Source organism: Sceloporus occidentalis, unplaced genomic scaffold, assembly GCF_023333645.1.
Source record: "Sceloporus occidentalis isolate IW3139 unplaced genomic scaffold, rSceOcc1.0.p SCAF_1, whole genome shotgun sequence".
Taxonomy (NCBI): domain Eukaryota; kingdom Metazoa; phylum Chordata; class Lepidosauria; order Squamata; family Phrynosomatidae; genus Sceloporus; species Sceloporus occidentalis.
This window is the reverse complement of record NW_028316981.1, coordinates 2,738,387-2,882,565: the sequence shown is the minus strand read 5'-3', so window position 1 is coordinate 2,882,565 and position 144,179 is coordinate 2,738,387. Positions and strand designations below refer to the sequence as shown.

The window sequence follows — 144,179 nt, the reverse complement described above, 5'->3', positions numbered from 1 at the left end:
AGGGAGCGATCAGGCAGACCCAGCAACATCAGGGACAGCCTGAAGGAAGAGGCCCCTCCCTCTTTAACTGTCATCTCGGCCTCAGAGTGAGCGATCAGGCAGACCCAGCAACATCAGGGACAGCCTGAAGGAAGAGGCCCCTCCCTCCTCAACTGTCATCTTGGCCTCAGAGGGAGCGATCAGGCAGACCCAGCAACATCAGGGACAGCCTGAAGGAAGAGGCCCCTCCCTCTTTAACTGTCATCTCGGCCTCAGAGGGAGCGATCAGGCAGACCCAGCAACATCAGGGACTGCCTGAAGGAAGAGGCTCCTCCCTCTTTAACTGTCATCTTGGCCTCAGAGGGAGCGATTAGGCAGACCCAGAAACATCAGGGACTGCCTGAAGGAAGAGGCCCCTGCCTCTTTAACTGTCATCTCGGCCTCAGAGGGAGCGATCAGGCAGACCCAGCAACATCAGGGACAGCCTGAAGGAAGAGGCTCCTCCCTCTTTAACTGTCATCTTGGCCTCAGAGGGAGCGATCAGGCAGACCCAGCAACATCGGGGACTGCCTGAAGGAAGAGGCTCCTCCCTCTTTAACTGTCATCATCGGCCTCAGAGGGAGCGATTAGGCAGACCCAAAAACCTCAAGGACTGCCTGAAGGAAGAGGCCCCTCCCTCTTTAACTGTCATCTCGGCCTCAGAGGGAGCGATCAGGCAGACCCAGCAACATCAGGGACTGCCTGAAGGTTGAGACTTCTCCCTCCTTTAACTGTCACCTTATATTTGTTTTGTATTCATTTTTTACTGTACACCGCTATGATCATTGCGGAATAGCGGTCTATAAATAAAACTTATTATTATTATTATTACCAGTCAAAAGGCATTGTGAAATATTCCAGCATTCTCTCCCCTTAATACATTTTGGAGGGAAGAAAATAAAAGATATAGTAGGGACACACCTCAGGTTTCTGTGCTATGATGGCAATGTCTGTGATCATTAGCCTTGCCTAAATACTCAATGTATTACTTCTCAGATCTTGTCTGATCATGGAAGCTAAGCAGGGTCAGTCCTTGGTTAGTACTTGGATAGAATGAATACCTGGGGCTGTAAGCTCTGTTTCAGAGGAAGGAACTGGCAAAACCAGCTCTGAGTATTCTTTGCCTAAGAAAACCCTCTGAAAAATTAATGGTAAGTTAACAGGTGTCTTGAAGGCACCCCCACCCACATACTGTGATTTCTACTGTGCCATCCATGAACTGGGCAGAGTTTGATAACAACAATGTGATTCCATGCCTCTACCCCATGTTTTCCCTTGCCAATGGCACCATGGATTGCTGGACTCACAGCTACCATGGTGGAGGGATTACTGTTGTCCTGGAACTTCTCAGGCAAATGTCTTCATAAATCATTACACTCACTTGGATAGGTCATTCTCTCTCTGCCTGACCTACCTGACATGGTTGTGAGGATAAAACTATTGAGGAAAGGGGCTGCATAAACCACCTTGAGCCCAAAAGTGTGGTGTAAAAGTACGTAGCAATTGCATACAGACAAATATTATTCACACTGTTGTAGGAGTATTTTTCTGTTCATGCCGACATGCTTTGCACAGTGTTTGTCTTTTGGATTAAAATGGGAGAATTTCCAACCAGTTAGACATAAATTGCAAAAATTAATCTGGTACTTCCCTCTCGGGGAAGGAAACAGGTTAACTATTACAAGTACAGAAAACCAAAGGTCAAGGCACAAATGATTAACCAAACCATGCTAACATTCTGTATTTTTCCTGTCTATTTTGTTTCTGCCTATAAAAAGGAATAGACTTGCCTAGTTTCGGAGTCAACTGAATTGGTCAAGTGTCAATTGAGTTGGCCAGGTGTCACTTAAATTGTCCATACCAGATGGATGCCTTTGTCTGATTTCTTTACACATTGCAGTTGGCAGACTGAGACACAAGGTTTGATGTTTTGCTATATTTGACGGAAGCCAGGAAAAAAAATATTATCCAGGACAACTTTTATTTCATTTTCATTTTCAATTGGTATTTGATTTTCATTTTTATTACTCCCAGGAAAGTGGCTGCCGGTTGGAAGCCGAAGGGTTGGAGCTGGATTTTGCCATTCCCAATTCATTTCTTCTAAGCATGGAGAAGAAAAAGGAAAAAGGAGTATGGGAAAATGTGGCATTCTTTCCGATGTTCCAGGCAAGAATTATTTCTTAGAGTTTCTTTGATAATACATTACAGTTGCCAAAATGCTTGGAATGCTGACATCAAGCAAAATTTTGTGGAAAATGAAATTATTTTCTTCACATTCTAGACCTTCAGAATAGAATTCCTACAGGACAGATCTAAGAGACTCGTCTATTTCTTTCTTTTTTTTGAATATTTTTATTAGTTTATATTAATACAATATTTACAAATTACAGATTACAATCTCAGCACAAAAACATATCCTTTACATCACCAGTTGTTCTTCATAACTTTGCTTTCTGTCTTTTTTATCTTCTTTTGTGTTGCTTACTTGTCTTCTTTTTGCTTCTTGCCAATAATAATATACAAACATATCTGTCTCCTAAAAACATATAATTATATTCCTAAACAAGCCAGAAAAAGAGACTAAAGCAAAAAAAAAATTATCCATAGATTGTATATATCCAGACGTATTCTCCAAAATATATCATATAAGTATAGCCTTGTTTACATTTAACTCCCATATTCCTTTCCTGGACTAATACAGTTTACTTCATTTAGATAACCAACCTAACCAGGTTTTCATCCAGACACCATCTTTTTTTCTGAAACATCACTAATTGACCCCATTCTTTTTCCAGTTTATCCTTCTCCCCGTCCCCCAATTTACATGAAAGCAGGTCTAGTTGTCTTGTATCATTTAATTTCATTAACCATTCATCTATCTGTATCTTTTCACTTTCTTTCCAGTGTCTAGCAATCACCATCCTAGCAAGGGTTATCATGTACAGTACAATTTTCCAGAATTTCTTTTCCTCCTCTGGCTTTAAAAAGTACGTCATATTTAGTAAATATATCTCTGGGTTTTTTTTATAACTAATACCAAATATTTGTTGTATTATATTATAAACGTCTTCCCAGAAATCTTTTATTTTTTCATATTTCCACCACATGTGGATCATCGTTCCTTTTTCTTTATTGCATCTCCAACAACAATCGTTATCCACTTTAAACATTTTTTTCAGTCTGGCAGGCGTGTAATACCACTTATTGCTTATCTTTAGGAAGTTCTCTTTCAAATCTTGAGACATGGTAAAGGAGTTTGTCCTCTTCCATGCTTTCTGCCAAGCTTCCAATGGTATTTCATGCCCAAAGTCCTTTGCCCAGTCAATCATAAATTGTTTTATCGGCTCCCTTTCTAATTCTCTTTCTCTAAATAGATCATAATATTTTCTTATTTTTCTTCCCTCATTTTCCATTATTAATTTATCCAGTTCCATTTCTTTCAAATCAATTCCTGCCGTTCTTTTGTCTTCTTTAAATCTGTGTCTTATTTGATAATAAGTATACCAACTTATTTCCTTACCTTCATTAACTAGTTCCTCTCTCGTTTTCATAATCAAATCATGTTTCTCCTTAATTTTAATTAGATCATTATATTTTAACCAATTGCCTTGTACATCCCATCTATTTGCAAAGGCTTCATGGGTTGAAACCCATCCCGGTATTTTAAAATAAAATTTAGTCTTAATTATCTTCCATGTCTCCATTAATGCCCTCCTGATTGGGTTATTGTAGAAATCTTTCATAGAATCATAGAATCATAGAATCATAGAATCGTAGAGTTGGAAGAGACCACTAGGGCCATCCAGTCCAACCCCCTGCCATGCAGGAAATCCAAATCAAAGCATCCCTGACAGATGGCCATCCAGCCTCTGTTTAAAGACCTCCAAGGAAGGAGACTCTATCACCCTCTGAGGGAGTGCATTCCACTGTCGAACAGCCCTTACTGTCAGGAAGTTCCTCCTAATGTTCAGGTGGAATCTCTTTTCCTGCAGTTTGCATCCATTGTTCCGGGTCCTGTTCTCTGGAGCAGCAGAAAACAAGCTTGCTCCCTCCTCAATATGACATCCTTTCAAATATTTAAACAGGGCTATCAAATCACCTCTTAACCTTCTTTTCTCCAGGCTAAACATCCCCAGCTCCCTAAGTCGTTCCTCATAGGGCATGGTTTCCAGACCCTTCACCATTTTTGTCGCCCTCCTTTGGACACGCTCCAGTTTCTCAATGTCCTTTCTGAATTGTGGCGCCCAGAACTGGACACAATATTCTAGGTGGGGCCTGACCAAAGCAGAATACAGTGGCACTATTACTTCTCTTGATCTAGACACTATACTTCTATTGATGCAGCCTAAAATAGCATTGGCCTTTTTAGCTGCCGCATCACACTGTTCCCTCATGTTCAACTTGTGGTCTACTTGGACTCCTAGATCCCTTTCACACGTAGTTTCATTCAACCAGGTGTCACCCATCCTATATCTGTGCATTTTATTTTTCCGCCCTAAGTGCAATACCTTACATTTCTCTGTGTTGAATCTCATTTTGTCAGCTTTGGCCCAGCTTTCTAGTCTATTCAGGTCATTTTGAATCTTGATCCTGTCCTCTGGGGTATTAGCTATTCCCCCTAATTTGGTGTCATCTGCAAATTTGATAAGTATGCTCCCAATTCTGTCATCCAGGTCATTGATAAAGATGTTGAATAGCACTGGGCCCAGGACAGAGCCCTGTGGGACCCCACTGGTCACTTCTCTCCAGGATGAAAAGGAGCCATTGTTGAGCACCCTTTGGGTTCGGCCGGTCAACCAATTACAGATCCATTTAACAGTTCCTTTGTCTAGCCCACATTTTACAAGCTTGTTTGCAAGAATGTCATGGGAAACCTTGTCAAAGGCCTTACTGAAATCAAGATATACTATATCCACAGCATTCCCTTCATCTACCAAGCTGGTAATTTTATCAAAGAAAGAGATTAGATTTGTCTGGCATGACTTGTTTCTCTGAAACCCATGTTGAGTTTTTGTGATTATGGCATTGCCATCTAGATGTTCACAGACTCTCTGTTTAATGATCTGCTCCAGAATCTTTCCTAGAACTGATGTCAGACTAACTGGACGATCATTGTTGGGATCCTCTTTTTTCCCCTTTTTGAAGATGGGGACAACGTTTGCCCTCCTCCAGTCTGCTGGGATCTCTCCTGTTCTCCAGGAGTTTTCAAATATGATTGCCAATGGCTCCGATATTACTTTTGCCAGTTCTTTTAGTACCCTTGGATGGAGTTCATCTGGTCCCGGAGACTTAAATTCATTTAGATTAACAAGGTGTTCCTCTACTATCTCTTTACTTATTCTGTGCTGAAATTCCCCTACTCTGTCCTCTGCTCCATTATCCTCAGGTTGAGCACCCTTTGCCTTTTCTGAGAAGACTGAGGCAAAGAAGGTGTTGAGTAATTCTGCCTTTTCTCTGTCTTCTGTTAGCATTTTGCCATCTTCTCCACGCAGTGACCCTACCGTTTCCTTCTTCTTCCTTTTGCTGCGGACATATCCAAAAAAGCCCTTTTTATTGTTCTTAACCTCTCTAGCAAGCCTGAGTTCATTCTGCGCTTTAGCTTTTCTGACTTTACCCCTACACATGCCTGCTATTTCTTTGAATTCCTTTTTCGTGATTTCCCCCTTTTTCCATTTCTTATACATGTTCCGTTTCAAACTTAGCTCGGTTGAAAGTTCCTTAGTCATCCATCCTGGTTTCTTGAGACACCTCCCGTTTTTCTTTCTCACTGGAACTGTTTGAAATTGTGCCTTCAGTATCTCCCTTTTGAGAAAGTCCCATCCGTCCTGAACTCCTTTATCTTTTAGTATTTCTGACCATGGAATCGCCCTCAATACTTCTCTAAGTTTACTGAAATCCGCTCTCCTAAAGTCTAGGATGCGTGTCTGACTCTGCCTGGCTTCTCCTTTCCACTGTATTACAAACTCCAGGAGAACATGGTCACTTCCACCTAATGATCCCACCACTTGCACCTCATTAACCAAGTCATCTTTGTTGGTTAGGATCAGATCTAAAATAGCTGACCCCCTTGTTGCCTCTTCCACCTTTTGGACCATGAAATTGTCTTCCAGGCAAGTGAGGAATTTGCTAGACCTTGAGGATTTTGCTGAGTTTGACTTCCAGCAAATATCAGGGTAGTTGAAGTCGCCCATCACTACTACATCTCTCCTTTCTGAGTGTGTGCTCATCTGTTCTAGAAAGGTATCATCCAATTCCTCAGTCTGACTTGGGGGTCTGTAGTAGACTCCCACTGTAACACCCTTGTTGTTTCCCTCCCCTTTGATTCTTATCCAGGTGCTCTCCACCTGGCTTCCAGGATTGATGTCCTGGATCTCTTCACTGGTGTAAATATCTCTGACATATAGTGCTATTCCTCCTCCTTTCCTGTTTGGCCTATTTCTCTTAATAAGGTTATACCCCTCTATTTCCACATTCGAATCATGAGACTCATCCCACCAGGTTTCAGTGATGCCTATTATATCATATTTGCTTTGTTGTACTAGGAGTTCGAGTTCAACTTGCTTATTTCCCATGCTCTGTGCATTAGTGTAGAGACATCGCAGACCATGGTTCCCTTTTACTTGCTGCCTGTGCAAGTTTTTTTGCCTCCCACTGTTGGGTCCTTGCACTGTTTGCCTTGTTTCCTCTATGTCAGTTTGACTATTTTCGCCATCCCTTTCGCCTTCCTTAATATTGTCTCCCTTCCCCTCGGAACTCTGTTTAAAGCTCTCCTGATCAAGTTCTTGAGACTGTTGGCAAAAACATTTCTTCCAACTGGCGTGAGATGCAACCCGTCTGTTGCAAGAAGTCCCTCCTCATGGAACCGCAGCCCATGATCGAAGAATCCAAATCCTTCTCGGCGGCACCATCTGCGGAGCCAGTTGTTCACATCTGCTATTTTCCTCTCCCTTCCTGGACCATGCCCTTCAACTGGCAGAAGAGACGAGATGACAACCTGTACATCCATTCCTTTCAGCTTCCTACCAAGCGCCTCGTAATCCCTTTTGATGTCCTGAAGGCTGTGTCTTGCAGTATCATTAGTTCCCACGTGGACCAAAAGGAAGGGGTATTGGTCAGTAGGCTTGACCAGTCTTGTCAGTCTCTCTGTCACATCACGGATCTTTGCACCTGGAAGACAACACACCTCTCGAGACATCTTGTCAGGCCTACAAATCACTGCTTCTGTACCCCTCAGCAAGGAGTCCCCCACTACGACCACACGCCTCCTCCGAGGCTTAGCAGCGACTGTTCCCTCGAGTGGCACTCTCAGGCTCCCCTGCTCTGTCCCTGAAGTCTGTCCATGCTGCTCTTCTTCATCCTCCTTGATAAGGGAAAGAGCTTCGAATCGAATGTATTAACGCTTTATTATACCAGAGGTATCCGTGCCAACCAAAACGAAGGTTGGCTCCTTCCAAACTCAAAACACTTCTATCCTTTAATGTTACCCAATCCTCCAGCCATAGCATATTACAAGCCCACCTGTAGATCTTAAAGTCAGGCATATCACATCCCCCCCTTTCCTTTTTTTCTTTTAAGTTTAATGGCTTTTTACCAGGGAGAAAAATAAAAAATAATATAAGAACTATAATAAACGCATTGGACTATTATAATACTCATAATGAGAAAAAGGCTGCTCTGCTGTTTGTCGACGTGGAGAAAGCGTTTGACAGCATCACCTGGAATTTTATGTTTAAACTGCTGGGAATAATGGACATGTGGGAAAATTTATCAAAAGTATAATGGAAATATATAAAAATCAAACAGCGAGATTAGTTGTCAATTGGGAACTAACAAAGGAATTTAATATTAAGAGGGGGACAAGACAGGGGTGTCCGTTGTCCCCCTTGATATTTGTATTGCTAATGGAATTTTTGTTAAATAATATTGGAATCAGAAGATTAGAGGATTGAAAATTAAAAATGAGGAGTTTAAAGTACAAGCTTATGCGGATGATTTGGTTGTAATACTGGAGGACCCTTTAAATAATATCGAAGCTCTGATGGCAGAGTTAAATCAGTTTGGAAAACTGTCTGGATTTAAAATAAATAAAGGAAAATCGATAATAATAACAAAAAATATGAATAAGGAGGAAAAAGAAATACTGAGAAGGAAAACAGGATGTGAAATATCAAATAAAGTAAGATACTTAGGAATCTGTGTTTCAAATAATAATATGAACCTATTTGACAACAACTATAAAATAATGTGGAATAGTATAAAGAAGCAATTGGGTAGATGGGCTAATTTAAATTTATTGATATTAGGTAAAATTAATGCAATTAAAATGTCAATCTTACCCAAGATTTTTTTCTTCTCACAAACTTGCCAATTAGTATTAATAATCAGATAATAGATCAATGGAATAAAGAAATCAAAAATTTTATTTGGAAGGGTGGTAAAGGAAGAATTAGATGGAGACTCGTCTATTTCTTGACAGGGGCATTTCTGCCTTTTTTTCTTTCTTTTTTTGTATAGTCATAAAATTAGTTTGTGGTGTTCATGGGCAAGCCAGCCTCTCTCTTGTGCCTACCTTGTTGGCTTGTTGCAAAGGTAAAAGGATTAGAGACTTCTGCCTCTTAGAACTCTCCGATATTTACAATGTGAGACTGAAAATAAAAATTAATCAGATTTCTTTTTCTTGTGTGTTTCCCCCCATAAAACTCATTTTAAAAACATCTAGTCACAGTTGCTGTAATGACTGGGCCACCAGTCCTTTGAGGATTTCTCTCAGACAACAAAGGGTTAAGCTGGGGGAGACATATGTTAATGAGAGTTTACATCATAGCTGGCCTAAGGCTCAACTGGCCAATCAGTGGAACAGGAACAAGAGTTTCAAGAACCTTCCAACAGAAGTTTTCAACAGGCCTCTGAGAGCATGTGTTCTGGGTCTTTTCTTGTCTGGGAGCCCAGCTGTTGGGCCTGAGCCAAGAGGACAGGCTTAAGGGAGGCAGTTTGAGCTAGGCAATGAGAGCATCCAAAACCCATCAAGGACTGCAGATCCCATCTCAGTGTGAGTAGCTTAAGAAATGTGTTAGTCAGAGCATTTAGGCCAGGGTTAGGCAACCTTTTTGAGCCGGGGGCCGGGTTGCTGTCCCTCAGACAACTGGGGGGCCGAAGCCAAAAAATAAATAATTAAATATATTTTTAAAAAGAAATAATTAAATAAGCCGGGACAAATGTAGGACAAAATTTTCAAATGGTGGACACTTTTTTTAAAAAAAGTGGAGGACACGCAAAAAAATTTGCTGATTTTTTAAAAAATGTTAATATAAATGCATGTTTCTGAGGCTTCTATAGACAATTGCCCCTGTGCGCGAGAGGCCAAAGGCCCCGGCGGCAATCGGCGGCAGGACTGGGCTGGGGCCGGTCCCAAGGCCTCACCGGGCTGCATCTGGCCCGCGGGCCGCAGGTTGCCTACCCCTGGTTTAGGCTTTTGGTATGTTTATCTTTTGGCTTGCCTGAAATGAACATCTTATAACTATGCATTCTGTACCTGCAAGGCCAGGAGGCCTTGCATGAATGATACCTTATTTCTCTATTCTGTCTAGTTAGAATAAACACTTTCTTTAAAAGTATCTGCTGTCTCTATACTCCTATACATGTGCCTTAGCTCAGTTGTTGCTTGCTTAGACTAGCAAGGGAAGGAAACTATAAGTCCTTAGCAAGTCCCAGTGTGTGCTAAGAGGAATTCATTGTAGATTCACTGGGTGGTGGCAGCGTGACTAGAGGATCTCAAGGGGTATCACTCAGCTCTGCAGGGAATGGGAATAGAGACCCAGGAGACTAGAGAAAATTAAAGGGTCTGCTGGGGCTAAGGGCCAAGGACAGGGTGCTGTTTGGCTGCTTGGACCCCAGAGATCATCACAGTTGCAGAAAGAGATTTTCTATTCTAATGGAGTCTTTGGTTCAGTGACTGAACTGCCCCATGGCTCTCCAGGGGTCTTTTCAAAGTATAAATAAAAATACAACAAAGCAGAAGTAGAAAAAATATGTTGGGGGGGGCTGTGATGAGGAAGGAAATGGAGGGGGCTGTATTCCTTCTTTCTTTCCCCTCAGTTTCTCTTTTTTTCCTGTCTGGCATCTCAAGGGATTCTTTTCCATTTAGGGAAACCCTGAAGAGCCTCTCTGGGTTTCCTTGAAAAGAGGAACTAAAACACACCAAGCAGCTCCAGGAAGAAAATGATATGCATCTGGGGAGGTCTTCCCCTGGCAACCCCCATAGAAACTGCATACAACCCCCATAAAGGGTCCTGAGAGGGAAGCAAAGGGGGTGACTTTGGCAAACAGATTAAGGAGAGGGCTCTTCCATTGCCAAACATCTTGGGGGGAGGGGCAGGGGCCAAGAGGGGTGGAAGGAGGGGGCATTTCTCTCCCCCCTCCCGAAGTCAGGCTCTGAACGCCTCCCTCCTCAGTTCCCTTTCCCTTCCCAGCCTCTCTGGATTGCAGCTATTCCCAAAGATTCAACCAGGGAGACCCAGAAGTGCAAGAAAGTTGGCAAGTTTTATTATCCATCTGGCTTCAGAGGAATATCTGCCAAAGGTCTGAAGCCCTGATCAATAAGTGGCATAACCTATTATAGGGATGCAAACAAAGAACTTCTAAGCTATATATTGATTGATACATAGAATGTAAACATAGGTACATTTTGTTCAATCATTGGTTACAAAAAATATACATTTTGAAGCCCAATGAACAGGTCCTGAATGATATGGAGAGCCATTACAAAAACAGTCCTTTCCCCTAAACAGCTCTCGCCCCTTGGAGGACTCTCTAGGAATCCGAGCCTCTGCTCTCTCTCACCCTTGGAGGACTCTCTAGGAATCTGACTGCTCTCTCTCACCCTTGGAGGACTCTCTAGGAATCTGAGACTGCTCTCTCTCACCCTTGGAGGACTCTCTAGGAATCTGAGCCTCTGCTCTCTCTCTCACCCTTAGAGGACTCTCTAGGAATCCGAGCCAGGCAAAAGAGGAGGTAACTTGAGGGCACTCCAAATGGGGCTTTGTGGCAGGCTGGGAGGAGGAGGAGGAGGAGAGCCCCCCCTTGGTGCCTCCCAGGTGGGGAGGTGGTCCCTGTTCCTGCCACCCCCAATTTGGGATGAAGGGAGACCCCCCTTGCTCCCTATTCTCCTTTCCAAGGCCCCTTCCTCCCTCCCTGAAAAGCCCCCCCACAGGCACACACAATGGGGAGGGGAGGGCAGAGGGAGGCCCTGCTGTGGGGCCGAGGGTGCAGCTACACTGCAGGAATGGAGGCACTGGGACATGGCTTTAACTGCCACGGCTCCCTCCTACAAGATCCTGGAGTTTGGGGAGTCAGCAGCTCTCTTGGGCGGCGGAGGAGGAGAAAGACTTGGTAAAGCATCCGATCCCAGGATTCCACAGGATGGGTCTGTAGCGCTTAAAATGGTATCGGACTGCATTATTTCTACAGTGTAGAGGCACTCTGAGTGGGAAGAGAAGGAGGAGAAAGAGATCCATGGGTTCTTGGAGCAGAATCAAAGACCTCCAAGGAAGGAGACTCCGCCACTCTCTCAGGGAGTGTGGCCCACTCTCCAGTGTTGAGTGGAATCTCTATTCCTGCAGCTTGCATCCATTGTAAAGGGTCCTATTCTCTGGAGCAGCAGAAAACAAGCTTGCTCCCTCCTCAGTATGGCATCCCTTTATTTAAACAGGGCCATCATATCACCTCTTAACCTTCTTTTCTCCAGGCTAAACATCCCCAGCTCCCTGAGTCGTTCCTCATAGGGCAAGGTTTCCAGGCCCTTCACCATTTTAGTCACTCTCCTTTGGACACGCTCCAGTTTCTCAATGTCCTTTTTAAATTATGGTGCCCAGAACTGGACACAATATTCCAGTTGGCGCCTGACCAAAGCAGAATAGAGTGGCACTATTACTTCCCTTGATCTAGACACTATACTTCTATTGATGCAGCCTAAAATTGCATTGGCCTTTTTAGCTGCCCCATCGCACTGTTGACTCATGTTCAACTTGTGGTCTAGATCCCTTTCACATGTAGTTTCATTCTGCCAGGTGTCCCCCATATTCCTATATCTGTGCATTTCCTTTTTCCACCCAAAGTGCAATACCTTACATTTCTCTGTGTTGAATTTCATTTTGTTAGCTTTGGCCCAGCTTTCTAGTCTATTCAGGTCATTTTGAATTTTGATCCTGTCCTCTGGAGTATTAGCTATTCCTCCTAATTTGGTGTCATCTGCAAATTTGAAGGTATGATATTCAAAACAGTTCTTTGGGAGCAATAATGTTATTATAATTTACAAACACAGAAGACTGCTGAAGATTACAGAAATGCATGGATGTACATAATTTAAATGAAAAGGTACAATGTTTTGTTCATTTGTTTTTTCTTTATAATAATAAAGATTAAGTCAGAAAAAAGGGGGGGGGGAGAAGGTATGCCCCCAATTCTGTCCTCCAAGTCATTGATAAAGATGTTGAATAGCACTGGGCCCAGGACAGACCCCTGTGGGATCCCGATGGTCACTTCTCTTCAGGATGAAAAGGAGCCATTGTTGAGCACCCTTTGGGTGCAATGGCTATTTCTATTTCTGTTGTTATTGCTGTAGCCCTCCCTTGCTGATTTTGTACTGCAGTTCCCAATTACAAATCCAGGTAACATTTACCTTGTCTATCCCACATTTTACAAGCTTGTTTGCAAGAATATCATGGGGAACCTTGTCAAAGGCCTTACTGAAATCAAGATATACTATATCCACAGCGTTCCCTTCATCTATCAAGCTGGTAATTTTATATATATAAAAAAGAGATCAGGTTAGTCTGGCATGACTTGTTTCACCAGGGGCTCCAGTGTTGTGGATGGAGGGGAGGAAGGGAGGGAGGCTTAGATTGTTTTTGTGTGTGGGGTGGGACTTTTTTTGTGAGGGGGGTTTAGTGAATTCAAGGGGCTCCTCTTTGCCTTCAGGAGCTCAAGTCTGATGGCAGAGGATGGGGGGGGGGGGGAGGAAGGGAGGCCCCTCTCCCAGACAGTCCCTGCAGGAGGAGGTTTAGTTTTAGGGAATATTAATGGGAAAATAATGTAGGAACAATAAAAGTAGAGCCCAACTGTATCTATTCCATCTCCCCTCAATTTCCATGCCTCCCTATGGGAAACCCCACAAGAAAAATGGGAAAGTAACAGCACACAAACACCAATACTCTCCAGTTGTCCCCATTTGGCAAGGAGGGTCCTGCTGAATCTTCTCTTGTCCCACTTTTTTGCCTGCTTTTAAGTTTCTCCTCCTCCCATTTCCCCCTCTGCCTCTGCTTTCTTCTGTTGTTCCAAACTAAGGCCAAAATGCCAAAGTACACTCATCACAGGACTTCCTTGGCAAGATATATTCAGACGGGTTTGCTTTTCTCGAAGGCTGAGAGAGTGTGACTTGCTTGAGGTCTTGCAAGCAGAGCATATTGGCTTTCTTGAGTCAATCCACCTGCAGTGCCTTCTTTCTCTTTTCCTGCTGCCTTACTCTTTACTAACCATCATCATCTTTTTCAGTGACTCATGTCATCTCACAAAGTGTCCAAAGTATGCTAGCCTCACTTTAGTTAATTTGTCTCCCGGTGTAAGTTCAGGCTAGATTTGTTCTCAGAGCCATTGAATTGTCTTTTTGGTGGTCCATGGAAGACTGTATAAATGTGTACACATGTAAAATGTCTCCATTTGTTCTTTGTGCAGATGTGCATAGGTCCAAGATGGTCTCCAAACGTAGGCAGAGAGGAGAAGCTACACTGAAATCCTTCTCCATGAAAGAAATTGCAGGAAAGATGAACATAGACCAGGTTAATGTTCACCCCCTCCTTCTTTGTGATAGAACCATTGGGAATTTTTCAGTCTGGGATGCAATGGGTGGTCAGAGGCCATCCTTTGTCCTGCAGTGGCTCAGTTGATTGGTGCTTCCAGCCATTTTGTCCTTGCTGGGCTTTCTGCCAGTGGTGGCCCCTCAGAAGGACTTGCCCTGTTCCTGCATTAGCATTAAACCTGTGGCTTTTAGATAAGGTTTGTCCATCATTTTTTTTTTTTTGTAGTTAGGCACCTGACTCGGGCATCTGGTTTTGAGCCTCATGAAAGGTAGTAATTCCTAATGATTTAATTTGTGGTTTTCATATTTTTATTGTCAAGAATGGGAAGAGGCTCTTCTGTTGGTCTTTGTCTTGTGTACTAAAAAAACTGGACCATACAGGCTGGAAATCCAAAAAGTGTGCTAATTCGGGGTGGCTGCCTTAGACTTATGCCAGTTAATAATGCAGATTGGGAAGGCCTACATGGAAGAGTTCCCAAGTGTTAAACAAAGCCTCCCTTCACATGAGAAATCTAGATCACCTGGGACCCAGATTGTAGTCTTGTCTTTTCCCTCATGCCCATTCTTCAACATCCAGGAAGAGATGGGAGAATATTCAAACTTATCCCACTCTGTTGGTATTCTAAAGTGATCAAATAACATTTCAGATGCACAATGTGCTTTCCTCCACTTTTGCTTAGTCAGTCTCTGGATTTGGGTTATTTTCTGTTGCAGGTGACCTTTGGGGATGTCGCTCTGTATTTCACAGAGGAGGAATGGCAACTGTTGGATTGGAAACAAAGATTTTTGTATGAGATGGTCATGATGGAAAACCATGAGAATGTGTCCTTCCTGGGTAAGGAGTTTGAATCTATTGTCGTTCCTGAGGATCCTTTCATACTACACCATCATAGTACTATGCTTCCACTTTAATTGTCATGGCAACATCCTGTCAGATCCTTGGATTTTTAGCTTTATGAGTTGAATCAGTTGAATCAAAATACCACTGGTGGCGCAATGGTAAAATGCCTATACTGCAGCCACTGCTTCACAAACCACACAGTTGAGAGTTCAATACCACTCGGGCTCCGAGTCGACTCAGGCTTACATCCTTCCAATGAAGGACCCAGCTTGTTGGGGGCAATTAGCTTACAGTTGTAAACTTTTTAGAGACTGCTTAGTGTGGTATGAAGTGGTATATAAATATTGTTATTTGTATTGCTATTGCTATAGAGGTCCAAGCCCTCTCTAGCTGATTTTGGACTGCAGCTCCCAACTGACCCAAACAGGAGTGCCAACATCCACATGGGAGGCCCACTGGATTTCCAAGTCCACTTTTATTGGTTTTGCATAGAGTTCCCAACAGCCAAAGTTGGAGCCCAGTTAATGTGTTTGATGTTGTTGTGTGCCTTCAACTCATTTCTGACTTATAATAACCCTAAGGAAGGGATGGGCTTTACTTGGCAGTATTTTTGCGGGTGGGGGGGTGCCTGTGCTTTCCTCTAAGGCTGAGAGAATGTGACTGTCCTGGTGGTGCAATGGTTAAATGCCAGTATTGCAGCCACTCACTCACAAAGCACAAAGTTGTGAGTTCAATCCCAGCCAGGGGTTCAGGGTCAACTCAGCCTGGCATCCTTCCAAGGCTGCTAAAATTAGTACCCAGTTTGTTGGGGGCAATTAGCTTACGCACTTCAACCATTTAAGGAGTGCTTAAGTGCATTGAGAAGCACTTATAGAAATGTCCTTGCTATTGCAACTCCTCCCTAAATTGCCAATCTTAAGATTTCACAGGAAGGAACCATGGCAGTTAATGTTTTTTGCCTCCCAATTCTCCTCAACATATCCCAAAGCAAGTTTACTATTGAGACCTCTTTCTGCCCTTCTACGCTCTGGACAGGTTTCCAATATCCTCTTGGGGAAAAGGCTTCACCTGGCTTTAAAATGACTCAGAGAGGGCAAACAGTAGCAAAACTGCTTCCACTTCAGCTAAGAAATGTCAAGAGGATATTGAGGAGCAAGATATATTTATTATCCTGCCTTTCTCACTAAATCAGACTCAAAGTGGCTTACATTAAAGCTTCTCCTTCCTACTTCAGCTTCTATCAGTACTTCTCAAATAGTGGGGTGCGCCCCCCGGGGGGTCGCGAGGCTCCGTAAAGGGGGTTGCGAGGCTCAGGATACAGTGTTATGCAGAGGTGTACTTATAACAATTTTATAGACAAATGATACTATTTACAGTCACGTGGGGAGCGTGAAATGTTTTCTTCTTCCTAGGGGGGGCATGACAGAAAATAATTGAGAAGCACTGGACTATGTGGACAAGAAGGAACCTCTGGGAAGGTCCACAATAGGACCAGAAATCCCCAGCAGCTGCTTATTCTCAGGTCCAGTGGTGTCATTTGAAATAATTGACCGGTTCTGTTTTTTCCACCTAAATGTATACTGTATATACTCCACTATAAGTCGACTTCATGCATAAGTCAAGGGCAAGTTTGGAGGCCAAAATTATGGATTTTGATAGGGCCTGTGGATAAGTCAAGGTTAAAACTTAGGTGCACGTTACAAAGGATCTAATGCACAAAACAAAGGAAAACAATGCCAAAAAATTACAAAATTCCAGCAGGCATAACTCTTTGACCTCACACTAAAGACTGGATGGATGAGGGAGTAGAAAGGAGTCAGTGCTTCCAGGACAGATAATATTCTTGGATTTCAGCAGCGGCGGGTTCCTTTTGTGTAAGAATGAATGTACATTACCTACATTGACCCATGGATAAGTCAACTTAGGTTTTTGGGGGTTAATTTTTGACTAATATTTCTAGACTTATACAGTACATGTTTGTGCACACTCAAACCCTGAGGAGGATGTTCTTGCCTCTCCCTATCACAAGAGCAATGGCACAGATTGTCTAGTGTTATCAGCTTCAGCTCCCTCCCTTCCCTCTCTCAGTTAACTATCACACATTTTGCAGTATACCCATCCCACCTCTTTTCATTTTTAATGTACTTGTTCAAGGGTTTTTCCTGCAGATGAACTGGTTCATGCCTCTAGCTTCTCTTTCCTTCCCTCCCACCCTCAGAGCTCCAACATAGCTGATTGCTTTCCACTTCTTCCTCCAGATTCAAACCTTATTTCCTGCCCTCATGCCCATATGCACTGCTTCAGGGTTTTACCTTTAGCAACTCATTCTCAACTTCTCTTTGCTCTATCATCCTGTTTTATGCTCACTCACCCGCTCACACAGAGAGATTATTTCACATATAAAAAAGCAGCTGTGAACCTGACAAACTTTGATTACTGACTTGGATGAACTAGTGTGAACGTAAGTGCAAAGGGTGCCCTGCATGTTTTGATGCATCTGTGAAGCCAACCAGTTTTAACAACTAGTTTGGATGAACTGGTGTGAACTAGCTCGGGTACTTGTCTTCGTATATATCTACGAAGTTAAAGGGGGCACAAAGGCTCCTCTTTCTCTAATAGTGCTTTTCCTTCCTGAGCTTGCTTAATCCCATCATTCCTTCTAACAGAGATTCAGTCTGGTTTGTCCTTGTCCTTCTTTATAGATCTTGTATCACATCAGAGAATCCACACAGGAAAGAAACAATACAAATGCCAGCAGTGTGGGAAATGTTTTGCTTATAAGTCAATCTTTTTTACTCATCAGCGAGTCCACACAGGAGAGAGACCATACAAATGCCAGCAGTGTGGGAAATGTTTTACTCAGCAGTCACACCTAGTGACTCATCAGATAGTCCACACAGGAGAGAAACCACACAAATGCCAGCAGTGTGGGAAATCTTTTGGTCGCAGGTCAGACCTTGCATTGCATCAGGGGGTCCACACAGGAGAGAAACCATACAAATGCCAGCAGTGTGGGAAATGCTTTTCTCGCATGGCATACCTTAAAACACATCAGAGAATCCAAACAGGAGAGAAACCATACAAATGTCAGCAGTGTGGAAAATGTTTTGCTAAAAGGTCAGTCATTCTGGCTCATCAGAGAGTCCACACAGGAGAGAAACCATACAGATGCCAGGAGTGTGGGAAATGTTTTGCTTGCAAGTCACACCTTGTGAGTCACTTGTTAGTCCACACAGGAGAGAAACAATACGAATGCCAGCAGTGTGGAAAATGTTTTGCTCACAAGTCAGTACTTTCAAAGCATCAAAGAATCCACACAGGAGAGAAACCATACAAATGCCAGCAGTGTGGGAAATGGTTTGCTCAGAGGTCAGCCCTTGTTATTCATCAGAGAGTCCATACAGGAGAGAAACCATACCAATGCCAGGAGTGTGGGAAATGTTTTGCTCAGACGACTGCCCTTGTTACTCATCAGAGAAGCCATACAGGGGAGAAGCCATACAGATGCCAGCAATGTGGGAAAGTTTTTGCTGAGACGTCTGCCCTTGCAAAACATCACAGAATCCACACAGGAGAGAAACCATACAAATGCCAGCAGTGTGGAAAATGCTTTGCTCAGAAGGCACACCTTGAGATTCACCTGAGAGTCCATGCAGGAGAGACACCACACAAATGCCAGCAGTGTGGGAAATGTTTTGCTCAGAAGTCACACCTTTCAAAGCATCAGAGAATCCACACAGGAGATAAATGTAATCAAGAATGGGAATCTGATCAATAGTAGTGGACTTTATTTGTTCTGCATCTCATCTATTTTAATGTTTAATTGTTACTTATTATGATGTTTTAAGGGAGGGAGGGAATAATTGGGATTACTTTTGTATTGTATGGATTTTTATTGTAAACTGCCTCGATCCTGAGAGAGAGGCAGGATAAACATAAAGTTTATTAATATTATTATTATTGAGGGAAGAGGAGGAACCAAATTATGAGATGGGGAAATGGTGAGATGGGGGATTTGTTAGAACAGTGTTTCTTTCTTCCTCCAGATTCAAATTTTCTTTCCTGCCCTCCTGTCAATCTGCACTGCTTCAGGGTTTCACCTTCAGTAACTCATTCTCATCTTCTCTTTGCTCTATCATCCTGTTTTATGCACACACACTTACACAGAGAGTATTTAACCTATAAAGAAGCAGCTGCGAATTTGACAAATTTTGATTACTGACTTGAGTGAACTAGTGTGGACATAAGTGCAAAAGGTGCCCTGCATGTTTTGATGCATCTGTGAAGCCAACCAATTTTAACAACTAGTTTGGATGAACTGGTGTGAACCAGGTTGGGTACTTATTTCATATATATCTATGAAGAGAAAGTGGGCACAGAAGCTCCTCTTTCTCTGATAGTGCTTTTCCTTCCTGAGCTTGCTTAATCCCATCATTCCTTCTAACACTGAGATTCAGTCTTGTTTGTCCTTGTCTTCTTTATAGATCTTGTATCACATCAGAGAATCTACACAGGAAAGAAACAATACAAATGCCAGCAGTGTGGGAAATGTTTTTCTAGGAAGTCATACCTTATACCTCATCAGAGGATCCACACAGGGGAAAGACCATACAAATGCCAGCAGTGTGGGAAATGTTTTACTCAGCAGTCACACCTAGTGACTCATCAGCGGGTCCACACAGGAGAGAAAGCATACAAATGCCAGGAGTGTGGAAAATGCTTTGCTCGCATGGCACACCTTAAAACACATCAGAGAGTCCAGACAGGAGAGAAACCGTACAAATGTCAGCAGTGTGGAAAATGTTTTGCTAAAAGGTCAGTCATTCTGGCTCATCAGAGAGTCCACACAGGAGAGAAGCCATACAAATGCCAGCTGTGTGGAAAATGTTTTGCTCGCAAGTCACACCTTGTGAGTCACTTGTTAGTCCACACAAGAGAGAAACAATATGAATGCCAGCAGTGTGGAAAATGCTTTGCTCACAAGTCAGTCCTTGTGAATCATCAGAGAACCCACAGAGGAGAGAAACCATATAAATGCCAGCAGTGTAGGGAATGTTTTGTTGTCAGGTCAGAGCTTTTGAAGCATCAGAGAGTCCACACAGGAGAGAAACCATACAAATGCCAGCAGTGTGGGAAATGTTTTGCTTTCTTGTCTGGCATTGTGATGCATCAGAGAGTCCACACAGGAGAGAAGCCATACAAATGCCAGCAGTGTGGGAAATGTTTTGCTCAGAGCTCAGCCCTTGTTACTCATCAGAGAGTCCACACAGGAGAGAAGCCATATAAATGCCAGGATTGTGGGAAATTTTTTGCTGAGACGTCTGCACTTGCAAAACATCGCAGAATCCACACAGGAGAGAGACCATACAAATGCCAACAGTGTGGAAAATGCTTTGCTCAGAAGGCACACCTTGAAATTCACCTGAGAGTCCATGCAGGAGAGAGACCATACAAATGCCAGCAGTGTGGAAAATGCTTTGCTCAGAAGTCACACCTTTCAAAGCATCAGAGAATCCACACGGGAGAGAAATGTAATCAAGAATGGGAATCTGATCAATAGTACTGGACTTTATTTGTTCTGCATCTCATCTAGGGAAGAGGAGGAACCAAATTTTGAGATGGGGAATATGTTGGAACAATGTTTCTATAAACTGTTTGTAAAATATTTTGAGTGGCTGGAATTCCTGAATCAGAGCACTTGGCATGCTGCAAAAGCTTTCTATAGAGATTGCATCATGCTGAGTAGCACCAGATTATGTTTCTTAGCCAACTCTGTATACAAGTGCACTGAGAGTCAAAGCACATGTGGGTTAATGCTGGTGAATTGTTAATGGGTTGGGGTTGGTGTGGGTGTGTTGTGAGGATCGTTGCTGAATTAATGCAGGTGTATGTTTAGTCAGGAGGGTTTGTAAATATTTGTTTGTATCAGAACTCCAGATAAAGACTCTCCAAGGACTTGGAAGAAATCAACTGTGTCTGTGAGTTTGTTTATGGAATGTGGTCAGTGTGTTGCCAACACAGTTAAATTGAAGTAAGCTGCTTCTAAGAGTGTTTACCTTAGATAGCGCTGTATGTTGGCTTCTCAAGTGGTCCAGAGAGTTTTCTTTGATATTGCTAATCCAGGGGGTGGAAAGTTGAGAAGAGAGCCAACAGAATAATGAGAATGGTTGTTTATAGATTTGGTTGTAGAATTTCAGGATCTGAAAGAAAAAGATATTTGATAAAATAGGAGATATTATCATTATGACTTTGAATGTTATGGATTGTCAACCACAATAAAATAATATTGCCCGAATAGGTTATTGGATGAGAAAAAAGTGGATATAGTAATGTTACACGAGACGCAAAACAAAAAGTGAGAATATATTATTTAATTACAAGAAATGGAAAACACTGTTTGAATCTAGAAGTTCTAATAAAGCAAGAGAAGTAGCAATAATGATAAGGGATTAAATAAATTTCCAAGTAGAAAAGGTGAAGGAACATTATATAATGTTAAAACTGTTGTTCTTAGCTGAATAAAAATAAACTCTTTCAGAACATGACCTCATAGCCTGAAAAACCTACACAAACTATAAAAATCAAATTGATTACTTAAATAATATATTTAATGGATTAGATAGCTTTGCAGAAGGCAATCTTTATTTGGGAGGAGACTTTAATATTAATTTCAAAAAATATGAAGGGTAGAAAGGGAAAAATATTAATTTGAAGAGATGGAATTTAGTAGATGGGTATGAAAAATGTGGATATAAGGAAAATGAAGAGACATTCTACTCAGGCAGATATAAAAAATACAGTTGAATTAATATTTTCTCAGTTAAAGTAGGAAATAACACTGGGATTAGTATAGTCTATAGAAAAAAAATGGATTTCATTCATGCTTCATTAATTATAGCAGTAACAGTAAAACATTAAAATGCTAAAGGTAATATTGTTAGGAAATGGAGATTTGATCCAGTTGTAGTAATGAAAGAAAAAATAATCAAGAAATAAAGAATTTTAAAAAATAAATGCCAGTGGCGTGGTTAGGAAAAGTGTGGTATGGGATGCTGTTAAGGTAGTGCTGAGGGGGAAATTGTCAGGACCATGTTCCACATTGGCCTGTGAAAATGACATGGATGTGGCCACTAGGAGGAACTGAGCTGAGGTTTCTACAGTTCAAGTGGCAGGTGTGCATGAGTCAGGATTTGGTGAGCTGCGCATCATGGGAAGCCTGATGCAACATGCAAAGTAGGTGAAGTCAGCCAGCAGTGCATCATGGGCAATGTTATGATGCAACAGGGACTGGGTATGAAACCACCTATGTAAGGGAGAAGGTGATTATCTCCATTGTTGGGTTGTAATGGTTGGTTGGCAAAGTACACTATTAGTCTGTATAGCTGTGAGTATTCAAGACGGCTGTCTGATACTCGGTAAAATCTTTGTATATAGTTTATGCAACAAAGAGTAAAGCCCTCGTGTCAAGTGAACCCTATTGTCTGAGGTTCGTTCCTTCAAGCCGGGAGCTCAAGGCTGAAGCTTGTGTGGGAGGAAATCTTTCCTTGCAGCTTGAAGCCTTTGCATACTTCTCACAGAGAACAACTTCTGGGCGTCCTGCCTACCTGGATCAACTCTGCATGTGGTCGTGATGGACACAGCTCGTCTCTCTACACCCCAACTAAAATGTATCACTATTGGAATAGGGATTAAAAAGAAAGATATTTATATAGAAAGAAATTAGTAGAGGAAGCAAGAAAATTACAAATAGAATAGCTGAAATGCAAAAATGAGAAAATTAAAAATAATTTGATAAAAAAGAAGGATGACAGAGGACATGAATCATCTAGGTAGTAATGTTACCCATGCTGCTTCATATAAATTTTGGTATAAATGATAACCCTTAATGACCCCTAGATGAACTCTGTCCACCATTGCCAGCAAGGCACAAGGACATGTACCACACCCCTGAGGGGTACCCACATCATCATATCTAGAGAGTCGCATAAGAGGATTATCATAGGACCAGGAAGAGCAAATATTTGCCTTGCCTGAGCCTCTTACCCCCTCCTTGAGTCTGTTGTCCGAGCAGCTTAAGACCACCAAGACAATCAGACAGGGACATCCAGGTGAAAAGCAAGTAATTAAACACCTTTGTTCTCACCATCAAGCACCTTTGCCAGAAGCAAGATTTTGCCTATAAATATCATCAGATTTGCCTGTTCACTGGGCCAGTCTGGATTTCAGGGGGAAGCTCTGTCCCCTTGAACCCTGACCTGGCTCCTGGCTCCTGGCTCCTGGCTCCTGACTCCTGGCCAGTCATTCCATGGCTGAGCCTCATGCCATCCTCATCATATTCCATTTGGGTTCCTGGAGGGAGTCTACATTCTGGTACGTATCACCCCAGTGATGCCTAAAATCCTATTCCATGCTAACCTATGCTTTTCCTGAGCCTTGTATGTGTGTGTGTATGCTAGTGAATTGCATGTGTTTTTCCCCTTATAAATAAATTGGTTATTAATTCTAGAAGTCTGTCTCAGCTCTATTTGTTGGGAGGCCCTGGTCTACTCCGTATACATATCGGGAGACGATCTCGGTGGGCGCTTGTAGCCAGCCCCCCTCTTGCAATATTTGGACTAATAACAACATAATAAAATTCCCCTAAAAGGACCCTTGGCTACAATTTGGTGGAGAAAGCTTGGGCATAGAACTCTCCCCCGAAATCTGGACTTTCCAAACTGATCACTTGGGCTGTCTAGATCTCGGAACGTAGAGAGAACAGGGATTCCAAAAAGGCCGCTGCAGACAGGAATAAATAGGGAGGTGTGTGTGTGTGTTCTTGTGCGCTTGGCCATAAGGGCAAAGGACTATCTTGGGTTGGCTAATCCCGTTTCATCTCTTTGGATTTTCGCTATCGTGGGTGGGAAAGCAGAGGAAGAGGTCCTCCCCATTCCCCGATCTTCAAACCCCCATATACTTTAGGTTCACCCCAGCAATTTTAAACGCCCTTAGACAGGTGAGGTAGGCAAAGGCAGGAGGACGTCCCTGACCGGAGGCCAAAGCCCGGGCACAAGGGTGGGAGAAGGCAGCTCTAGAGAAGGAGTGCCATCGGTGGACGCCAAGTGGGCGATTCCACCGGGAAATAAAGCTCAGGCAGAAGTCTAGCTGGGGGCCAAGGTTTGAGTGCTGTTAGCCGGGCCACACTGAGTGGGACTGCAGCACCCAAACCCCCCAGTGAAAGGGAGGCAGGGCCAAACTGACTTCTGGCCGGGTCTAAGCGAAGGAGTACCCCTAAGCCGCTACCTGCAGGAGCGCCGGGCCCTTGCGCGAACTGGGGAGGCGAGTGTCCAACCCTGACCCCGAGTAGGTTATCGGAAAAGCCGAGTGGCAATTCCGGGAGCTAAGGGATTCCCTGGAGGCCTTGAGTAAGGTTCAGTCCACAATCCACCTTAGCAAAATGCAGGTAGGCGTGGAGGAATTTGTGAAGGCGGCAGAGCCTCAAGACCGCCTGAAGAAATGGATCTTAGGAAAGGGACCTAATCCCTGGAAGGCTAGAAGCCTCCTCACCGACGATCCATTTGAGACGCTGCTCATGGTGTACAATGCCCAGACAGCGAGGAAAGGTTTAAAAAGGGTGTCCAAATCAGAAAAGGACAGATGGGCATCGTGGGGAATTTGGATGTTAGCCCACGAAGCCACCGAAGCCTACAAAAGGCTTGCGGAGGGAGAAAAAGCATCGGCCGCCTTGGTAAAGAAAAAGGAAGCCGAAGCCTCGCTTGCTATCATAGCGAGGGAAGAAGCAGTCCGCCAGGCCGAAATGGCTCAGGCAGAGATTGAACTGCTGAAAGAATACAATCGGGATTTAGAAGGAAGGCTCAAGCAAGCAAAGCAGGCAGCCGATTACGTATTGGCCCACTACTCAAAGGGAAACCCAAAAGCAGATCACACCAAGTGTGAGCAGCGCATCCAGGAGCTTGAGGCTGCCCTAGATCTCAGGCACTCGGTGGTGGCCACAGTGAGCCCCCAGTATTTAAGGACCATAGACTGGGATGAGGAGACCCCACTCCCCACCAAATCCAAAACACTGCCACCTTATAATTCCCAGTGGGAAGGAAGTGAGCAGGAGGACATAATAACTTCAAGTTCTCCAAAAAAAGTTACCTCAGACACAGCAGCACCAATAAACCCTGTAAAAACCAGAAGGATGGTAGAAACCAGAGAGACAGAGGACAACAGGGTGGTAACTAAAACAGTGGTCGAAACTGTCTCATGGTCCCTAACAGAAGTAAAAACTATAGCGGACCACCTAGGAAGGCTTGATGCCCACACCGGGGTTCAATGGATGACTAGTGTGTACATATGCTATCCCAAAGCCAAAGGACAGGACCTGACCCAGGTTGCCAGCATGTGTTTAGATCCAGCATACATGGGAGCCTTCGAAGCTGCTGCCATAAATGTTGATCTAAGCAGCGTAGGTGTAAGTGAATGGATGTCCAAGGTTGCAGGCATCCTATGGCCAGGAACAATTCTGCGCACCAAATACCAACTCGAAAGACAAGCCCCAGATGAAGCCCCTGACACCTATGTGGCAAGGAAGAAGATGTTAGGAATTCTCTCAGGGGAAATTGGCCTCAATGCAGAGGGCCAGCCCATCCTCGATAACCGTGATTTTATTGCTGAAGTATATGAGGGCTTACATGTATCTGCCAAAACCTATCTGGGACCGGCGGCACTAAAATTACACACTTCCACGTGGGCCCAATTCATGGAAAATATCTGTGCAGTCTCAAAGGTGTTCTGGAGCACAAAGGCAGAAAGGGACTTGAATGCAGGATCTGGCAGGCCCCCCAGGGCGGGAAGGAAAAGGGGAGGAAGAGATGGAGAACCAGTCCATACAGTCACCTATCACAACACAGGTCCCCACTTCCAGCCAGTACAGAAAGAACCCAGGAGGTTTGGAATAAACAACCCCCGGAACCAGCCCAAAAGAACAGGACCCCTCAGACAATCGCTTCAGGAAATCCGCAACAACATCTGGAGACAGCTCAGAGAGTTGGGGTTTAGCAAACAAGAGTTAGATCATAGGCCCAATGCAGAATTGATGGATCTCTTGGACCAAACCATAAGCAGGCAGTACAAAGGAAAAGCCTTTCCAAGTTCCCAAAATTCCATGAACTCCCCCAGTAGTATGGAGAGAAAAATTACAGAATTGATAGCCCAAGTCAACCTCCTCAAGGAGGAAAGTTCCACTTTGGCAGCTAGGATCCAAGAATGGAAATGTCCCCCTTTCTCCTGGGAAAAATACCCCAAGCCTTGGAAACCTTTCCAGCCAGGCATGCCAGGAAAAGGAAACCCTAGAGGTCATTCATCCCATCCCCGCGGTCCAAATTGGAATGGCACTGGGAGATGTGTTCCTCCAAGAAGGCAAATCCCATCTCCCTAACAGCAGGAATGGGTGACACTGTTTCAACCCAGTTCCTTGACCAAGAGGTGAGCCACACTGTCTCAGCCTCTGCTACCCCATCCCCAACCACATGGCAAGGAAGAAAGGCCCCAGAAAATGGCTTTCGAAAAGGTATCTTAGACACTGCCCTTTGAGAAGCATAGCACTCTGCAGGAACTCCAGGTGTGTGCAGGGAACTTTTGGTCAGAACTTTGGTCAATGTTGAGATTTTAGAAAACAGGCAGTTTTCTTCTCTTCTATAGTTTGCCTAATGCCACAGCCTCATGGAAAATTTGGCTGCTAGAAGCCAAGAAAACCAAATCATGGGCAAAGGAAGTTGCAAAGCCCATCATCCTGGTTAGCTTAGAACTCAGATTCAGTTAATGGCAAATTGCCTTTGTTTCCCCTTTTGAGATTTACACCACTCTGGTGTGAGTGGAGGGTTTGTCAACAAGGGAAAGGTGGTTTATCTGTGTAAAATTTGCAACACCATGTTTGAGAAGGCTTGGAGGGAAAAGACTTCCCCCCCCCTCTTCTTTTCCTGCTCTGCAAATTAGAGATTGAGAAATGCCTCATTGTTTTCTGTTTGCTTACACTCTGCATGTGCTCAGATGCAATGCAGAACAGAAAGCTCAGAGCTGCAGGCTCAGGTTGTTTGCAGCACCCCCTGTTCCATAGAACTAGTTTGGATTTGGAAATCCATTGCAAATATGGTTTCAAGCCCATTCCCCACTGTGTTTGTTCTTTAGAGATCTCTTTTTGAGTTTCTTGGTATAGTTTGGTATAGTTATTCTGTGTATTTTAAGGTTTTAGATAGTACTGGGTTTGTAACAGTTCTATATTCTTGTTGTGTTGGTGTTCTGATTCTACTTTTGGCAAGAGCCCACCATCTGTCTTTTCTTTAGTGTAGGTTTATGCTGTTAGGATTTTGTCTTTTGGGTAAAGGCATGCAGTCTATGTTATTGTGCCCCTCCCGTTCTTAGGAACACATGGTTGGGACCCAGAGTGTGTCTCTGCTGCCATGTGCTCGGGGCTGCATAGGTTTTAAGCTGTGGTTTGCTGTTTCAGTTTTTTTCTGCTCTCCTCACATGCTCAGAGGCCTCCTGCCGCCCAACACCCCCATCTTCTCTTTTGTTATTCTTGCATTGTTCTTTTGTCTTGTCTTCAGTAATCAGTACTGTGTGTAAAGTTTTGTAGACCTTCTGCTCAGCCAAAAGTTTTTCTTTTGCTCGTGTAAGTCTGATCTGGTCATCTTCCATGAGTCTTGTCCTACATCCTCCTTCCCGAGAGTAGGACTCAACAGAGTTACACTGTCTCAGCCCATTTCCAAAGTTTTGGTCTCTTCGTCCATGGAGTTCTTAGCTGAAGAGCTCCCTCCCTCTTCTACAACAGGCTTTCAGACTGTAATTTGGATGTTACTTGGTTAGACTATAGATCTCTTCTGTAATTATGGAGAATGTAAAGGGACAGGACTTTCTAGTTTTTTTCCTCTTGACCCAAATTTGGGCTACTTTTGTTGTTTTGGTTGTGATAAGAAAACATAGCCTTTTGTGAAATAAATCTGGTACTTAGGTATTTGAAAAACTAGACTTTCCATTAGCCTGCTTGATCAGGAAAAGGGAGCCCCATTTGTCTCCCTTGCCTTAATTCGCATAGATTTGGCTGACACAGCAGGGTCAGGCATTGTAAAGTTGTTTGTTTGTTTGTTTGTTTGCTTGACTGCCTGGGATTCAGGAGTTTGAAGGCAACTTCCTCTTTGTCTGAAGTCTGTATTATGGGTAGGGATTTTTCTGTTAAGTCGTTATAAAGAGCCTCATATCAGCATAGTCTATCTGGGAAAAATGTCTTAGCTGCTGACTCTCAACCTTGGTCTTCCATATATTAATTGCTATTTGTGCTTGTAATTGTTTGAGATTTGGGAGTGTGAAGGAACTCTCTCCACTCTGTCTGTTTCAGAGCCTTGGAATTCATAGGTGAGCCTCACTGACTAAGCAGTCTACCTTTTTTGTCCTCCACAATTTATGTAGGACAGCACATCCACTGTTTAATTTGAAGTGCGTTCATACCAGTTTGTCTCACACACGCCCCCTGTCAGTCACAGGCTGTTGCTTCTGCTTTTCTCTTTTCATGCTCAGAGACTATGCACTCTAAGCATGCTCAGGAATCCTCTTCTCTTTTCCTAGGAATTGGGAAGGGTAGATTTTCTCATAGTTGCTCTGTTTTTTGTTCTTTGCTGTGAGTGTTGCCAATGATGCCACACAGCACCTCCTAAAGGTTTTACTTTGCTCTCTGCACATGATCAGAGACTAGGATCATGCTGCAAATATACCCAGTTTTGCTCTGCCTATGCTCGGAGAACTGAGTGATTTCTTCCACAAAGTGGTGACTTATTTTTATGTGTGTCGTTTTATGTCCGTTTTGTTCTGCAACTTTGAGACTGAGTGAAAGTCACACTCTCTCAGCCCAAACATTAGCTGTGCCTTCTCATTATTGTTCTTGTTTTATTTTTTGCTGTTAGCCCTATGCATTTACTGCAATACCTTTGTTTTGGATTCCACATTTTTGGCTATCAGAGTTTTGGTCTTTTGATCGGTCTTTTAATGCCGCTTCCCATACAATGTTTTGGTAACAGCAGGCCTAGTGGTCAAATCGCCTGACTGTGTGCCTTTGTTTTCATTTTGAGTTATTTTCTAGTCACATTACTTTCCAATGATACAGTTGTTGTTTTTGCTTTTTCTTTTGCCTTTTCCATTTTTGCCGGTCAGCAAGCCCAATGGTTAGATATTTTTGCCAAAGGTAAAACTTCCTCCACGGCTGCTCCATTTTCACTGTTTTAAAAGAAAGGTTTCTAAAATGCACCCATGGCTAGACTCTTGTTCAAATGGTGCAAGTATACCCAGGCATTGGGATCCAAAAATGAATAATTTGGCTATTTTGGAGGTGGTTTTGCTAAAAATTGGATTAAATTTCCACATCCTCACAGCAGCCTTGGTCCAGTCCAGAAATTGACCACAACCAAACAGTGCATTGCTTCACAAACCCCTTGGTTTTCTTTTATTAATGTTGTGTGTTTCTATACTCTGCATGTGTATGCCAGTCCTATCCTTGGCCTCTATGTACTATCTTTCTGCTATACAATTAGTACTGGACAGTGGCCTCACCGAACTTCTCTGCCACTGCTTTACCTCTCCCGCATTGTTCACCTATCGACTTGGCTCCAGCGGGGAGCCAGGGAAAAATTCCTATCTTTTTCAGTAATTCCCATGGCACATAGATATAATTTGGAGGTCCTATCCTTTTCTTACAAAACTCCTGTAGCAAAGCCAGCCTGGTCTCTGCGGGAGGCCAGGGGGGGAGAGAAGAAACTGTCCTCTTCATCCTCCAAGGCAAGTAAAAACCATATCTCTTTTACACTCCTTCTTTTAAAGCTGACCCGCTCTGTTGGGAGCGAGGGGGGGGAGTCTGTCTTCCTTCATCCCCCATTGCATGTAAAATTCTATCCTGTCCTTGCTCTGTTCTCCTATATCCCCATGGGGAAGGTAAGCCCCAATATTCTTCCCAAAAGCCAGGCCAGACCCCACAGATGTCATCCCATCGATGCCATGATACAGGACTCTCCAAGCTGTTTCCCAGCCTTCGTGATGTTCCCTGCTCCAGGGTTGAGACTATTTTGCCTGCATCCTTCCTGTGATGTCCTCCATCCCCTGCTGCCATGGACATCCTCCAAAGGCTACACAACCGGTGTCCTCGCACCTCTGCTCCTGTTCCAGATGGTCCTCCATGGCCCTACCTACATCCAGATGCCTTTCTTATTGCTGTCTGTCCCGATGACAAGCTCCACAGACCTATTGCTGTTAACTTTCATCACTGTTTTCCAAAAGCTCATTACCTGCATTCAAGTGTTCCACATGTGGAACTACTCACCACTGGACTTAAACTGCCATCTCATGGACATTAGCCCACTTCACTATGACAAATGCCCGCATACAAGACCTATGGCTCATCCTTTCGCCATATGGACATTGGCTGCAAAGAAATTGTTTCTTACAGGACAGCTATACCTTATGCCCGCATTCTCATATCCATACTGAGCCATCTGGCTCCCGCTGGACAAAACCTAACATGGACTCTGTCATCCCATATACAAACCACCAACTGTTTGGACTCATGTCACATTCATTTGCTCTTTTCAGTCATTGGACTCATTTCCACTGGTTGTTGCTTTTTCATACTATATATTGATTGTCTATTGCTTTTCTCTTGGCCTATTGAAGGCTTTTTCCGTTGGTTATATTTCATGTGCCCCCTTTTCACCCCCACTTTTGACTTTGGTAATAAACTTTGGTATGTATGGTGTATGTATGGCTTCCCCTGTGCATCACCAGTGTGATACTTCCCTTAATAGGATGCCCTCTCCAATATTCTCACACCAAAATTTCTATGGCAAAGATTAATTCGGAAAATACTCATCCCCACCCACCTGTGAGTCCTCGTAATTTCCGAGGGGGGGGAATGTTACCCATGCTGCTTCATATAAATTTTGGTATAAATGATAACCCTTAATGACCCCTAGATGAACTCTGTCCACCATTGCCAGCAAGGCACAAGGACATGTACCACACCCCTGAGGGGTACCCACATCATCATATCTAGAGAGTCGCATAAGAGGATTATCATAGGACCAGGAAGAGCAAATATTTGCCTTGCCTGAGCCTCTTACCCCCTCCTTGAGTCTGTTGTCCGAGCAGCTTAAGACCACCAAGACAATCAGACAGGGACATCCAGGTGAAAAGCAAGTAATTAAACACCTTTGTTCTCACCATCAAGCACCTTTGCCAGAAGCAAGATTTTGCCTATAAATATCATCAGATTTGCCTGTTCACTGGGCCAGTCTGGATTTCAGGGGGAAGCTCTGTCCCCTTGAACCCTGACCTGGCTCCTGGCTCCTGGCTCCTGGCTCCTGACTCCTGGCCAGTCATTCCATGGCTGAGCCTCATGCCATCCTCATCATATTCCATTTGGGTTCCTAGAGGGAGTCTACATTCTGGTACGTATCACCCCAGTGATGCCTAAAATCCTATTCCATGCTAACCTATGCTTTTCCTGAGCCTTGTATGTGTGTGTGTATGCTAGTGAATTGCATGTGTTTTTCCCCTTATAAATAAATTGGTTATTAATTCTAGAAGTCTGTCTCAGCTCTATTTGTTGGGAGGCCCTGGTCTACTCCGTATACATATCGGGAGACGATCTCGGTGGGCTCTTGTAGCCAGCCCCCCTCTTGCAATATTTGGACTAATAACAACATAATAAAATTCCCCTAAAAGGACCCTTGGCTACAGTAAGAAACATTTGTTTGTTAAAAATATAAATTCCAAACATGGTATATACAAGGGATGAAAAGATTAGTTAGGTATTTGAGAAGAAGTAAGGAGAACAAAATGAGAAATGGAAATAGTGACAGAGGAAGACAAAAAGAGAAATATTGGCAATATTTTATGAAAACTTAAACAAAGAGAGGTAGTAAATTTAAAGGTTTAAAATCTCTTGGGCCAGATGGGCTAACTGGTAACGTTATAAATATTTCATAAAAGAAATAGGCACTCATTTGTTAATGTTTTTTTACACTTTCACACTAGATTCTGCACTATCCAGGGCCTGTCCAGGATGAACACACACAAAGGTAAATGGATGTTGTAAGACAACTTTTCAGGTTTTCCAAATCCCAGTAGAAATCATCTGGGAGGCTGTATAGACCAGCATTATACGCCAGCTCCAGGGCAGAGTGGGAGCGAGGCGTCTGCACAACACATGCCACTACTCTGCCCTGACGCTGCCGTCATGCCATACTCTTGACCGCATGGCAGGCGGCGTCACAGCACTCCTTTGGTGCTGCATGCAGGTGAATGCGGGAAAGTACCGCCACAGCGGCAAGGCGCCTTTTTCCCAGCACGAAAAGGAGTGGCATTTTGCCATTTCTTTTAGCATCGGGGAAATGCTGGATCGGGGCCGCACCATGTAGTTGCTGCAGCCCCGATCTGGTGCTGAAAGGGGCAGCAGCAGGCCACTTCCAAAGGGCAGTCTGTGTAGCCCTGGGTGCTTTTGGGCAAGTCACGCTCTCTCAGCCTCAGGAGGCAATGCCAGCCCCCCTCTGGACATGTTCCCTGCAGTCACTGGATGCACGTTTAAATTCTAAGGTAAATATACATACACAGAGCTTGGGAACTGAGACAGATCAGCAATGGCTTCCCATGCCTTCACTATGTTTAGTACTCAGAAGTATTTTTCTTTTTAAAATGGCAGTGGCATGACTGGCTTCAGCACTCTCCTTTGGTGCCTCAGTCTCTCTCTTTCTGCCTCCAAATCTTCAATCTGCATCCCTTACAGGCAATTCAGAGAATCACCAGCAAAGAGACTGTTGGGTGTAAAGTCGAAGGCTTTCATGACTGGCACCCATAGTTTTTTGTGGATTTTTTGGGCTATTGACCATGTTCTAGAAGAGTTTATTCCTGAAGTTTTGCCAGCAGCTGTGGCTGGCATCTGCAGAGAATGATGGCATGGAGGAGAGTGGGGTATAGCTATACTGTTTGACCCTGGGTAGGGAGGACTGATTTCTATGATTACACAGATTAACATGGAATCACTCCTCCCTACCCAGGGTCACACAGTGTGTGTGTGTTTACTCCACTCACTTCTGTGCCAGCATTCTCTGAAGATGCCAGCCAGAGATGCTGGCAAAACGTCAGGAATAACCTCTTCTAGAACATGGCCACATAGCCCAAAAAACCCACAGAAAACTGTTGGGTGCCTCAATACAAGCTTTCTGCACAAATATTTTCCTTTCCTTGCTGTCTCTCTGCTTCATAGACAGTCTGCTAAAGAGCTATGTGGGACCTGTAGGGTGGCTGCCTGCCTTGCAAACATGTTGGGATGCCCCTCAAGTGGATTGGGAATCAGCTCCCAAAGGTTCTTCAAAGGGAGTTCAATTCAGGTGGAAATAGTGAAAGCATTGTATTCCTTCTCCTCCTTGAGAGGGACAAACCTAATCCATGTATGTATGGCATCATCTGAGGAATTTTTTCAGGTTTTGATAAATACAGTATGTGCATCCCTTCCAGTCAACTTAAAAAGAGGTACAGGCAAAGACCCACAAGCCACACTCTCTCAGCCTCAGAGGGAGGAAAAGGCAGACCCCCTCTCAACAAATCTTGTCAAGAAAAACCTGTGATTGGGTCACCAAAGAGTAGAAACAACTTGAAGTTGCACAACAACAGCATTCAAGATGCACTACATCCTTACCATTCTCTCATCTACTAAATTGGTATATCGTTTGCAAAAGGATGCGGGATTAATGTGGCACGGTTTGCTTTTTATAAGCCAAGGATGCCTCTTGATAGGTTTTCTTATGAATCCATTATATTCATTTCATCAACATCAAGATGTTGGAGCGGCCCATTTTGAAACAAATGCACTTTGAATCATAGAATCACAGAGTTGGAAGAAACTACAGGAGCCGTTTTCTCCATGAATTTTCCCATTGAATCACAGAAACAGAGTTGGAAGAGACCCCAAGAAAGGCCATCCAGTCCAACCCCCTTCTGCCCTGCAGGAACTCTCAGTCAAAGCATCCCAGACAGATGGCCATCAGCCTCTGTTTGAAGACTCCAAAGAAGGAGACTCCATCACTCTCCATTGAGGGAGTGTCTTCCACTCTGGAGCAGCCCTTACTGCCAGGATCAGGAAGGCCCTCCTAAGGTTGAGGCGGAATCGCTTTTCCTGGAGCTTCCATCCATGGCTCCATTGTCTCCTATTCTCTGGAGCAGCAGAAAACAAGCTCGCTCCCTCCTCAATATGGCACCCCTTCAACTATTTAAACAGGGCTATCACATCACCTCTTCTTCAGGCTAAACATCCCCAGCTCCTTATTTATTTCACTGGGCATTTTATTCATTCATGTATTTATTTCTGTGGGCTCCCTTCCTCCTTGGCCTGGGACCGACCTTCCTTCCTTCCTTCCTTCCTTCCTTCCTTCCTTCCTTCTTTCTGGGGCAAAGGAAGGCTTTGAAAGGAAAGCGAGCAAGAGGCACCCCTTGAAGCCCCTCAGTCCTCCAAGCGCCGAGTTCTGCTTCCTAGAGAGGCAGGAAGTGTTAAGGAGGGGGAAGGAAGGAAGGAAGGCACCCACCCTCTGACCTCATTTCCGGTGGAGGGAGAAGGCGGGTCCCTCTGAATTTTCCTGGCAGGAGAAGGAAGGCGTTTTGGGGACAAGGGCGAAGGTAATGGGGTGGGAGGGGGGTGTTACTTTAGGGAGGCCCCTCTTTGTCTTCTTGGGTGGAAGGGAGGGAAAGGAAAGAAGGAAGAAAAGGAAGGGAGGAAGGAATGGTGGGAAGCGAAAGGAAGGAGAGAAGGAAGGGAGGAAGAAAAGGTGGGAAGGAAAGGGAGGGAGGGAGGAAGAAAGGAAAGAAGAAAGAGGGAGGGAGGAAGGAAGGGAGGGAAGAAGGTAGAAAGGAGGGAAAGAAAGGGATGGATGGATGGAGGAATGAATGATGGAAGGAAGGAAGGAAGGGGGCTTTGGGCCATGGCCTTGGTAACAGAGGGGTCACTTGCGAGAAAGAAAGGAAGCCCCTTTCTCTCCCCCCAAAAGGCCCAAGGCACCCCCTCCCCCCATTGGAAGGTCTCAGGGGTCCCCAGATATTTGGGGGGGGGTGAAAGGGAACAAAAGCTTCCTTGCTGCCTGTGGGGGCCTTTAGCTCTAGCTTTGAGGGGGGCTCTTTCCTGGGGGACATAGAAGGATTTGGGGGGCTATCATGGGGAGGGGGCAGAGGGATTTGTACTTAGTTGACCAGCCAAACCCAAAGGCTGCTCATTCAAGGCTTCTCTTCATCCTGGGGAGAAGTGCCACAAGGGTCTGCCCTGGGCCCAGTGTTATTCATCATCTTTATCAATTACCTGGATGATGGAATAGATAACATGCTTATCAGATTTGCAAATGACACCAAATTAGGAGGGGTAGCTAATAACACAGGCCAGGATCAACGTTCAGAATGCCCTTAATAGATTAGAAACCTGGGCCAAAACTAACAAAATGAATTTCAACAGGGAGAAATGTAATTTACTTAGAATTTGTACAGAAATTAACAATGAAATGCATAGATATAGGATGAGGGACACCTAGTTTGACAACAGCAGATGTGAAACGGGTCTAGGAGTCCTAGTAGACCAAATTGAACATGAGTCAGCAGTTGGATGCAGCAGCTAAGAAACCAGTACAAGTCTAGGCTGCATCAATAGGAGTATAGTATCTAGATCAAGGGAAGTAATAATATCACTCTATTTAGCCTTAGTCAGACCTCACCTGGAATAGGTGCATCCCGTTCTGGGTACTAGAATTCAGAAAGAATGTGGAGAAGCTGGAGTGCATCCACAGCAGGGTGACCAAAATGGTGTATGGTTTGGAAACTGCAAACCTCTATGAGGAGCCATTTAGGGAGCTGGGTATGTTTAGCCTGAGGAAGAGAAAGTTAAGAGGTGTTATGATAGCTGTGTTTAAATATCTGAAGAGATGTCATTTTGAGGATGGAGCAGCATTGTTCGTTCTCTCCCAGAGACTAGGGATAAGGAACAATGGATGCAAACTACAGGGGAAAAGATTCCTCCACAACATTAGGCAGTACTTCCTGACAATAAGCGCCATTCAACAAAATAATGCGCCGCCTTGGAATGTAGTGGAGTCTCCTTCTTTGGAGGTTTTAAAACAGAGATTGGATGGCCATCTGTTGGGGGGTACTTTAAGCATTCCTGCATGGCAGGGGATTGGACTGGATAGCCCTTGAGGTTTCTTCCAACTCTATAATACTGTGATTCTGTATGCTATTCATCATGATGCAGGGAGTTAAGAAAAGGAGCTGGGGCAATATTTAAAAGTCTCTATCTTAATTCTGAAGCAATCAAATCCTGCTCCGGAGGCATCAAGTGCTTTCCTGCATACCTGATGAATCTCTGGATGAGGGCTACTTTGTCTTGCAGATGATCTTTGAGGATGTGGCTGTGTATTTCACACAAGAGGAATGGAAATTGCTGGATGAGAACCAAAGAAATTTGTACAGCGAGGTCATGATGGAAAACTATGTGAATGTGTCTTCTCTGGGTAAGGGACTTGAATTTATTGCCCTTCCTTTGGGGCTGAGGGTCCTTCCATACTACATCGTCATAGCGATATGATTCCACTTTAATTGTAATGGAATCATTGTCTCTTCCGATTCTATGAGACACTAGAACACTTCCGTTCCCCTCCGTAAACTGCCAGTCCTGATATTCTGTAGAAAGGAATCATGTCATTTAAAGTTTTTGTTCCCAAATGTCCTGCGACATATCCTAGAGCATTTCCCCAAATATTTTGGCCATTCTTTCCCAATACAGGCTTCAGTCGTCTTCTTGGGAAAAAGACCTCCCCTGTTCTCAAAATGGCTCAATGCCCAAAAGTGGCAAAACTGCTGCCATTTCCCCTAAGAGATGTTGGGGAATATTTAGGAGCAAAATATTGTTTTTCAAGCTCTGTACAAAGGAGTATGTCTTCAGAGATCCCCTAGGGATCTAGTGTGGCCCCCTAATCCTCAACAGTTGATCATCCCTGATTTAGAGGTTATCTGGCGAGTCTAGCACTGTGTGGACAAGAAATTACGTTTGGGAAAGTCAACGATAGTACTAGAAATCAATTACCTCCCAGACAGATTATGATAATCGGATTCAGTGGCATTGTTCAAAATAATTAAAAATTGGTTTTAATTTGTTTTGACCAAAATGTGTACATGTTTTTGTACATGCAAACCCTGGTGAGAATGAGCATATGTGCATACACAAGTAAAACTCCTAGCTGGCAGGAGGAGAGATGTGTGTCATCCCCCCTTGTTACCACAGAGCAATGGCAGAGCTTGCCCAGGGTTATCAGCCTCAGCTCTGCTCCCACCCTTAATTAACCACCAAACCATTTGGCTGTGTACTCATCCCACCCCCTTTTCTGTTTTAAGACACAGTTGCATACTTATCCAGCAGATGGACAGGTCATGCCTCTAGCTTTCCTTTGCTTTCTTCCTCCCTTCCTTGCTCTCACATGCCTGATTGTTCTCCCCTTCTTTCTCCCCTGTCCAGCTTTCCTACCTACCCTCATGCCTATCTGCAGAACTTTAGCATCTCCTGTTCTGCATCCCATTCTCATCTCCATTTCTGCACCATCCTGTTTTACTCTCTCCCTTTTTCTCTATCTCCCTCTCTCACACACACATGCACACACAGAGTGCCCTATGTATTAAGATGTAGTTTAATGACTGGTTTGTGTGAACTGGGGCAAACCAGCTGGCATTCAGATGTTTTCAGACCTATTAATATGTTCTATTTAGAAACTAGAGCTAACATATATGCAAGAAGGGAAAAGATGTCAGGGATGATGGGAGTTGTGGCTCTTCACCTCTGGCCTGGAACTCACCACCTGGTTGTGCACCACGCTGACCAGTTTTGGCCAGTTGTTATATCTTTGCAAGAGTTGCAGAGAACAGGCTGAAGACCCCGACAAACTCTCCAAGCCTTCTCACTCTTGCTTCCACAGAAGTCTTCCCACTTCTTCAGGATCCAGCTGGTTCTTGTATCTTCACCCAAGACACCAGACAACTCAGTAGTCTTATATAAAAGATCTACTTTATTCTACTATATTCTACTATATACAGCTCCAAACTATCCAACACAACAATACTCCTCACAACTCCAATACTACTCAACTACTACCCACAAAACACATTGGGATCCATAGTCATTATTATAGTCAAAGCATGGTACCACCCACTGTGGTCTGTTTCCACCCAGTAGGCGTGTACATCATTCCCATTGGCTCTCTTGTTTCTATCCAGAATTGGTGATTTCATCATCTCAGCCTTGACTACTTTACAATTGTCAGGTGTGTCCAATTATTCACTATGCATTTCTTGTCCTTGGCACTCAGTACTTGTTAATTGTATTACTATTCACACCTGTGTGGTTCTCCATTGGCTTCTGCTGAGTCACTCTGACTCTCACATACATGTTTTATTTCACTTACTGTATATCCCATGTGGCTTTTTCCTTAACAATCCCCTTCGAAATAAAATACTGTATGTGACTTACATTGTCATTCCGACCATTTGTGTCAGCCTTTCATGTTTCTCCACTGTTAGCGCTTTAGTAAATAAATCTGCTACGTTATATTGTGTTTCTATGTACCTCAATTCTATTTCTCCTTTTTGAACCATGTCTCTCACATTTTGGTATCTTACACCCACATATTTGGTTCTGTTTTTCAAACTTTCTGTTTCAGCCATTGCTATGCATGATTGCGAATCTTCTTGAATTTCTACTGGAACTCTAAAATTTTCGTTCAGGTCAATTAGCAATTGTTCAATCCATTGGACCTCATTCACTATTTCGTTCAGTGCTGCAAATTCTGCCTCAGTTGTGCTTAACGCTACGTTTGTTTGTTTTCTGCTTCTCCACACTATGGGACTTTCACTATACTTGATGATCATTCCTGTGACTGACTTCTTGTCTCCTGATTCTGAAGCAAATGAACTGTCCACAAAACAATCTAAATCAGCGTTGCTGCTTCTTATGATCAACCTTTTGTCTAATGTTCCTTTCAAGTATCTCAACAAGTGTTTCACTGCTGTCCAATCCTCAACCTTAGGATCACAAACTCTTCTAGATAAAACGTTAACAGAAAACGCAATGTCTGGTCTAGTGTGGCAAGAAATGAATTGTAGAGATCCTATGATGCTCCTGAAAAATGTCTTGTCCTCAAAATCTCTGGTTGTTGGTTCAGAAACGAAACCAGTTGTCATTGGAGCTTTAACTGTCTTAGCATTCTGTAGTCCACACTTTTCTATCATCAAGTTTTCTATCTTCTTTCTCTGGCTTAACAAACAATGTCCTTCTTCTGTCCACTCAACATTGATGCCTAAATAAGACTTCAACAAACCTAAATCTTTCAAAACAAATTTTTCAGACAACTCTCTCTTTACTGTTTCAATTTCCTGTTTTGACTTTGCTGCCACGCACAAGTCGTCCACATAAATCACTAGTACTATATCTCCTTTTGTATAAACACAAGCATCTGCTACGCTTCTTTTGTATCCTAACTTAACTAGCTCATCATTGATGCACAAATTCCAAGCTCTGGCACTCTGTTTCAAACCATACAATGCCTTCTTCAATCTATAAACTTTCTGACTTCCATTCTCCTCAAATCCTTGTGGCTGTTCCATGAAAATTTCTTCATCCAAGTTTGCATTTAAATAAGCTGTCTCAAAATCAAAATGTTCCACAACTAACTTCCTTCTTGCTGCTACAGCTAACACCATTCTCAAACTTTCTGGCTTTGCTGTTGGAGAATAAGTCTTGTCAAAATTCTCATACTGCTGTTGTGCAAAACCCTTAGCTACCAATCTAGCTTTGTACTTAATGCTTCCATCAGGCATTTCCTTTCTCTTATATACCCATTTACAACCAATCACTTTCTTATCTCTGGGTCTATCAACAATTTCAAAACCATTTTTGTTCACCAAACAACTAAATTCACTATCCATTGCTTCACACCATCTTCCTTGTTCTTCCCTAGAAAAGGTTTCCAACTCTTCAAAACTTTCAGGCTCTTCTATTACTGTACAAGCTCTTGCCTGTGTCACAACAAACCTATCTGGTGACTTCCTAATTCTGTGACTTCGCCTGGGTATGAATTCTGTCGATCTGCCTCTTTCCTCATCACTGTCTGCACTAGTTGATGTTGTCTTTTTGCTAAATCTCTTGTCCTCTGTCATTCTAGTGGTCACTGGTCTTGTTTGTGTCTCCTCATCAGAGGTACTACCACTACTGCTAGTAGAGGCTTCTGGCTTGACTGAAACCCCTCCGTTTCCTGAAGTTGGTTCAGTCTGTGCTTGCTGCTCACTTGAGCTACCTAATCTCAAGAACACTTCCTTATTGGCATGCAGCCTGTCCCAGTCAGCATGTCTTTCAAAATTTGCAGACCTGGAGTACTGTATCTCTTTTCCTCTCATTAGAAACTTGTAACTGTTCCCTGAATACCCTAGGAACATTAGCCTTTTGCTTTTTGCTTCTCCTTTCCTTCTGAAACAGGCAGGTATGTACACATGTGCAAATTGACCAAAAACTCTTAAATACTTGAAATTTGGCACTCTCCCATATAAGACCCTGTAGGGAATGTCTTCAATTTCTGAATGGTACAACCTATTACTTATATGTATGGCAGTTAGCGTAGCTTCACCCCAGAAGCTTTCACCTACGCCTGCATCTGCCATCAAACATGCAGAAATCCTTTTGATGTCCTGGATTTTTCTTTCTGCTAGACCATCCTCACTTGGACAAGCAGGATTTGTGGTTTCATGCCTTATCCCCACCTTCTGAAACCAATTGTACAGTTGGTTATTTAAAAATTCGCCACCTCTGTCTGTAACAATAGTCCCAACTTGGCTATCAAACTGTCTCTCTACCATTCTTACCCATGCTTTTAAACTTTGCCCAGCATCAGACTTATTTTTCAATATTCTTACATATGCAAATCTTGAAAATCTATCAACAATAACCAGGAAATATTTGCTTCCCCCTAGTGACAAACAATTAGCTTGGGCTACATCAGCATGTACATATTGAAATGGTCTTTGAGCAATCCTTTTAGACTTCTTAGCAACTGGATACGCTCTGACCTTGACTTGGTTACATACAGTACAGTCTAAATGATTTTTACATTCTGCTACTTTCAGATCTGGACACATGCTTATTAAACTCTTTAAACTCTTGAAACTTGCATGGCCAAATTTTCTATGCAGCTCATGTATGCAGTCTTTGTGCAACGGAACATTATCTATGGTATTAGCATTCTCTACTTTGTACTTATCAACATTCTCTTCTAGAAAATAAAGCTTATCTTTCTTTAAACCTATGCCACGCAGTTCCCCATTCAATGTTATTTTACACAGGTTCTTTTCAAAGGTGACTATGTAGTCTCTGTCTGTTAATTTGCTCACTGATAACAAGTTGTTTTCTAATTCCTTAACATGCAAAACATCATTAAAGTTTTCTTTCAGCCCTGGAATGTAAACTGTTCCCATTTGATTTACAGTATTAAGCTCATTCCCATCAGCCAAAACTACAGCATTAACATTGGCTGGCTTTCTCTCACTAATTAAGTTAATGTTATTACACATAGAGGACGAAGCTCCTGAATCTACAAGCCATTTGGAATTTGCTTTTTGTTTTTCCTTTATCATGGTGGCAAACACCTTATTATTATTTCTATTGTCCTTTAAAAATGGCGGCTTGGATTGCTTCTGCCTCTGGCCGTGGCGTGGTTGCCAAGTGCTCTGTTGCTTGCTTCTATCAGCAGCCAACTGCTTGCATTGCCTCTGCAAATGTCCTATCTTTTTACAATAAAAACATCTCCGTTGCTCCCTCGAAGAAGCTGCCTGGTCCAGCCCACGCACATCAGGCTTGGCTTGCTCTCTTGGCACAGTCTTGGAAGTTGCTGCATCATCTTTCTCAGACAGTCTCCTTTGATTCTCTTCCAGAATCCTGGCCACAACTAAGTCTCTCGTTAATTCTTCAGTTGGTAAGTTCTGCAGAGCATTTGTGATGTTGCCCCAAGTAGGGTCTAGAGACTCAATCAATATGTAACACTGTTGTTCTCTACTAATTTCAACACCCCTTAGCTCAGCTTGCACAAACAAATCTTGCATCATTTTCAAATGCTCCACCACACACTGGCCCTTTTGCATCTTTTGCCTATATATTCTTTTAGACCATAACATTTTTGCAAAGGCAGTAGAAGGTGTGTGTAATCTCTGCAAAGTGTCCCACACATCTTTGGTGGTTTCCTTATCTCTAACATCGTTAATCAAGTCTTCTTCCAGCATTAGGAAAAGACAAGCCTTGGCTTTGTTATCTCTCTCTTTTGTAGCTGCGTTAGCATCGGCTGGCAGCCCGGCTTGAACAGTGGCCCACAAACTTTCTTTTACTAGCAGAGACTGGGCATAAATCTTCCAGGTGGAGTAGTTGCTTCTATTCAATCTGCTAAACTTCAAAGTCTCCATTTTAATTTGTGCAGTGACTCAATTGACACAGTCCTTCTGAGTATGCACAGCTGACCCCTTTCGGGCTTAATCAAAACACGGGAGGAGTTACTCACGGAGCTTATCAGTGCAGCGTAAACAGCTTGCTCTGATCTGTCTTCCACTCTCTGGAACTTTTAGCTTCTTTGGATGCTAGGTGCTGCAGTAGCTGGGCCCATAACCCTTGTCAGGGATGATGGGAGTTGTGGCTCTTCACCTCTGGCCTGGAACTCACCACCTGGTTGTGCACCACGCTGACCAGTTTTGGCCAGTTGTTATATCTTTGCAAGAGTTGCAGAGAACAGGCTGAAGACCCCGACAAACTCTCCAAGCCTTCTCACTCTCGCTTCCACAGAAGTCTTCCCACTTCTTCAGGATCCAGCTGGTTCTTGTATCTTCACCCAAGACACCAGACAACTCAGTAGTCTTATATAAAAGATCTACTTTATTCTACTATATACTACTATATACAGCTCCAAACTATCCAACACAACAATACTCCTCACAACTCCAATACTACTCAACTACTACCCACAAAACACATTGGGATCCATAGTCATTATTATAGTCAAAGCATGGTCAGCCTTGACTACTTTACAATTGTCAGGTGTGTCCAATTATTCACTATGCATTTCTTGTCCTTGGCACTCAGTACTTGTTAATTGTATTACCATTCACACCTGTGTGGTTCTCCATTGGCTTCTGCTGAGTCACTCTGACTCTCACATACATGTTTTATTTCACTTACTGTATATCCCATGTGGCTTTTTCCTTAACAAAAGAAACATAGACACTCCTCTTTCTCTGATATTTCTTTTCCTTCTTAAGTTTGCTTCATCGTTTTCAGAGGTCCTTCCTCTGTGAAGACATAGATTTACTCTTGTCCCTCCTTGTCTTTCTTTACAGGAGACTTTTTGAAACATCGGAGAGTCCACACAGGAAAGAAACCATACACATGCCAGCAGTGTAGAAAATGTTTTACTCAGAGGTCGTCGCTTGTAACTCATCAGAGAGTCCACACAGGAGAGAAAGCATACAAATGCCAGCAGTGTGAAAAATGTTTTATACAGAAGTCACACCTTGTGATACATGAAAGAATCCACACAGGAGAGAAACCATACAAATGTCAGCAGTGTGGAAAATGTTTTGCTCAGCAGTCGCCCCTTGTGGCTCATCAGAGAGTCCACACAGGAGAGAAACCATACAAATGCCAGCAGTGTGAGAAATGGTTTGCTAAAAAATCACACCTTGACAGACACCAGATGGTCCACACCAGAGAGAAACCATACAAATGCCAGCAGCGTGGAAACTATTTTGCTGTAAAGTCTGCCCTTTTGAGTCATCAGAGAGTCCATACAGGAGAGAAACCATACGAATGCCAGCACTGTGGGAAATGTTTTGCTTACAAATCAAACCTTGTGACTCATGAGGCAGTCCACACAGGAGAGAAACCATACAAATGTCAGCAGTGTGGAAAATGTTTTACTCAGAGGTTGTCGCTTGTAACTCATCAGAGAGTCCACACAGGAGAGAAAGCATACAAATGCCAGCAGTGTGAAAAATGTTTTATACAGAAGTCACACCTTGTGATACATGAAAGAATCCACACAGGAGAGAAACCATACAAATGTCAGCAGTGTGGAAAATGTTTTGCTCAGCAGTCGCCCCTTGTGGCTCATCAGAGAGTCCACACAGGAGAGAAACCATACAAATGCCAGCAGTGTGAGAAATGGTTTGCTAAAAAATCACACCTTGACAGACACCAGATGGTCCACACCAGAGAGAAACCATACAAATGCCAACAATGTGGAAAATGTTTTGCTGACAAGTCTTCCCTTGTGGCTCATCAAAGTGTCCACACAGGAGAGAAGCCATACAAATGCCAGGATTGTGGGAAATGTTTTTCTTGCATGGCATACCTTTTGAGGCATCAGCGAGTCCACACAAGAGAGAAACCATACCAATGTCAGCAGTGTGGAAAATGTTTTGCTCAGAATTCAGACCATGTGATTCATCACAGAGTCCACACAGGAGAAAAACCATACAGATACCATCATTGTGGGAAATGTTTTGCTCAGAATTCAGAGCTTTTGGGGCATCAGAATTCCCACACTGGAGAGAAAGTGGAGAAGTGAAATACTTTTTGTTTGGAGATACCGTACATCTAATTCTGCCTTGTAAAACTATTATATGTGCCTTTTTTTGCTTCAAAGCATGTGATTTTAAAGTATCTTACGTTTATCTTATATGACCATTTAATAAATTTTTTGAATTATTTGGATCATTCTGTTTTCTTGGTAGCCTATCCAAGGAGCATGAAACATGGTATCGGTTATGGAGAGTCAATATTTTTATTAATGAGCTACTCCCCAAATCCATCTGGTTGCAACCATGAATGTAAATAGTATATTCATATAATTTTGAGGGGGGAGTCTACATGGGATGATAAGGCATTTCTTCCCCCTTTGCCCCACGGTGACACATGATGCCCACTGGCTTCCATGTTAAATCCAAACATCTTTCCATCCTCTGAACCTAAACATGGTGTTAAAAAAATCATGGTTTGTTTTTGTTTTTACATGTAACATGCTTTTTCTGCCTTTTTTATTCGTGGCCAGTACCCCAGTTTAGGCACTATTTATACCCTTGACTCTTAGCACAGGAAGGAGAGCATAAAGCAGAGGTGGTGGAAGTGGAGGAGAAAGAGGCAGCGGAGGAAAAAGCAGTGGGGAAAGGGCGGCGGAGGAAGGTAGAGGAGGAAGAGGTGGCAGAGGAGGAGGAGAAAACTACAAAAAAGTGGCAGAGGAAGAGGAGAAGGGAGGAGGAAAAGGAGGGGGTGCCTGCTGCCTGCCTTGGTGAGATTGGCAAGGCAGGCATCAGGCGGCTGGGGCAGTGAAGTCCCATTGTTCCCAGTGGTGGCCATTAAGGACAATGGGGCTTGAGCATCTGGATTTTTTTTATCTGCGGGGGGACCCAGAACAGATTCTCTGTGGATACCGAGGGCCAATTGTATTATATACAGTTGCATATTCAACTGAAGCAGCACAGTGTGATGAAAAAGAAATGACAGCACCCAGGACCTTCCCTTTGCTCTGTTGTTGCTTTCTTAAGGGGACTCATAGCAACTGAAACTTGTTGCTCTCTTGAGAAGACTGGTAGTACTGAAGTCTACTCATTGCCTAGTCAAGAAGCCTTAATATACTGTAACCTTTCTCATTGTTCTGTCAAGAAGACCAGTTACACTGAAATCATTTGAGATTGCTTGCTATCATAACTACCTATAATTTATGTTTTAGCTATTTTTCTGTTTATTAATTGCAGCTTTGATTCTTGTTTACATGAAAGGAATATTATGTTCATTATAGAGTAATCACACAATACATTTTTGTTCATTTGTATTATATGATATGTGATATACTGCAACTCTTGGAGTGTGATATCTGTAGAGTGGGGTTTGAAATCTGCTGGAGTTGGTTCCAGGACCTCCCCATGGATACCGAATTCTGTGGCTGCTCAAGTCCAGCAAAGTAATACAACAGCATAGTAAAGCAGTGTCCCTTATGTAAAATGGCAAAATCAAAGTTTGCATTTTGGAATTTATATACACTATACTCATCCTTCCACATTCACTGGGGTTAGGGGCAAAGGACCCCTGTGAATGTGGAAAAACCACAAATAGCAAAAACACTATGTTTTTATGTGAGACAACACCTCTCTAATTAAAATAATATTTTTTTATTTTTTATCCCACTTTTGCCAAGTAATCAAAGCGGCGTACAACAGACTAAAATACATCCATATATACACAGTATCCCCCCTTAAAACAAGATTAAACATTATAAGATTAAAACTAACATGCTAAAATCTAGGAATCTCAGGGTCCTCCACTGCAACTCTGTGGTCAACATCTGCCAGACATTGACCGTAGAATTGTGCTGCAGGAGCACAAATGCCTAGTGGAGTGTTCTCTCTTGGGATCTCTAGGTCCTTCAGTGTGACTTTTGGTTAAAGCTGACCACAGAGTCGCGCTGGAGGACCTAGATATTCCTAGAGAGAACATATTAATCAAATCCATGAATAATCAAATCCGCAAAAGTCAAAGCTGCAAACATGGAGGGACGAGTGTATTTCGAAAAATGTTTTCAAGCCACGTTCTCAAACCTGAAGAAAATAGAGCAGAGGACAGAATAAGGGAATTTCAGCAGAGAATAAGTAAGGAGATAGTAGATCTAAATGAATATAAGTCTCCAGGACCAGATGAACTACATCCAAGAATATTAAAAGAATGGCTAATGTAATATCGGAGCCATTGGCAATAATATCTGAGAACGCCTGGAGAACAGGCAAAGTCCCAGCAGACTGGAGGAGGGCAAAAAGGGGATCCCAACAATTATTGTCCAGTTAGTCTGACTTCAATACCAGGAATGATTCTAGAGCAGATAATTAAACAGAGTGTGTGAACATCTAGAAGGCAATAACATAATCACAAAAAGTCAACATGGGTTTCAGAGAAACAAGTCATGCGAGACAAACCTAATCTCTTTTTTTGATAAAATTACCAGCGTAGTAGATGAAGGGAATGCCATGGATATAGTATATCTTGATTTCACAAGGCCTTTGACAGGGTTCCCCATGACATTCTTACAAACAAGCTAGTGAAATGTGGGCTAGACAAAGTACAGTGTGCCCACGTTATAGGCAGGTGCGCTTTACGTGGACTTGAGCGTACACGCTCAAGCCACGGGGAGCATGCAGGGCAGCACGTCCCATTCAAATGAATGGGGATTGCGCCCATGGCGCCCTGCGCGCGACCATGCACGAGCCCCATTCAAATGAATGTGGCTCCACCATACGTAGAATTAGCCTTATGAATGAATGAATGAAGGTTTATTTATATACCGCCGTTCCAATGATCACGGCGGTTAACAATAATAACAAAAGCAATAACAATACATTATATAACATAGGAACCCCCCAAGATAACACCATACAACATCATAAAAGCCATCATTCATTCCTAACTTAAAACCAATAAAAACATCCGTAAAACCCCCTAGCTAAAATACGATCAGAAATCATTACAGGAGCAGATAACAATTCAAGACATGGTAGGGAAAGCTTGCCGAAACAAATGGGTCTTCAAATTCTTCTTAAAGGACTCAAGGGAGAGGGCTGAGCGGAGCTTGATAGGGAGAGAGTTCCAGGACTGCGGGGCAGCGGCCGAAAAAGCCCTCTGCGAAGTTATTACAAATCTCGTCACAGGAACTCGCAGAAGTTGTCTCCCTCCTGACCTGAGAGTGCGGGGCGGATTGTATGGGGAGAGGCGGTCCTCCAAGTACTCTGGGCCCAAGCCATTTAGGGCTTTATAGGTCGCGACCAACACCTTGTATTGCGCCCGGAAGCGAATAGGCAGCCAATGCAGATCTTTCAAGATAGGTGTTATGTGGCTGACCCTGGAAGAACCAGTGACCAGCCTGGCTGCCATATTCTGAACCAACTGAAGCTTCCGGGTTTGGTACAAGGGTTGCCCCATGTAGAGCGCATTACAGAAATCAATTCGAGAGGTTACCAGTAGGGATGTAAAGAATATTCTCCAAAATTCGAAAATTAGGAGAAATATGCCTAATTCGACAATTTCTATAACATGTTAGAGAGAAGAAATTCTAAGCAGTTCTCTATCAATGAGTAAGAATTTTGATTGTTAGTCATTTCGAAATGAGGGGGAGAGACAAAACTTTCAACTGACTCTCAGATAGCCAGCATTTGCATATTTTGTGTAAGAAAAGCTACCATTCATCCTGGAGGCTATTTCTTTTGTTAGGATGATTCTCACTACAACTTTGCTCAGGCAGAGTTTGGTTTGAAAAACAAAAGAGAACAAAAGGTGAGGCCTTCTGCCCTTTATGCCATGCTCTGACATTCAAATTTTTACAGAAGACAAGAAATTCAAGTCTCAAAACTTAGCAGGCCAGGAAAGGTCTTGTAAGCTGCTCTGATAGCCTTTTGGCTGAAGAGCTGGGCATAAATTATTATTATTATTTCACTTACTCTCAGCTTCAGCTCCAACTCTGCACCTCTCCCATGGTGATGCAACAACAACAACAACAATAATAATTGGCAAGGAGAGTGCAGAATATCCATGAGTGAGAGAGTGTGACTTACTCAATGTCACCCTGTGGATTTACATGGCTGAGCTGGGATCAGGACTCTAGCCTCCCAGTTCACCCTAGAAATTCACTAGCTGACCTTGGGCAAGTCACATCCTCTCAGCTTCAACTCCAACTCCTAAGTATTCCTTCATGGTAAGTTTTATTCATGGCAGAATTCTTGCCATCACACCCCACTCCGCTCCTAATTGAGGATTCCTGCTTGGCAGAAGAGCATTGCCACTTGGCACCCGACCCCTCCCCTTCTCATCTGTGGGGGTCACACTATCTCAGCTTCAGGGGCACCCCATGGCAAAACTCCTCTTTATGCCAAGAAAACCCTCAGTTTGTCCCATCTTCCAGTGTCATCCTGATGTTGAACAGGGGTCAGACTACATGCCCTCTAGTATGCCATGTATTCCTATGTGTTACTTCATAGCAGAAGGGGTTGGACTGGATGGTCCTTGAGTCCCCTCAACTCTAGCATTTCTTGTTGGGGCTTCACAGTTTATTTTTTGAGACTGGGATTCCCCTCCCCCCTTTTGTGTGTGTGCCTTCAGGGTTTTTAAGCATAGGAATGTTCTTTAAACCTCTGCCAAACTTCCTTTTGAGATGGTAATTGAGTTTGAAATGCAAAGTAATTAGCATAATTATTCGCCTTGTCTTTTATTGTCATTCAGAGAAATCTGTGAAAAATATTTCGCTGGCTGCTGAAAGGGAGAGAAGAAATCACCCTTTGGAAGGGGGATTTGTGGAACAAATATTTTTTAAAAAAGTTCTCCTCAAGCTCTCCATTAACGAGGAGAAAAATATGAGTTTCTCCAATCACTAGTTACCAGTGCGTCTACCACTGTTTCAAGGCTCCCCCGGTCCAGGTAGGGTCGCAGCTGGCGTATCAGCCGAAGCTGGTAGCAGGTGCCCTTAACTGTCGCATCCACCTGAGAAGTCAGGTGAAGCGACGAGTCAAGAAGCACCCCCAAGCTGCGAACTGTGTCCTTCACGGGGAGCGTGACCCCGTTTAGGACAGGTGGACAAACCTCCTTCCCAGGACCAGGGGAACCTATCACTAGTACTTCCGTTTTCTCTGGATTCAGGCTGAGTCTGTTTTCCCTCATCCAGCCCATTACCGACTCCAGACAGGCATTGAGCAGAGATGCCATCCCTAGTCACTGCATCATTCGGAGACACAGAGAAAACTATTTGCGGGGGGGGGGGGGGGTCCGGAATGGATCCCCCACGTAAGGCAAGGGCCCACTGTATCTGTTACATGGATTTGCAATTGGTTGACTGGCCGAACACTAAGGGTCCTCAACAATGGCTCCTTTTCATCCTGGAGAGAAGTGACCAGTGGGGTCCCACAGGGCTCTGTCCTGGGCCCAGTGCTATTCAACATCTTTATCAATGACTTTGATGACAGAATTGAGGGCATACCTATCAAATTTGCAGATGACACCAAACTAGGAGGAGTAGCTAATACTCCAGAGGACAGGTTCAAGATTCAAAATGACCTTAACAGATTAGAAAGCTGGGCCAAAGCTAACAAAATGAATTTCAACACGAAGAAATGTAATGTACTACACTTAGGGTGGAAAAATGAAATGCACAGATATAGGATGGGGGACACCTGGGTGAACGAGACTACTTGTGAAAAGGATCTTGGAGTCCAAGTAGACCACAAGTTGAACATGAGTCAACAGTACGATGCGGCAGCTAAAAAGGCCAATGCAATGTTAGGCTGCTGCATCAATAAAAGTATAGTGTCTAGATCAAAGGAAGTAATAATGCCACTCTATTCTGCTCTGGTCAGGCCCCACAATTTTAAAAGGATGTTGAGAAACGAGCGTGTCCAAAGGAGGGCAACTAAAATGGTGAAGGGTCTGGAAACCATGTCCTATGAGGAACAACTTAGGGAGCTTGTTTAGCCTGGAGAAGAAAAAGTTAGGGGGTGATATGCTACATCTCGGAGTGTAGTGGAGTCTCCTTCCTTGGTGGTCTTTAAACAGAGGCTAGATGGCCGTCTGTCAGGGATGCTTTGAGTGAGAGTTCCTTTATGGCAGGGGGCTGGACTGGATGGCCCTTGCTGTTCTGTGTTCTAGTCTCTGGAGCAGCAAAACACAGTTCCCTAAGTCTTTCCTCTTAAGGCATGGTTTCCAGGCCATTCACCAATTTGGGTGGCCCTCCTTTGGATACGTTCCAATTTGTCAATATGCTAATAGAGCCTGCCTGGTATCGAACTCACAACTTTATGGTTTGTGAGTGAGTGGATGCAGTACAGGCATTTAACCACTATGCCACCAGGGCTCCATCCATTACAGGGGTAGGCAACCTTTTTGAGCCGGGGGCCGGGTTGCTGTCCCTCAGACAACTGGGGGGCCGAAACCAAAAAAATAAACAATTAAATAATTTTTAAAATAAATAAATAAATAAATAAACCGGGACAAATATAGGACAAAATTTTCAAATGGAGGACACTTTTTATAAAAAATGGAGGACACGTGAAAAAATTTGCTGATTTTTTAAAAAATGTTAATATAAATGCATGTTTCTGAGGCTTCTATAGACAATTTCCCCCCTTGCCCGCCGCTTGCCCCCCCTTGCCCACCTCCTCCTGATAGGCCAAAGGCCCCACACCCTCACACGAGAGGGCAAAGGCTTCGGCGGCAATCGGCGGCAGGACTGGGCTGGGGCCAGTCCCAAGGCCTTGCTGGGCTGCATTCGGCCCGCGGGCCGCGGGTTGCCTACCTCTGATCCATTGCCTTCCCCTGAGGCTGAAAGCATGTGACCAAGAGCTGTTGGAGAGTGGAACACACTCCTTCCTTGGAGAATGGGGGAGTCTCCTTCTTTGGAGGTCTTTCAACAGAGGCTGGATGGCCATCCGTCGGGGATGCTTTGATTGAGATTTACTGCATGGCAGAATGGGGTTGGACTGGATGGCCTTAGTAGTCCCTTCCAACTCTATGATCTATGATGCTATGATTCTATAAGGTCATTCAGTAGGTTTTATGGCTGAGCTAGGAATCAACCCCTGGGCTATAGAGTCATAGGCCAACATTTAAACCACTCAGCAACTGCTGGCTCTCTTCAGAGGTCTATGAATTTACATAGCTTCCTCCTTCCCTGCAGTTTCTGTGATAGCGGAGCTCACCGTCCACTCTGCTTTGCTTCCACCATCTGGCTAAAAGTAGGTTAAATTTAATGTTCTTTGTCCTGTCCCTATTGTAACTCATCCTCTGGATGAATCTGACGAAGAGCAGGGATACGTCATAACTCAACCTCTGGATGACCCAGTTAAGGGGGAAGAAAGGGCAGTGTGCCAGGAATCTAAGGATAATGCTTTCTGGTTCCTCAAAGGGGAGAATGAGGAGGAGGCTGCTGCATGGGAAGGTGGTCTGGTGCATGCAGGAATGGGGCAGAGTTTATATATCAGCAAACTCCCCCCCCCCTTCCTAAAAGTGCTTTAATTTTTAGACATTTTTTTAAAAACAGATCCCATGTTGTTCTTCCCCTTCCCACATGGAAATCATAGAATCATAGAGTTGGAAGAGACCACAAGGGTCATCCAGTCCAACCCTATTCTGCCATGCAGAAACTCACAACCAAAGCATCCCCAATTAATGGCCATCCAGCCTCTGTTTAAAGACCTTCAAAGAAGGAGATTCCATCATTCTCCAAGGAAAGAGTATCCCACTGTCAAACAGCCCTTACTGTCATGAAGTTCCTCCTAATGTTGAAGTGGAATCTTTTTTCTTGGAGCTTGCGTCCATTGTTCTGGGTCCTGGTCTCTGGAGCAGCAGAAAACTACGAAACAAGTTAGCTCCCTCCTCAATATGACACGTCGTCAAATATTTCAACAGGACTATCATATCACCCCTTAACCTTCTCTTCTCCAGGCTAAACATCCCCAACCCCCTAAGTCATTCCTATCGGGCATGGTTTCCAGACTCTTCACCATTCCAGGAGGGCGGCTAAAATGGCGAAGAGTCTGGGAACCATGTGTAGAGGGGGAGGCCAGAATCTCCTTGGGAAAGCATTGCTTTTTTGGCAGACAGGGCTGCCAAAGAGGAAAGAGATCCCTCTTTGCCGGGAGGGGTGGGGGTAAAGGCTGACCCCCACAAAGAGTCCCACCCATTTCCTTTTGCTTTTACCTGGAGGTTGGAATGGGTTGATGTCCAAATTGGCCAGGCTCCGATTGTGCCTTGAGGCCTCCTGAACAGCATGCTCTGAAGCCCATCAAGCAAGCAAGTCCTCTTAAGCCTTTGCACTGTGATGTCACAATAGACCAGGAGCAGGAGCTCCCAAGGAAACAGGATCCTCAGGGATTGGCTGGGCTCTAGTGATGTCAACAATCCAACAGGATCAGGGCTACAGCTTCATCCTTTGGGCTAAAGTTTGCTTTTATGCATAAATCTCAGGTGGCAAATGCAGCGGAGGGGACCAATGGTGTGTAAGTAATGGTCCCCAAAGACGTTGGAAGGTAGAAGAACTTATGAAAACAAAAGATTGGGTATTTAAGGTCAGTGAAATGAAAGATCTGGATAAATTAACACAAACAACAACAAAACTATGACTATTTTGAAAAAACAGTGGCAGCCATTTGAAGACATCATATATTTTGAAGATATAGCCATGTTAGTCTGTAGAATCAGTGTGTAGAGAGATTTTATAGCACCTTTAAGACTAACTGAAAGAAAGAAATTGGCAGCATGAGCTTTCGCAGACTTCAGTCTACTTCTTCAAATGCATCTGAAGACTGAAATCTATATCACTTTACACCAACATTCCTCAAGATGAGGCCTTGGAGATTTTAGAAGCAGTCTTGCTGTCTAGACCAGGGGTAGGCAACCTTTTTGAGCCGAGGGCCGGGTTGGTGTCCCTCAGGCGACTGGGGGGCCGAAGCCGGGGGTGGAGCTTCAACCCTCCGGGGCGGGGCCACATGCGGGGGTGGAGCTTCCACCCTCCAGGGCGGGGCCGCATGCCGGGGGTGGAGCTTCCACCCTCTGGGGCGGGGCCGCATGCCGGGGGCGGAACTTCCACCCTCCGGGGGCCAGGCCTGCCCATCTTTGCTGGCCCCTGACGCCGGGCCTCCCAGAGGCCCCCTGCTGCCGTCGGAGCCCTCCTGGAGGGCCCCAGGGATGGCAGCAGGCCCCCCAGAGGCCCCCTGCCGCCCTCGGAGCCCTCCTGGAGGGCCCCAGGGACTGCAGCAGGCCCCCCAGAGGCCCCCTGCCGCCCTCGGAGCCCTCCTGGAGGGCCCCAGGGACGGCAAAAGGCCCCCAGAGGCCCCCTGCTGTCCCTCGGAGCCCTCCTGGAGGGCCCCAGGGACGGCAAAGGGCCCCCCAGATGCCTCCTGCTGCCCTCGGAGCCCTCCTGGAGGGCCCCAGGAATGGCATCAGGGCCCCGAGAGGCCCCCGCCACTCTCGGAGCCCTCCTGGAGGGCCCCAGGGACGGCAGCGGGGCCCCCAGAGGCCCCCTGCCACCCTCGGAGCCCTGCTGGAGGGCCCCAGGGACGGCAGCGGGCCTCCTAAAGGCCTGCCGCCGCTGCCGCCGCGGCTGCCCATCGCAGCTTTTTGCCACTCTGGGCGCCGCCATTTTGGGCGGCAAAATGGCGGCGAAGTCTCGCGCGACCTCCCCCGAGGTCATGCGAGATTTTGCCACCATTTTTGGCGAAAAAATGGTGGCGCCCATAGCGGCCTCTGGGGCTATGGGCGCCGCCATTTTTTTGCCCAAAATGGCGGCGAAATCTCGCGTGACCTTGCCGCCATTTTGCCGCCCAAAATGGCGGCGCCCAGAGCGGCGAAAAGCCGTGATGGGTGGGTGCAGCGGCAGCGGCAACAGCAGCCAGGGGCCAGGCGGCAGGACTCCGCGGGCCGCATCTGGCCCGCGGGCCGGAGGTTGCCGACCCCTGGTCTAGACCTATAGGACTCCCCCCTATTCATTTTCTCTTACACCTTATAGAAATAACTTTGACCAAAAACTATTTTAAATTTGGTAACCAATTTTATTGGCAAACCTCTGGGGTAGCAATGGGTTGTAAGTTTGCCCCAGAGTTAGCAAACTTATACATGGGCCATTTTGAACGCTCATATATATTAAGTAATGAACTATTTCCCCCCCATATAAATACATGGAAGAGATTTTTAGATGCTATTTTTTGCATATAGATCTGAAACTTCTCTTAAGGAATTTTTGGTTTTTCTTAATGGTATCCATGAAAGCATCAAATTTGATATGATATGTAGTTCCTGTACAGTGAATTTTCAGGATGTAAATATTCATACAGCAAGGGGCTTGTTTGAAACGAACTTATACAGTAAACCAAGGGATGTTAATTCTTTTTAAAGATATGAAAGCTATCATCCAATGCTTCTTAAAAATAACCTTCCGTAATCACAATTCTTACATATCAGACGTAATTGCAAAACACTGGAAGGATACGAAAGAGAATTGAATATTACATGCCTCCAGTTTTTGGAGAAAGGGTATGGAGAAAGGCACATGATAAAGTACGTAGGTTAGACCAAAAGAAACTTCTGTGTGGCGGGTTACACACCGCCATTAAAGTACGCGCAGAGCGTGTACTAGGGTTAGGGAGGTGCGGTGCTTCCGCACCTCCCTAACCGTAATATGCGCTCCACGCATAAAAAATGACGGCAGCCGTTCCAGACGGCCGCCGCCATGAGGATGTCACAGCTGCACCGCCTCTATTTGGGGCGGCGCGGACATGACGTCCTTGCTCCGCGCCAGGGTGCCTAGTGCGCCCTTAGCGCGGACCAGGAAGGAGCTCCATTTCGGAGCTCCTTCCTGGTTTGTGGCGCCGCTTTGCGCCACAGGGTGTCCTTGGGGCTTGAAGCCCCAAGGACACCCCTTTTCAGGCTGCGGGGAAGCGGCGTTTTGCCGCTTCCCCGCAGCCTGAAAAGCGGCGGATCGGGGCCTCAGTGGCTGCCGTTCTGGCAGCTGAGGCCCCGGTACACCGGGGAAAGGGGCGGGTGCAGCCCGCCCCAAATGGGCGGTCTGTAACCCGCCTGTGAGTCCAGACCCAAGTAGGTACCCGATAGGGTGGTTATACCACTTACTTTCAATACACATTCACAGAGGGTGAAAGAAAGTGTCATGAAACATTGGCACTTGCTGGAAACATACCAGAATATAAAAACAAACCAATATTTGCCTATAAACATACTCAAAACATCGAGAACATATTAGTATGGGCAGAGTTTGGCTTTCCAGTCATACAAAAGAGTTTGACTGTCAAGGGACATCACATCTGTGGACATTGTTCAGTATGTAGACATAGCAATTTGAAATGTTTTGTGAACACTGCTGATGGCAGAAGTTATGAAATATATACATTTTTCACATGTGCAAGTAAAAATGTTATATACATAATTGAATGCCCTTGTAAACTACTGTATGTGAGTATGACCAGCAGAGAGATAAGAACACGAATCATTGAACACAGAAGTTGTATCAAGAACCATAAAATAGAAGCTCCGTTGGTAAAACATTTTTAGAGGAACATCATGCTTTATATTCATTCAAATTTTCGTGCATAGATGGGATTTCCAATATTAAAAGTATAAAACAATTACAAATATTGGAACTAAAATGGATTTATCGTTTGAAATCTGAATCCCCGATGGGTTTAAATGAAAATGTGAATTGGTTAGTTTGAGTTTTTGTATGTCTTTCCATACCCTATGTTTCTCCCTTAGTTCTTCCACTTTGAGTTTTGGCAGAGTGATTCCCACTGCTAGTTTGACTAGCCCTATAAGAGACTCTGAAAATAGGAGAAGAATTTAATTAAAATTTGGGTGCATGGATGGGATATTTAACAGTAAGAACACAAAACAACCACAAGAATTGGAACCTAAATTGATTCATCATTGGAGATCTTATCCCTGGTGTGCCTAAGTGCAAGTTGGTGATTTGAGCTTTTTATTGCTCTTTTACAGCCAAGGTTTCCCTGGGATAAAATAATAAATAATAAAAAATTTATTTATATACCGCCCTTCCAACGATCAGGGCGGTGAACAACATAATAACACAATAATACAGATACACAATAAAGCAAATATACATACACACATATTAAAACCAAGTTAAAAACCTAATCAGCCAACCATCTTGCTGATAAGAGAGGGAGGAAGGCCAGCTAAGGCTTCATTCGGGGAATGCAGCTCGAAATAGGAAGGTGGAGGCTAGTCTGGCCCCTGGAACCCTAAGTAATTGCTGCCCAGAGGTTCTGAGGGTGCGGGGCGGAATGTATGGGGAGAGGCGGTCCTCCAGATATCCTGGGCCCAAGCCATGTAGGGCTTTATAGGTAATCACCAACACCTTATACTGTGCCCGGAAGCGGATAGGCAGCCAATGCAGATCTTTAAGCACAGGTGTAATATGGCTGGCCCTGGAAGTACCAGTGACCAGTCTGGCTGCCATGTTTTGTACCATCTGTAGCTTCCGGGCCTGATATAAGGGTTGCCCCATGTAGAGCGCGTTGCAGAAATCCAATCTAGAGGTTACCAGAGCGTGTACCACCGTTTCAAGGTCCCTCTGGCCCAGGTATGGGCGCAGCTGGCGAATAAGCCGAAGCTGGTAACAGGTGTTCTTGACCGTCGCGTTCACCTGAGCTGTAAGGTGAAGCGACGAGTCAAGAAGCACCCCCAGACTGTGCACGGAGTCCTTCACAGGAAGCGTGATCCCGTTCAGGACAGGTGGAACCACCGCCATTCCTGGACCAGGGGAACCTATCACAAGTACCTCCGTTTTCTCTGGATTCAGCTTGAGTCGGTTTTCCCTCATCCAGCCCATTACTGACTCCAGACAGGCCACGAGAGGAGAGACGCCATCCTCAGTCACTGTTTCAGTCGGAGACATAGAGAAAATTATTTGGGTGTCATCAGCGTACTGATAACCCCGCGCCCCATGTCTCCGGATGATCTCTCCCAGCGGTTTCATGTAAATGTTAAATAGCATGGGAGACAGAATGGCTCCTTGAGGGACCCCAGTTGTGAGGGCCCTCTTATCGGAGCACACGTCTCCCAGCTGCACCATCTGGAACCTCCCAGAGAGGTAGGACCGGAACCACTGGAGCGCAGTGCCCCCGATTCCCACCTCTGCCAGGCGCTCCAGAAGGATACCATGGTCTATGGTATCGAAAGCCGCTGAGATGTCCAAGAGCACCAACAGGGACACGCTTCCTCTGTCGATGCCCAGACGGAGATCATCGACCAAGGCGACCATGGCCGTCTCAACCCCGTAACCCTTTTCCTGTCTTGGCAGGATTGTTCCAATTACCAGATTAGCTGTTTATATAAGGGTCTTAGTGAGCAGAACAAGACCATTGTTGCTTTTGAACTGAGCGCAGACTCATTGTGATGAGCAGATATATTTTAAATAGTTGCAGGCCACTGAGGAAGACAGTTGTCGAAACGTGTCTGGCCTCTAGTGTTTTATACCATTTTGATTTTTTTACATTTTTATAACTCTTACCCTTTTAGAAACCTTTACTGGCTTTCTTGTTCCAGGGTTTGAGTTATCTGGCCTTGAGTTTGGACATTTTATTTATTCATTCTCTGCTATTGCTCATTTTTCAGTGGGGTATTTATACCCTTTTAGAAACTTTACTGTTTTCTCTACTTGTAGGGTTGTCATAAGTCAGGACCTCCAAACTGGGACAAACGTAGGACAAATGTAGGGCAACATTTTCAAATGTAGGGCACTTTTTTAAAAAAAATGGAGGACGCGCAAAAAATTGAGGGTTTTTTAAAAATGTTAATATAAATGCATGTTTTTAGGACATTTTGGCATTATTCCTAGACAGATGGCAGAAATGGACTTGCCCTCAGGTTCAACTGTACTTCTCAGAAGTGTGTACGTGGTCAAGGGACTGTGGTTTTTCTTCACTGCGCATGAGTTTGTAAAAATCACAGCAAGTTACATTGGCCGTGCTTCAGAGGCTTGTTGATATCAATATCATCATCATCATCATCATCATCATCATCATCATCATCATCATCACCATCATCATCATCATCATCACTATAATTGTCCAGGAAAGGCAGACTTGTTAGCATTCAAAGCACCATAAATACACAGAAAATGCACTTGCATATATTTAATAATAAAAAATAATGGGAAAAAAATAAAAAACAAGGCAGGGGTGTATATATTTGATAATAAAAATTAATGTAATAAAATAAAAACAAGCAATAATAAAAATTAATGTAATAAAACAAAAACAAGCAATAATAAAAATTAATAAAATAAAACAAAAACAAGCAATAATAAAAATTAATAAAATAAAACAAAAACAAGCAATAATAAAAATTAATAAAATAAAACAAAAACAAGCAATAATAAAAATTAATAAAATAAAATAAAAACAAGCAATAATAAAAATTAATAAAATAAACAAAAATAAAAAGCAATAATAAACATTAATAAAATAAAATAAAATAAGTATTTTATATTTTTAAAAATAATTTAAAAAACCCCAAAATACCAAGGCAGACCTAATGGCCACTGACTCAGCTTTCCTCCTCCTCCTCCTCCTCCTCCTCCTCTGGCCCAATTCTGCCCTGGCCTTCAGGCACCCTTCCTCCGGCTCCTTCCTCCTCCTCCTCCTCAGGATGGCTGGCACGCGTGCGCGGAGGGAAATAGGGCAGGTGCACGCGCTGCCGCTGGCCCCTGCTGAGGCCTGGGCGGCGCACGCCGAGGAGCCCGTCCTCTTTGGCCAGCTGGCCAATGGCTGGCTGGCCAAAGCAAGGGACAAGCTCCTGTTTTGGAGCCCCTTGCGTGTGCGCGCGGGTGGGCAATCCCTGACGTGGTGGCGGCGGCGCTTCTGCCGCCGAGGAGGAGGAGGAAGGCGGAGCTAGAGGAGGAGGTGGGTTGGCGCTGCCCAGCCCCCCACGAACAGGAGGAGGAGGTGGGCTGGCTCCGCAGCCAGCCGCATTAGCGGCAGCGGCTATGGCCGCAGGAGGAGCGAACCCCGAACCGGGAACAAGGCATGGGGGCCCCCAAACCGGACCGGGACCGGGAGGGCCCCCCCAAAAGCGGGATTGTCAGGGGGCTGCCGGGTTATGGCATCCCTATCTACTCCAGGGTTTATTTTGTCCCTTATTTCTTTACAGTTGTGTGTTTTGGTAATTGGAAGTGGGTTACATTTCATTTGGTTATATTTTACACACATAAATTTTCCTTGGCAGAACCCTTCAGTTTGTTTTTTTGTTCTTACATCTTGGGTTTTTTGTCGTTTATTTCAACTCTCAAAATTACCATTAAAACCAACCAAAGAATCTTTCAGTCCTTCTAATACTTTTAAGATACTTATTTTGACATGAAGGGGGTCCAGGAAGCTTTGTGCCAAATAGAAACGTGTTACGCTGCAACCACACTGCAGAGATAATCCAGTTTGACACCCCTTTAACTGCCCTGGCTCAATGCTAGGAATCCTGGGAATTCTAGTTTTGCAAGACATTTAACCTTCTCTGTCAGAAAACTGGTGCGACAAGATACTACAATTCCCAGGATTTCATAGCACTGGGCCATGGCAATTAAAACATTGTCAAACTGGTTCATTTTGGCATTGCAGATACTGCCAAAGTGGCACCAAACTGCAAATGCACTCTTAGGCTGCATCCACACTACAGAAATAATCCAGTGTGACTCCGCTTTAACAGCCATGGCTCCATGCTATGGAATCCTGGGATTTCTAGTTTCTTGGGGTACCAGAGCTCCCTGACAGAGAAGGCCAAATGCCTCACAAAACTACAATTCCCAGGACACCTTAATCTGTGGCAGCGAAACTAACAAAATAATGTTTGGCCCCTTCAAACATTTAAAACTATTTTTTTTGGCACAAAATTTTGTGGGCGCTGCTTCAAAGTTACATATCCCAGGGTCCCATAGCATACAGCCATGATAGTTAAAACGGTATGAAACTGGATTGTCTCAGGAGTGAAGATGCAGCCTGAGTTGGGTCCAAGACACACTGCAGAAATAATCCAGTTCAAGACCGCTTTAGCTGCCCTGGCTCAGTGCTAGGGAACCCTGGGAATTGTAGTTTTGTGAGACATTGAGCCTTCTCTATCAGAAAGAGCTCTGGTGCTACGACAAACTACAATTCCCAGGATTCCCTAGCACTAAGCCAGGGCAGTTAAAGTGGTCTCAAACTGGATTATTTCTGTTGTGTGTTTTGGACCTTAAAAATGCTCAAGGTCCAGTTCATACTGCAGAAATAATCCAGTTTGAAACTGCTTTAACTGCCCTGGCTCAGGGCTAGGGAATCCTGGGAATTGTAGTTTTGTGAGAAAGAGCTCTGGTGCCACAATGAACTACAATTCCCATGCATCTGAGGAAGTAGGCTTAAGTCTACGGAAACTCATGCTACCAACTCCTTTCTTGCAATGAGTCTCAAAGATACTACAAGTTCTCTCTTCTATTATTATTATTATTATTATTATTATATGCAAATGAACCTGAGGAAGTGGAGTTAGGTCTAGAAAATGTCATATTGCCAGCACCTTTCTTGCAGGGAGTCTCCAGGGGGGTACAAGATCTCTATTATTATTATTATTATTTCCAAACTGTAGCTTTAACCTTAAGCAAGTGAGATATCTGCAATGAACTGGGCCATGTGTTATGCCAGGAGCAGAGATTATGTGAACCCCAGCTTGTACCCCCATTAATATAAATAATGATTCTCCATAAATGATATCAGCTTTCATACTCTTTGTATGGGCAGTCAAATAATTGAAAGGCTTATTGAATGGAGATCTAAGTGCAAGATGCGTTAAAGGGGGTCGTAATAGTTTTACCAGACAGAATCTAGATATACTATCTCTCCAAACAAAGAGTATTCCACACTGACACTTTCTTTCTGTTGTTGACATTCTGATGCCTCAAGGACTGAATCCTAAGCAAAACAAGGGATGGCATTTTAACTGCTGTGCAATGCAGATGTCAACGTTTGCATACAGTTTTTAATACAATTTAATATTTTTAATCTGTAACTATAAATTGTTTTAAATTATTTTAAGATTTTAATGCTTTTGCATTGCTTTTAATTTGCATGGTTTTAAGACTGTTGTTAGGCACCTTGATTCAAAAAATATTGGAACAAAAGTAGAATACTAATAAGCAAAATAAATAAATTCAACGTCTCTTGAGAATCTGTGAGCTTTTCAGTGCAGATAGCCTCTCCACTAATAGAGACAGAGACTTTATTATTCTATGCACAATTGCTATGGACCAAATTTGAACCTGGGGTGTATCTCCACTGCCCTAACATAGCACTTTGATGCCATTAAACTTCCAGGACTCTGTCCAACAGAATCCCAGGATTTGTCATTTCATGAGGTTCTCTAGCAACTATTATGAATGACCACACTAGAGCTTTCTTCCTAGCAGCCAGTTCTAAGCACTCCATTCACCACAATAGAATTTCGAGATGAAGAAAGCAAATCAGATTTAGAAAAACTATTGTGCGAAGAGAATGAAAAATTGATAGGAAAATTGTATGGAAAACTATTAGAAGTGGAGATGGAGGATAAAATTGCTAAGGATACCATGGTCATATGGGCAAACTATATAGGATATAATATTGTTGGATCAATGGAAACTAATGTGGAATAAAGGATTAAGATACAAAGCCTCCCAAACAATAAAGGGAAATTGGTACAAAACGTTTTACCGGTAGGGACATTTACACACTGCTGGTGGAACTGCAAACAAGTCAAAAAATACTGGAAGGAAATAAAGACAGTAGTTTGATTTAGAAATGAGGCCGGAGAGTTTTTTATTGAGAATTTTTGAAAATGAAGTGGAAAAAAAGTATGGAAGAATACTTTTCTATATGACAGCAATGGCAAGAATACTTTTAGCACAAAAATGGAAAATGCAGGATATCCCGAGTAAAGAAGAATTGATAATGAAATTATTAGAAACAACAGAAATGGATACATCGACACAAATCTTAAAAAACAAAGCTTTGGGGAAAATCAAGGAAGATTGGCACCCAGTATGTGAATATATGAAGGAGCAATGGGGTAGTATATTTATAGAGTATTAATGAGTTAATGGTTTGTGAGAGACCGAAAAATAACATGAATATTATAAATTTATTAGGAATAATATAAGATTCTTACGGTATAAAGTGAAGTATTCACATTGAGGACAAAGATTATAAAATAAGCTGGGTTCATAAAATACATATTATATTATGGTATTGAGGCATGCTGTTAGGAAATTTAAAGTGCTTGAATATAAAAGGCACAGAAATATTCAAGGATGTTTATAAAAAGGATGCAAAATAAAAGCAAGAGGTAAGCAAGAGAGGAAGGAAGTCAAATGTATGTAAGATAAAGAAGAGAGAATGAAGGAAGATGGAAAATGTTGAGATAGTAATGAATTAGCGTAATAAAATATAGGATGGTATAAAAGTAGGGGTAGGTTAAAGATTTTAGAATATAGTAGGGAGGGATAGGTAATAGGGTAATAAAGGTAGTGAGGATTTGAGTGTTAGTGTTTAGAAGAATGGAATGGAAAGTATACATGTAGAATGGAAAGAGTATATGTCAAATATGTGTTGGCTGGTTTTGTTTGTGTTTGCTTTTGTTATAAAACTTAATAGAAAACATTAATTTTTAATAAAAATTAAAAAAAGAAAGAAATGCATTTGCAGCATCCTTTTTCATGTTACAACTAGTTGAATCCTGGTAGTACCTCATTAATACAAACGATGCACCATAACTGACAGTGTCTTCCACAGACTCTGGATGGGCTATGAAGAATATCAAATAATACAACAGTTTATTGAATAGTCCTATAAGGGCAAGATACCTTAAACCTAAACTTTGTAACAGAAATAACATGTTAAAAACATTATAGCAGAGCTTTACATAACACAATCTAGATGTATGAAGACTACCTCTCCAAAAGAAAAACAATTTCCACTGCTTGCATTTCTATACTTTCTGTTTAGAGTGGACTTTATGATGTCTGAAAAGGTGTGTATTCTGATCGAAACATTTCTAGCAGTCCTTTCATTTGTATGGCTTCTCTCCTGTATGGATGCTATGTTAGTGTGTAAGATTGTTACCTGAAGTACCACTTGCCATGCTGCTGGCATTTGAATGGTTTTCCTCCTGTATGGACTCTCATGACAAAAAAGTATGTTTCTGAGCAAAACATTTTCCACATGGCTATCATCTGTATGGTTTCTGTCTTGTGTGGACTCTCTGGTGTGTTTCAAGGTGTGATTGAAAGCAAAATATTTCCCACACTGGTAGCATTTTTATGGACCCTGTGTCATGTGGACTCTCTCATGACTCACAAGGTAAGACTTCTGAATAAAACCTTTTCCACATTGTTGGCATTTGTATGGTTTCTCTTCAGTGTGGACTCTCTCATGACCCACCAGCTGTGATGTGTCAGCAAAACATTTCCCACACTGCTGGCAGTTGTATGGTTTCTCTCCTGTGTGGACTTTCTTGTGACGCACAAGGTGAGAGTTCTGAGTAAAACATTTTCCACACTGCTGGCACTTGTATGGCTTTTCTCCTGTGTGGGCCCTATGATGACTCACAAGGGCTGACTTGTGAGCAAAGCATTTCTCACACTGCTGGCATTTGTATGGTTTTTCTCCTGTGTGCACTCTCTGATGTATGGCAAGATCTGACTTCCAAGCAAAACATTGTTCACATTCCTGGCAATTGTATGGTTTTTCTCCTGTGTGAACTCTCTGATGCCTCACTAGCTGTGATGTGTCAGCAAACCATTTCCAACATTCCTGGCATTTGTATGGTTTCTCTCCTGTGTGGACTCTCTGGTGTGTTTTAAGGTGTGACTTGCGAGAAAAATATGTCCCACACTGTTGACAACTGTATGGCTTCTCTCCTGTGTGGATTCTCTGATGAATCATAGGTTCTTCTATAAAGAGGGACAAAGACAGACAAGACTGAATTTCAGTGTTAAGAGAGGAAGGGCCTCTGCAATCAGCAATGAAGCTAGGCAGGTTTTGCTCCTGCTTTCTTTCACCTTTTCACTCCCACATGCCATTTCTCCCTCCACTCTCCAACTTTTCCAACCCCATTGGATCTCAGAGAGCATCTCCCATTATCCCATCTAAAAAAAATGTTTTGATCCTCAATATCCCCCAACATCTCTTAGGGAAGCAGAAGCAGCTTTGTCACTGTTGGGTCTACTATTTTTTAAGGTTAAAAATAGTTACATAGTACAAATTATATGATCCATAATTCATAATTTTACTTCCCCCCCTTTCTTGCCAATTTTCTGTCCCCTACCCCCATAAACAGATACTCAGAGGTTATACATTCCATTCATTAATTAAGTGGATGAATTTTTTGTCACTGTTGGGCCCTCTCTGAGCCATTTTAATAATAATAATAATAAGTTTTATTTCTATTTTCCCGCCTCTCCCGACGGATCGAAGCGGGATTACAACAGTATTTCAGACAATAAAATATCTAACATTACTATTTAAAAACAATTTAGAACCATATAATATCAAATTATGATAGTACAATATTAAAACCACAATACATCCTGTGATAAAATTATCTTGATTTTTCCTGAGGTGAAGTTTTCTTCAGATCTTATAGAAGATCAGGGGGTATGCTTGCTGGAAGAGATGTGTTTTTAGTGCCTTCTTGAAGGCATCTAAGATTGGAATCAGTCTGATCTCTTCCGGAAGCCTGTCCCAGAGCGTGGGAGTTATAGCTGTGAATGCTCTTTGGGAAGTAGTTACTAGTCTGACTTTTGTATGAGCTAGTAGATTCTTCCCTGTTGTTCTGAGAGTGCGGGGCGGATTGTACCGGGAGAGGCGTAACTAGGGCCAGGAAAGGACTTTTTCCCAGGAAGCCAAGATTATCAAGTTGATGCTACTGTACTTTGGCCACATCATGAGAAGGCATAACTCATTAGAAAAGACAATAATGCTAGGGAAGATAGAAGGTAGAAGAAAGACTGCATGCCAGATGGATAGACTCAATCAGGGAGGTCATGGGCATGAATTTGCAGGACCAAAACAGAGCAGTGGAGGCTAGAGGATCTTGGAGTTGTGTCATTAACAGGGATGCCATGAGTTGGAATCGATTCAAGGGCAGTTAACAACAACAAACTTCCCAGTCAAGCTCAGAATTGTACTCATAAAACTACAGTATTCTCCTTACATCTGACATCAAGACCAGAGCCCAGTTTAAATCCAGATCAGGTCAACTTGCCCATCCTGTGATACTGGGAGCACACACGAGTGTTTTGTTCCTCCCACAGTAAGCCTCCAGGACAGGCTTCTTTTCCTCTCACTTAAATGGCTTCCTTCTCTGGTGCAAGCTGTTGTGATGATGGGTGTGTGTGCGTGAGAGAGAGAGAGAGAGAGAGAGAGAGACTGTCCTCTGCACCTTCCACAATCCTTCCCCACATTGGAGGGATTGCTAGCCCAGTAGTTTATCACCAACGAAGGAGTTTTGGATTCCTACTTCCTCCTCTCTCCTGGTGGTTCCCTTCATGGCTTTGTCTTCTTGGGCCCTTTGAATGCTCACTTTGCTCTTGGCTCTCTCCACAACCTTCCAGATCCATTCCCAGGATTCCAAGCAATCTATCAGGTATGCTTTGATTGAGAGTTCCTGCATGGTAGGGGGTTGAACTGGATGGCCATTGTGGTCTCTTCCTCTATGATTCTATGAATTATTCAAACGAACACTACACAGCCCAGACTATAAATGGCAGTATGGGAGAAGGACACAAATAATTTATTGAAGAAAAAAAGATGGCTTTTTCATTCGGTTCTTCTGTTAAACAGAAGCCAGACACATTTCAATTCTTTGGCTATTTTACCTGTTTCTGACTAAATCACATTTTATGCCACAATGCCTCCTGTGCTATACAGTGGACCCTCCTTATCCGTGGACTTGCCTTCCGCGGATTCCAGCATCCGCAGATGGTAAGCTTCTGGTTGTCCCCAATAGATGTGCGTACACACAAACATATACACACCGGCCTTGGGTGCTTCCGACACACTGCCCTTCCACACCAGGAGAGAGGGAGAAGGGCGGTAGTAGTGGTGGTGTTGGGCTGGAGGTTTCCCGGCCTTTGGAGTCCCGCTCTGGAAGAGGCTCCAGTGCATTCCAGGCAGCCAGGAAGGAGGAGGGGCAATGGCTCCATTTCCTGCTCATCTCACCTTGGCCAGAAAAGTAGCCATGGGGCCCAGGGTTTCCCTCGTGTGCTCCTGGTCCTGCCTGCCAGCCTTTCAGGTTGCCCAGGCACCTCCTGCGGGGGTGCCCAGGTGAGAGATTTGGGCCTTGGAAGGCTGGCTCTGGAGCTCCGAGGAGTGCCCCCCCCCCATTCTCAACTGGCTCTTCTCTGGAGGTGGGTTGGGGGGAGAGAGCAGTGGTGCCAGAAAAAGAAGAGAAGGGGGAAGAATGAGAGGAGAAGGAAGCAAAGGAGGAGGAGGAGGAGGAGGAGGAAAAAGGATAGGAAGGGCAGTGAGGGTCCCCTTTCGTCAGTGCCATGTCTCTGCTCCAAATTGCCTCTGCACCTGCTCTGGCCCCTAACTGCAGCCCAGGAAGCCACAGCCACCACAGTCCCCTCTGTCTGCTCCAATGTGGGTTCCCCAAAAAATGTGTTGTGGTGGCCAGGGGTCCCTTCTGCCCCCACCAGTCTTCTTGGGAAGAAGGGCTAGCCAGAGCAAGAAGAGGGCCCTCCCAACAGTCCATCTGCCATGGTCCAGGCCTCAGGGAGCGAAGAACCACAGTGGAACACACTTCCTTGGAGTGTAGTGGAGTCCCCTTCCTTGGAGGTCTTTAAGCAGAGGCTGGATGGCCATCTGTCAGAGATGCTTTGATTGAGAGTTCCTGCATGGCAGGAGGCTGGACTAGATCAGGGCCCTTGTGGTCTCTTCCAACTTTATGATAGTATGATTCTATTCCTCACCATCATTGCCTTCTTTTTAGATTGTAAGCCTGAGGGCAGGGAACTGTCTGAATAACTATCTGTAAGCCGCTCTGAGAATCTTTAGGGCTGAAAAGTGGAGTATAAATATTGTAAATAAATAAATAAATAAGGGGCTTGTTGTCCCATCTGCTGGGCCCCTTCACTGCTTCCTGGTCCAGCGCTTCCCTCCTGAGGCTGGGGCCAAGCAGCCGAGGTGCCCCAGGCAGCAGCAACGGACCCCCCAACAGCCACTGTCTTCATCCCCCTCCTTCTCTTTCTTGCAGCTCCATGATTGGAGGGAACCCTTCCTCTCCCTGGGATCCTGCTGGGCTGGTCCCACACCCTCCTTTGGGATTTGAGCATCCGCAGATTTTGGTATCCGCGTGGGGTCTGGAACAGATGTCCTGTGGATAAAGAGCTCCCAGTGTGTATTATAAAATAAACAGCATAATAATAAATGTGATGATAATAATAACAAACTTTATTATAATTGTATATTAAAATTTTATATATATATACACACACACATACACACACATATAATTTTTAAATATATAACAATAACATATTATTAGATATTGAGATTCCTTCTTTTTAATTTTAAACCTATTTTGTGAACTGAGGGCCTCCTTCCATGCTACAGCCCTGTGTGGATGCAGCAAGAGATGGAGGAAGAGAGTAACCATTTCTCCTCTATCTCAGCAGGCATTTCAAGGATGAATATGACCTTATAGGAGCCTACGTTTTAACATCCTTATCTTATGGTGAGCTAGGTTTGCATACTAGAGAGCCACCATTCCCCTTTCATCTCAAAAGGGATTGAGAGGAATCAGATAATCTTGGCGCACCCATCCCTGGACCCTGATGGGGCTGGTCTTTAATGCCTAACTTTGTGGCTGCACCCAATTTTTAGATTTCCAGGTTTCAACCTCTCCTGCCTTCTATTTTTCCTGACAAGATTTTGCCACCAAATGCACACCTACAAATGTATTTGGAAGCCCAGTGACCCTGCATGCACAACTCTACTCCTACAACCTTGAGCTGAACATGGATGTTCCGCATTAGACCAAAAACTTCAACAGCATCCGGAGATTATTTCTGGCATGCTGTAGTAGTTTCAGTGTTGGGCTACAACTCTGGAATGCAAGGTTCAAATTTCCACTCAGCCATGCAAACTCCCTGGGTGACCTTGGGTGCGTTACATGCTCTCAGCCTCAGAGGAAGGCAAGGGCAAACCAACCTCTGAACAAATCTTGCCAAGAAAACCCTGTAATAGGGTCACTTTGAGTTGGAAATGACTTGTGTGCACACAACAACAACAAAGGCAGGATTCTGCACAGTGAATGTTCATCCTTACCATGCATCATTCCTTCTGAATCTCCCTCCATTGTGGACTCTGCTTGGGATCCAATGGAGACTTCTCAGCCAGAGTGAACTTCTACCAAGAGGTTTTTGACCTGAAAGTGAGGTTTCAAGACATAGCATTTTGAGAAGGAAGTGAAAATAGCAGAACATTTTGGGGAAGGGGTTTGGACTTGGAGGCTATGAGACAGTCACCAATACGTCAGTAAATGTCAGAAGCTCATCAGCTCTACTTGAAAAAGTGACATACAAAATAAGAGCTCAAAAAGGTGGAATACAGTATGACATGTGTTAATACTTGATATAACACTATTATATATGCTGGAACAAAAGCACTTCCATGGAGCCCAGAGAAAAGAACATCTGAAGTCCTAGAACAGCCTGCTTTGATCTATAATTGAAGTCTTTTCATGGATCTATGTATGTTTGTGTGTGTATTTTAAAGGAAGAACTGTAACAGACACATGGAGAAATAAAAATGAAAACCTAGTACTACTGTATAGTTACACCTAACTATACAGCATGTGGCCACAATACTGTTTTTGGTAATTTGATATGTTGGAATAACAACATACTGGAATTGGGAAAAAAATAAAATGACCAAAAAAAAGTCAGCAATGGCAAAAGTGTTTTGCCCCTTAGAGCGAGAGCAAGCTGCTTGTTGGATAGTTTTTTGTGGGTTTTTCTGGCTTTGTGGCCATGTTTGAGAAGAGTTTATTCCTGACGTTTCATCAGCATCTGTGGCTGGAGGAAGAGAACTGAAGATGCCAGCCACAGATGCTGGCGAAACGTCAGGAATAAACTCTTCTCAAACATGGCCATATAGCCTAAAAAACCCACAAAAAACTATGGGTGGCTAGGCCATGAAAGCCTTTATCTACTTGTTGGAGTTGGAATCCCCTACTGATCTCAGCACTAAGGCCATCCAGGCCTTTTCCTCCTTCAGGACCAGCTAAGTCTGGTTCACCCATTTTTGTTTTTTTTATACCAGTGAAGCCACAAAGGTCACATTTATTCTGAATTCATCAGACTCAGGGCAAAGATGTCCCCAAGATGCTGTGCTGCAATGCCTGTAATAACCAATACATTGTTGTATTATTACTGGTATTATTGTGTATTTAGAGCACCATCAATGTACACTGTTGTGTTAAGAATTATTATGCTAGTCCAGGTGCCCTAGGGGCACCAGATCGTGACTGGTCTTGGGAGTTAAGCAGAATCAGCCCTGCTTAATACTTGGATGTAAGACTGCCAACATATACCAGGTGCTGAAGGCTGTATTTCATAGGAAGGAACTGCAGAACCAACTTTCAGTAGTCCTTGTCTAAGAGAACCCTATGAAATTCATGGGGTCCCCATAAGTCAACAAGTGAATTGAAGGTGCGTGGGCACATGTGTGCGCACACAGGGAGGAAGACATTTGCGGAGGCCTCCAACTCCAACAGCAAACAAGTGTCTTGAAGGAGAGGCAGTTTGAGAAGTTATTTCACCACAGAGTCAATAGACTGGGAGGGAATTTAAAATCTGACCCTATGATCCTGCATTTATATATGTAAACTGGAGCGTGTCCAAAGGAGGGCCCTCAAAATGGCCAAGGGCCTGTAAGCCATGCCTTCTGAGGAAAGACTTAGGGAGCCTGGAAAAAAGGCGGTTAAGAGGTGATAATGATTCCCCTGTTTAAGTATTTGAATTTTACAACAGTTACAATGTCAACTGTTGCTTTTTAAAATCTAAAATATGTTAATAATAATAATAATAATAATAATAATGCCCTGAAGCCTTTCTTTAATAGCCTGGGAAGGGAGGGGGTTAATCTGACCCCCCCCCCCAAATGCGAAAGGTGTACCTGAGTTTAAACTGCTTTTTAACACTGAATGCTGTTTTCCTTTGCTAACTTCTCCATCAACATAAACTTGGCCAGCTAAGCTAAAGCCTACTTTGCACCCAAGATCTTCCTGTTATGGTTGGAAGGGAATCTTTATTTGGGGGGGGGGGGTTAAGAGAGGGAAGCTTTGCGAGCAGAATTGGGGGGAGGGGAGTCCCCCTTCAGTCCTCCTAGCAGCGAGCTCAGCGTCCTAGAGAGGCAGGAAGTGTTAAGGCAAAGGAGAAGAGGAGCCACGCACCCTCTGACGTCATTTCCGGATGCTGCATTTCCTTAGCACTGAAAAGGAAGGCCTTTTTTTTTGGGGGGGGGAGAAGGTAATAATGAGGAAAGGGACTGGAGGGACCCCGAATTTGCTTTTTGATTGGGAGGGAAGCAAAGGGAGGAAGAAGGGCTCTCCTTTTGGGGTCATGGCTGGGGAAGGATGGGGCCTGGGCCCTTCTCCCCCCTTCAAGGGCACCCAGGCTCCTCTTCGGGGGAGGTAGGGGCCTTGGGGGGGTTATTAGGAAGGGAAGATGGCAGGCCCCTTCCCTCGGGGCCCAGGACTGAGGGGCTCCGTGGCTGACCTCCAGCTGGGTCTCTGAGTGGGGCTCCCCAGAGCAGAAGGAGGAAGGCAGCAGAAGGCGTGGGCCAGACAGGGCCGCAAAGGGACGGTCTCTTTCGCCCCAGAATCAATACCAGGGAAGCTGCCAGAACAGATCGTTAAACAGAGTCTGAACATCATCACACAAAGTCTGCACTGGTCTCCGAGAAATAAGTCATGGCAGACTAATCTGATCTCCCTTCTTGATACAATTACCAGTTTGGTAGATGAAGGAATTGATGTAGATATAGTACCTCTTGATTTCAGTAAGGCCTTTGACAAGGATCCCCACGACATTCTTGCAAACAAACTAGTGGAAGGTGGGCTAGACAAGGCAAGTGTTACATGGATCTGTAATTGGTTGACTGACTGAAGCCAAAGGGTGCTCAGCATTGGCTCCTTTTCATCCTGGAGAGAAGTGACCAGTGTTGTGTCCAGTGGGGCTCTGTCCTGGGCCCAGGGCTATTCAACATCTTTATCAGTGACTTGGAGGACAAAATTGGGGACATACTTATCAAATCTGCAGATGACACCAAATGAGGGGGAATAGCTAATACCCCAGAGGACAGGATCAAGATTCAAAATGATCTGAATAGACTAGAAAACTGGGCCACAGCTAACAAAATGAAATTCAACACGGAGAAATGTAAGGTATTGCACTTAGGGCAGAAAAATAAAATGCACAAATATAGGATGGGTGACACCTGGCTGAATGAAACTACGTGTGAAAGGGATCTAGGAGTCCAAGTAGACCACAAATTGAACATGAGTCAACAGTGTGATACGGCAGCTAAAAAGACCAATGAGATTTTAGGCTACATCATTTTTGTATATTTGTATGTGTTGTTTCCCAGATTTATTCAGAGGAGGTTTTGCCATTGCCTTCACTGTGTATGAAAGGGATCTAGGAGTCCTAGTAGACCACAATATGTACATGAGTCAGCTGTGTGATGCGGCAGCTAAAAAGGCCAATGCAATTTTAGGCTGCATCAATCAAGGTATAGTGTTCAGATCAAGAGAAGTAATAGTGCCACTGTATTCTGCTTTGGTCAGGCCCCACCTGGAATAATGTGTTCAGTTCTGGGCACCACAATTCAAAAATGATGTTGAGAAACTGGAGCATGTCCAAAGGAGGGTGACTAAAATGTTGAAGGGTCTGGAAACCATGCCCTGTCAGAAGAGACTTAGGGAGCTGGGTATGTTTCGCTTGGAAAGAGACAGTTAAGGAGTGATATGATAGTCCTTTTTAGGTATTTGAAGGGATGTCATATTGAGGAGGGAGCAAGCTTGTTTTCTATTGCTCCAGAGACTAGAACACGGAACAATGGATGCAAGCTACAGGAAAAGAGATTCCACCTTAACATTAGGAGGAACTTCCCAATAGAGCTGTTAGACAGTGGAAGACACTCCCTCGGAGAGTGGTGGAGTCTCCTTCTTTTGAGGTCTTTAAGCAGAGGCTGGATGGCCATCTGTCAGGGATGCTATGATTGTGAGTTCCTACATGGCAGGGGCTTAGACTGGATGGCCCTTGAACTGCCATGAGATTTCAAAAAATATAAAGTGGAGAATAATATGATTAATATACAAACAAATATGTCACAATTATATATGAAATATATAAAATATAAATAACATAAATTATATAAAATATAATATTTAATGTAAATGTAATGCAATAGCATATTGCACTGTTCTTGTTTTCAGTAGATATGGTTTCAAATTGCTTTTAACTCTGTTGATAGCTGCCTCTCAGGTAAAAGAACTTCTTGAACTGCCTCTCTTTCAGGGAAGAGACTTGTTTGCTATTATAGGGCTCCACAAATTTCTTTTTCCCCATGTATGCATTCGCACATGCGTACGCACTTTCAGGCATCTGTTAACTTAAGGGGACCCCATGAATTTCATTTGGTTCTCTTCATGAAGGAATACTCGAGGTGGTTTTGCCAGTCCCTTCCTATGAAATACAGCTTTCAGCACCTGGTATTTATTGGCAGTCTTCCATTCAAGTACTAACCAGGGCTCACCCTGCTTAACTTCCAAGAACAGACAGGATCTGGTGCTTCTAGGATATCCATATCAGGATAATAATTGTTAACATAACAACATACATTGATAGTGATCTGTAAATAGCTGATGATATCAGTAATAACACAATAATGTATTGGTTTTACAGGTTGTTGCAGGAGAACATTTTAGAGACATCTTTGTCCTGAGACAGACAGAGAAGGATTAACTTTGATCCTGTTTGTGGCTCCATTTCGTTTTTAAAAAACATAGATGGATGAACCAGATGCAGCTGGTCCAGGAGGACAAAAAGGCTGTGATGGCCTCAGAGCTGAGAATAGTGGAGGATTCTGGGAGAGGACAGTCCAGAGGTCTTTAGGAGAGGACCTGGCCGGCTCAGACACACAGCACCAGCTCTTCAGGCAGTTCTCCTATGGGGATGGAGAGGGCCCCCGAGACGTTTGCAGCCAACTCCACCATCTCTGCTGTCAGTGGCTGAAGCCAGAACGACACACAAAAAACGAGATCCTGGACCTGGTGATCTTGGAGCAGTTCCTGACTATTTTGCCCCCAGACGTGGAAAACTGGGTCAGAGAATGTGGGCCAGAGACTTGTTCCCAGGCGGTGGCCCTGGCAGAGGGTTTCCTCCTGAGTCGGGCAGAGGCAGAGAAGAAGCAGAAAGAGCAGCAGATGAGAGCATTTCCTCCTGGTGTAAAGGCTGAGCTGTCTTTTTTGAGCCTCTCATGACTCTTGGAGACAAATGCCACCTGAAGTGGTGCTGCTGAAATGTGATGACCCCAGACCTGGCTTTGATAAGGAGTAGTGTGGGGAGGATCCACCTTGTGATGAAGTGGAAACACAATCCCTAACACCTCTCAGAAGAATCATTTTGCCTTAAAACCACTGGTGTGCTCCCTGTGTGCCAGATTTTCAAAGGATATTTCCCTGCTGGCACTCTTAAGGGGTGAAATACTTTTACTGTTGCTGATTTTTTTGGATGTCATTTTATTTTTATTCCAAGGTTATGCAGTTACTTCAACATAACAAATCACCAACAATAGTATTGTGGCCACAGGCTGTACAGGCAGATATATCTATACAGTAGTACAGTGCGCCCTCCCCTTACGCGGGAATCCATTCCGTATCCCTCCGTGTAAGGGGAAATCAGCATATGCTGAAGCCCCATAGGAACTATAGGGCTTTCAGCATATGCTTAAAGCCGCGTATGGTGCGTCCATGTAAAACGCGGACACACTGTAGTAGGTCTTCATTTTTGTTTCTCCGTATGTCTGTTAACTGTAACAGACATATGGAAATACAAACATTGAAGACCTACTACTAGTATAGATATACCTACCTGTATAGCCTGTGGCCACAGTATTGTTGTTGATGATTTGTTACGTTGGAATAATATATATATATCTTCTTCGTGGTCTCTGCAAATCTTACAAATGGGTTGTACTGCACCAGCGCAGTGCTGCTTGAAAAACTTCTAGCATCACTGGGCAAAGTTAACTTTGCAACTTTTTGGCAGTAGCCCCACCCATCCCTTATAAGACCCCTGTCTTCCTGTTCTTTCCCCAGTTCCTTCTTTCTGCCGTGTTAGCTGCTTTAGGAACTTCGCTTCTGCTAGCCACTTGTTTCACTGGAATTCTTAACTACGGACTGTTTGACCATTCTCGATCTGCCTCCCTCATGTTTTGTTGACCATTCTCTGCGTTCTTAAACGATTCCGATTTGGACTGTGTTTTGGCTACGGCTCCCTTCAAGACGTGCGACGTCTGTGGGGTAAGATCCCCAGACAGGATCCACATTCTTCTTGCCTTCTCTGCCTCGGGGAGGCTCATAACCCCAAGACTTGTGCCCTCTGCAAGTCTTTGACTCCACAGGCAAGGAAAAACCGGTACTCTCACCTTAAGGTTGCCTTGTATCAACAGGCTCTTTTGCGTCCATCAGCCTCCCACCCCATTTTGCACCTGCTGCATTGGAGTCGTTGCCTACTGTTAGAAAACTCTTTGTTATTGGTGATGTCTTCTCTGGAACTCAAGAACAAAGTAACTTCAACACAGATTTTCACTCAAATGAGGGTTTATTGACTTAGTTGCTATTTACACATTCACAGCTACTGCTACTATACATCCTTCTGTTTCAGAGTCCATGCTAGAAGAAAAGAAACCTGAACATGTCATCAGTCTTTGTTCTCTCAAAAGATCAACATTCCCACCATGTGGACACACCTCTTTCCCATGAAGTCACCATGTAACACAAGAGTATAACAACAACATATCATGTTTATATTTCGTCTCAGTCATTCGTCCTTGAACACTTGTTCTTCCAGGCCTAGACTTCCTGGCGTTCAACAGGAACCATTTTAAACTTTAGTTAACCATTAACACATCTGAACATTTTCAGTACAAATAGAAATATATTTTAAGGCTTTGGCTTCTGTGACCCAGAGCTCTTCCACTGAGCCAAGTGCCACTGTCCCAGAAAGGGATGTTTGGTCCGAAGGAGCACACTAGACGAAGTCCAAGTCTAAGTCCAAGAAGGACTAGACTAAACATAAAACTCGAGCTCCAAAAGGTTTTCAGCCCATAACAAGGATTCGAGCTCCCTGAAGGATTCGAGCTCCAAATCCTCCTCTAAGAAGAGGCCTTTAGATTCGGGAGAAGGTTCTCCTTATGGCTCTTCTCATTCTAAGAAGGCACGCACTAAGACTCTGGAGAGCTCCAAGGAGCATGCCGCCTCTTCAGTACCCAGATGGAACTCGTCGGTACTGGTCGGCTCCGAACCTCTTCAGGCCCATCGGATGAAGAGATAGAACCTGCCATTCTGCCAGTCATGTCACCCTGCAGAGGCTCTTCTCAGGATCGTTGGTCTCCCACACATGTAGGGCGGTTTCTCAAGTCCAAGTTCACCAGGCAGAGATTCACCAGCCTCCTCGTCTCCTGGAGCAGGAGGACTCGGACCTTTTTTATGATCGTGAGATGGACAAGTATTATGTTGCTCTCAGTCGTGATTCTGTCTGTCATCGCTTGGGTCGAAAATCCACTATTTCATCAATGACAAAATCCACACCAATGGTGAAATCCACCTTAGCACCAATGGGTTTGGTCTCCTCTGCTGCCTCGGTACCGACATCCCGTTCTGCTGTGGCCACCGCTACCCAGACCCTACCCTCGGCTTCGCATACGGTGCTTGCTGGTGACATCTCAGAATCTGACCATGACGAGTCCCAACATGACTACCCTCGTGCGTCACACATTGACTCAGGCTCCTCGGATGAGGCTGCCTCCTCAAGAGCTGTTTCAACCCGGTGCTTTGTCTCCCACTGATGACGTCCGTACTTTTGCAGAACACATCATTAAGATGGGAAACATGTTGGACCTGCAAATAATAATAATAATAATAAAAGTTTATTTTTATCCCGCTTTTCCAATTTTGATCAAAGCGGCATACAGAATTTAGATAAAAAATACATCAAGATAAAAACATTTAAAACAACATTTAAAAACAGTCACAATAACAACACAGGGCCAGCTGAGTGGGGGAATCCATAAACATTACAAGGTCGTCAACATAGGGGGTGAAAATGACATCTCATGGGGGGAAGGCTTTAGAGAAGAAGGTCTTAAGGTTCTTCTTAAAAGTATCTAAAGATGTGGTGGAGCAGAGCTCGTCCGGGAGATTATTCCATATTCTTGGCACCGAGATAGAGAAGGCCCGTTGCGAGGTCCTCGCATAACGTGCAGTTGGGACCTCCAGCAGATTCTTCCTTGCCGACCTGAGTGTGCGGGGAGGATTATATGGGAAGAGGCGGTCCTTCAAGTACCCTGGGCCCAAGCCATTTAGGGCTTTATAGGTCATAACCAACACCTTGTATTGAGCCCGGAAGCAAATAGGCAGCCAATGAAGATCTTTCAAAATAGGCATTATGTGGTCTGACCTGGAACTACCAGCGACCAGTCTCGCTGCCATATTTTGCACTAACTAGCTTCCGGGTTTGGTACAAGGGTTGCCCCATGTAGAGCGCATTGCAGAAATCCAATCGAAAGGTTACCAAAGCATGTACTATAGTTTCAAGGTCTCTCCGGTCCAGGTAGGGGCGCAGCTGGCGTATCAGCCGAAGCTGATAACAAGCACTCCTGGCCGCCACATCCACCTGAGATGACAGCTGGAGCGACGAGTCCAGGAGCACTCCCAAGCTGCGAACTGAGTCCTTCAAGGGGAGCGTGACCCTGTTCAGGACAGGATGGCAAATCTCACCACCCGGACCCGGGGAACCTATCACCAGTACCTCCGTTTTCTCTGGATTCAGACTGATTTTGTCTTCCCTCATCACCCACATGGAGGACGATGCTGCTGACCTCATCGAAAGGCAGGTCCACGGCAAGGTCCCTACGCCAGCTTCCATCCTGTTGCTGTCGTCGTTAGAGAAGATTGCTAAACGCTCTTGGGACGCACCGGTTCTGTGGCGCCCACAACCAGGAAGATTGAATCCTTATACAGGATTTCTCCGTCTCAGTCTTCTCGGCTGTTTGCTCATCCCAGGCAGAATTCCTCTATCGTGGAAGGCTCCCAGCAGTCCTTCACCCCAAAGACTTCCACCTCGCCGGCGGACTGAGAAGCAAAGAAAATTGATGGCCTGGCAAAGAAGGCCTATGCCTCCTCCGTTCTCGGACTCAAGGTAGCCAACTACAATGCCTGTATGGGAACATACATTCAGTGTTTGATGGAGAGAATTTTTCCTGTCATTCTGGACATTCCAGATTACACTCAGGGTGTCCTGACTGAGATCAGGGATGAGGCTTATTCCATTGGGAGCTGGCTGATCACATCTGCCCGTCACTCCACTGATTGTTTAACCAAATCCATGGCAGCGGCAAATCCATTGCCTTGAGGAGACATGTGTGGCTTCATTCTTCGGATCTGAACCCGAACGCAAAGGCTACCATCGAGAACATGCCATTTGACGAGGCTGGCCTGTTCAATCAGGAGACAGATGAGCACCTGAACTTCAAGTACCGGAGGAAGGCAGCTGCTAAAAAACATGGTATGTCCACGCCTTCGCAGTCCTTTTCCCGCAGATAGTTTGGAGGTCAGCAACAGTGGTATGGTCAGGGCCAGCGGCCTTTCCAACAAGACCGCCAATACCAGCAACAGGAGCACCAGAGGCAGCGCTACCCATCCCAGTCTTCTTCTTCTGGCTGCTACCAGCCCCCTGCTCAGTACCGAAAGAACTACCGCAAGCAAGATACTGACCAGGACAAGAAGAGATCCTGAAGGGTTGCTGTGTGCTCCATCGTCTCCTCCGGCTCCTCCTTCCTTGATATTTTGAGGCCCTTCTCTAACACCTGGGCTGCTGTGACTTCTGACTCTTGGGTCCTTGACATCGTCTGTAGGGGTTATGCCCTCGAGTTTGAAGAGCTCCCTCCAACTGGAGCTGTTGTTTCCACCACCACCCCAGACACCCTTCCACCACACTCTTTTTCGGCAAAGGGTGCAGTCTCACCCATTGATGCTTTTTCTCCAGATACTTTAGGGTCCCGAAGACTGATGGTGGCATTAGACCAATCTTAGACTTGAAACTCCTCAACTCCTATTTGGTCTACCATCAATTCCGCATGTTAACTCTCGCCTCTATTTTGCCCATATTACACCAGGGCCTGTGGTTCGCAATGATCAACCTGAAGGACGCGTACTTCCACGTGGGCATTCGAGAGAGTCGCTGGAGGTTCCTGTCCTTTGCCATCGGTCCCGACATATACCATTACAATGTCCTTCCCTTCAGCCTCTCCACAACTCCAAGGGTTTTCACCAAGTGCATGGCTCCCATCGTGGCTTATCTTCATCACCGAGGCTCCAGGGTCTTCCCATACCTGGATGACTGGCTCCTCACGGCCCCCTCCATGGATGAATTGTGGAGAGACGTCGACTTCACCTTGTCGCTCCTCTTGTCCCTCGGGCTCATGGTGAGAAGTCCCATGTCACCCCAGCCAAGCAGATCAAGTTCATCAGCACCATCCTCGACTCCAAATACTGCGTCACTTATCTCCCTCGGGACTGTTTCCACGCTCTCTGCACTGTGGTCAGGACTTGTCTCGCCAAAAGGCAAGTGAGGTCTAGCAATGTCCAAATAGCCCAGGGACACATGGCCTCCACGACCTTCATGACTCTGTGGGCAAGGCTATGGTTTTGGCCTCGCCAATCATGGTTCCTGTCAGCCTTCAATGCAGTGACGGACCCTCCGTCCAAGTGGATCACAGTCCCGAGGCCAGTTAGCCGCTCGCGCCGCTGGTGGCTCGACTCCCAAAATGTTTACATCGGCATGCCTTTTTCGCCTCCTCAACCTCAGGTCACCCTGACCACAGATGCTTCCATGGAAGGTTGGGGTGCCACACGTCAGGCCTCTTCATCAAGGACAAGTGGTCTCTGGATGAACAGGCTCTTCACATCAATGCCCTCAAGATGCTTGCAGTGGAAAAGGCCTTGAGGGCTTTCAAGATGAACCTCTCCAACAAAGTAGTACTCCTTCTGACGGACAATACTACGGTGATGTACTACCTCAACAAACAAGGAAGCACCAGATCACAGATCCTGCTCGACATCATGCTCCGCATTTGGGAATGGTGCATCCCGAGAGGGATTCTGCTCCAGGAATCCACTTGCCAGGAGATGAGAACGACTTGGCCGACCAGCTCAGCAGGTCTTCCACCGTTTGCCACGAGTGGAGGCTCCATCCCGAGACAGTTGACAACCTCTTCAGTCAGTGGGGAACCCCACAGATCGACCTCTTCGCAACCACTCTCAACAGCCACTGTCCCCAGTTCTGTTCCCGAGCGTGCAACGACAACTCCTTCGGAGACACGTTCATCTTTGCTTGGTCAGGAGAGATGCTATATGCTTTCCCTCCATTTCCACTGATCACCAGGGTGGTGTCAAAGATGGTGCGAGACTGCTCAGATATCATCCTGATCACACCTTGATGGCCAAGACAACCATGGTTTCCGTCCCTGCTCCACCTCTCCTGGAAGGTCTTTCTCTGTCTCGAGTTCCATCCAGATCTCCTCACTCTCCAGGACGGCTGGATCCGACATCCGTACATCGAGAATCTACCAATGGTGGCGTGGAGACTCCATCCCTAGACTTGCTACCTCCCTCAGTACTGACGGTGATCTTGGCTGCCCAGAAGCCGACCACAAAAAAGTCCTACTCTTCCAAATGGAAGAAATGTGTTGATTTCCTCTCTGCGAGAGACTTCTCTCCATCCCAAGTGTTGACACTGGTGGTGTTGGAGTTCCTGATGACACTTGTGGATTTGGGGCTGTGCCTCACATCCATTAAGTGTTATCTTTCAGCCATCTGTTCTCATGTCCAGTTTGATGGCAAACCTTTTTTCAGGGACCCTCTGGTGAAGAGTTTTCTGAAGGGTTGCAACAACCTCCATACTTCGGTCTCGGTACTGACACCTGAAATTTGGGCGCTGTGCTGTCTTCTCTGCAATCCAAGCCCTTTGCACCCATGGCCACGACTGACTTGGGGCTGTTGACCGGGAAGACAGCCTTCCTTGTGGCCATCACCTCTGCTTGCTGTGCTGGTGAACTTTGTGCCTTGTGGAGGGATCAGCCTTTCCTTAGGTTCCACAAGGATAAGGTTGCCCTCTGTACCAACATTACCTTTTTGCCTAAGGTGGTGTCCTCCTTTCACATGTGTCAGGATTGTTTTGCCAACCCTGGCCTCTAACCTGACCACCAACACCGAACACTGCTTGCACACCTTGGATGTTTGGAGGGCTTTGGCCTTCTATTTGGACAGAACTGTGGGTTCAAGCCGTTCTGAGAGACTGTTCCAGTGCTATTCAGAACTGAGAAAGGGACTGCCTATGATTGTGCAGAGGCTGTCCAAATGGGTGGCTGGTACCATCCACCTCTACTATGAGCTGTCGGGTAGACCTCTTCCGGCCAGGGTTTGGTCCCACCCAACTAGGGTGGTAGTGATATACTCCACCTTTTTGACTGGGGTCCCCTTGGAGGATGTCTGTAAAGCTGCTGTTTGGTCCCAGCCCTTGACATTCATCAAACACTACAGGCTGGACACCAGGGCCAAATGGGATGCAGCTTTTGGGAGGACAGTGTTGGTTTCAGGTTTACATTGATATTTGCACTATATTTTCTAGTTGACTTCTTTGTATTCTAAGTTATTTGCCTTGATACTTATTTCACATGTCTCAAATGACACCTTGACCAATGCCTTGGTGTTTGTTTACAAACTCTTGTCAATTAATGTTTCTTCTGCCAGATCTGGCATGGTTTACAATTTGACATGGTTTATGCATGTGCTTTATGACTTGATGCTAAGAACAACAAACACAGTTTTTGGTTCAAAGATCTTTATTCTGTTGTTAATAAACACAGCTTATTTGAGCCTTACCTGGTGTCATGACACTCCCTCCTCCACTGACCAAAGCTTGTCAATCTAACCCATTTGTATGATTCGCAGAGACCATGAAGAAGGAGGACAGGTTGCTTACCTGTAACAGTGTTTCTTTGAGTGGCTATCTGTGAATACATACAAATCCCACCCATCCTACCCCTCAGTGTCCTGCTCTACATTGGCTCATTCCCATGTTGCTTATGCGGCGTAAAATTTGGAACTAGGGAAAGAGTGGGAAGACGGGGGTCTTATAAGGGATAGGTGGGGCTACCGCCAAAAAGTTGCAAAGTTAACTTTACCCAGTGATTCTAGAGGTTTTCTAAGCAGCACTGTGCAGGTGCAGTACAAGGTGTTTGTATGTATTTGCAGATGACCACTCGAAGAAACACCATTACAAGTAAGCAACCTGTTGATATATATACACACACACAGTCGTCCTTCCACATTTGTGGAGATTAGGGGTGAAGGACCCCAGCATATGTGGAAAAATCATGTATAACGCCTCCCTCCCAGTTACAGAGCGGCAGGGAAGGGATAGAGGTGTGATTGCTTCTTCCCTCTCCCTGCCACCCTGTCACTGGCTCAACTGGGCTAGTTACAGGGTGGCAGGGAGAGATTGAAGAGAAGTGGTGCGTGCTTCTCTCTCACTTCCTCCAGTGCCTCAGAGAACTTGCCTGAGCTTTCTGAGGCATCAGAAAGAAGCTGGGGGGGGAGGGGAGGAGCTCACACATGCTGCTCTCACTCTTCCTCTGATGCCTCAGACAGATCAGGCAAAGCCTCTAAAGCATCAAAGGAGTAGGAAGAATCATAGAATCATAGTGTGGGCGGGACCTGTGCGCCAGCCTGCATTCTGTCTGGAAGTTCCCCTTTTTCTTGCAACACATGCGAAACAAACTTACGCCAGTCTCTGTATAATGCACTTAAACTTTACTGGAACACAACTTTAACAGTAACAACACCCTCCACCGGTTTCCCCTTTGCCACCTCAAGGAGTCAGGCCTTCCCCACTCCTCTTCAGCATCCTCGCCCTTTCTCGCGGCTTGGGCCCCGCTGTGCTTCTCCAGGGGCTCCTGCTCTGACTTCTCCCACTCAGTGGGAATGGGCTTGTTCCCAGCACTCTCCCTTGGCATCCCACCACTCTCTCTCTAGGCTACCTCCCTCCTTCGCTCTCCACTCCCCTTCCTTGGGATATCTAAAGTCCCCCCCTTCCTTGGGGTCTCGCAAGTGTACCTCTTCGTGAGGTCCCACTCTCAGTACTCCATATCGCCCCTGCAGAGAAACAGGCCGATCCTCTCTTCGGGGACTACAAGCAACCTTCTCTTTCCCTAGACCGACCGCCTCTCCGCATCCCCCTCTTCTGCGTCCAACTCCTCTCCCCACGCTCCTCTCTCCCTCCGCTCTTATACCCCCTGGGGCCTCGCTTCCTCTGCCCCTCACCCCTCCCCTGGGGCCTGCTCCTTCATTTCCTCCACCTGACCCATCTCATCCCTCCCAACTCTCCCATCACTCAACCCCACTTCACTACATGACCCCCCCCCACCAAGAGAGTTGGAGGGCATGATGAGGTCCAGGTTGCCTGTCGGGGGGGAAAAATCAGCATTAGAGTGAAGCAATCCTTGTCTATGTTGCACTATAAAGGAATAGGGTTGCAACAGCATGTGCCATCGGGTCACTCGGGGATTAGACTCCTGCATAGAAGCAAGCCATACCAAGGAAGCATGATCGATCCATCACCAACGTAAAAGGTGCCCCCCACAAATAGTAGCGCAACTCTGTGATTGCTCACTTAATAGCTAAGGCCTCCTGTTCTATGGCCGCATAGCGCTATTCTGCTGGCTTTAGCTTTTTACTTAAATACAACACACGATGTTCCCCATCTTCCCAAACCTGCGAGAGCACTGCTCCCAAACCCACCTCTGACACATCGGTCTGGAGCATAAAAGGTTTTGAAAAGTCTGGAGCTTGTAAAACCGCATAACTATACAAGTAGGCCTTTAGCTTTTTGAAAGCCCTTTGCTCAGTCTCCCCCCATAGGACCCTTTGAGGGTTTCCCTTGTTCATTAAGTTTGTTAACAGGCAAGCCAGGTGTGCAAAATGTGGGACAAAACGTCTATAATAGCCAGCTAAACCTAAAAACTGTTGCACCTGTTTTTTAGTCTGCGGGACCCCCCAGTCCTGTACTTCCACCACCTTATCTGCCAAGGGCTTTATCTTCCCCTGTCCTACTGCGTGCCCCAAGTATTTAACCTCCTGGCAGGCGATGGCGCACTTTTTTGGGTTCTCTGTTAGCCCCGCCTCCCTTAAAGCCAGCAGCACCTTTTTCAAGTGTTCCAAGTGTTCTTCCCATGAGTCGCTAAAAATAATATCATCTATGTAAGCGGTAGCACAAAAACTCAAACTGCTCAAGACCACATCCATCAGCCGCTGAAAGGTAGCTGCCGCCCCATGCAACCCAAACGGCATGTGGGTAAATTGAAACAAACCCTTTGGGGTTGCAAAGGCCGTTTTTTCCCTATCCTCAGGACGTAATCTAATCTGCCAATACCCCTTTGTCAAGTCAATGGATGATAAGTATTTGGTTTGCCCTAATCTCTCTAACAAGTTCACCACCCCGAGCATGGGGTAGGCATCAAATTTTGAGACTCTGTTCAACTGCAAAACCTCACGGATCCATCCGGTTTTGGGACCATTACTGGCTGGCTGCGCCATGGACTCCTTGATGGCTCTATGACTCCTAGCTTTAACATGGCTTCCATGCCCTGTTTATTATCTCCTGTACCCGCCAAGGCCACGACCGAACTATTGTTCAGGGCTCTGTATAAATGGCATGTAAAATGACCTCCGTGCAGCCCGGGCAAGCATCAAACACATCCTTAAATTGCGACTGTAAATCCCTCACCCGTTTTTGTTGCTCCTCACTCAGAGAGGAGAGAATGGGAACACCTCCCGTCTCCAGCAGTTCCTCCGCCTGCGGCCCTATAAGCCACTCCTCCTCCTCTGGCTTCTCCTCCAGTTCCCCAAAAAGAGCCTCACGGACCCTCCAAGCCTTTAGGAGATTAATATGGAAAATTTGCTGTTTAGGAGGATCCCCTTCCATCTGTATCTCATAATTCACCGGACCCACCCCGCGTATCATCTTGTATGGGCCCTGCCACTTTGCGCTTAGCCTTATGGGCTGGGAGAAGCACCAAAATCCTCTGCCCCACCTCTAGCTCTCTTTCTTTGACTTTTCCATCAAACTGCCACTTCTGCTCTTCCTGAGCCTTGACTAAGTTGTCCTTAGCTATCCACCCAATCTCCTTGAGATGCTGCTGCATCTGCAGAATAAACTGCAACTCTGAGGGGGAAGCCGGCGCTTTCTCCTCCCATCCCTCCTTTACGATATCTAAGATACCTCGGGGCTTGCGCCCGAAGACCAATTCAAACGGTGAGAACCCCAGGGACGATTGGGGAACCTCCCTGAACGCAAACAACAAGGGCTCTATCAACTGATGCCACTGCTTAGGATGCTCTTCTATAAACTTTTTCAACATCCCCTTTAGAGTCCGGGTCCTAGTCTCTGGAGCAGCAGAAAACAAGTTAGCTCCAAACTGCATGTGTGCGCGATCCCCCCACCTCCCTTCCAATGCCTCAGAAACCTTGCCTCAGTTGTCTAAGTCCTTGGAAGGAAGCCGGGGAACTTGATCTCCCTTCTCCTGGCTGCCGCCGCCCTGGAAAGGCTTCAGAGAAGCTTTCTCAAGCCCTTCCAAGGCGGTAAAGGTTCAGGGGAAGCACACACGTGAGTCCCCTGCCTTCCTTCTGATGCCTCAGAGAGAGCTTACTTGAGCTCTCTGAGGCATTGGAAGGAAGCCGGGAGAATCACGCATGCGCTGATCTTGCTCCTCCGCTGATGTCCCATACAGCTCAGGCAAGCTCTCTGAGGCATCAGAAAAGGGGAAAGAAGAATGTGCATGATTCCCTCACCTCTCTTGCTATGGCTCAGAGAGCTTGCCTCAGCTGTCTGAAGCATTGGAAGGAAGCCAGGAGACTCGTGTGCACTGCTCTTGCCCCTCTTCCAATACCTCAGAGCTCAAGCAAGCTCTCTGAGGCATCAAGGACGGGGAGAGAAGTGCGTGTGTGAGTCTCCTGCCTTCCTTCTGATGCCTCTGACAGCTTGCCTGAGCTCTGTGAGATATTGGAAGGGAGGCGAGGGAATCGCGCACACTCCTCTAGCCCTTCCTCTGATGCCTCAAAGAGTTTGCCCGAGGTCTCTGAGGCATCAAGGAGAGGGAAAGAAACATGCGCGCAATTTTAAAAGGATGTTGAGAAACTGGAGCATGTCCAAAGGAGGGAGACTAAAATGGTGAAGGGTCTGGAAACAATGCCCATGAGGAATGACTTAGGGAGCTGGGGATGTTTAGCCTGGAGAACAGAAGGTTAAGAGGTGATATGATAGCCCTGTTTAAATACTTGAAGGGATGTCATATTGAGAAGGGAGCTAATTTGTTTTCTGCTCCTCCAGAGACTAGGACCCAGAGCAATGCAAGCTACAGGAAAAGAGATTTCAGCTCAACATTAGGAGGAACTTCCTGACAGTAAGGGCTGTTCAACAGTGGTACAAACTCCCTCAGAGTGTAGTGGAGCCTCCTTCTTTGGAGGTCTTTAAACAGAGGCTGGATGGCCATCTGTCGGGGACGCTTTGATTTAGATTTCCTGCATGGCAGGGGGCTGGACTGGATGGCCCTTGCAGTCTCTTCCAACTCTATGATTCTATGATTCTAAGACTTGCATTGTATATCAAAGCATGGGTTTCCAGACATTCAGATGTTCTTGCTGTGGGCTCCATGCAGTTGTTTGTGATCCGGCATGTACAGTGAACTTATACCAAGTATTAACACAAGCATCATACTATATCCCACCTTTTTGAGATTTTGTTTTGCATGTAACTTTTGAACTTGGGCTTATGGACTGCTTTTTCCTGACTTGGTTGTGGTTGGATACCTCATATCACACAAGTCCAAACCCTTTAAGGATTTGCCATTTTCTCATCCTTCTTCAAATTCCATGTCTTGAATTCTCACTGTTGTTTCAGGTCAAAAACCTCTTGGCAGACATTAACTCTGAATCCCCTGTGGCAGAGGAAGCTCTATTGGACCACAGGCAGAGTCCCCAATGGAGGGCAACCCAACAGGAGCACAATGAGGGGTGGCTCTTGCAAGGTAAGGATGAACACTCTGGCGGGATACAAACCGCCATATAGTACGTATAGGATACGTACTAGGGTTAGGAAGGGGCAGTGCTTCCGCACCCCCCTAACCCTAGTACGTATCCTATACGTACAAGATGGCGGCGCCCCTTCCACATGGGCGCCGCCATCTTTACGTACTGGACGCATAGCGTCCAGACGTGTCGCGGCGCCTGTGATGTCGTGAATGCGCCAGCGGGGCTTCGCAACGTCATCAGTGCGCCGCAAGAAGAAGCTCCGAAATGGAGCTTCTTTTTTGCTCCGCGCGGGAGCCGCGCGGTTTGGCTGCTGCAGCTCCCGCGCGGAGCAAACGGCGGCGGCGGGGAAGCGCCGCAAAGCGGCGGTTTGTATCCCGCCTCTGTGTCCAGAATTGTGCAAATCTTTTTGTTGTGTACTTTCATGTCATTTCCAAATCATGGTGACCTAAGGTGACCTTATCAAGGAGTTTTCTTGGCAATATTTGTTCAGAAGGGGTTTCCCCGTACCTTCCTCTGAGGCTGAGAGCATGTGATTTGCCCAAGGTCACCCAAAGAGTTGCCATGGCTGAGCGGGAATCTGAACCCTGCTCTCCAAAGTCTCCAAATGCTGAAACTATTTCAACATGATGGCTCTTATTTCCCCAATGGAAGCCATTGGACTTTGAGTCCGATGCAGAATATCTTATTCTGCTTGAGATTGTGGAAGTGAAGTTATGCAAGCAGGGTTGCTCAGGTTCCAGGTGCATTGCTAGGTGTGCATTTGGCTGCAAAAAGACTGCAGTTCCTCACGAGGGTTATGTAGTACGTCCAGTGTATATCTCCATATCAGAAATGTGTGCTTCTACCCTTGGTGTAGGTGTTCATATAAAGAGAGAAACATACAGTTGGAAGAGAACATAAGGACTATCTATTCGAACCCTCTCCCATACAGGAACTCACAATCAAAGCACCCCAACAGATTACCATCCAGCCTCTGTTTAAAGATTTCCAAAGAAGGAGACTGCCACATTCCAAGACATTAATGTATTCCACTGTCGAACAGCTCTTACTGGCATGAAGCTCCTCCTAATGTTTAGGTGGACTCTCTTTTCCTGTAGCTTGCATCCATTGTTCTGGTTCCTGTTCTCTGGAGCAGGAGCAAACAAGCTTGCTCCATCCTCAATATGACATCCTTTCAAATATTTAAACAAGGCTATCATAGCAACTATTAACCATCTCTTTTCCAGGCTAAACATACCCAGTTCCCTAGGTTTTTCATCATAGGGCATGGTTTTCAGGCACTTCACCATTTTGATGGCCCTCCAATTTGTCAACATCTTTTTTGAATTGTGGTGTCCAGAACTGGACACAGTATTCCAGGTGAGGCCTGACCAAAGCCGAATAGGGTGGCACTATTACTTCTTTTGATCTAGACACTGTACTTCTATTGATGCAGCCTAAAATAACACTGGCCTTTTTTGTTGCCACATCACACGTTTGACTCATGTTCAAATTGTGGTCTACTAGGACTTCAAGACACCATGTTATGATCATGCTCAACCAGGTCTTGCAGGCTGAGAATTTTGGTTTCTTTGAGTAGATCTACCCATAGTGTGCTCTTTCTCTTTCCCTATTGCCTTGTACATTATTGACCATCATTGTCTTTTTCAGTGAGTCATGTTATCTCAAAATGCGCCCAAATTATGATAGCCTCAATTGTCTTCAACTGTGTGTTCCAGGTTGATTTGCTCTTCGAATGGTTTAACTGTGTGTTTAGGGGTCCATGGAAGACTATGTAAATGAGTGGAAAAAAAAGGAAACTGGGAGGTGATGCCCTAAACGAAGAAGCAAATGGAAAAACACTGAGTTTAGGGGAAATGAAGCTAAAAAACTGCAGTTTTATTGGAACAATATGTTGAATACTAAAATAAGAGTTAAAACCTGCTGTGAGGCTTAATCTGGCTCGTAAGTCACACTTAGTAAGTTAATAGGCAGAGCTGGGCTTGAAAACTGCAATTCCCAAAATAATACAAAACTATAACAATTCCTCTGCGTCTCACACCTTGTATAGAAATGAGTACACACAATATTATTATAGTTGCAGAGTGCACAGACAGAGGCTTGGATGGAAAGGGATATACAGTATGCCCAAAGCAGATAAAAGTGTACAAAAGATTCAAAGAAAGACCAGACGCGTTTCGACAATTGTCTTCATCAGTGGTCCAAAGAATCAGAGCTGACAAGCACTTGTGGGACACCCCAGCCTAGGTCTGAGTTGACCTTCCACTTACCATAAGGACAGGTGGTTCCCACATGCTCTACCTTACAAGGTGGCTTAATTCTTTGGACCACTGATGAAGACAATTGTCGAAACGCGTCTGGTCTTTCTTTGAATCTTTTGTACACTTTTATCTGCTTTGGGCATACTGTATATCCCTTTCCATCCAAGCCTCTGTCTGTGCACTCTGCAACTATAATAATATTGTGTGTACTCATTTCTATACAAGGTGTGAGACGCAGAGGAATTGTTATAGTTTTGTATTATTTTGGGAATTGCAGTTTTCAAGCCCAGCTCTGCCTATTAACTTACTAAGTGTGACTTACGAGCCAGATTAAGCCTCACAGCAGGTTTTAACTCTTATTTTAGTATTCAACATATTGTTCCAATAAAACTACAGTTTTTTAGCTTCATTTCCCCTAAACTCAGTGTTTTTCCATATGTAAATGAGTGCACAGTAAAACACCTCCATTTGTTCTTTCTGCAGGTGTGCATAGGTCCAAGATGGTCTCCAAAGGAGGGAAGAGAGAAGAATCTACACCAAATTCCTCCTCCATGGAAGAAACTGAAAGAAAGGTGATACTGGAACAAGTTAACGTTCACCCCTTCTTTCTTTGTGATGGAGGCATCAGGAGTTTTTCAGCTTGGGATGCAAATGGCTGAACAGAGGTCATCCTCTGTCCTGTAATGGCTCAATTGATCAGAGCTTTCTACCATCTTGTCCTTGCTTTCCTACCCAGTCAATCAGGGACAGCGGTGGTGGGATTGGCCTTCTTGCCAATGCTGGCTCCTCAGGTGTATTTGAACTATTCCCAAATTAACATTAAATCCATGGCTTTTAGGCGGGGTTGTTTTACCATTTTGGTGGTGGGAGGCACCTGACTCAGGTAACTGGTTTTGAGCCATCATGAAAGGCATCATTTCCTAATGATTTAATTTATTTTTCATATTTATATTGTCAAGGATGAGAAGAGGCTCTTGTGTCGGTCTTTGTCTTATGTACTAAAAGAACCTGACCATACAGGCTGGAAATCCTGCCCCCCAAATGTACTAATTGGGTGGTGATGGTCTAGACCTATGCCAGTTAATAATGAAAATTGGGAAGACTTCCTTTTTTCCCCAAAATTTTTTATTAATACTTAAAAGAAAATTATACACTAATTCAAACACATCTAGTTATGTCTTCATATCACAAAAGTCATCAAAAACAATACAAATTTAATATCATATCCATTCTTAGTACTTCCTTGGTTACTGACTTAATTCCAAACTTTATATAAAATCTTTTCTGACTGAACTCTAAGTAATCATATTACCTCTATTGATTCTCGCATTTTTATGTAGATATCATTTTCTTCACAACCATCTAGATCAACGTTTGTACTTTTTCCTGTTTACATCTATATCTATAAGTTTCAAATATGTTTTTCTTATTTTACCTCATATAAGAATTACTATTAATACTCAAATATTATCTATTTCTAAAAAAATTAATATATATATAAAAAGAACGAAACAATAAACATTATATCAATAATTAGCTATTTATAGTTATTCATTTTTTAATCCACTACCTATCTAAAACTGTATACATATTATCTTCTTTTATCTTTCTTAGATATTTCTTCCAAATTTCCCATTCTTTATATAACCTTTCCAAAGGTCTATCATTCACCAAATATGTCAACTTATCCATCTCGTAAAGATCTAACATCTTCCATTTCCATTCCTCAATTTCTGGACATTCTTTTTTTCCCCAACTCTTAGCAAAAATACTTCTTGCCGCAGCTAAAGCAAACATTAACATTTTTCCATATTTTTTCTCACAGTTCTTGTCTTCCATCATATTCAAGAGATAAAATTTAACAGTTGGTCATTCCTTCAATCCAATAATTTTCTTCATCTCTATATGTACGTTCTTCCAAAATTTTTGAGCTATAGGGCAGTTCCACCACATGTATAAATAACTTCCAACATCCTTATCACATTTCCAGCAGGTATTTTTATTTTTCTTAAACATTGGGAAAATTGGGAAGACTTCCATGGATGAGTTTCTATGAGTTTTAACAAAGGCCAGTCCAGATGGACCTTTGTGGCGCCCTCGTCACATGCAAGGGGTTGGCCGAGGGCGCACTGCCCATACATGCCTCACTCCTAGCACGTGACGAGGGCATCAAAATGGCGGTGCCCTGTACACACGGGTGCCGCCATTTTGACACGACGGATGCTTAGTGTCCACACATCGCACCCCCATTGTGATGTTGCGAGTGCGCGATTGGCGCACTGCAGCGTCACAATGGCGCCGCAAAAACAACCTGCTTTTTGCGGCTTCTTTTTGCGGCGCGAGGAAGCCGCGTGGGTTGTCCACTGCAGCTTCCTCGCGCAGCAAAACAAGGTGCCGGCAGACCACCCTTTTTGGGTGGTCTGTACGACGCCAAAGTCTCCCTTATATGAGAAGGCTAGATCATCAAAGACCCATATTGTAGCCTTGTCTCTTCCCTGGATGTTAAGAAACTGGAGCATGTCCAAAGGAGGGCGACTAAAATGGTGAAGGGTCTGGAAACCATGTCCTATGAGGAATGACTTAGAGAGCTGGGGTTGTTTAGCATAGAGAAGAGAAAGTTAAGAGGTGATACGATAGCCCCGTTTAAATATTTGAAGGGATATCATATTGAGGAGGGACCAAGCTTGTTTTCTGCTGCTCCAGAGAACAGGACCTGGAACAATGGACGCAAGCTACAGGATAAGAGATTCCACCTCAACATTAGGAGGAACTTCCTGACAGTAAGGGCTGTTCAACAGTGGAACACACTCCCTCAAGGGAGAGTAGTGGAGTCTCCTTGAAGGTCTTTAAGCAGAGGGATGTGCCATGGGCTTTCCTCCCCTTTTGCTTATTCACTGTCTGAATGAGGGTCATTTTCTATTGCAGGTGGCCTTTAGAGATGTCACTGTGTACTTCACAAAAGAAGAATGGAAACTGTTGGATCGGAGGCAGAGATTTTTGTATGAGCAGGTGATGACAGAAAACTATGAGAATGTGTCCTCTGTTGGTAAGGAATTTGAACCCATTGCCCTTCCTACAGATATGGTGCATCCTTGCATACTACGTTGTCATGACACTATGATTCCACTTTAATTGTAATAGCAACATCCTGTGAAATCTTGGAATTTATAGTTTAGTGAGGCACTACAGCTCTCCTTCCTAAACTGACAATTCTAGGATTTCTTAGAAAGGAACAATGACAGTTATTAATTTCGGTCCCCAAATTCTCTTCAGCACACCCCAGGGCAGGATTTTTGAGGTTTTTGGCACCCCTTTCAGACTTTCTATGCTCTGGATAGCCTTCCAATATCCTCTTGGGAAAAATGCCTCCCCTGCCATTAAAATGTTTATATTTATTTATTTAGTATTTATACCCCGCTTTTCAGCCAAAAGGTTCTCAGAGCAGCTAACTTTGCTTTTTAAAATTAGACATGTCCCTACTCTGAGATTTACAATCTAAAAAAACAAGACACAAAAGGGAATGGCAGTGGGGAAGGGGAAAAGTCCAGCAGATCTTCTCTCCCTCTGATGCCTGGACCATGGCAGATGGACTGGAGGGAGGGCCCTTCTTCTTTTTCAAGCAAGGCCTGGAGTTGGCCTGCCCATCTCTCCCTCTGGATGTCTCACAGAAGGTCCAGTATTAATTCTCTATTTCCTTAAGGAATGATGAATAATATAGAGAAGCAAAACATTATTTCATTTTTTTCCAGGTGGTACAATGGGGGATACGCTCTGAGATCCCTTGTGGGTCCAGTGTGGGTCCCAAATCCCCAGTAGTTGCCCATTCCCATCTTAAAGGTGTTTTAGGGCTGTTTTAAGGCTCCTTTCTGAGGTCCAGTCCCCAGCCCCCATCTTCGACCTTTTTGTATTGATTTGGCCTCAGAATGTCTCTTTCCTGAATCACACTCTGTGTGTGTATGAGAGATAGAGAAAGAGAAAGGAAGAGAGAAAGAGTGATAATGAGAGAGAGAGAATGTGTAAAATAGAATGGCAGGGAAGAGGTGCGAAAGTTGGAGCGTGTAGGGAAAAATGGAAGGTGATCAGGCATGTGGGAAAGAGGAGGGAGGGCAGGAGCAAAGCAAAGATCGTCTAGCTCCGAGGACAGGAAGGTACCTCTGGGAAAGTCCATGATAGAGCCAGAATAGGTGCCTTGTGTATTGTGAGGTAGCCATGAACCTTATAAAATTTTAACAACATGTTTGAGTGAACTGGTGCAAACCAGCTCAGGGTCTTGTTTTCAGACATATTATGGGGTTCCATTTAGCTATTATGACTGATATCTATGAAAGGTTCAAAACAGGGCACAAAAACTCCTTTTTCTCTGATGATTTATTTACCTACTTGAGCTTTTCCTTGTCCTTGTTTATAGAAGAAGTTGTGATTCATCAGAGAATCCACATGGAAAAAAACCCATATAAATGCCAGCAGTGTGGAAAATGTTTTGTTCAGCAGTCACATCTTCAGCATCACCTGAGAGTCCACACAGGAGAGAAACCACACACATGCCAGCAGTGTGGGAAATGTTTTGCTCACAAGCCATACCTTCAGCGTCACCTGAGAGTCCACATAGGAGAGAAACCATACACATGCCAGCAGTGTGGAAAATGTTTTGCTCACAAGCCACACCTTCAGTATCACCTGAGAGTCCACATAGGAGAGAAACCATACACATGCCAGCAGTGTGGAAAATGTTTTGCTCACAAGTCACACTTTCAGTGTCACCTGAGAGTCCACACAGGAGAGAAACCATACACATGCCAGCAGTGTGGAAAATGTTTTGCTCGCAAGCCACACCTTCAGTATCACCTGAGAGTCCACACAGGAGAGAAACCATACACATGCCAGCAGTGTGGAAAATGTTTTGGTCAGCAGTCACATCTTCAGCGTCACCTGAGAGTCCACTCAGGAGAGAAACCATACACATGCCAGCAGTGTGGAAAATGTTTTACTCGCAAGCCACACCTTCAGTGTCATCTGAGAGTCCACATAGGAGAGAAACCATACACATGCCAGCAGTGTGGAAAATGTTTTGCTCACAAGCCACACCTTCAGCGTCACCTGAGAGTCCACACAGGAGAGAAACCATACACATGCCAGCAGTGTGGAAAATGTTTTACTCGCAAGCCATACCTTCTGGGTCATCAGAAAGTCCACATAGGAGAGAAACCATACAATTACCAGCAGTGTTAAAAATGCTTTGCTCAAATGTCAGACCTCTTGAAACATCAGAGATGCCCCACAGGAGAGAAACCATACAAATGCCAGCAGTGTGGAAAATGTTTTGCTTGGCAGTCAGATTTTCAGGGTCAGCTGAAACCATCAGGGAAAGAAACCATACAAATGTCAACAATGTGGCAAGTGATTTTCTTCAAGTAACAGCCTTACACACCACCACCTCAACATCTGTAGAGGAGAGAAGCTGTACAGATGCCAGGACTGCAGAAAATGTTTCTCAGAATTCACACCTTTTGAGGCACCATGAAGTCCACACTAGAGAAAATGTGTAAAAATGTGACCAATGAAATTTTTTTGTGAGGCGGACTCTATAAATACAGATTGTGTTTTGTAAAGCTCAATTATAACCCTCTTTTATACTATTTCTGCAATAAAGTTTGTGGTTTTAAAGTATCTTTCCCTTACAGGATCTTTCAAAAAATCTTTGAATTATTTGGAGCCTTTTGTACTCTTCATTGCCCATCCAGAATCTGTGAAAGACATCATCAGTTATGGAGCATCAATATTTGTATTAGTGTTAATGACCTGATGCCAGAATTAAATTGATTGGGGCCATGAAGTAGGATATTGAAAATGCATTTCTGTTTGCTTTCTAGTCCTGCATTGACAGGGAACATTCACCAACTCCTGAGTCAAAATGTGATTTTCACCCCCATCCTCTGGACATGGATCTGGGCTAGAAAGGATCAAGTTTTATTTGTGTTCATCTCCAGCAACCTGTATTTTTTCTTGCCTTTTTTTAATATGGGACAGTAGGGTCGCCATACATCAAGGCCTGGCCTTGAGCCTCCAGTTTTCATGGATCATCTTCAGGCAGGAGATGAGGGTGCTTGTTCTCCAGTATTGGGAAGGCCAATTCTGGGCAGCTGGGAGAGCAGCAGCTTATTACAATTTGCAAGGCTTAATTCATTGGTCAGGCCCCACATGGAATACTGTGTCCAGTTTTGGGCACCATAATTCAAAAAGGATGTTGACAAAATGAAGTGTATCCAAAGGAGGGCCACCAAAATGGTGGGGAGGGGAGTTCCCTCAGTCTCATCCCATCCCACTCTACCCCTGCTTCTTCTGCATCTTATTATTATTAATAATATTCCACCTTCCTCCCAGTACAGCAACTCAAGGTGGCTAACAAAATTTAAAATAGTCCAAGTTAAAAGCAGTACAAAACAATAAAACTATGAAGTTTAAAAAACAATTTAAAAAAGTTAATAATAATAATAATAATAATAATAATATTTATTTATATTTCCTGCCTCTCCCTGCGGATCGAGGCGGGATTACAACAGAGATAAAAATACAAGAAAACATAAAAACATAATAAAACATATATAAACCCCTAACCCTCCCACCATTACAAATAGTAAAAATCAATAAACAGTTAAAAATTACATCAGTAATATAGCCTAAAATAAACAGGATGGAGTGGGCAGATTGAAGGCGGATGAGGCTTTCTTTCTTTCTTTCTTTCTTTCTTTCTTTGGGAGGTCTGCCCGGGAAGGCCCGCCAGAAGAGATCCGTCTTGATAGCCTTTTAAAAGGCGTCTAAGGTGGTGTTAATGTTATGCCCAAGTTTGGTAAGGGCAATCTGTTCAACCTGAGAGCGTGTAATGAAAATTTCTCCTTCTGTGGACTTATTCAGAGCAGGGCTGATACAGACAGTGAGACACCAAATTTGGGTTTAAACACTATGCATATAACATTTATTAAATCACAAAAGTAATACAAACATTGATTATCAAGAGCTCTTTCATTCACTCACACATTCATACAATACTCACACACTTTCCTTCTGCTATGCAGTGATCAGTTGCCCTTAAAGGTTGGGCATGACACCGTTGCCGCGCGGTGATGCCAACAAAATGGAGATGAAAGCCAAGGGTCTTTATACTTTTCCTCTCTCTGGCTTTTGGTTGCTGAAGTCTTGCAGTATTGCAGCCCATTACTCAACTACTTCTTTCAGGAGGAGACAAGCTGTTCTAATCAGTCCATGCTGTTCAAAGCAACTCGTTCTGTTCAAACCAGTCCATTGTCCTGTCAGTTCCTCTTCATTGCGACTCAGGAGAAAAGCACCCTCCCGGCCATATTTCATCACACCTGAACAGCACCCAGCTACAGCTTCCACATTCCTCAGCATCTCCCCATCTTGGCTGCCAAATCCTTTCTTCACATCAATGCTGTGCGCAGAACCATCTTGTTTGGTTCTTTAGCCTGTTTTAAAAACCCTATTCCTTGGTTCTTTGGTTCTTCAGCTCTGAGTTTAAATCAGAACTCACTTATTCGTCTTACAATAAGATGGATTTCTTCTGGGAGGTCATTCCACAGTTTTGGAGCAGCAGAGAAGAAAGTCCTCTGGGAAGTTGCAGCTAATCTGGTCTTCTGTGGCTCCAATAAATTCTTCCCAGAGGATCTGAGAGTGCAGGGTGGATTATATTTACCTATTCAAATTTATAATTTAAAAACTCTTATGAAACTCTTACAATACCCATGTCAGCATGAGGAAGTCTGGCGGCATAAAAATGTTTTTATCTGCCACCAAAATGAAAGCAGGGCTGGAGCTATCCTGTCCTCTCTAGGCAGAGAGTTCCAAAGCTTGGGAGCAGCCACTGAGAAGGCTCTCTCTCTTCTTCCCACAAAACGGGCCTGAGAGGGTGGTGGGACAGAGAGAAGGGCTGTCTCTGTACTGAACCAGTGTTGTCAGTAATGGACTGGATGAGTGCAAACAAATTGAAACTTAGTCCAGACAAGTCAGTCGTAAGGCAGATTAAGGAATAGGGACTTTGCCTGTGCTGGATGGGGTTACACTTTCCCTGAAATCTTAGGCTTGCAGTTTGGGTATGCTCTGAGCTTGGATGCCCAGATTTCAGCAGTGGCTAGGAGTGCATTTACAGAGTGAAAACTAGTGCACCAGCTGCACCCATTCCTTGACATGTTAAATCTGTCTGTGCTGACACATGCCTTGATTCCATCCCATTTGGACTACTGTAATGCACTCTACCTGGGGCTGCCTTTGGAAACTGTTCAGAAACTTCAGCAGGTTCAAAACGCTGCAGCTAAAATGCTGAATGGTTACAGGGACCATCTAAACTCCCTTGTTGAAATAGCTTCACTGGCTACTGGTTCTTTTCCAGGCACAATTCAAAGTGCTAGTCATGACCTCTAAAGCCCTACATGGCTTAGGTCCAGACTATTGGAGAGACCAGATCTCCCCATATGAACCTGCTAGAGCCCTAAGATCTTTAGAAGGCTTCTCAGTAGCTGTTCCCATCTTCTGAAATGCCCATCCACGGGAAGCCTCTCCCTGTTGTCTTCTGTTGGCAAGCAGAAGTTTTATTCAGGCAGGCATTTAATGTATAATCATAGGATGGCTTTTTATATGGGGTATGTGTTATATGGGTTGGGTATTGTAGTTTTGCAGCTGCTTCCCAGTGGCTTGGGGGCTTGTCACTTAGATGACGCATGTACCCAAGCCAGCAGGGAGCTGCCATGAAGCCGCTTGCTCAACCACACAGTGGGCAGCTTTGTGGTGCTACAGCAGCACAGACACCTCATGCCGTAGGAGCGCTGCAAAGCCATAGCAGTGGCAGTAAAGCCAGCTTTTTGCTGGCTCAAAAGGCTGGCAAACAGCTGAGTTGGAGGTATGGCTCCAACGCATTGTTCAAAGGAGCGGCCTTTTTGGCCCTTACTGTGGTTGTAATGCTTGTAATTTTATATTGTTTTTATGTGATGTTTTAATTGTTTTACTGTAATAAGTTATATTTAAAGAGCTTTTATTGTGAGCCACCTTGCATCCCTTTCTGGGAGAAAGGTGGCATAGAAAACAAACAAACATGTCTCAGCACACTTTTTCTCCAAAACTTAACAATAAGCCCATGGTCAGGAAATCATAAGGTCAGGGAAGCCTTGCATACGTAAACAAAAATGTTTGGAACCTTCTATTTTTGGCCCAGAAGAGGCCTTTTTAAAAAACAAAATTAAAAGAAAGACTTCTGCTCAGTTTCTTTTGTCAAAAAAGACCTCTCTTTCAAATCAAATGCTCAAGGGAGCCTAAAAATATTATATAAATGCCTCCCACAGCCCCTTTCTGTATTTCTGTTTTGGTTTTTGTGGTGAAATGAGCGGGTGGTTCATCGCTCCAAGGTCTTGTAGCTTGAATCCATTGTGGGGGGAGAAAACCTGTGAAGCCTCATGGGGTGGGAATGTGAGGTGTTATCTAAATGCAAAACCTCACTCCCCAAAATATGGCCTTGATGTAAGGTATCCCCCTGCAGAGTTCACTCATGGGAGGATGGATCGGAGGGGAGATCCTTTTTTCCTGCATTATTCTGGGGGAAAAGGAAGGGAAGCAGGAGATTTGAAACTGACTGCCCTCCCATTTTGCCTTCCAGGAATGTGAAAGCTCTCCTGCTCCCTAATAAACTCCAGAGAGACATATCCAGGTTTGGGCTGTAGGTAAGAGAAAGGGAGCCATCCAGTTCAAATGTATGAACAATAGACTGTGAAGCAATTTTGTGGGAAGAGGGGAGGAAGTCATTTGCTTGGAGTCCTGGGAAGGATGGAGAAGAGATGGACGTTGTTGTTGAGGGAGCAATGAGCAAACTGGGAATGCAAGATTAGGGGGAATAACATTAGGAGGAACTTCCTGACAGTAAGAGCTGTTTGATAGTGGAACACATTCCCTCAATGGAGAGTGGTGGCGTCTCTTTCTTGGAGGTCTTTAAACATAGGCTGGATGTTGGGGATGCTTTGATTGAGAGTTCCTGCATGGCCAAATGGGGGTGGACTGACTGGCCCTTGGGGTCTCTTCCCACTCTACGATTCTATGATTCTAACAATGAAAGCAATTATTGTACATTAACAGAGAATTATGGCAAACTGAAGTACTTTTCACCATGTTGCTCCTCATGCTCCCTCTCTGTCTTTATTTGTTTGTTTGTTTGTTTGTTTGTTTATATCCCGCTCTTTTCCCAGGAATGGGACTCAGAGTGGCTTCACAGCATTAAAAAACAAACGAAAAGTACAATTAAAAACATTTTAAAAATAAATAAATAAATGACGTACATTAAAAAGAATGATTAAACTAGTCCAGCATTCCAGCCTATCCTTATAGTAATTCCCTAAATGTTTGTTTGAACAGGTAGGTCTTCACCTTCCGGCGGAAGGCCATCAAGGAGGGAGCCGTTCTTATCTCCCTGGGCAAGGAGACTAGGGGCAGCCACCGAGAAGGCCCTCCATCGCGTCCCCACCAACTGTGTTTGTGAAGGTGTTGGGACGGAGAGAAGGGCTTCTCCAGAGGGTCTCAGAATCTGGGCCGGCTCATACCAGGAGAAACGATCTGCCAAAAAGTGTGGACCTGAGCCATGTAGGGCTTTGTAGGTTATAACCAGTACCTTGAATTGTGCCCGGAAACAAACTGGCAGCCAATGTATGGTCTCTGTAATCTGCCCCTGTTAACAGCCTGGCAGCGGCTCTTTGAACCAGTTGAATTTTCCGAACACTTTTCAAAGGCAGCCCCATGTATAGCCCATTACAGTAGTCCAAACGGGATGTAACCAAGGCATGTACCACCATGGCCAGATCTGGCTTCTCAAGGAACGGGCGCAGTTGGCGCACAAGTTTTAAATGTGCAAAAGCACTCCTAGTCACAGCAGAGACCTGGGCCTCCAGGTTCAAAGCTGAGTCCAAGATTACCCCCAAACCATGAACCTGTGCCTTCAGGGGGAATGTGACCCCATCTAACACAGGCTGGATCCCTATTCCCTGATCTGCCCTCCGACTGACCAAGAGCACCTCTGTCTTGTCTGGATTAAGTTTCAACTTGTTTGCCCTCATCCAGTCCATTACTGAAGACAAACACTGGTTTAGGATTAGGACAGCCTCTTTGGATTGAGGTGGGAAGGAGTAGTAGAGTTGAGTGTCATCTGCATATTGATGATACCGCACCCCAAAACTCCGGACAACCTTTCTCAGTGGTTTCATATATATGTTAAACAGCATAGGGGTCAACACAGAACCCTGAGGGACCCCAGAGGTCAATGGCCAGGGGGTCGAGCAGGAGTCCTCCAGCACCACCTTCTGGGTTCGCCCCTACAGGAAGGAACTGAGCCACTGTAGAACAGTACCTCCAAGCCCCGCCCCAGAGAGGCGGTCCAGAAGGATGCCATGACTGTCCACAATCATGTACCAAACTCGGAAGCTACAGTTGGTTCAGAATATGGCAGCTAGGCTGGTCACTGGTAGCCCCAGGGCCGGCCATATAACACCTGTATTGAAAGATCTGCATTGGCTGCCAATTCGCTTCCGGGCGCAATACAAGGTGTTGGTTGTTACCTATAAAGCCCTAAATGGCTTGGGCCCAGAGTACTTGGAGGACCGCCTCTCCCCATATAATCTGCTCTGCACTCTCAGGTCAGGTGGGAGACAACTTTTGAGAGTTCCTAAGGTGAGATATACAGTGTCGGTGCATAGGGCTTTTTCTGTCTCGGCCCCGCGGACTTGGAACTCTCTCCCTGACGAGCTCCACTCGGCCTCCTCCCTCGAGTCTTTTAAGAAAAACCTTAAGACTTACCTCTTCCGCCAAGCCTTCCCCCACATGTCCTAATTGATATTCTCTCCTGTGTATTGTGTGAATTGTTTGATCGGAATCGTTTTATTGCTTTTTTACTGGTTTTAATTATATGATCGAATGATGGATTTTAATGATGTATTGTATTCTTTTAATATCGGGGACTGTTGTTGGTACATTTTGTATTTTTACTGTGTTGTAAACTGCCGTGATCGAAGGAACGGCGGTATATAAATAAAGTCTCATTCATTCATTCATTCGGGCTTAGTATTTTATATGAGGGCTTAGTAGGGACACAGAATCCACAAAAAGGAGTAAAGGGCTAAGAGCATCCTGCTCTTCCACTACGACAGCTGACTAACGCCAGTCTCTCTCTCTCCCCAAATTTGTTCTCGCTGTGTAATGTACACACATTAAGATGTTTACACATTAAAACAACCCACATTTATATCTGGGGTCCCTTCAGCCCCTTGTTGTTGTTGTTGTTGTTGTTGTTACCCTTTTCCTTTCCCAAACCCCTTCCCTTTTCCTGCCAAAGAAATCCAGAAGGATCCTCCTGCTACCCTTTCTGGAAATGAGAACAGAGGGTGTCTCCTTCTACTCCTTCCCCTTTATCACAGCTTCCTGCCTCTTTAGGAAGCTGAGCACTATGCTTGGAGTTGATTGGGAGTTCCTGCATGGCAGAATGGGGTTGGACTGAATGGCCCTTGGGGTCTCTTCCAAATCTAGGATTCTGTTATTGCAGATATTTCAGGAGAGTCTTAAGCCTCCCAGGGCCTGGAGTCTGGCTCCTTCCTCTTCTCTGCAGCAGCCTCAAGAAAAAGCATGAGGTCCCTCCTCCCTTTTCCAGGAACATGGAGGATGGGGGGTCTCCTTCCCTCCTGCCCTCACCCCCAATAATTGGAGAATACTTGCCAATAGAAAATCATTATAGTTGCCCATGGAGAATCATTGGGGAATATTTGCCCATAGGGAATCATTGGGGAATATTTGCCCTTAGGGAATCATTGGGGAATATTTGCCCTTAGGGAATCATTGGGGAATATTTGCCCATAGGGAATCATTGGGGAATATTTACCTATAGAGAATCATTGGAGAATATTTGCCCTTAGGGAATTATTGGGGAATATTTGCCCATAGGAAATCATTGGGGAATATTTGCCCTTAGGGAATCATTGAGGAATATTTGCCCATAGGATATCATTGGGGAATACTTGCCCATAGGGAATCATTGGGGAATACTTGCCCTTAGGGCAGTGCTTCTCAATTATTTTCTGTCATGCCCCCCCAGGAAGAAGAAAACATTTTGCGCCCCCCGCGCGACTGTAAATAGTATCATTTGTCTATAAAATTGTTATAAGTACACCTCTGCATAACATTATATCCTGAGCCTCGCGCCCCCCTTTACAGAGCCTCGCGCCCCCCCTGGGGGGCCCACCCCACTATTTGAGAAGCACTGCCTTAGGGAATCATTGGGAGATATTTGCCCTTAGGGAATCATTGGGGAATACTTGCCCATAGGATATCATTGGGGAATATTTGTCTTTAGGGAATCATTGGGGAATATTTGCCCTTAGGGAATCATTGGGGAATATTTGCCCATAGGAAATCATTGGGGAATATTTGCCCATAGGGAATCATTGGGGAATACTTGCCCATAGGGAATCATTGGGGAATACTTGCCCTTAGGGCAGTGCTTCTCAATTATTTTCTGTCATGCCCCCCCCCCCCCCAGGAAGAAGAAAACATTTGCCCTTAGGGAATTATTGGGGAATATTTGCCCATAGGGAATCATTGGGGAATATTTGCCCATAGGGAATCATTGGGGAATATTTGCCCATAGGGAATCATTGGGGAATATTTGCCCATAGGGAATCATTGGGGAATATTTGCCCTTAGGGAATCATTGGGGAATATTTGCCCATAGGATATCATTGGGGAATATTTGCCCTTAGGGAATCATTGGGGAATATTTGCCCTTAGGGAATCATTGGGGAATATTTGCCCATAGGATATCATTGGGGAATATTTGCCCTTAGGGAATCATTGGGGAATATTTACCTATAGGGAATCATTGGAGAATATTTGCCCTTAGGGAATTATTGGGGAATATTTGCCCATAGGAAATCATTGGGGAATATTTGCCCTTAGGGAATCATTGGGGAATCTTTGCCCAATGGGAAATATTGGAGAATCTTTGCTATAGGGAAACATTGGGGAATCTTTGCCCAAAGGGAAACATTGGGGAATCTTTGCTATAGGGAAACACTGGGGAAATCTTTGCCCATAGGGAATCATTGGATGGCCCTTGTGGTCTCTTCCAACTCTGTGATTCTATGAATATCACATTTGGTTGTGGGCATCTCATTTAAGAAGGATGTATGTAGACAAGCTGGAACAGGTACAGAGAAGGATAACAAGGATGAAAAGAGGCAAGAACAAAACATGAGGAAAGGCTGAGGTGGCCAGGCATTTTCAGGTTGGTGAAGAGAAGACTGAGAGGTGACAGGATCATAGTCTTTAAATACCTCAAGGGCTGTCACAGAGAGGACAGGCCTGTTCCCTGCTGGCTCAAAAGGGTAAGATCACATCTAATGGTCTGCAGTTACAGGAGAGATTTCAATTGAACATTAGAAGGTATATCTTGATGGTAACTGTGGTTCAGCTATGGAACCAATTTACTAGAGAGGTGCTGCGATCTCCTCCTTTGGATGTCTTCAGAAAGAGGTTGGACAGATACCTGCTGGGGATGCTTTAGCAGTTGAGGGCTGTTGGCGCCTCAAAAAATTAATGGGTAAATATAAATCCGCCCCACTTCAAAGTCCCAGTTGGGATTTCATTTCTAGGGCAAACACAATCTGAGGCAACCTTGCCCACACCACTTGTGCCCGCTGGGTCAGACTGCTTGACTTCAAGGCTTGGCTATGGCTTGGGCTCCCAAGCACAGACAGTTTCAAATGGTAAATATCCTGTACTCTGGTGCACTTCATTATTACAAGCCACCTTTGCAAAAGGAGGAAAATCCACCCAATCATTGTATTGGAAATTTACATAGCAAATAAATAGTGTTCCAACACCTGGTTAAGTCTTTTGGTCTGGCCATCAGTTTGGGATGATGGATGGTGCTCATTGGTAGTTCAGCCTCCAGTTTTCACAAACCCAAAATGCTCAGCTGCTTTTATTTTTTAAAAAACATATTTTTATTATAAAAAACACAATAAAATAAACTTGACAGCTTTTCCAATCATTATCAGTATAATATTTACAACATATTTATAACAGTAAATAACAAGGTGAAATGGCAAATGTCCTGAACTCTGTCTGGTACATTGCATTATTATGAGACACCTCTGCAAAGGGAAGAAAATCCACCCAAACGTCCTATTGGAAATTTACACAGCAAACAAATACTGTACGTATCAAACAAATACTGTATAAACAAATACTTCTACCCTAACAGATGTTGGTCTTACTTATATTTATCTTGCTTTTTTAAAATGTTTTCATTTCTTGTTCTACTTTTTAAATTAGTTATCTAAATTTCTCTTCTGTTACACACACATGCACATATATACATATACAGTACTTATGTTGTATTTATTTATCCATTATTCAAATCTGACTTTTCATAATTTACCTTCTTGTTCTAATACTCTAATATAAAAATTTAAACAATAGAAACAATAGTGTGCATAGTTTTTTGTGGGTTTTTTGGGCTATGTGGCCATATTCTAGAAGATTTTCTTCCTGACGTTTCGCCAGCATCTGTGGCTGGCATCTTCAGAGAATGCTTTGCCTGGAAAAGGTGCGTGCGTGTGTGTGTGTGTACACACACACATATATACACTGTGTGAGCCTGGGAATGCAGGAGTGATTTGCATGTGTCTTGTTCTGTGCTGATGGCAGGCCTCAGGCTGGGAGGCTAATGCAAACGAGGATTAATGTCTGCTAATTGGTGATCATTATCTGTTGGGAAAGCCCCTGACTCTGAGTGGTTTCCCATTTGCATTTGCTGAATCCTTATTTTGCTATTCCTCAGGACTGGTAGCCAAATTTTGTTCACTTTAAGGGTTTCTTCTTTCCGGTTGAAATTGTCCAGGTGTTTGTGGATTTCAATGGCTTCCCTGTGCATCCTGACATGGTAGTGGTTGGCATGGTCCAGAATTTCAGTGTTTTCAAACAGTATTTTATGCCCAGGATGGTTAGTGGCATGTTCTGCTACTGCTGATTTTTCTGGCTGGCCCAGTCTGCAGTGCCTCTTGTGTTCCTTGATTCTTGTTTGCACACTGCGTTTGGTGGTCCCTATGTAGACTTGTCCGCAGCTGCATGATATGCGGTAAACTACTGCGGCTGTGAGAGGGTCTCCCTGGTCCTTGGCTGAGCGAAGCATTTGCTGGATTTTCTTTGTCGGTTTGTAAACCATTTGAAGGTTGTGCATACCTTGTTCATTTATACTTGTCCCTCCACATTTGCTGGAGTTGGGGGCACAGGACCTCCATGAATGTCGAAAAACCCCAAATAAGAAAAACATTATGTTTTAATCTGACAGAACACCTCTCTAGGAATCTCTAGGTCTTCCAGTGCAACTCTGTAGTCAATATCTGCTAGACACCAACCACAGAATTGTGCTGGAAGAGCTACAAATGCTTAGTGGAGTGTTCTCTCTAGGAATCTCTAGATCAGAGGTAGGCAACCCTTTTGAGCTGGGGGCCGGGTTGCTGTCCCTCAGACAACTGGGGGGGCCAAAGCCAAAAAATAAATAATTAAATATTTTTTTTAAAAATTAAATAAATAAATAAACCGGGACAAATGTAGGACAACATTTTCAAATGGAGGGCACTTTTAAAATAAAAAATGGAGGACACGTGAAAAAAATTGCTGATTTAAAAAAAATGTTAAGATAAATGCATGTTTCTGAGGCTTCTATAGACAATTGCCCCACCATGCCCCTCGCGCAAGACGCCAAAGGCCCCGGCGGCATTTGGCGGCAGGACTGGGCTGGGGCCAGTCCCAAGGCCTCGCTGGGCCGCATCCGGCCCACGGGCCGCAGGTTGCCTACCCCTGCTCTAGATCCTTCAGTGCAACTTTTGGTTAAAGTTGACCACAGAGTTGCACTGGAGGACCTAGAGATTCCTAGAGAGAACATAATAATAAAATCCACAAATGTGGAGGGACAGTAGGCCTTTAGCCATTCTTCCTGTGTTGAACTTGTATTATCTTTCCACTTCTGTGTGTACACAATCCTTGCAGCAATTATCATGTATATTATAATTGTTCTACCCCCCCCCCCCCATCTATTATGTTTAGCAAAAATAATTCTGGTTTCATTGGTATGTCTGTCCTCAAAATTATTAACATATTTATATGTATCAGAATCCAGATTTTTATTTTATTTTATTTTTTGCTATTTACATTGACACCTCAGGAGATAATGTGTCTCAGTTTTATCTTGACATTTACATTTTTTTTTCTTTTTATCTTTATACATTTTGCTAATTTTTCAGGTGTTAGATACCATATATGTATATAAAATTATAATAGTTTTCTTTCAAATCATTACAAAGTGTAATTTTAAAAAATCCATATCTTTTCCCATTGTATTTAGTGGCCTGTATTCTGTGCCCATATAAATCATACAATCCTTCTGTCATGTCAGTATCAATCTATACATCTTAGAAATTGTATAATCTTCAGAGCCAATCAAATTTTAAATTCCATCTTGTTTGCTTCAATTCCATACAGCTTCATATCTATCTTATTCCTTTTTGAAAGCTGTCTGTGTAAAAACCATTGGTAATTAATACCTTCTTTTAATAATTCATCACCTGTTTCAATCTATAACTGTTCCTTTGAGACACACACACACATACATCTATGTAGGTAGTCCAAATATCATTGATCTTTTCCCCGCTCTTTTGTGTAATGAAGTGAGATCCACAGTGGTATTTTATTATAAAAACTAGATTTATATTTTTGCCAGACTCTCAATAATGGCTTTCTAATGTAATGGTTATTAATAGCTTTGTTTTCCTTAATTTTGTCATACCAGAGTTGTGCATGTCAGCCAACTTAAATCTGAACCTTTTAAATGAAGTAATTTTTATTTATTAATATTATCCATTCTCTCAGCCATAGTAAAAAAACTGGCAAACAGTACAATTTAAGTCTGGTCCTCCTAATCCTGCTCTTTTCTTTGAGTCTTGTAATATTTTCCATTTTTGTTGTTTGTTGTTAACTGCCTTCAAGTTAACCTTGACTCATAGTAAACCTATCAATTAGACATCTCCATGACCCCATTCTCAAACTCAACTGCCCTGATCTAGAATTTTCAGCATAATTTTGCTTGCAGGGGGGGGGGAGTTAATGCTATGGTCCTATAGTTGCTGCAGTCTTTTGTATCTCCTTTTTTATTTAGTGGGACACATATTGATCATTTTTTATTTTCCATAGTTGTTGGCATTTTTCAGTTAACACTAGAGTTGCTTCTGTCTGTGTACATTGTAGTAGTTCTACTGGAATAGAATCTGTTCCTGGTGATTTATCCTTCCCAGTTTCTCTGAGTACAGCTTCCACCTTGCTGTCTAAAATTTAGGGTTCATCTTTATATGATTTTTTCATTCTGTATGCCTCCCCCCCCCCCCACCAAAGTTTGTTGGAAGTGACCTCAAGGGCCTGCTAACTGAACAGTAATTGTTGGTACAATACAACCCATCATCCCATACTACTAAACTACAAAACATATGGAAGCTACATGACAGGATTTCAGATCCTGACAATGAGTCACAAGGTCTGAACTGTGAACAAAACATTGTCCACACTGCTGGCATTTGTATGGATTCACTTCTGTGTGCACTCTCTGATGTCTGTCAAGATGTGACTTGCGAGCAAAACATTTTCCACACTGCTGGCATTTGTTTGGTTTATGTCCTGTGTGACTTCTCAAGTGACTGTCAAGGTGTGACTTGTGAGCAAAACATTTCCCACACAGCTGGCATTTGAATGGTTTCTCTCCTGTGTGGACTCTCAGGTGACTCTCCAGGTGTGACTTGTGAGCAAAACATTTTCCACATTGCTGACATTTGTATGGTTTTTCTCCTGTATGGCTTCTTTGATGAGTCAGAAAATTTGACTTCTGAGCAAAACATTTCCCACACTGTTGGCATCTATATGGTTTCTCTCCTGTGTGGACTCTTAAGTGACACTCAAGGTGTGACTTACAAGCAAAACATTTCCCACACTGTTGGCATTTGTATGGTTCCTCTCCTGTATGGGCTCTCAAATGCCTCTCAAGGTGAGAATGGCGAGCAAAACATTTCCCACACTTCTGGCATTTGTATGGCTTCTCTCTCCTGTGGGCTTTCTGGTGACTTGCAAAATGTGATTCCTCAGCAAAACATTTGCCACACCGCTGGCATTTGTATGGTTTCGCTACTGCGTGGACACTTTCATGAAACAAAAGATCTGACTTGCGGGCAAAACATTTTCCACACTCTTGACATTTGTATGGTTTTTCTCCTGTGTGAACTCTTTGATGAGTCACAAGGACTGGCTTCTGAGCAAAACATTTCCCACACTGCTGGCATTTGTATGGTTTCTCTCCTGTATGGACTCTCAGGTGACTGTCAAGGTGTGACTTCTGAGCAAAACATTTTCCACACTGCTGGCATTTGTATGGTTTGTCTCCTGTGTGGATTCTCTGATGAGTGACAAGGACAGGCTTGTGAGCAAAACACTGCCCACACTGCTGACATTTGAATGGTTTCTCTCCTGTGTGAACTCTCAGGTGACTTTCAAGGTGTGACATCTGAGCAAAACATTTCCCACACTGCTGGCATTTGTATGGTTTCTCCCCGGTGTGGACTCTCTGATGCGTGACAAGGACTGACTTGTGAGCAAAACATTTCCCACACTGCTGACATTTGTATGGTTTCTCTCCTGTGTGTATTCTCTGATGCCTAAAAAGATTTGTCTTATGAGCAAAATATTTCCCACACTCCTGGCATCTGTATGGTGTCTGTCCCGTGTGGACTGTCCCATGTCTGAAAAGTTTAGTTAACTGAGCAAAACCTTCACCACAGTACTCACATTTGAATAGTTTCTCTCCTGTATGGACTCGCTGATGTCTCAAAAGATTTGACTTATGAGCAAAATATTTCCCACATTGCTGGCATTTATATGGTTTCTCTCCTGTGTGGACTCTCATGTGACTCTCCAGGTGTGAATTCCAAAAAAAAGTTTTTTCACAGTCCTGGCATTTGTGTGGTTTATATCCTGTGTGGACTCTCTGATGTCTCAAAAGAAATGACCTGTGAGCAAAACATTTCCCACAGTCCTGGCATTTATATGGTTTCGTTCTTGTTTGTGCTCTTGTGTAGCTCACAAGATGTGAATTGTAAGCAAAATATTTCCCACACTCTGGGCATCTGCATGCTTTCTCGGCTATGTGCACTCTCTGACAATTCCCAAGATACAAATCTCCAGTAGCATGTTTGCCAGACAATTCTAATTTAAAACCATTCATTCCAGTATGGCTTCTTTTGTGAAGACTAGGCTCCATCTTTTGGGCAAAGCATTCCCCACACAAAGTGCATTTATACAGGGCCCCAGTGGTACCGTGTTCTTCTTTCATGTGAGTTGGCAGGTTTTTGGCAAAACCTAGTTTGTGTCTAAAGCACTTCTTGTACTTCATGCTTACTTTTGTTTTCCACCAGTTATCTCCTATAAAGAAGGACAAAGATAAGCAAGACTGTCACAGCATTCAGAAATGAAGACACTTTGGTGCTAAGCAAGCTCAAAAGGAAAATATATATCATAGATATTAACCACAAAATGGAACCTCTTAATATGCCTGAAAACAAGGACCAGAACCAGTTTGCACCAGTTCATCAAAACCCTGTCTGTATTGTGTGTGAGAGAGAATGAGTGAGTGAGTGTAAAACAGGATGGTGGGGAAAAGAGGAGAGGAGAATGAGATGCTGAAGGTGAAATGCTGAAGTAGTGCAGATGAGCCTGAAGGCAAGGAGAAAGCTGGAGAGTAGAGGAAGAAATGGACAACAATCAAGTATATGGGAGCAAGGAGGATGTGGCAGGAGGGAAGCAAAGGGAAGCTGGAGGTTTGAGACATTTCATCTCCAGAAGCTAGCATTAGAATGGAAAAGCAGGTGGGATGTATATGTAGCCAAATGGTGTGAGGGTTCAGGGAGGGAGAGATGGGGAGAGAGTTGAGGCTGGCCAATCTGTGCCATCACTCTTGGGGTGGGGAGGGGGGAAGAAAACACACCTCTCCTTGGGAGTTTTGCTTGTGTGTGCAGATATACTCATCCTCAACAAGGTTTTTGTGTATACAGACATGTACACATTTGGGCCAAAATTTAGAAAAATTGTTAGTTATTCTGAGTGGTCCTGAGGAGCAAGTGCTGCCTGGGAGGCCATGGCTTTATGGCCTTATTGTGGACCTTCCGAGAGATACCTTCCAGTCCACGTGGAGCTAGATGATGCATGCCCTCTGAACTACCTGAATAATCCGAAAGATGTTTTGCACACACCCCCAACATTCCTGAGGGGAAGTGGGGGCAGTTTTGCCACCGTTGGGCCCTCTCTGAGCCATTTTAAATCTACAGGAGGCTTTTTTCCAAAAGGAAGTTTGAGGCCTGTCCAGTGCCTAAAAGGGCAAAAAACATTAACACCCACAATTTCTTCCTACTAAATCCTAGGATTGGCAGTTTAGGGATTGGTATGTAGAATCTCCAACTAAAGAATAAATTACAAATCCCAAGATTCCTCAGGATGTTGCCATGACAATTAAAGTGGGATCGTAGCACTATGACTGTGTAGTATGAAAGGACCCTCAGTCACCACAGAGCAACGGATTCAAGTTCCTTACCCAGGGACGACACATTCTCATAGTTTTCCATCATAACCTCCTCATACAAAGATCTTTGGTCCCGATCCAACAACTGCCATTCCTCTTCTGTGAAATACACAGCCACTTCTGCAAAGGTCACCTGCAACAGAAAATAGACCTCATGCAGACAGTGTCTCATCAAAAAACATGGTGCTTCCCAAATATTAATCACTTTAGAATAAAGAAGCTCCTCTTGGTGGGCTGAGAACGGAAACAGCACTCCCAACCCATGACCTCCTCCATGCCTAAAATGGAAGATTGAAGACAGCTCTTTCTCTTTTCTTACCTTTTTTGGTCCAAGTGACGTTCAGCAGTAACTGCAGTGCTTAAAGAGTGAGGTGCGCTTGCAATTTTGAGTGCTTGAGTTGAAGCATAGTGCCAGCGGCCATTTTTAATAGGGGGTTACTGTATTAGCCTCTCTGCAGAGAGACTGTGGTAGCCATTTAATAGGGGCAACTCTGAAGTGTATGCTGAAGTCAAATTTATATTTGAGTATTTTTCCATAGATAGGATCTGTACCTGTTTAGACTGGGAGTTCAGAAGTTCAGAAGGATCAATAGCCACAGAAGCAAAGATTTTCTTCCTATCCCTTGACTGATTTCCTTTCTGCTTTTTGGGTTTCTTTGGATTTCCTAATTCCTCTTTTTCCATGACAAGCTTGATTGTTTTCCGTGATGTCACAGCTAGCTCTCGATAGGTCTCATTTGCCTGCTCTTTTTCTGTTTGAGGAAAAAGAGAAACATCTCTATAACAGTAATCTCTTCTAAGTCTCCAAGACCCCCCGCCTTCTTCTTAATATGCTATCTTAAAATCTACATTCCCATTGAAGCATGCTGCTATCACAGCCAATAATATCCTTTTCAATCAATTACCTCCTCCACTAGGCAGAGATACCTGCCTCTTTTAGTTCCTGGTGACAGCATAGTAGAATCTATTTCTGGATAATTTTCAAAAGCAGGGGAGAAGTTACAACTGCAATAAAGTAAGGAAGTAAAAGTAAAGAATGGCCCAGTTGGCAAAAACTCACTGCCTGGCAAGAATCTTTTTTTTCTGTCCCCAGGCAGAGTCTCTGGTCAAATACAGAATCATAGACTCATGGACTCGGAAGAGACCACAAGGGCCCTTCAGTCTAGCCCTTCGCATACAGGATCTCTCAACCAAAGCCTACCTGACAGATGACCATCCAGCCTCTGTTTAAAGACCTTCAAGGAAGGAGACTCCACCACACTCTGAGGAAGTGTGTTCCACTGTTGAACAGCCCTTACCGTCAAGGAAGTTCCTCCTAATATTGAAGCGGAATCTCTTTTCCTGTAGTTTGCATTCGTTGTTCCCGGTCCTATTCTCTGGAGCAGCAGAAAACAAGCTTGCTCCCTCCTGAATATGACATCCCTTCAAATATTTAAACAGGGCTATCATATCACTCTTAACCTTATTTTCTCCAGGCTAAACATACCCAGCTCCCTATATCGTTCATCATAGGGCACGGTTAGGCAATGATGGCCCAAGACCAGCACTAGGTCTGCTTGTGTCCTAGTCTTTCATATGCAAAAAACAAATATTCCAATACTTCTGAACCAAGCCAAGCTTATGATACTGTCATTTTCCTTTCATGAAAGATTCTACTGACAGTTTGTGAATGAGACAGCAGCCACTGTTGCCAATTACAGGGTGGTGAGCAGCTTTTGCAGGGACTTGGCAGTTGGCAATATATGGAGACTGGCAGAGGAGCCTGGCAATTGGGGCTTGCTGCCACCTCTGCTGCTGCCCTATGTTCAAGTCCCCGTCTTAGGGACTTGAGCATCCACATATTTTGGTATCTGCAAGGGGAGGTGATGTTCCTAGAACCAATCGCCCTTGGATACCAAGGACCACACTGTAATTACAAACATCTTAGATTATATTCATCCGAGGTTAAAAGATGGCACTCAGATCTGCTCTGACTTGGATGCTATACTTGATAAAATTCCAGTGAATGTAACTTTGCTGTCTGCTTGTTCAGAGTTAATGGATACTTTTCAATTTGTGCGGCCTGAGGATGCGGACAAGATCCTTGGAGAAGTGAGAACCACCACGTGTGCCTCCCTACAACAAGACAAGATTCCAACTTGTCTAAAGGAGGCAGTTGTGAGGCTTTTGTCGAAAAAGCCATCCCTGAATTCTGCTATAATAGATAATTATAGGGCAGTGTCAAACTTACCATTTTTAGGCAAGTTATTGGAGGTTTCTGGATGAAGCAGATGACCTAGATTCATTTCAATCTGTTTCAGAGACAGGCTTGGTCACTTTGGTGGATGACCTTCACGGGGAACAAGACAGGGGGAGTGTATCCCTGTTGGTTCTGCTGGACCTATCAGTGGTTTTTGATACCATTGACCATGATGCCCTCGTGGGCTGCCTCACTGGGATGAGACTTGAGGATACAGTCGGCCCTCAGTATACGCGGACTTGTCATCCGCAGATTTGTATATCCAAGGACAGTAAGCCCGCATTGTCCCTAGTGGTGGCACTCCACACCCAAAGCGCTCAAAGCAGGTGAGCATGGGCAATGGCAGAAGCAGCAGCAGCCAGGAGGTGAGGAGAGATGAAGTGCGGAGGGTCGGGTGGGCGGGTGGACCGACCAGCGGAGGGGCCCACTAAGAGCGGGTGAGCAGTAGGGCCGGAGGGCTTCAGAGGGAGGAAGAGGAGCCCTCAAGACCCCCAGGCCCTGGAGGGGGGCAGCATCCTGGGCTGGACATCAGTGCCACAATCTCCTCAGGGGTCCATGGGGGCAGCAGATGGACTGAGGGGCCCTACCCTCTTTTCTTCCCCTTCCCAGGGCCTGGCTAGGGGGTGTGTGATTCTCTCCTCCCTCCCCTCCTCTTTGTCTCCGGCTTGGTGGTCCTGAAGGGAGAAACACCTCCACTCCCACTGCCTTTTGCCTTGCCTGGCTGTCCCTAACGGAGGCATGGTAGCATATGTCGCCACTGGGGACAATGGAACTTGAGCATCTACGGATTTTGATATCCGCAGGGGGCTCCAGTACAGATCCCCGTGGATACTGAGGGCCAACGTTACCATTTTACAGTTCCATTTCTTCGATCCCTTCTAAGGCAGGTTCACAATTTGGGGGTACTCCCGGACTCATCTTTGAATCTGAAGGCCTAGGTTTCTGCAGTGGCTAGGAGTGCTTTTGCACATTTATAGCTGATACACCAAGTGCAACCATTCCTTCGGACACCTGATCTGGCCAAAGTGGTACATGCCTTAGTTACATCCGATACGGGCTATTGTAACATGCTGCATTTGAGGAGTATTCAGAAGCTGCAGCTGGTCCAAAGAGCTGCAGCTAGACTTTTAACTGGGGCAGGTTATAGAGACTACACAATGCACCTTTTGCAACAGCTCCACTGGCTGCCTGAGACTTGAACTTCCCTTCCAGGGCAACAGCCTTGGTAACCTATGCAGAGAACTGAACAGGGGGTGTGTGTTGGTTCTGCTGGATTTCACCATCAGCCATGGTATCTTTCTGGGCTGCCTTGTTGGTATGGAACTTGGAAGTACTGTTTTATAGTGACTTCGTTCCTTCCTGGAGGGGCAAACTCAAAAGGTGGTATTGAGGGACTCCTGTTTGACCCCGTGGCAATTGACCTGTGGGTCTCTCAGGGTTTTCTGTTTCCCCCTATGCTATTTAACATATACGTGAAACCACTGGGGGATTTCATCTGAGATGCCATCAATATGTGGATGACACCCAACTCTACTACTCCTTTCCAACTCAATCCAAGGAGGCTGTCCTAGTCCTAAAACAGTGTCTGTCATTAGTAATGGACTGGATGAGGGCAAACAAATCGCAACTTAATCCTGACAGGTTGGAAGGCAGATCAGGGAGTAGGGATTCAGCCTATGTAAGATGGGGTTACACTCCCCCTGAAGATGCAGGTTTGCAGTTTGGGGGTATTCCTGGACTCACCTTTCAACCTGGAGGTCCAGGTCTCTGCAGACTAGGAGTACTTTTGTATTTTAAACTTGTGTGCCAGATGCGCCTGTTCTTTGAGATGCTAGATCTGGGCAAGGTGGTGCATGCCTTAGTTAAAACACATTTGGACTACTGCAATGCACTCTACTCAGGACTGGCTCTGAAGAGTGTTCAGAAACTTCAGATGATCTAAAGAGCTGCAGTCAGGCTGTTAACAGGGGCAGGTTATAGAGATCACACAATGCCCCTGCTGAAACAGCTCTACTGGCTACTAGTTTGTTTCCAGGCACAATTCAAAGTGCTGGTTATGACCTATAAAGCCCTATATGGCTCGGGTCCAGGCTATTTGGCAGACTGTATCTACCAGTATGAACCAGCGCAAGCTCTAAGATCCTCAGTAGAGACCCTTCTCTCTATTCCACCACAATTGCAAGCACGGTTGGTGGGGACACGAGAGGATTTTGTCAGTGGCTGCCCCTAAACTTAGGGCAGAAAATTCCCTTTCTAGGAAGACCAGAATGCCCCCCCCCCCCCCCCGCACGCTTGTTGTCATTGTGGTGGCAGGCTAAAATCTTTTATTCAAATAAGCTTTTAAAACAGTTTTTTTAAAAATAATAGTAATGGGATATTGGGTGCTGTATCATTTTATTTGTATTGTTTTAAAAACTTTTAATCTTTTTAAAAACCTTTAATCTTTTTAAATTGCCTTTTATTTTTCCATGTGTGATGTTTTAATATTGTACTAGTTTAATTCTGCACTAACGTTTACTTTTTGTATGTTTTTAATTTTGCGTTGTTCTTTTACCTTGTGAGCCACTTTCAGACCTAATTTGAGGGAAAAACAGGATATAAATAATAATTCCACAGAAATAAAAAATAAATTATTACAACACTTTGAAACCTGGAACATCGAGGAGTTAAATATTCAGAGCTTTTGTCCCAAACAACCTTTTCTTCTTTTTATCTATGCGCAGATACATTTCAGATTCTGTGTTATTACATTTTAGCTCTTTTCTAATTGCTATAGTATTTCTAGAGGATTTTATAGTGTGTTTTACTTGTTTTAGTGTTATTTTGTGTTATTTTGAAATGGCCTAAGGGCTAATCAATAAACACTTCTATCTATCTATGCACAGAGTGGGGAATACTACAGGAGGAGTATTAAATCCCAAAATTACCAAGAAAAGTGTGCTGTTTCAATCTCCCTCTGCTCTTTGAAACAAATAGCCTCAGAAGGAAAAGACCGGGCACTGCACTCATATCAGATGAATCTCTGTAAGCTTTGTTCCTGCTAAAATTGAAGAATTAACATTTAAGAAACAGGTTTGGACGAGCTCAGGTTTGGCCCAGTGTGGCTTGAGGTCATAGCCTGGCATCCCAAGAGCGGAGTGACAAATGCCAAGAAAAAAGAATTCATCCCCTCAGCATCTATCCACCAAAGGCAAAATGAATACTTACCCAGAGAGACCACCTTTCTATCATCCTCCATCCTGACTTCCTATTAGAGAGCTCTCCGGCTTGGATCCAGGAGGTCCCATTTCCTTTTAGAGAAATTACTTCCTCAAAGTAGACCAGGAGCTGAAAGAGGAAAAAAATAAAAACACTTCTGTAATCACAATTAATCCTTCTCTGCAGACAGCAATTCTCTACATTGCTCCTAGATTTAAAAGAAAAAATCACTGGGCAACTCCAAGTGAGATTCACTCATGCATTGATGAGTCTTGGTGCAGTCTTTGGGGAAACTGGTAATAATAATAATAATAATAAGGTTTATTTGTGAAGAACTTCACCTATGCCCTCATTTCTCTTTAAGGTTTTAATTAACAAATGTTGCCATGTACTTTTGGGGGAGTGATACTAGGACCCCTTCTACCTCCACTTAGGGCAGAAAAATGAAATGCCTAGATATAGAATGAGGGACATCTGGCTCAAGACTACATGTGAAAGGGATCTAGGAGTCCTAGTAGACTACAAATTGAACATGAGCCAATAATGTCATGCGGCAATGCAATTTTAAGCTGCATCAATAGAAGCATAGAGTCAGATCAAGGGAAATAACAGTGTCACTCTATTCTGCTTTGGTCAGGCTTCACCTCAAATACTGTGTCCAGTTCTGGGCATCCCAATTCAAAAAGGATGTTGACAAACTGGAGCGTGTCCAGAGGAGGGCGACCAAAATGGTGAAGGGTCTGGAAACCATGCCTTATGAGGAAAGACTTAGGGGGCAATGTATATTCAGCCTGGAGAAGAGACGGTTAAGGGGTGATATGATGGCCCTGTTTACATATTTGAAGGGATGTCACATTGAGGATGGTGCAAGCTTGTTTTCTGCTGCTCCAGAACTAGAACACGGAACAATGAATGCAAGCTCCGGGAAAAGAGATTCCATGTAAACATTAGGAACTTCTTGACCATAAGAGCTGTTCGACAATGGTACACACTCCCTCGAAGTGTGGTGGAGTCTCCTTCTTTGGAGGTCTTTAAAGCAGAGGCTGGATGGCCATCTGTCAGGGATGCTTTGATTGTGAGTTCCTGCATGGCAGGGGTTGGACTGGATGGCCCTTGTGGTCTCTTCCAACTCTATGATTCTATGATTCTACCATGGGGGGGGGGGCAAAGTTCAGCCTAAGGACCATATCTAGCCCTTGCCCCCATGGCTACTTTTTCCAGCCCCCTCTAATTCTCAGGTTGTTCCTTGGGAGAGGGGAGGAGAGGTATTCCATTTCCTAGGACCCTTCAGAGGCAGCAGGTGAAACGGACTCTGAAACAAAACAATAAATGGACATCTGTCCACCTGTGGCTTCTTTGGTGTGTCTGTCTTCCCTTTCAGGAAATCTGCTTCACCCACTTGAGATTCTTAGGGCAGAATACTGTCCCTCTCACTCACTGAAATTGCCCAGCCCTGACATAAATAAATGCTCCTCAATTTTTTACTTTCCAATTTAGGGAGCACTAAGAGAATTAATCAATGCCCTGCTTGAGTATGAAGCACACTGGGTGACCTTGGGCATGTCACATGCTCTCAGCCTGAGGGCAAGGCAATACAACCCGTGCACCCAAACAACTCTTGCCAAGAAAACCCCATAATATGTTCCTCTTAGGGTTGCTATAAGTTGGAAATGACTTGAAGGCAAGCAACAACAACAAAGGGAATTAATCTTGCTCTGAAGTGACCAAGATCCTTGGGGCATCTGAACAGCAAAGATTTACTCTCAGGAAAATGGGTAGAGGATGTGCAGCCTAAAGGCTAGATCTAATCCAGTACTCCCCAAACTCTGCTCTTTTAAGGTATTTTGGACTTCAGCTCCCAAAATTCCAGGCTATTGGTCAACATGGCTGAAGTCCAAAAAAAGGGTACAGTTTGGGGACCACTGAGTCAGTCATCCTCAGGGAAAACAAAGGGGCTTAGTCTAATGATGATAAAACTGTATTTTTTTTACTTTGGTGGATCTCTTTAAAACATGTTTAAAAAAAAAGAACACAGAAGAAGTAGGAATTTCCTTCCTGTCTTACAGTCAAGAATTATTTTCCACTCAATATGGGATGTTTCTTGGATGGTTCCTGGGGAATGACTCCCAGGAAAGTGCGTTGATGATTTCAGCCTAAAAAAAGTTGGATCTTGACTTATTCCCCACCCTCTCAACACAAATCCTTCCAAAGTCCATGGGACACACAAAACAGTGATACCCCTTTAATTGGGCAGCCAAAATGCACACAGCACAAATCCTGTATTTCCCCTAAACCTCTGAAGTCTGGGGATCATAGAATCACAGAGTTGGAAGAGACTACAAGAGCTATGCAGTCCAACCCCATTCTGCCAAAGGAGACTCCACCACTCTCTGAGGAAATGTGTTTCAGTGTCGAACAGCCCTTACTCTCAGGAAGTTCCTCCTCAAGTTGAGATGAAGTCTCTTTTCCTGGAGCTTGCATCCATTGCTCTGGGTCCTGTTCTCTGGAGCAGCAGAAAACAAGCTTGCTCCCTCCTCAATATGACACCCCTTCAATACTTAAACAGGGCTATCATATCACCTCTTAACCATCTCTTTTGCAGGCTAAACATCCTTTGCTGGGAAGGGCCTCAGGGACAAGGCCACCAAGGGATGTGTGTGTGGCTACTGATGGCTCTCCTTGCGAGGGTCAGGGCCAGGGGGCCCCTCTCCTCCCCAGTGGCTGAGGAGGAGGAGCAGTTGGGGTGTGTGTATTGTATCAGCCCTAAATCAAGAGGTGAAGGAAAGAAGCCTCCCTCCCACCTTTCCTCCCTCCTTTTCCCTCCTTCAGCCTTGAGCTCCTGAAGGCAAAGAGGAGGGTGGCCTGTTTCATTAACCCCCCCACCCTAAAAAACACACACACAAACAAATGCATCTGAGGAACTAGAGTGAAGTCTATGAAAGCTCACGCGGCCAATTTCTTTCTTTCAGTTAGTCTCAAAGGTGCTACAGGATTTCTCTACACAACAAACATGTAGACCACCGCCCCAGCCAAAAGAGCCCCTCCCCTGCTCCTGTAACCAGCAAGAGAGGACTCTTTTCCCTTCTCTTCCTCCCCCCACAACCGCCCTGCCCCTCACCCAACCCTCTCCCTCCACCCCTCCATCATTCCTGGGGGACCTTTTGGGGGGGGCATTTTGGGGGTGGAGGGAGGGTCAGGATGGCCAAAGAGGGAAGGCAAGGGGGTGTCCTTTACCAAAGGGGGCAGCAGGAACCGGGAGCAACTGGGCGACACCAAGGGGGCTCTCCTCCTCCTCTCCCCCCACAACCCCTCAAAAGGTGGCTACCTCCTCCTCCTCCCCCTCATGGGAGACTCTTTTCAGGAGATGGAGGGAGAGGAGGGGGCTTTGCCTGGGGAAGGGGGTCCAGAGGGCTGAGGAGGGAGGGAAAAGGAGCAGCATCAGCCAGAAGCCCCTCTCCCCAGCTGAGACAGCCCCAGAGAAGGGCTCCCTTCCTTCTCCTCTTCCTCCCCCCACAAGGCATCAGGGCTCCTCTCTCCCACAAATGCCCCCCTTACCTCCTCCCTCTCTTCTCCACTAAGAGGCCAAGAGAGGTACCCAAAGGGGCCCCCATTTTGCCTTCCAAGGGAGGAGGAGGAGGAGGAGGAGCACTCGAGTTCCTAGAGAGGAAAGAAGGGGAAGAGGGAGCCCCTCAGTCCTCCAAGGGGGAACAGAGAGGAACACTTTGGTTCCTAGAGAGGCAAGGAGGGGGAAGAGGTAGCCCTTCAGGCCTCCAAAGGGGAACAGAGAGTAGCACTGGGATTCCTAGAGGGGGAGCCCCCTCAGTCTTCCAAGGGGAACAGAGAACAGCACTCGGATTCCTAGAGAGGCAGGAATAGATGGGAAGAGGGGCCCCTCAGTCCTCCAAGGGGGAACAGAGAGGAGCACTTGGGTTCCTAGAGAGGCAGGAAGGGGGAAGACTTGAGACGTGCCCTGAGGGAGGGAGGCCCAGTGGGGAGATGAGGAGGAGGAGGTAAAGGGGGGCCTGGGAGAGGAGAGGGGGACCCTACATTGTACTCTGTGGGGGAGGAGGAAGGAGGAGCCCCCCTTTTCCTTTGTCCCCTCCCTCCATTCCTGGTCCTCCAGACCCTCTTTAGCAAGTAGCAATACTAGGTATATTTCTGTATTGCTTATCAGTGCACTTAAGCACTCCCTAAGCCAGGGGTCCTCAAACTATGGCCCTCCAGGTGTTTTGGACTTCATCTCCCAGAAGCCTCAGCCAATCACCACCCACATGCAAATTTCCTTCCTACCTCAGGATTCTACAGTCCATCTGAATAGACTTCCAGAGCCCCACAAAGGCTCCTCCTTCCTCTTTGTCTCTCAGCCAATCACTGCCCACATGCAAATTTCCTTCCTACATCATAATGCCCTCCCTGAGAGCTTGGCCAATGATCTGGGATTCTGGGAGCAGAAGCCCAAAGCTTCTGGAGGGCTGGAGTTTGAGGACCCTGCCCTAAACGGTTCACAAAATGCGTAAGCCAGTTGCCCCCAACAAGCAATCTTGGAAGGATGCCAGCTGTCGACCCTGAGCCTCTGGCTGGTATTGAACTCACAACCTTGTGGTTTGTGAGTGAGTGGCTGCAGTACAGGCATTGAACCACTGCACCACCAGGGCTCCTCTTTCCCTTGGCAAAGCCCCCTTCTCTCCCCCTCCAAAAGGATGGGGGAGATATGGAGGGAGACCTCAGTTGTGGGGAGAGGAAGGGGAAGGAGATGCCTCCTTTTGGCCCAAGGGGTCTGGGTCAGGGGGGAGGGAGGGAAGGAGGGGAGGAAGAAGAGACGCCTGTGGAGAGAGGGGGGTAGGTGGTGGTGTCTTTGTGTGGGAGAATGGCATCCAAAGAGGAGAAAAAAACTCTTTAGGGAATGGATGGAGCTGGGAGAAGTCCCCTAGGATTCAGAAAGGAGGGAGGAAGGGGGGGAACCAGTCTGCAAGGCTGGAAATGGGGAGAATTCAGGAGCCCTGATGGCGCAGTGGTTAAATGCCTGTACTGCAGTCACTCGCTCACAAACTATAAGGTTGCGAGTTCAATCCCAGCCAGGGGCTCAGGCTCAACTCAGGCTTGCATCCTTCTGAGATCACTAAAATAAGTATCCAGCTTGTTGGGGGCAATTGGCTTGCCCTTTGTAAATCACTCAGGAAGTGCTTAAGTCACTGATAAAAGGTAAAAGTAAAGGTAGTCCCTTGACATGAATGTCTAGCCATAACTGGCTGTAGGCGGCAGTGCTTCTCTCCATTTCTAAGCCGAAGAGCCAGCGTTGTCTGAGGACTCCACCAAACGCTATTACTTTCCCACTGAGAAGTGGTACCTATATATCTACTTGCATTTGCATGTTTTCAGACTGCTATGTTGCCAGAAGCTGGGACTAGCGACAGAAGCTCACTCCATCATGTGGTACTTGGGCCTCGAACTACCAACTTTCCAATCTTTTGATAATCAGAACTGGTGTCTCAACCACTAAGCCATCGCATCCCCTAAGTACACTGATAAGTGGTATAGAAATGTACTTGATGTTGCTAATTTGGGGGGGGGGGGTAGAAAGAAGAGGTAAAGGGTGCTGGGATGTAGAGTCCATAGTAAAATGTACAATCTGGGATTTAATAGCAACAGGCTGGCCATTCACCAGCCAGGGGTCATCAGCCAATCAAGCACTGGCGGGGGGGGGGGGGGTTGAACATTCCCTTGGCAGTTGGCCTTGGCAGTTGGCTGTGGATTCCATTAGTTGACTTTGTGGCTTTCTTGGTTTGATAAATGGTGGACTGTGTAGATGTTTGTAGATAGCTCTGTATATATTGGAGCTTCTAAGAATGAAAGCCTCATTTGAGAGACCTTTGTCTACAGTGTTCTCTTCAGTTATTCTGGGAGATGTGTTTCTCCAGCTCACAAGCTGTGCCTACAGAGGTGATCCTGGTGCCAATCGTAGCCGTGGTACCTCATCACGGACTGTGCTACAAAGCGATAACAAAAGAGTGACATTTGGGGTCATTGGGGCCCAACAGGGCCTTCTACCCAGGAGGACAAAATGCCCCCTTCCCCCATTGAGGAGAAACATGTGCCTGGCAATGGAACCCCCCCCCCCCCATCTGCTTGTCTATCTGATCCCCTCCCCGCCTCATCTGCCTCCTCCTTTCTCTCCTCCCAGGACCCTGCATAGGGTTGGGTGGGATGTCTGTAATTTCCACGGGGAGGGGGACACAATGGAGGTGGGTTGGCAGATTAAGAGACCCTCTCCTCTCCCTACTTCTTGGTGCTAAAGATGTATATTTTTCTTCCTTCCAGAGAGTCCCCTTTAGGTTTCCCAAATGGAAAAGGGCCCCATGAGATGCCAAGCAGAGAAAAAGAGAAATGGGGGGAGAGAAATAAGGAAGGAATGTAACCCCTTTCCTCCCTCACCACCACATATTGTTTCCTACTTTCATGCTTTAAATAGACCCCTAGAAATCAATGGGACAGTTCAATCGCTATCTGCATCAAACAATCTCTAGGAGGAAAAAAGCTCTTACTGTAACTATAGCTAAAGATATGATTTTTAAAACCAGTTTTACACAAGACAAATACAAATATGCGAGAAAAAGAAATCTGACTTAATTTTAATTTTTTTAAAATGTAATAATAATATTTTTATTTATATGTCCCGCCTCTTCCAATGATCGAAGTGGGATTACATCATTAAAATAATACAATTAAATTGAGCAGTCAATAAAATACTAATACTGAATTATACTGTACATCCCTATTAGTTCCTTAAAATCTGCAAACATCAATTCATATAGCATCATACTTAGAGAGGAGGGTCTTAATCATCATCTCTATACCAAATCCGATGGGAAAGCCCGTCAGAAGAGAGCCGTCTTTAGTACCTTCTTAAAGGCATCTAAGGTAGTGATAAGGCGGATCTTCTCCAGCAGACTATTCCATTATTTGTGGGCTGCAGCAGTGAATGCTCTATGGGGAGTTGTGGTTAATCGAGTATTACAATGTTCCAATAAATTCTACCCTGATGTTCTGAGTGTGCAGGGCAGAATACTTGCCTCAAAGATAATTGCATGGTCCAAAAGGTGGAAGATACAACAAGGGGGTCACCTATTTTAGATGTGATCCTAACCAACAAGGATGACTTGGTTAATGGGATGCAAGTGGTGGGATCGTTAGGTGGAAGTGACCACGTTCTCCTGGAGTTTGTTATACAGTGGAAAGGAGAAGCCAGGCATAGTCAGACACGCATCCTAGACTTTAGGAGAGCGGATTTCAGTAAACTTAGAGAAGTATTGAGGGCGATTCCATGGTCAGAAGTACTAAAAGATAAAGGAGTTCAGGATGGAAGGGAGTTTCTCAAGAGGGAGATACTGAAGGCACAATTTCAAACAGTTCCAGTGAGGAAGAAAAACGGGAGATGTCTCAAGAAACCAGGATGGATGACTAAAGAACTTTCAACTGAGATAAGTTTTAAATGGAACATGTATAGGAAATGGAAAAAGGAGAAAATCACGAAAAAGGAATTCAGACAAATAGCAACCACAAGGTATTTCTGTACTATTTCTTTACTTATTCTGTGTTGAAATTCCCCTATTCTCTCTTCTGCTCCATTTTCCTCAGGTTGAGCACTCTTCCTTTTCTGAGAAGTCTGAAGCAAAGAAGGTGTTGAGTAATTCTGCCTTTTCTCTGTCCCCTGTTAACATGTTGCCATTTTCTCCACTCAGTGGCCCTACCATTTCCTTATTCTTCCTTTTGATGTGGACATACCCCAAAAAGTCCTTTTTGTTGTTCTTAACCTCTCTAGCAACCCTGAGGTCATTCTGCGCTTTAGCTTTTCTGACTTTACCCCTGCACATGCTTGCTATTTGTTTGAATTCCTCTTTGGTGATTTCTCCATTTCTTATACATGTTCCCTTTAAAATATAGCTCAATATTTGCCATCCAGTCAGTAGGGGACCAATGCAGATCAAAGTTGGGCAGCCATCCAATTGGTTTGACGCTGGAGAGTGTGGGACCAACGAGGGTCAAAGTCAGCCTGCAAGCCAATCGGTATGACTCCAGAGAGTCAGAGACCAATGAGGATCAATGACAGGCTGCCATCCATTCTGTATGAGACTGATGAGGATCAAAGTTGGGCTGTCAGCCAATCTGTTTGACCCTGGAGAGTCAGGGACCTATGAGGATTGAAGTCGGGCAGCCATTCAATTGGTATGACTCTGGAAGCCAGGGATTGATGTGGATCTAAATTGGGCAGCCATCCAATTGGTTTGACGCCAGAGAGTCAGGGACCAACAAAGGTCAAAGTCAGGCTGCAAGCCAATCAGTATGACTTTGGATGGTCGGGGACCGATGAGGATCCATGTTGGGCTGCCAGACAAATGGTTTGACCTCAGAGAGAATGCTCCTTCCGTACCGAGACCCGACATCACAGTTATCTCTATACAGCTGATTCGGGAGATGTGGTGCCTCCTCCATACTGAGGGAGGGCATCACAATTCCAATGTTACAAATTTACGAGGGCGTCCTCCCTCTCAGGCTGCATGATATCATGTGCAGATACCCTTGACAGTTTAACTTTTACTCGTAATCAGGGACGGCTAAACATCACTTTGTATGGACTCTCAAGCCTGTCTTCTGGACTGTCCCCCATTACCTGCACTCTTTGATACGGATAATCCTTCACCATATGAACGGCCTCCATGATTCTACAATCAGGTTTGCTCCCTCTATCCCTAGAGGCAATACGATTGTACTCTCGGCAGTGCAATTAGAAATCATAGAATCATAGAGTTGTAAGAGACCACAAGGGCCATCCAGTCCTACCCCCTGCCATGCAGGAAATCCAAATCAAAGCTTCCCCGACAGATGGCCATCCAGCCTCTGCTTAACGACCTCTAAGGAAGGAGACTCCACTACACTCCAAGGAAGGAGTGTGTTCCACTGTGGAACAGCCCTTAACTCTCAGGAAGTTCCTCCTAATGTTGAGGTGGAATCTCGTTTCCTGTAGTTTGCATCCATTGTTCCGCGTTCTTGTCTCTGGAGCAGCATAAAACAAGCTTCTCCCTCTTCAACATGACATCCCTTCAAATATTTAAACAGGGCTATCATATCACCTCTTAACCTTCTCTTCTCCAGGCTAAACATCCCCAGATCCCTAAGTCATTCTTCATAGTGCATGGTTTCCAGACCCTTCACCATTTTAGTCACCCTACTTTGGACACGCTCGTTTCTCAATGTCCTTTTTGAATTGTGGTGCCCAGAACTGGACACAATATTCCAGTTGGCGCCTGACCAGAGCAGAATAGAGTGGCACTATTACTTCCCTTGATCTAGACACTATACTTCTCTTGATGCAGCATAAAATCACATTGGCCTTTTTAGCTGCTGCATCGCATTGTTGACTCATGTTCAACTTATGGTCTACTTCGACTCCTAGATCCCTTTAACATGTAGTTTCATTCAGCCAGGTGTCCCCCATCCTATATCTGTCCATTTCATTTGTTCGCCCCAAGTGCAGTACCTTACATTTCTCTGTGTTGAATTTCATTTTGTTAGCTTTGGCCCAGTTTTCTAGTCTGTTCAGGTCATTTTGAATCTTGATCCTATCCTCTGGGGTATTAGCTACTCCTCCTAATTTGGTGTCATCTGCAAATTTGATAAGTATGCCCCCGACATGCAACATGCAAGAGACAAAGAGACTAAGCACAGATATTTTCCTAGTATATTTCTCAGTCTATCAAGACCTTTGGCTACATCTCATACAATCCATCATGGAAGTTTATCACACAGAGGTAAATTCGTAAAATCCCATGCAGAAATGGGATTTTAAAATGTGGGTGTTGTTTGTCAGATGCATTGGTGTGAAAGAGAAATAACCTGAAAATAATCCGAATGGAAAGCTCCTTTGTACTTTCAAAATTTAGCGAAAGTAAAAAGGAGCTGGTTTTGACAAGTTTGCGCTCAGGTCATTCCTCTTTCACGCAAACGTCATCTGAAAAACATCCTGCAAACGCAGGATTTTTCAACTTTCTCTTCAGGTTAACCCCAAATGTCATCTGAAAAACACCCCACAAATGTGGGTTGTTTTCAGTTTAAATTTAGTTTCTGCATGGGATTTGCCATCAAGTACACTGTGTTTTTCCAAGTAAAAAGGAAAAAAACAGCCCTGCCAAAGACACACCATCACACACACACGGGAAGGAAGAAGTGATACAAATCCTTCTTTCCTTCTTTGGAAGTCTTTAAGCAGAGGCTGGGGTGCTTTGGTTGTGAGTTCCAGCAAGGCAGAAGGTTGGACCAGAGGGCCCTTGAGTTCTCTTCCAACTGTAGGATCCTATGATACAAATACAAAACTGTGCCATCTGAAACAGAACATACTAAAACAAATGGCACTACTTGCCCATAGGGAAACCATATTTGCCCATAGGGAATAATTGGGGAATGTGAAGTTGAAGGCTTTCACAGCTGGCATCCATTGTTATCTGTGGGCTTTACAGGCTATGAGGCCATGTTCCAGAAGGGTTTATTCCTGATGTTTCGCCAGCAGCTGTGGCTGGCATCTTGAGAGAATGCCAACCTCTGAAGTTGCCAGCCACAGGTGCTGGGGAAACGGCAGGAACAAACTCTTCTAGACCACGGCCTCATAGCCTGAAAAACCCACAAATAATCATTGGGGAATACTTGCCCATAGAGAATCAGGGGGAATACTTGCCCATAGGCAATCACAGGAGAATACTTACCCATAGAGAAACCATTATCTGTCCATAGAGAACCAGTGGGGTATGCACTGGGGAATGATGGGCAAGTACTCCCCAATGCTTCCCTCTGGGCAAGTAGTGCCATTTGTTTTAGTAAGTCCCATGTGAAACCAGTCCCAGCCAGACAGAACTCCCAACCCCAAGGCAGTAGAAGATGAAGCCAAGGGAGGAAGGCCTGTGGCTTCAATGGAGAAGGCGGTGACACCACCAGAGGGCGCTCCAATGCCCCCACCGCCTTTGTTGGTGCTGCCCCCCAGCCCCCCCCCCAAGGGCCAGAAAGAGGGGCGGGGGAGAGGAGGGTTGCCCCTGTGCCCCTTTCCCTCTCCTGGATGGGAAGCCCCCTCCCTCCCTCCCTCCCTTCTCTGCCTGGGGGGCTTTTGGGGGCAGAGAGGAAGGGGCTCCTTTGGGGGGGGCTTCCTTCTGCCCTGTTAGCCCTCCAAGGGGTGAGAGAGTTCTCATTCCTAGACAGGCAGGATGTGTTCCATATCACGTGTCCGGAAGTGGGCGGAAGGGGGGAGCAGCCAGGAGAGGAGGAGGAGGAGGTAAAGTGGGGAACGGGGAGCCCTTCTCTTAGGGACGCCTTCCTTGGTGTGCCCCATCTGGGGAGGGTCCTGGCCCCTGCCGCCCCTTTGGGGTGAAGGGAGGGCCACTAAAACCGTTCCCCTCCCTCCCTCCTTCCACCCAACCCCCCCCCGGTGAGGGCAGTTCTTGGGGGGGCTGGGTAGAAGTCTTCAGGCGAAGAAAATCCAAGGTTTGGTTTAGCTGTTAGAGAAGCAGTTCAGGAAGAGGAGTGTTGCTTTTAGCAAGCGGCTATTAGCAGACTGAGCAGATTGGGAGCCTAGGAATAGCTAGCTCCTCAGGAGCAGGAGCAGGATTTGCAGTCGGTGGACTGAAGCCAAAGGCTGCTCAGCAATGGCTCCTTTTCATCCTGAGAGAAGTGACCAGTGGGGTGTCCAGTGGGGCTCTCTCCTGGGCCCAGGGCTGTTCAACATCTTCATCAATGACCTGGAGGACAGAATTGGGAGCATACTTATCCAATTTGTAGATGACACCAAACTAGGAGGAGTACTAATAGCCCTGAAGACAGGAGCAAAATTCAAAATGTCCTGAACAGACTAGAAAAGTGGGCCATAGCTAACAAAATGAATTTAAACATGAAGAAATGTAAGGTACTGCACTGAGGGCGGAAAAATGAGATGCACAGATATTGGATGGAGAACACCTGGCTGAACGAATGAAATTCAATATGGAGGTGTGGTGTTTAAGCAATGCACAAGTGCTAAGAGGCCGGAAGCCACACCGAAGCTCCGCTTTGGCCCTTAGGACCAGAGTGCGGCTTTGGCACAGCTTCCAGCCTCTTAGGATGCGTGCATTGTTTAAACAGCACACCTCCAAAGTAGCCCAAAGCTGCTTTATTTGGCCTGTCTGTTGGGCCTTTGTGTGTTTTTAACCACAATCAGTAATACATGTAAATCACAAACTAAGTTTGTGAAGGTAGATTTGCGGGGTTTTTTTTTTTTTTTGGCAAAATGGAAAATAAGCCCTCAGTGTAGACATCAGAAGGAAGCACACTCCCTTTTATCTTCATAGCAGCTCAGTGACAGAGAGAGAATGGTAAGAGTTGGAAGAGACCGCAAGGGCCCTCCAATCCAAAGCCCTGCCATGCAGGAATACACGACTCTTGAGAGATGACCGTCCAACATCTGTTTTTAAAAAAGAAACTACCACTTTCTGAGGCACCATGTTCCTCTGTGGAATAGCTTTTGCCATCAGGACATTCTTCCTAATGTTTAGGTGGAATCTTTTCCCCTGGAGTTTGAATCCTTTGCTCCATGTCCTACCTAGTCTCTGGAGCAGCAGAAAACAAGCTTGCTCCATCTTCAATATGATAACCTTTCAAATATTTAAGCATGGCTGTCATGACACATCTTAACAGTCTCTTCCCCAGAGAATGGAGCTTCCCAAGCCACTCTCCGTAGGGTATGGCTTCCAGACCTTTCACCATTTTGGTTACCCTCCTTTGGATGCACTCCAGCTTATCCAGCGAGGTGTCGCCCATCCTATAGCTTTCTATTTTTTTCTGCCTTACATTTTTCCCTGATGAGCCTTATCACATTATGAAACAAACAAAGATGCCTGTTTTATTTCTCCCTCGCATGACTCTTGTTCTATTCAAGTTGTAACACTGTGGGAGAACATTGTAATAATGTCCTTTTTGCCAAACGGATTATTTCAGTTTGGCATATGGGACACTTTTACAACTCTCTCCCAACTCTTCAGCCACAAAGGCTCTCAGAGCAGCTTACAAATTTAAATTTCATATTTATGTATTTGAATATTTTGTATTGTTTTTAAATTGTATTGTTTTATGCTTGTTTGCTGCCTTGAGTCCCTATATTGGGAGAAAGGTGGGATATAAGAAATTAATAATAATGATATAATAGTAATACAGATGTTTAATTACATGGGTTCACTGCCCTCAGGCTTACAATCTGAAAAGACAAAGGGTTTTTCAGTCTCCAGTTCCCATGTCTGGAAGCCATGCCCTATGAGGAAAGACTCAGGGAGCTGGGGATGTTTAGCCTGGAGAAGAGAAAGTTAAGAGGTGATGTAACAGCCCTGTTTAAATATTTGAAGGGATGTCATATTGAGGAGGGAGTAAGCTTATTTTCTGCTGCTCCAGAGACTAGGCCCCAGAACAATTCATAGAATCATAGAGTTGGAAGAGACCACATGGGCCATCCAGTCCAACCCCCTGCCATGCAAGTTACAGGAAAAGCAATTCCGCCTCAACATTAGGAAGGACTTCCTGACAGTAAGGGCTGTTCGACAGTGGAACACACTCCATCAGTGGAGTGGAGTGGAGTCTCCCTCCTTGGAGGTCTTTAAACAGAGGCTGGATGGCCAACTATCTGGGATGCTTTGATTGTGATTTCCTGCATGGCAGAAGGGGGTTGGACTGGATGGCCCTTGCAGTCTCTTTCAACTCTATGATTCCATGGACCATCTCTACAAAGGAAATACAAGGCTTGATCTATTTGTTGCTGCAACTGGCAGAAATTCTGTAGGAGGTCTATAAATTTATTTAGCTTCCTCCTTCCTGCCCAGTTGCTATGAAGCAGAGAGAACACCTCTGCTGAAGCTCTTGGAGCTCTAATAGGCTTGTAATAGGAGATAAGTGAATAAGGATAATTAGTCATTACAGTTTTGAGTTTCTCCCCTTTCAGCCCTGGGCCTACTTTGAGGAAGTGACCATCTTTCCTGGATCCAGGCCAGAGGGATCTCTACAAGGAGGTCAGCATGGAGGATGATGGTAAGGTGGTCTTTCTGGGTAAGGATCCCTTTTGCCTTTGTTACATAGAATCTGAAAGAATGAATTCATGTTTTTATTGATGGGATTCAGATGTAGAAATGGGATGCTATGCTCCCTGGGCTGCATTGTGCCAGACCTGAGCTTGTCTGAAGCTGCTTTTTAAATTTAACACTTTGATTTTGCCCTGGTTTGAAGCTTGTAGAAGTAGAACTGATGCAAGAATACTGCCTTAGTCTCCTCCTCCTCCTTCTGAGGCCCCATTGTCTCCAAGAGCAGAAGGAGTTTGAAACAACACACTTTGCTGGGTAATCTTGAGGTTTAATACTTCTCCCATAATATCCCCTATGTGCGCATGGAGAAAAAGAAAAACTGGTTGGCGAGAAAAGTTCTGAGTATTTAACTCCCTGATTTCAGGATTTCAAAGTGTAGCAATATTTTTTTCTCCTGCGGAACAAAAATCCATGCAAGCTTGTTTTCTGCTGCTCCAGAGACTAGGACCCGGAGCAATGGATGCAAGCTGCAGGAAAAGAGATTCCACCTCAACATTAGGAGGAACTTCCTGACAGTAAGGGCTGTTCGACAGTGGAACACACTTCCTCGGAGTGTAGTGGAGTCTCCTTCCTTGGAGGTCTTCAAACGGAGGCTGGATGGCCATCTGTCGGGTATGCTTTGATCTGGATTTCCTGCATGGCAGGGGGTTGGACTGGATGACCCTTGCGGTCTCTTCCAACTCTATGATTCTATGATTCTATGCACATCTCTCCTGAAGCTGGTGTGTGAATGAGGTCTGTCATTCATTCATTCATTCATTCATGGTCATAGACCAAATATGAACATAAAATACATAAAAAATATACATAAATACAGCTAAAATAAATAAAACTTTCACTAAATACAATTTTTAAATAATTTCTCTCTAATACCCAAAAATTAAACAGTAAGGAAGGTAAAATGTTAAAAATCTCATAGCTAATGCTTACACTTAAATATATAACTAAGATTTCCACATTATCATTTGCCCCTTAGTATTTGTTTGCTAGTAGTAATAGCACAGGCACTGAACCTAGAAGCCTTCTCTGTAATTTGGGAGGCAGGAGGAGGAGGACGTAAAGTATTTCTCTGCTCTGGAAATTTTTGTAAAATTGGAGTGATTGGTCTACTTCCCAATTCTGGGAAAAGAGCAGGATACAAATATAATAATAATAATAATAATAATAATAATAATAATAATAATAATAATAATAGAATGAGTACCTTGATAAAATGGTCAATAAAATAGAACATGATCTATTGACTCCTTTGCTAGATTGAAATATGAAATAGATTGAAAAATGAAATACTGAAATTTGGTGCTAGATGACGCCATATTACTAGTGGAAAATATCATGGACTTGGAACAATTACTAAGAAAGTTCAAGGAAGAAATTGCAAAGGCAGGCTTGTGCTGAACATAAAGAAAGCAAAAATGAGGGTTTACAAAAATTTAATTTAGACATTGAGGAAATCAAAATCATTAAAGAGTTCTTGTAACTTGGATTAAACACTGATTAGAACAGAGACTGCAGTCAAGAAATAAGAAGATGACTGGGGGTTGTCCACACTGGCAAAATAAAGCAGCTTCAAGCAGCAATGCCATTATCGCAAAGAGTCAACATGGGTTTCTGAGAAACAAGTCATGCCAGACTAATCTGGCCTCCTTTTTTGATAAAATTGCCATCTTGGTAGACAAAGGGAAGGCTGTAGATATAGCATGTCTGGATTTCAGTAAGGCCTATGACAAGGTCCCCCATGATATTCTCACAGACCAGCTGGTAAAATGTGGACTAGACAATGTGACTGTTAGGTGGATTGGTAATTGATTGACTGGCCAAATTCAACGGCTGTTCAGCAATGGCTCCTCTTCATCTTGGAGAGCGTTGACTAGTGGGGTGCCACAGAGTTCTGTCCTGGGCCCAGTGCTATTCTATATCTTTATCAATGACTTGGATGAAAGAATAGAAAGCATGCTTATCAAATTTGCAGATAACACCAAATTGGGAGGGGTAGCCAAGATCCCAGAGCACAGGATCAACATTCAAAATGACCTTACTAGATTAGAATGCTAGGCCAAAACTAACGACCGCCCCGGTTGTGTTGCACAGAGAGACGGGATATAAATACCATTTATTATTTATTATTATTATTAACATGAACTTCAACAGTGAGAAATGTAAGGTGCTGCACTTAGGTAGAAAAATGAAATGAATAGATATAGGATTGGGGACACCTGGCTTAACAAGACTGTGTGAAAGGAATCTAAGATTCCTAGTAGATCACAGCAGTGTGATGTGGCAGCTAAAAAGGCCAATGCGGTTTTAGGCTGCATCAATAAAAGTATAGTGTCTAGATCAAGGGAAGTAATAGTGCCACTTAATTCTGCTTTCGTCAGGCCCCACCTGGAATACTGTGTCCAGTTCTGGGTGCCACAATTCAAAAAGGGGTTGACAAGGAGGAGGGCCACCAAAATGTTGAAGGGTCTGGAAACCATACCTTATGAGGAAAGACTTAGGCCTGTTACAGACTGCCAAAATAAAGCTGCTTCGGGTCTCTTTGGAGGTATGCTGTTTAAATGATGCATGGGTCCTAAGAGTCCGGAGGTCGCACCAAAGCCACACTCCATTCTTAAGCACTGGAGTGCAGCTTTTGGTGCAGCTTCCAGATTCTTAGGGTGCATGCATCATTTAAACAGCATACCTCCAAAGAGATCCGAAGCAGCTTTATTTTGGCAGTCTGTAACAGGCCTTAGGGAACTGGGTATGTTTAGCCTGGAGAAGAGACGGTTAAGAGGTGATACGATAGTGATTAAGTGTTTGAAGTGGTGTCACATTGAGGAGGAAGCAAGCTTGTTTTCTGCTGCTCCAGAGACTAGAACACAGAACAGGGGATGCAAGCTACAGGAAGAGAGATTCCACCTTAACATTAGGAGAAACATATTGACTGTTAGAGCTGTTCAACCGTGGATCACACCCCCTCAGAGAGTGGTGGAGTCTCCTTCTTTGGAGGTCTTTAAGCAGAGGCTGGATGTCTAACTGTTGGGAGTGCTAAGTGCTTTGATTGTGAGTTCCTGCATGACAGGGGATTGGACTGGATGGGCCTTCCAACCTATGATTCTATGATTCTTTGACTGCACTCATTTCTCCTACATTCCACACTCTCAAACTTAACTAGCCATAGAAGTTAATACTAAAGTTCTTAAAACCTAAAACAATAAAACTGTAAGACTTAATAGCCTCCAGCTTGCTGATAAAAAGCATAAGAAATCACTTCACAGGGATTTATAACAAAGGGTAGATTGTAATACAGTGGACCCTTGTTATACGCTGGGGTTTGGTTCCAAGATCTCCCGTGTATAACAAAATCCGTGTATGCTCAAGTCCCATTACATATAATGACATAGCAAAATGGTGTACCTTATAAAAAATGGAAAATCAAGGTAAATTTTTACTTTTTTGGAACATTTTCAAACCGTGTATGCTTGAATCCGTGTATAAAAAATCCGTGTATAAGAAGGGCCAACTGTAATACTTTACAGTGGCTCCTGCTGCCATGCTGCTACCAATATCATTGTGAGATGTATCTTTTTTCCTCCTGGCTATAAAAATCAGAACATGTTTACTTGTTTCTTTAGCCAGTGGGCTCTCGCAGGTCTGGTCCATCTTCTGCTGGATGATTTTAGAAGTCCAATGTCCCTTTTCCTCCCTTGGAGGTTCTTAACCAAATTGCTAGGATTCTCCAGAAGTGGTTTCCATACCCAGCTCCCATGCTTCCTCTTGTGTTACTAACCCCCCAAATACTGGGATTTATGTGATATGACAGAGAGGCTGTTCATGTGGGAACCAATGATACTGCAAGGCACAGCCTTCAGAATATCAGAAAGGTTTATGAGGCTTTGGATAGGAAGTTGAAAGAGATGGATGCACAGGTTGTCATCTCTTCTCTTCTCCCAGTCGAAGGGCATGGCCCAGGAAGGGAGAGGAAAATAGCAGAGGTGAATAACTGGCTCTGCAGATGGTGCCGTCAAGAACGATTTGGATTTTGCCAATAGTCTCAAAAATTTGATCAGGAGGACTTTAAACTGAGTTATGTGGGGGAGGAAGACAGTATTCTGGAAGGCAAAAGGGCTGGAGAAAATAGTCAAATTGTCATAGAGGGAACAAGACAAACAGTGCAAGGACCCAAAAGTCGGAGGCAAAAAAACTTGCACAGGCAGCAAGTCAAAGGGACACATGGTCTTGGACACTAATGCACAGAGCATGGGAAATAAGCATGATGAACTTGACCTCCTAGCACAACAAAGCAAATATGATACAATAGGCATCACTGAAACCTGGTGGGATGAGTCTCATGATTGGAATGTAGGAATACAGGGGTATAACCTTTTTAAGAGAAACAGGCCAAACAGGAAAGGAGGAGGTATAGCTTTATATGTCAGGGACATTTACACCAGTGAAGAAATCCAGGACATTAATCCTAGAAACTGGATGGAGGGCATCTGGATAAAAATTAAAGGGGAGGGAAACAAAAGGATGTTATGGTGGGAGTGTACTTCAGACCCCCAAGTCAGACTATTGCTTCCCTATCTGACCAGAGATTCTTTGCCTGCAAACTGAAAAAAAGAATTCACACCAGGCAATGAGCTTTTGCAGTTTGGCCAGTCTGTGGTTCCCCCCCCCCCCCCCGCTTCTTAAAATTTTACCAAAATGAATTCTACTCTTTTATCACTAGAAAGAGAAAAGTGACTGTTGTCTCTGCCTAGTGGAGTTAAGGGGGCAGTTAATCAAAGTAGATTTAATAATAATAATAATAATAATAATAATAATAATAATAATAATAATTTATTTCTTACTCACCACTCCTCATGGCTCTATGTGGGTTACAACTTAATTAAAACTCAATCATTACATAAAATACACATATTAAGCTGCATCTCTACGCAATATTTACATTACAATACATAGAACAATAATTAAATATAAAATTCCTGTTTAAAAGTCATAATTAAAATTCATAATTAAAATGATAGGATGTCCTAATAGCCTGCTTCAAAGGAAATGTAGATTTCACCATGAAATATTAAGACGAAGGGGGGTGGCTTGGATAAAGAAGGAACTGCTGCTAAAGAGATTGTCCTCTTTTTCCTCAAGCAGATAATGAGCAGGAGAGTGAGACCTACAAGGAGGCAGCTGCGGCATCATGGGACATAACCAAACTTGTCATGGAAAAAGAGGAATTTGAAAATCGTATGGGACCAAAAAGGCAGAAAGGATACCAAACAAGGAAGAACTCCTTTGCTTTTCTGGATGCTGATCTTCCTAAACCTCTGGATTCACAGTCAAAACAGCTACAATGTCCTGTCTGTGGGAAAATATTCAAATATAAATCATATTTCAACATACACTTCAGAGTTCATACAGGGGAAAAACCCTACAACTGCATGCAATGTGGAAGGCGCTTCAGTCAAAGGGCCCATCTAAATACACACCAAAAAACCCACACAGGAGAGAAACCACATAAATGCATAGAATGTGGAAAGAGCTTCGCTCATAGTCAAACTTTGCATTTACATCAAAGAACCCACACAGGGGAGAAACCATATCAATGCATAGAATGTGGAAAGAGCTTTAGTCAGAGAGGACATCTATATTCACATCAAAAAACTCACACGGGAGAGAAACCATACAAGTGCATAGAATGTGAAAAGAGCTTCAGTAACAGGGGAAGTCTACATTCGCATAAAAAAACCCACACAGGGAAGAAACCCTATAAATGCATGGAATGTGGAAAGACCTTCAGTCAGCGTGGAAATCTACGTTCACACCAAAAAACGCATACAGGAGAAAAACCACATAAATGCATAGAATGTGGAAAGAGTTTCTCTCACACTCAAAATTTAAGATCACATCAAAGAACTCACACAGGGGGGAAACCATATAAATGCATGCAATGTGGAAAGAGCTTCAGTCAAAGTGGCCATCTACATTCACATAAAAAAATCCACACAGGGAAGAAACCATATAAATGCATGGAATGTGGAAAGAGCTTCAGACAGCGTGGAAATCTACAGTCACACCAAAAAACGCACACGGGGGAGAAACCACATAAATGCATAGAATGTGGAAAGAGCTTCTCTCACAGTCAAACTTTGCGTATACATCAAAGAACCCACACAGGGGAGAAACCATATCAATGCATAGAATGTGGAAAGAACTTTAGTCAGAGCGGACATCTACATTCACATCAAAAAACTCATACGGGAGAGAAACCATACAAGTGCATGGAATGTGAAAAGAGCTTCAGTAACAGTGGAAGTCTACATTCGCATCAAAAAACCCACACAGGGAAGAAACCCTATAAATGTCTGGAATGTGGGAAGAGCTTCAGTCAGCGTGGAAATCTACGTTCACACCAAAAAACGCATACAGGGGAGAAACCACATAAATGCATAGAATGTGGAAAGAGCTTCGCTCATACTCACAATTTAAGATTACATCAAAGAACTCACACAGGGGAGAAACCATATCAATGCATACAATGTGGAAAGAGCTTTAGCCAGAGTGGGCATCTACGTTCACATCAAAAAACTCACACGGGAGAGAAACCATATAAATGCATGGAATGCGAAAAAAGCTTTAGTAACAGTGGAACCCTACATTCACATCAAAAAACCCACACAGGGAACAAACCATATAAATGCATGGAATGTGGTAAGAACTTCAGTCAGCGTGGAAATCTACAGTCACACCAAAAAACACACACAGGGGAGAAACCGTATAAATGCATAGAATGTGGAAAGACCTTCTCGCATAGTCAAACTTTGCGTATACATCAAAGAACCCACACAGGGGAGAAACCATATCAATGCATAGAATGTGGAAAGAGCTTTAGTCAGAATGGGCATCTACGTTCACATCAAAAAACTCACACAGGAGAGAAATCATATAAGTGCATGGAATGTGAAAAGAGCTTCAGTAACAGTGGAAGTCTACATTCACATCATAGAGTTCACACAGGGGAGAAAACATATAAGTGTATGGAATGTGGAAAGAGCTTCAGTCAGCGTGGAAATCTACAGTCGCATCAAAAAACCCACACAGGTGAAAAACCATATAAATGTATAGAATGTGGAAAGACCTTCTCGCATAATCAAACTTTGCGTTTACATCAAAGAACCCACACAGGGGAGAAACCATACAAGTGCATAGAATGTGGAAAGAACTTTAGTCAGAGTGGACATTTACGTTTACATCAAAGAATCCACACAGGGAAGAAACCATATAAATGCATGGAATGTGGAATGAGCTTCAGTCGGAGTGGAAATCTACAGTCGCATCAAAAAACCCACACAGGTGAAAAACCACATAAATGCATGGAATGTGGAAAGACCTTCTCACATAGTCAAACTTTGCGTTTACATCAAAGAACCCACACAGGGGAGAAACCATATCAATGTATGGAATGTGGGAAGAGTTTCCGTCAGAATGTACATTTACGTTCACATCAAAGAACCCACACAGGGGAGAAACCATATCAATGTATGGAATGTGGGAAGAGCTTCAGTCAGAATGTACATTTACATTCACATCAAAGAAACTATAAATGCATGTAATGTGGAAATACCTTGCTTGATCAAAAAACTCATATGGAAGTAACTGTAGAAATGCATGGAATGTGGAAGGTGTTTCATTGAAAGTGGGCATCTACATTCCCATCATAGGGCGACACCACCTAAATGCATGCAATGTGGAAGGAGATTTTGCCACATTGGACATCTACATTCACTTCAAAAAATCCACATACAGGAGAAAGCCTAACTGAAATTGGAGACTTCTGTTTTGCATGGTGGTGCAAGTACTATCACTTTTGCTATCTCTTAGGGACATTTGCTTGTTGCATAGACTAATTCAATTAGGGTGATTTGCTGATCGATAATGGAAAAACAGAGCCCCCCCCCCCCCCCCCCCCGGCTGTCTAGCATCCCTTTCCAACCTCAGAGAAGAAGCAAAGGGAAGGAAAGTGAAAGAGAGTACAGGAGACTGCGAGCAAGTCACAGCTATGTCATGCAGCTGCTCAGCCTTACAAGTGCTGCTGCCGCTTTGTTTTTAATCTTTCTGAACCAGTTTCAGGGAAGCGATCGATGTGAATAGCCACACTTTCTTCATTGTCAATCTCTCCACCGAGCGAACTGTAAAAATGGCAATAAACTTTTAGAAATAACACTTTCTGAATGAAAATATATTTAAAAACTGACAAGCTGAGGAGAAGCAATTTAAATCAGTGGAAAAGAAGGTGATAACAATAAGGTGTTGGTTATCACCTTTAAAGCCCTACATGGCTTGGGCCCAATTTATCTAAGGGATTACCTACTTCCAAATGATCCGCCCCGCACACTCAGGTCCTCTGGGAAGAATTTATTTGCGACCTATAAAAACCAGACTAACTGCAACTTCCCAGAGGACCTTTTCTGCAACCGCTCCCAGTCTCTGGAATTGCCTGCCAGACGAGATCCACCAAATTACCAAGTTAGACAGCTTGGCACGCTTTTCCATAATAAACAGCTTGGCTATGTGGTGATTCCCCCACATATATGTGATGATTCTGCCACTGTTATTGGTTTTTAATAGTTATGTAATTTTAAATCTTATATTGTTTAATCTTTTTAAGGGGGGATACTTTGTATGTATATGTATTATTTTAACCGTTGTAAACTACTTTTGATTGTTTTAACAAAAAGTGGGTTATTAATGATGGAGGAGCTTACCTGAAGAATGTGTTTACAGTGAACAGACTCTTGGCCTTACAGAATTCATAAGTCTTTTTTTTTTTTTTTTTGCTTCATTTCTTGATCCTAGGCCAAATTTTCTGTTTGATTCTGCTTTGTTGCCTACTTTTGCATCCCAGTCAGCTGTGATTATCAACATGTCCTGTTTGGGTCTGTGATCAATATCCTCCTGGACTCTAGCATCTAATCTTTCGATTTCTTCCTTGTCTGCCTCTGTATTGGAGCATAAACTTGAATTGGTTATACTGATGGATTTTCCTGAAGTCTTATGATGTTATTTGGTCAGATTTTGCATTATATCACCTGACTGCTTTTGCTACATCTCTCCTTACTATTAATGCTTCTCCATTTTGTCTTAGATTTTCATTTCCTAAATAGAACACTGTGTGATTATCTGACTGATAATGTCCCATTCCTGTCAACTTTAGATTGCTCAACTCAACTATTGCAATATTGGTATGTTCTGTTTCTTGTCTTACATCTGATTCATCTTTCTCACATTCTGTATTCCTAATGTACAGCTTCAGACTGTCCTTTCCCCTCTGATTAATATTCCCTTTGGTTTCCTAAATCTGTTTTCTCAAAATCCTGAGTTTGCATCTGGCCATCACAGAGGGAAGCTGTTTTTTAATTTGACTTTTCAAGCTGGTTGCAGTCAAAATCTAGTTTGCCCTATGCAGCTGTCCAAGCCAGAGTCTAGGAGAAATGTTCTGTACCAAGCAAATGTTCAGAGGCAAAGAGAAGTAAGTGCAAAGTGCTGGAAATAAACTGCTGACTATCTAGATGCCTCAATAAATCATCTTATCTGTCAGGGCAGGGGTACTGTAGGAGGCCTTATTTTAGCTGTCTGAAGATCTTTAGTTGAACCCCTGACTTTTGGGAAGTAGAACACTGCAAGTTGGAAAGGGACCATATTCTGGTCTGGCAGAGTATTATTATTATTATTATTATTATTATTATTATTATTTCATGTGTATGCTGCTTTTTCCCAGGAGGGACCCAAGGGAGCCCACAGATTTAAAAAACACCATTTAAAACTTTCAGTAAATCCAGGTACTGGACTCCAAAGCAAATCTGCATACCCGATTTAGATCAAGCATCTCATGCTCTCAATTCTCTCCTATTAACACTTTTGCAAGTGAAGACTGTTAATTGAACTGTTAAATAAGAGTGTTACACGTTCCACTAAGAAAAAGACAAATGCTTTTGTAAGTCAAAAGCAGCTGGAGATATATCAGGAAGACACATACAAAAGAGAGAATGGCGTAAAAATAGTGTGTGTGCTGTGGCCCAAGATTTCTATTTTGGAAGTACTGTGGCCCAAAATATGCACCTGTTCCTCTTCAAAACCAATAAGAGTCTCCTCCAGGGAATGTTCACTGAAGACGATACATTCATGATATTTTTGTGTGTCTTCAAGTTGTCTCCAACTCATGGTGACTCTTGAGGTGAACCTATCACCAGGTTTTCTTGGCAAGATTTCTTCAGAGGAGCCTTGCCACCATGGCCTTCATCTGAGGTTGAGAGTCCAACTTGCCCAGTGGGTTTCCAAGCCAAGCAGGGATTTGACTCTGACCTGTGAAAATCATAGAATTATAGAATCGAATTGGAAGAGACCACAAGCGACATCCAGTCCAACCCCCTGCCATGCAGGAACTCTCAATCAAAGCATTTCTCACAGATGGCCATCCAGCCTCTGTTTAAAGGGGGAGGGAGGCCTGGCCTGAAAGACTAAGAGCCCTCCTCCCGACCACCATCTTGAGGGGAGAGAGGCCTGTTATGTTTGTTTGTTTTTGACTTTGTATTGTACTTCCTGTTGTACACCGCTTTGATCTAATTTGGAAAAGCGGTATATAATTAAACATTATTATTATTATTATTATTATTATTATTATTATTATTATTATTAAAGACCTCCAAGGAAGCAGATTCCACTACACTCCAAGGGAGTGTGTTCCACTGTCGAACAGCCCTTACTGTCAGGAAGTTCCTCCTAATGTTAAGGTGGGATCTCTTTTTCTGGAGCTTGCACCCATTGCTCTGAGTCCTAGTCTCTGGAGCAGCAGAAAACAAGCTTGCTCCCTCCTCAGTATGAAACCCCTTCAAGTATTTAAACAGGACTATCATATCACTTCTTAACCTTCTCTTCTTCAGGCTAAACATCCCCAGCTCCCTAAGGCGTTCCTCATAGGGCACGGTTTCCAGACCCTTCACCATTTTAGTCGCCCTCCTTTGGACACGCTCCAGTTTCTCAGTGTCCAGGTGGGGCCTGACCAGAGCAGAATACAGTGGCACTATTACTTCTCCTGATCTAGACACTATACTTGTATTGATGCAACTGAAAATTGCATTGTGCTTTTTAGCTGCTGCGTCGCACTGTTGACTCATGTTCAACTTGTGATCTACTTGGACTCCCAGATCCCTTTCACACGTAGTTTCATTCAGCCAGGTGTCACCCATCCTATATCTGTGCATTTCATTTTTTCGCCCTAAGTGCAATACCTTACATTTCTCCCTGTTGAAGTTCATTTTGTTAGCTTTGGCCCAGCTTTCTAGTCTATTCAGGACATTTTGAATTTTGATCCTGTCCTTTGGAGTATTAGCTATTCCTCCTAATTTGGTGTCATCTGCAAATTTGATATGCCTCCAATTCTGTCCTCCAAGTCATTGATAAAGATGTTGAATAGCACTGGGCCCAGGACAGAGCCATGTGGGACCCCACTGGTCACTTCTCTCCAGGATGAAAAGGAGCCGTTGTTGAACACCCTTTGGGTTCGGCCAGTCAACCAATTGCAAATCCATGTAACAGTTGCCTTGTCTAGTCCACATTTCACAAGCTTATTTGTAAGAATGTCATGGGAAACCTTGTCAAAGGCCTTACTGAAATCAAGATATACTATATCCACAGCATTACCTTCATCTACCAAGCTGGTAATTTTATCAAAGAGATCAGATTTGTCTGGCATGACTTGTTTCTCTGAAACCCATGTTGACTTTTGTGATTATGGAATTGCCTTCTAGATGTTCACAGACTCTCTGTTTAACAATCTGCTCCAGAATCTTTCCTGGGATTGATGTCAGACTAACTGGCTGATAATTGTTTGGATCCTCTTTCTTCCCCTTTTTGAAGATGGGGACAACGTTTGCCCTCCTCCAGTCTGCTGGCACTTCTCTTGTTCTCCAGTTCTCAAAGATTATTGCCAATGGCTCCAATATTACATTAACCAGTTCTTTTAATACTCTTAGATGTAGTTCATCTGTTCCTGGATATTTATATTCCTTTAGATTAACCAGATATTCCTGTACTATCTCTTTACTTATTCTGTGCTGAATTTCCCCTATTCTGTTCTCTGCTTCATTTTCCTGATGTTGAGCACCCTTTGCCTTTTCTGAGAAGACTGAGGCAAAGAAGGTGCTGAGTAATTCTGCCTTTTCTCTGTCCCCTGTAGGATTTTGCCATCTTCTCCATGCAGTACCATTTCCTTCTTCCTTTTGCTGCAGACATTAAAAAAAGCCCTTTTTATTGTTTTGAACCTCTCTAGAAGAACGTCTCTAGAGACCTTGCCTTTTTTCCTTCTGTCCTTGGGAGAGAGGCCCTTTGGATAGCAGCCCCTTGGAAAGGAGGAAAGTGGTCTTCGGAAGCCTGTAGGAAGCAAATAGCCAATTAGTAGGAAGGGGAAATTCAGGAACAGGGGCATTACAACAGAAAGTGGGAAGAAGGAGAGGGTCAGTGCCCAGTGAATGGAGAGAGAGAGAGAGATTTGGCTGCCAGGCACATGGTGGCTCAGAATTAAGCTTAGGGAGGGATGTGGAGCTCTGAAAAGTTGTCCATTCCCATTGTGGTCATGGACATCCAAACCGTTCTGGTGCAGTCATACAGGGCAGAGCTCCCAGACATCATATAAGGTTTTATTTTTAAAGTTCCTGTTCCCTAACCATGGGTCCCAATGGAGCCATTTCCTGGGAGCACACATTGGAGAGATGTCTTGGGCATAGAAAATTGTGAGTCCAGCTCTAGAATTGCCTGACCAGCATAGCCATCTTAAACAAAGAAACAACAGACTGGGGAGAAAAATTTGGAACAAAGCGAGAGAGAGAGAGAGAGAGCTGTTTGTTGATCAACCAAGAATCAAATTGATTTTGTTTATTTATCATAGACAATCAAAATAACATAAGTCAACTTCATTCAGAGGAACTCAACAGCTATCCATACTATAAGCAGGTGTTCATACATTTCTATAAAGGTGAAAATGTTGGCTGAATTGCTGTAGATACCAGATGCTGTGCTTGAAACATTATTAAGGAAAGAAACACAAATGATTTGTGTGTCAAAAGTGGCTGGGAATCAGTCAGGAGAAACACCTGGAAGAGAGAACAAACAGTGTAGGAGCCAGATTTCCAGATTTCTATCTTGGAAGCTGAGCGTGTCAAAATATGGACCAGGCCAACTTAGAAATTTGGACCAGCCTCATTCAGGGAATGGACCCTGATCTGAGATGTAATGGAACGAGGCCAGATGTGGTGGAATTGTCCAAAAGTGGTACCTTTTGGGATAAAGATATAAAATTTACTTTGTGTAATTTGAAAGAAAATATGTGCAAGATGATGTATAGATGGTACATAACTCCAAGTAAGTTGTCAAAAATGTCAAGAATTTTGATTTGATGTCTAATATGTGATTTAATCACAATATTGGGCTTGCCAAGATAAAGATCTTTTTTTCACAGGTGACGTAAGAAGCTGAACATTTATTGCTCAAAGGTTTATATGTTAATTAAAAAAAACCGTAAAGGTAGATTTTGCAATGTCACCAGTAATGTTTTTGTTGGCTATTATTGATAAAGAATTGTATAGTAAACATGGACTACTTCGTAGATATATTACAACAGCAGCAACAATACTGTTCAAGTCTGGAAATGGACTGAAGTACTGATGGTGGAAGAATGGGATGTTAAGGTTGCGGACTGTCCAAATAGACACACGGACATGGATTTTAAAATATAAATCAATTGAAGGTTTTTTGTTTTTTTCAAAGACTAAGAACCA

The 144,179-nt window shown here is 44.2% G+C and overlaps 3 protein-coding genes and 2 pseudogenes across 5 annotated transcripts; 3 read left to right on the top strand and 2 right to left on the bottom strand.

Annotated features, from left to right (window-relative positions):
* The first annotated feature begins 13,048 nt into the window (after positions 1–13,048).
* Positions 13,049–44,513, top strand: LOC149320381 (uncharacterized; annotated as a pseudogene). The gene is made up of 5 exons (XR_016278806.1): positions 13,049–13,850; positions 14,585–14,705; positions 17,414–18,460; positions 19,196–20,242; positions 43,209–44,513. The product of XR_016278806.1 is annotated as an uncharacterized LOC149320381 (transcript).
* Positions 44,514–62,754: 18,241 nt separating this feature from the next.
* Positions 62,755–70,728, bottom strand: LOC149320380 (uncharacterized). Its single transcript, XM_089502430.1, has 3 exons — positions 70,569–70,728; positions 68,718–68,817; positions 62,755–64,339 (listed from the first exon to the last, which is right to left on the bottom strand). Exons 2-3 carry the CDS (start codon positions 68,746–68,748, stop codon positions 63,705–63,707), a joined length of 666 nt encoding a protein of 221 aa, XP_089358556.1. The 5' UTR covers positions 68,749–68,817; positions 70,569–70,728; the 3' UTR covers positions 62,755–63,704.
* A 20,463-nt stretch (positions 70,729–91,191) lies between these two features.
* Positions 91,192–94,702, top strand: LOC149320379 (uncharacterized). The gene is made up of 3 exons (XM_089499576.1): positions 91,192–91,200; positions 92,013–92,133; positions 93,496–94,702. The coding sequence occupies exons 1-3, from the start codon at positions 91,192–91,194 to the stop codon at positions 94,314–94,316; spliced, it is 951 nt and encodes a 316-aa protein (XP_089355702.1). The 3' UTR covers positions 94,317–94,702.
* Positions 94,703–106,256: 11,554 nt separating this feature from the next.
* Positions 106,257–119,850, bottom strand: LOC149320378 (uncharacterized). Its single transcript, XM_089500847.1, has 5 exons — positions 119,786–119,850; positions 116,240–116,359; positions 111,346–111,545; positions 110,806–110,926; positions 106,257–109,640 (listed from the first exon to the last, which is right to left on the bottom strand). The coding sequence occupies exons 2-5, from the start codon at positions 116,268–116,270 to the stop codon at positions 107,647–107,649; spliced, it is 2,346 nt and encodes a 781-aa protein (XP_089356973.1). The 5' UTR covers positions 116,271–116,359; positions 119,786–119,850; the 3' UTR covers positions 106,257–107,646.
* Positions 119,851–127,508: 7,658 nt separating this feature from the next.
* On the top strand, positions 127,509–137,472 carry LOC149320377 (uncharacterized; annotated as a pseudogene). Its single transcript, XR_016278545.1, has 3 exons — positions 127,509–127,544; positions 130,230–130,333; positions 135,499–137,472. The product of XR_016278545.1 is annotated as an uncharacterized LOC149320377 (transcript).
* Positions 137,473–144,179: the final 6,707 nt, after the last annotated feature.

What these genes read in the sequence shown, in the direction of transcription:
- LOC149320380 (XM_089502430.1), bottom strand. Translation starts at nt 68,748, where the DNA reads ATGGAGGGAGATTCAGAAGGAATGATGCATG. An exon ending in TTCAGAAGGAATGATGCATG is followed by an intron (nt 64,340 to 68,717) that starts GTAAGGATGAAC and finishes CCCTCTTTATAG; the next exon opens with AAGAACCTATGATTCATCAG.
- LOC149320379 (XM_089499576.1), top strand. An exon ending in TGAGAATGTGTCCTCTGTTG is followed by an intron (nt 92,134 to 93,495) that starts GTAAGGAATTTG and finishes CCTTGTTTATAG; the next exon opens with AAGAAGTTGTGATTCATCAG.
- LOC149320378 (XM_089500847.1), bottom strand. Translation starts at nt 116,270, where the DNA reads ATGGAGGATGATAGAAAGGTGGTCTCTCTGG. An exon ending in TAGAAAGGTGGTCTCTCTGG is followed by an intron (nt 111,546 to 116,239) that starts GTAAGTATTCAT and finishes TTCCTCAAACAG; the next exon opens with AAAAAGAGCAGGCAAATGAG. An exon ending in TGAGAATGTGTCGTCCCTGG is followed by an intron (nt 109,641 to 110,805) that starts GTAAGGAACTTG and finishes CCTTCTTTATAG; the next exon opens with GAGATAACTGGTGGAAAACA.